The sequence below is a fragment of the Telopea speciosissima genome, chromosome 1 (genome assembly GCF_018873765.1).
Source record: "Telopea speciosissima isolate NSW1024214 ecotype Mountain lineage chromosome 1, Tspe_v1, whole genome shotgun sequence".
In the NCBI taxonomy this organism is placed as follows: domain Eukaryota; kingdom Viridiplantae; phylum Streptophyta; class Magnoliopsida; order Proteales; family Proteaceae; genus Telopea; species Telopea speciosissima.
The window spans coordinates 65,047,879-65,177,526 of NC_057916.1; the positions used below are offsets into that span (position 1 = coordinate 65,047,879).

The 129,648-nt window shown below is 40.4% G+C and overlaps 2 protein-coding genes and 1 long non-coding RNA gene across 4 annotated transcripts; 2 read left to right on the plus strand and 1 right to left on the minus strand.

Annotated features, from left to right (window-relative positions):
- The first annotated feature begins 23,129 nt into the window (after positions 1-23,129).
- On the plus strand, positions 23,130-33,564 carry LOC122670577. The gene is made up of 3 exons (XR_006334228.1): positions 23,130-23,309; positions 27,298-27,310; positions 33,551-33,564. It is a non-coding gene; the product is annotated as an uncharacterized LOC122670577 (long non-coding RNA).
- LOC122670567 (U6 snRNA phosphodiesterase) lies at positions 30,083-40,909 on the minus strand. The gene is made up of 6 exons (XM_043867509.1): positions 40,724-40,909; positions 40,413-40,496; positions 33,941-34,190; positions 33,726-33,822; positions 30,451-30,516; positions 30,083-30,321 (listed from the first exon to the last, which is right to left on the minus strand). Exons 1-6 carry the CDS (start codon positions 40,899-40,901, stop codon positions 30,124-30,126), a joined length of 873 nt encoding a protein of 290 aa, XP_043723444.1. The 5' UTR covers positions 40,902-40,909; the 3' UTR covers positions 30,083-30,123.
- Positions 40,910-41,272: 363 nt separating this feature from the next.
- On the plus strand, positions 41,273-97,835 carry LOC122670556 (ATP-dependent DNA helicase SRS2-like protein At4g25120). Of its 2 annotated transcripts, XM_043867490.1 has the most exons (29): positions 41,273-41,437; positions 41,556-42,237; positions 42,335-42,376; positions 42,457-42,620; positions 46,969-47,158; positions 47,529-47,585; positions 47,663-47,768; positions 47,845-47,978; positions 48,105-48,179; positions 48,361-48,486; positions 48,587-48,718; positions 48,815-48,898; positions 49,619-49,732; positions 49,871-49,971; positions 58,385-58,451; positions 58,880-58,930; positions 63,660-63,737; positions 67,682-67,888; positions 67,994-68,032; positions 68,412-68,483; positions 68,586-68,672; positions 68,755-68,811; positions 71,212-71,408; positions 71,514-71,607; positions 90,995-91,045; positions 91,414-91,476; positions 91,682-91,741; positions 92,738-92,800; positions 97,524-97,835. In XM_043867490.1, exons 1-29 carry the CDS (start codon positions 41,277-41,279, stop codon positions 97,611-97,613), a joined length of 3,444 nt encoding a protein of 1,147 aa, XP_043723425.1. In that variant the 5' UTR covers positions 41,273-41,276; the 3' UTR covers positions 97,614-97,835. The 2 variants fall into 2 exon arrangements, with proteins under 2 accessions (XP_043723425.1, XP_043723434.1); XM_043867499.1 differs by lacking the exon at positions 63,660-63,737.
- Positions 97,836-129,648: the final 31,813 nt, after the last annotated feature.

A 129,648-nucleotide genomic window follows, 5' to 3' on the forward strand; every position in this document is an offset into this window, starting at 1 on the left:
ATCCCTCAAGGGAGCAGCCACATCATGGTTCTCTAGGCTACGACCGAGATCTATATGCTCGTTCGTAGAGCTATGCGAATAGTTCGTCACCTGTTTCCAAAGCAGCGTTAAGCAGAAGAAGACCACCGTCAATCTACTGAATGTGGTACAGAACCCTGGGGAATCTCTCAGGGAATACGTTACCAGGTTCACCAAGGAGTCCCTGGAGGTTTGGGACTTCGATGACCAGACACAGCATGCAGCCCTAGCAGGAGGTATTAGGGACCTGGACTTGATCAAGGACCTGACACGTCATGAGACCAGGACTATGAAAGAGCTCCTGGAGCGGTGCAACGAGTTTGCAAATATGGCCGAGGTACTACAAGCTAGAACAAAATAATTGAGGCCAAGCCACAGGACAACAAGAGGTCAGCACCTGATGACTGCAAAGAGGGTAAGAGGTCGAGGACAGAGCGTCGATAAGAGAAGAGCGACCGCCCATCTAGGAGGACAGACCGCCTCCTAGAGAGAAGTGAGAGGGCAAGCACCCCTGAGTTCACACCACTGAACACCACCAGGTCCCAGATACTCATGCAGATCCAGGACCGTGACCTACTCCATTGGCCACGACCCATGCTAGCAGGGCCAGAGAAGCGAAACCCTAACAAATATTGTCTCTTCCATAAAGAGAATGGGCACGACACAGAGGAGTGCTATCAATTGAAGAGAGAGATAGAACAACTGGTAAGTGCAGGAAGCTTGAACAAGTATGTGAAGGGGAGACGTGACCACCGCTCAGGCCAAGGAGATAGAGGTCGCGACAGAGACAGAGTGGAACCGAGACGAGAAGAAAGAAGAACAGATCGAGAGAGAGACCGCCCAGAAGAGTGGAGAGATGCAACAGAACCTAGTGGCACCAAGGGACCTCCTATCCTCACCATACTTGGAGGACCGGGGCAAGAGTCCACCAGAAAAGCTAAAGCTCATGCCAGGTTCGTGGGAGTGGCAGAGAAGCCCAGCAAGATAGCCAGGACCGAGGTGGTGATCTCCTTCTCGGATGAAGACCTGGAAGGACTAAACTTCCCGCATGAAGATGCCCTGGTAGTACAGGTGGAGGTAGCCAATCGACCTGTACACAGGGTACTGATAGACACAGGGGCGTCTATTGACGTACTCTCCTTGGACGCCTATCGACAGTTCGGGTTCGGGGACGACCAACTCAAACCAGAGCCCACTTATCTCCATGGATTCTCAGGTGCCACCGCCTCCATCAGAGGTACCATAGAGCTACCCATCACCTTCGGGGTACACCCTCAATAAGTAACCATCATGGTGAATTTCATGGTAGTCAAGTCCGTGGTGTACTTCAACGGCCTCTTAGGGCGACCATCACTGACAGCCCTTAGAGGAGTCATATCGCCACTTCACCTGAAGATGAAGTTCCCCACCGAGAATGGGGTAGGCGAAGTCCGAGGAGATCAGAAGAAAGCAAGGGAGTGCTATGCCACCTTTATGAAAAAGAACAATGGTAACACCCGTGGAATGGCACTCTGCCTAGAGAGCATGGTCAGTGACCAGAGAGATGAACTGACAGAGAGAAGGGGAAGGCCAGTGGAAGACCTCATCCCATGGCCCCTCTGCCGGGATGACCCCTCCAAGGTCGTTCAGGTCGGCTCGCTGCTAAGCAAGGAGCAGAAAGAAGGGCTTGGACACCTCCTCCGAGCGAACATGGATGTCTTTGCATGGTCGACCTCCGACATACCGGGAATACCACGTTCCATAGCGGAACACCGACAACATGTCAACCCAACCAGGAAGCCCGTTCAACAGAAGCAGCGTAACTTTGCCCTCGACCAACAAGCAACAATCAAGGAGGAGGTCGAGTAGTTAAGCCGATCAGGGTACATCAGAAAGGAGAAGTTCCCAACCTGGCTCGCCAACATGGTCATGGTATCAAAGCCAAGTGGGAAGTGGAGGATGTGTGTCGACTACACCGACCTGAACAAGGCATGCCTAAAAGATGAGTACCCACTGCCCAGGATCGACCTACTGATCGACGCCACCGTCGGCCATCAGATGCTGAGTTTCATGGATGCCTACTCCGGATACAACCAGATCCTCATGTATGAGGATGATGAGTCTTACACTGCATTTCGGACGGACAAAGAGAACTACTGCTACAACGTCATGCCGTTCGGGTTAAAGAATGCTGGGGCCACCTATCAGAGGATGGTCAACAAGATGCTCGAGGAGCAGATCGGGCGCAACATGGAGGTATATATGGATGACATGCTCGTGAAAAGCATCCACGCCAACCAACACCTGACCGACCTAGAGGAAGCATTCACAGTACTGAGGAGGAACCAGATGAAGCTAAACCCTGCAAAGTGCGCCTTCGGTGTAACATCCGGAAAATTCCTGGGGTTCATGGTCTCAGTCCGTGGAATAGAAGCCAACCCATCCAAGATCAAGGCCATCCAAGAGATGGCACCTCCTCGGACGGTCAGGGAAGTGCAGAGGTTGAATGGAAGGGTCGCCGCCCTTTCCAGGTTCGTGTCACGATCAGGTGATAAGTGCTTACCATTCTTTAAAACGTTGAAGAACCTCCGAAGCCCTAAAGATTTCACATGGACGGAAGAGTGCCAGAAGGCGTTCGGAGAATTGAAGGAGTACCTAGAGAGCCCACCATTGCTTAGGCGACCAGAACCTAACGAAGAGTTGCAGCTCTACCTGGCCACCACCCCTGTCGCGATCAGCGCAGTACTGCTAAAGGAAGAAGACAAAGTCCAGAGGCCTATCTACTATGTCAGCCATGTTCTGATCGATGCAGAGACCAGGTACACCAAGATCGAGAAGGTAACCTATGCATTGGTAATCGCAGCTAGGAAGCTACGACCATACTTCCAAGCCCATACCATCACAGTCCTCACAGACCTACCTCTGAAGAAGATACTCCATAAACCAGACGTCTCCAGACAATTGATAGCATGGGCGGTGGAGTTAAGTGAGCATGACATCAGGTTCCAACCCAGGACTGCCATCAAAGGCCAAGCCTTGGCAGACTTCGCCGTTGAATGCACCTTACTAGAGACAGAGCCAGAAAAAAAAAAAAAGAAAAGAGAGGGAGGCCAAGTGGCTACGGCCAAGAGGCCATGGCCAAAAGACAACGACCAAGAGGCCACGGCCAAAGGGCTATGGTCGACATCAATGGACGTCACCTATCAAAAGAGAGAGGCCAAGTGGCAATGGCCAAGAGGCCATGGCCAAAAGACCACGACCAAGAGGCCATGGCCAAAGGGCTAAGGAAGCTATATGAAGAGCTATGGTCGTCATCAATGGATGTCACCTATCAAAAGAGAGAGGCTAAGTGGTTACGGCCAAGAGGCCATGGCCAAAAGACCACAACCAAGAGGCCACGGCCAAAGGGCTATGGTCGTCATCAATGGACGTCACCTATCAAGAGAGAGAAAAAAAAAATTTCATGAATGGGTGCCATCCGTCAAAGGCCGCTGCCCAAAAGCAAAAACGAAAAGAGAGAAGAAAGAAAAATAAAAAGGGGGTCTTTGGCCATGGCCAAGGACCACGATCGACAAGCCATGGGCATGGACGAGGTTCGAGGTCGAGATCCAAGGACAAGGTTTGAGGTTCGAGGTCGAGGCCCGAGGTCTAAGGTTTGAGGTCAAAGTTCGAGGATCGTGGTTCGAGGTCAAAGTTCAAGGATCATGGTTTGCGGTTTGACGTTCGAGGTTCACGGTTCGAGGTTCGAGGTTCTAGCAAAGAGGTGTCTATGGCCAAAGTCCAATTCAAAAAAATAAATAAATAAAAAATGCTACAGCCAAAGACTGTAGGCGACAAACCATGGCCAAAGTTAGAGATGGTTCGAGTTCCAAGGATCGAGAATGCAACTGCCGATGTACTGTCCAGGCTAGCCAATGATGAACTCAGAAACTTGGCCAATGTAGTGTACGTGGAAATATTACATGAGCTAACATACCGGGAGAAGTAAGTTAATGAGATTGAGGAGGGGCCCAGCTGGATGGACCCTCTACTCAACTACCTCCAGAACGATGTCTTACCAGAAGATAAGGCCGAGACAAGGAAGATCAGGATGAGAGCTGCAAAGTACATCATCCTAGATGGGGTACTGTACAAGTGGGGGACAACAGCACCACTACTCTGGTGCCTAGGACCCAAGGGGGCAGAGTACGCCCTAGCCGAAGTCCATGAGGGGATATGTGGAAGCCACATAGGGGGACGAGCCCTAGCCTACAAAATCCTCCGCCAGGGACTATACTGGCCACGAATGCAAGAGGAGGCCATCCAATATGCCAAGAAGTACGAGCAATGTCAGTTGTTCGCCCCAGTACCCCATCTACCCGCCACCAAGCTGACATCAATCCTCAACCCCATACCTTTTGACATGTGGGAACTAGACATCTTAGGCAACTTCACCGCAGCACCGGGAAACAGAAAGTACCTGGTCGTCGCGATTGACTACTTCACCAAGTGGGTCGAAGCTAAACCCTTGGCCAAGATAATAGAGACAGAGATGGAGAAGTTCGTCCGCGACGACGTCATCTACAGGTTCGGGGTACCACGGATCCTCGTCTCAGACAACGGCAAACAATTCAACAACCTCAAATTCCAAGCATTCTGTCACAGCTACAACATCGACTATCGGCCTGTGTCGGTAGCATACCCACAGGCCAATGGTCAGGTGGAGGTCACCAACAGAACACTACTGGAAGGAGTCAAGAAAAGGCTAAAAGGAGCCAAAGGCAAGTGGGTAGAAGAGCTACCAAGCGTCCTGTGGGCATACCGAACTACAGTACGGATGCCCATAGGAGAGAGCCCATTCCGCCTAGCATATGGCACTGAAGCATTGGCGCCAGTAGAGGTCTGCACCATATCCCATAGGATTCTGCACTTCAACGAATGAACCTATGTCGACGGACTGCGGGCGAACCTAGACTTTATAGATGAGGTCCGTGAGAGAGCACTACTAAGGAACATCGCCTACCAGCAACGTACTGCCAGGTACTATAATGCCAGGGTCAAGGAAAGGCTATTCCACCAGGGAGATTTAGTACTACGGAGGGCAAGTGCATCACAGCCACATAAGGCAGGGAAGCTATCACCCAACTGGGAAGGACCCTACATAGTCTCCAAGCAGATATGCCCAGGGACCTACCGCTTGAAGACTCCAAGGGGCAAGAAGGTAGACCGTACCTGGAACTCAGAACATCTGAAGAAGTACTACCAGTAGAAGCAAACAGACTCCATCAAGAGTAGCCATCAAGAGTAGCAGAGTGGTAGTGATAACAAGAGACAGATGTGAGCGATGAGCAGAGACGACATCACTGTTTCAAGGTCAATTTGAATTTCATTCAAAATAAAGAGATGTTGCAGGAATACTTGTCTTCTTCTACCACTCAATCCAATCACTGCTACTACATCAAGGCGTCACGCCACCTCAGAGGCTTTATGCCTAAGGCAACGTGCCACCACTGAGGCTTCATGCCTAAGGCGACATGCCAACACTGAGGCTTCATGCCTAAGGCGACATGCCAACACTGAGGCTTCATGCCTAAGGCAACATGCCACCACTGAGGCTTCATGCCTAAGACGACATGCCAACACTGAGGCTTTATGCCTAAGGCAATGTGCCACCACTGAGGCTTCATGCCTAAGGCGTCATGCCACCACTGAGGCTTCATGCCTAAGGCGTCATGCCACCACTGAGGCTTCGTGCCTAAGGCGTCATGCCACCCCAGAGGCTTCATGCCTAAGGCAACGTGCCACCACTGAGGCTTCATGCCTAAGGCGATATGCCAATATTGAGGCTTCATGCCAAGGCAACATGCCACACCGAGGCTTCATGCCTAAGGCGACATGCCAACACCGAGGGCATGCCTAAGCACATGCCAATAGGCTTCATGCCTAAGGCAACATGCCAACACTGAGGCTTTATGCCTAAGGCAACATGCCACCACTGAGGCTTCATGCCTAAGGCGACATGCCAACACTGAGGCTTCATGCCTAAGGCGACATGCCATGCCAACACTGAGGCTTTATGCCTAAGGCAACATGTCAACATTGAGGCTTCGTGCCTAAGGCGACATGCCAACACTGACGACATGCCAACACTGAGGCTTCATGCCTAAGGCGACATGCCAACACTGAGGCTTTATGCCTAAGGCAACATGCCAACATTGAGGCTTTATGCCTAAGGCAACATGCCAACACTGAGGCTTCATGCCTAAGGCGTCATGCCACCATTGAGGCTGTATGCCTAAGGCGTCATGCCAACACTGAGGCTCTACGCCTAAGGCGTTAACCCACCAAGGTCCGAGGATCACCAAGGCATGATGCCACTACCAAAATCCCATGACTATCAAGGGTCAGAGAGCATCAACGCGCAAACAATCACCAGGAGACAATGCAATCAAAGAGAAGCAAAAGCGATCACATAGAAAAGTCATAGTAGTTACAACTCAAGTTCAAAAAAGGAAAAAGGTTGAGACGTCTACAGGATCGGTACGGCCGTAGGGTCAAGGGATCACAGAGTGGTGGGTCACCTCCGACCCAGCAGGAGACATCATGTCCACCTCAAGAAGACGCGCAGCAGCACCCCCCTTAGGCAAGGCAGCCTCCACCTCTGACACCGAAACGCTCTCCACCACAACTACACCCGAAAGCGCCACAGCAAACTCAGAGAACCCCAAGACAGAGAAGTCATAATCGAGGGTCACCTCCAGGACACAAGCGGCTAAGTCCCGGACCCCTCCCTCATAGGCGGGCTGAAGCTGCGCCTGATACAGCGTCGAGAATGCAGAGGACGCCTGGAACTCAACCACAGCTCGCTCACCTGTAGATGCCACCTCCACCTCATGCCTTCCCCTCAATGAATGAAGCTCCTCCTCTAAGGCAAGAACCCTAGCTGAGCTCTCGATTGCACCGGCAGAGCTCACACGCAGCTCCTCAGACACCTCCAGGAGCTTCCCGGACGCCACCGCGAGCTCCCCCGATACCCTCTGCGTGTCGGCCTCGGCCCTCTCACGGGCATCAATCTGTCCCTGGAGCTTCCTCTCCATGTCACGCAGGGTGCGCTGTATCTGCACCTCACGAGAAGCGTGACCCTCCAATCGAAGCACTGCCTCAGCAATACGGTGATGGACCTACAATGAACATGGCAAGCGATAAAACAATCTAAAAATAAATGGAGTAATGAACATGACGAGACAAAAAAGGATAACTCACCAAAGCCATATCATGGTAGAGGGTCTGAGCCAGACAAGCATCGCTAAGCCTCTGCAAGGCCATCCTCGCGATAGGGAGCATGCCCCTATCCACCCACTCCCGCGACATGCTGGCTCCGGCCAAGGTCGAGCCCTCTGGCATGCCCAAGGTGATCACCAGGGACTCATCCAGCGTGGGAAGATCAGTAGCAGTACCGCTAGAGGAACTCACACCTTTCCCCTTGGAGAGGGGCAATACAGAAGATCCGGAAGGAGCGACAGAGGGAGGCAGAGGCACAGAGCCTGAAACACCATCATCATCAGGAGAAGTACGGGGAAGGATGACACGCACACCAGAGCTCGTCACGTGGGCATGTCCTGGTCCACCCTTCCGCTTCGCTCCAACAACCACAGGCGTAGAAGCACCACCAACATCGGTCACTCCAGCAGATGGACCACCCTGAGAAGCGGCCTTCCTCCGTAGATTGCCATGAAGCAAACTGAAGTCCGGACGCATATCCACTACATAGATCACCCAACCAATCAGATGACATATACATTCAAATACCAACATGCCAATCAAGTACAAAAGACAGTGCTCTTACCAGGACTCAACTTCCAAAGAGACAGGAAGGCCTCTGAGTCCAACTCCTGGACCTGGAACGGATCGCGACCCAGGCACAACTTGAGGGAGTCACCCTCAAAATCACTCAGCTCAAGCCCCTGATTGACCCTCTTGAGGTCAATAACTTCCCTAACAGTCCGTAGTGGGCATCGGGGGACCGTGGCAAAAAAGAAGCGATCCCTCCAATACTTCACGTGGCTAGTGATCCCCGTGAGAAGCTCCACAGAGGCATAGGGCCCCTTGAGCACGCGGCGAGCAAAGTGATAACATCCATGGTTCCCCTTCTTCAATAGATAAAAGTGGGAGAACAGGGGAACAGTGGCGGCACGCCCCAGGTGGGCGAAGAAGACATAGAAACCCAAGATCACCCTCCAAGAGTTGGGCAACACCTACCCAGGGGTGAGGTGCCAATGCTCTAACACCAACTCGACAAAGCGAGGGATAGGAAGGCGAAGGCCCTAGAGAAAAAATGAACGATAGAGACAGATCTCACCCGCACGGTGAGAGAAGGCATACTCGCCAGGCCCAGGAGCACGCAACATGACCTCAGCGGGAATATGAAACTCCTCAAGGAGGGAGACCAAGTCAGAAGGTGACAAGATGCTAGCAACAGGGCCTAACCTATCAGCAGGACCGGAGGCTGAGGATGCCGCCCCCGAGGGTCGACGATCCCTACTAGGACTGGAGACACTAGAAGGTCCCACACCTCCATCAGTAGCACTAGGGGAGGGTATAGAGGAGGGAGTACCCACAGAAGAAGGCGATCCGGGGGAACGCTCCTCTGAAGATTCAACCCCGACTGAAGCAGGGCCAAGATCACCCGAGAACGACATGAAGGATAAGAGAGGAATGAACTACTTACTCGAGAAAGCGATCTCCCAGAAGCTAGCAACAAAAAAATGAAATGAAGGCCACCTGCAAAATATAAACAGCAGATCCATCACATACAAGAAGAAGAAAAGTGAAGAAGCGTGAGGGTCCATCACACCCACGCCGCGGCCACCATAGGAGTGGCCTCACACCCGTAGGCAGCGGCCACCAGGGTAGGGCAACCAGGCGGCCTCATGCCCCACCAGAGCGGCGACCCCGACCTCACACCCGCAAGGCGCGGCCACTTCAGGCACGGCCACCCTAGGCGCGGCCACCCAGGCGTAGCCACACCTGCAAGGCGCAGCCACCTCAGGCACGGCCACCCAGGCGCGGCCACCCTAGGCACGGCCACCCCAGGCGCGGCCACACCCAGGCGCGGCCACCCCAGGCGAGGCCACACCCACAGGCGCGGCCACACCCGCAGGCGTGGCCTCACCTAGGCACCGCCCTACAAAAAAAAGAAAAGAAAGAAAAGGGATCGAACTTACCTCAGGGGGAAGGTGACCGCACGGGGAGGCAGGCACACGACGATGAGGCCACACCACGGGCACGATCAAGTGACAGAGATCACAAGAGGCAAGGCACTCAAGCCAAGCACCACTCAAGCCTTACAAGCAAACCAAGGCACCAAGTGAGCACAAAGCAAACACAAGGACCCAAAATCAAGCAAAATGGATACTAGTGTAGGTGACCCAAAAATAAGCACATGGTAGGCACCAAAAAGAGGACAAAAGACAAAAAGTGGAATACAAGGGGGGAATTAAAGAAGAGCAAAATGGGAGACAAAAAGTAAGAAAGAGAAATGAGAAGTGAAAAAAGAGAAACTAAAGGAAATGAACATATACCTACAAAAAACAAAAGAAGAAAAAGTGTAGGAGAAAAGGTTTGAACCCCCAACCTCTCCTACCTCATTAGTGGATTTACAGGCAAGCCCCGCAAGGAAAGTCTATTCGTAGCGGACCCCTCACTATGTAAAGGCATCTACTCTCTTGGACATCCTATCCCAAGAGAGTGGGGGCAAATGATACATCCAATATTCATCGGGCCAATCAACGGCCACCACGTACCACAGGCGACCCGCTCCATAACCAAGGGGAATGAACAGGGGTCCCAAAGACTCGGGCGTGGCAAGACACCAGCGCTGCCACACCCAGCGCAGCCTCACCCAGCGCCACCACTGGCGTGGCCTCACCTAGGCGCGGCCACACATCCGGGCTCGGCCTCACCCAGGCACGACCACCACTCGGGCGCAGCATCACCTAGGCGTGGCCACACATCCAGGCACGGCCTCACCCAGGCGTGGCTGTACACCCAGGCCTGGCCACCACTCAGCGGCCTCGCCCAAGCGCGGCCTGCACCCAGGCACAGCATTGTGGGCACAAATGTGAGGTGGGGGCTACTCACCTATGACCCGATCGTATCGCTACAGACTCATGTCACCACTAGGACTCTAGGCCACCGCTTAGAAGTCACGTCATCCAGACGGATTCAAGCACCAAGGACGTTATCACCACACGCGGGTATCTATCCACCAAGGATCTTGATACCACTAGGACTCTCCCTCCCGCGGGGAGATGATCAATCAGGATAGAGCCCCGTTACCCAGGGCCTCTATCCACTCAACGGCACAATCGCCATCAAACTGAGACTCTCCACACCGCCATACGCTACTATAAAAGGCAAGGTGCACAACCCCATCAGGGGACAGATAAAAACTCATATTGAATAATCACTATTCATCTATTTGCGCCAGGAGATCTAACTTTGGCATCGGAGAGCCCCAGGCCGGGACCACACCGGTTCTCTCTGTTGACCCTTTGGTCCACTTGCAGGTGATGGCACTCGCAGGACCGCTCGACGATTTCTTGACGCAACAGAGTTCACCCTCCAAAAGCTTGTCATACAATTTGGCGTTTCCATTTAGCAAATTAACACCAGATTAGCTACTACCCCCCCCCCCCCCACCAAAGTATAGCTTATACAATGAAAAGCTAAGAGGATTAGAAACTTATCAGAGACAAGTCCATCTCATTAATTAATTGCACTCTATATATACCTAGTGGGAGGAAAGGATGGTTTCAACATTTCATGATAAAATAATACAAACCAGGAACACGGCCAACGTACTCAAGCAAATCCCTCCGGTCATGTATATGATGGCTTCCGAAAGATACTGTTTACACTTTGGGATATGAAAGGTGTAATTTGGATCCTCTACTGCCGAGCTGCCCGGTAGAACCGTGCTGCTTAGACACGGTGAGGCGTGCAATGACCGCTTTATGCGAGTAGGGGTAAGGTGGTCATTGCACGCCTCACTGTGTCTAGACCGCACGGTCCTACCGGGCAGCTCGGCAATAGAGGATCTGGATCCAGAGGGTGTGCATTTATCGAAGATAAATAATCTAAATAATAGCATAACAATATCACATATTACAAACTAAGAATAATCTAAAGCACAAAATCAACTAAGCATTCCTTTAGATGAATTCAAGGTGGACGAAACAAATATATTTATATAGGAGTATCATCCACTTGTTCATAAAAAGTTATTAAATTGATTATTTTCTTTTCAGTCCTTAGAATGTTTACACTCCCAAAATTCAAATTTATGCAATCAATTGTAGTAAGCAACGATTTCTTGCCGTTGTCTGGTTATCTTTCTTACTTTGGTAAATGATAGAGTATATGAGGAGTGCGGGGAATGTTCACATACGTGAACGACTCACAGCCGTTTAGATGGAATCCACTCCACTTTGATGAAATGCTCCATCCGAATGATTGTGAGTCGTTCACGTACGTTGTCTGTCTCTATCTCGATTACCACAGAAACTTGTTTTCTTAGGCAATGATGTATGTGTCCCCCCCCCCCCCTCGAATTTAGGGTTGCGCCTTAGCGGCAAAGAAACCTACAATTAAGTACGGGTCCCAGAATTCAATCGGACAATCCTCCACCATTCGATTGAAAGACACATGAGATAGAATTGATAATGAAAACCATCACTTGGAGATTCCAATCCAGAGGTTCCTATTAAGTCTTCTTCAGCTTGATTCTATCACATCAGTTCTTTTTTTTTTTTGCTCTTTGAAATTTTAGGCCTTGAGCCCTTGACGGGTTAAATTGGAAACGGCTTGTTGACTCAGCTTCCATTTGACGCAGTTTATTACGGAATCTGTTCCGGAACCACCGGAATGATAGTGGTGAAAAGACAGGTCGTCAAGTTGATCTTTCTTTCTGTCGATTATCTCTATCTATTTATTAACAAGTTCATCTGTTTTTTTTACCCTGATTGGTGGTCGGTCAGTTTCCCGTTTTCCATAGATCAGATTGGCACAGTTTCACGATTGAAGGAGAAGATCCAAGACTCCGATGCAGAGGGCAACCCCTTTTAATGGATTCAAATAAGGCTTAAAAGGGTGGAAGTTTGTCCGATTGAATAAGCCAGGGTTTCAAATATCGGTGATTTGGATCGATTTCAAACTTCCATCAACTCGGATCGGTTGAAACCATTATAAGGGGTTGCCCTCTTCCTTGGAGAAGGAACTGCAGAAGATCCACCACCAACATGAGGATCGCTCCTTCCGTTGGAATGAAGTGAACCAAGGTGACACTTTTCATTGATTTCATTTTACTATTTTACTGATTAAAAGAAGGAAAAACTAGTTTAAAAAATTGAAAATTAAATTGCATTGATGGTCATTCCAATCGGGGGTGACAAGTTCTGTCTGCGTATGGTGTCGCAACAAAACCAATCATCGGCTGCTGGGCAACAGGCTGATGCCATGCAGGTGGAAGAAGGGTGGTGCGCTGCACCCAGACGGCGTGGCGAGGCAAACGCTCTCTGCCAATTGATCATACGGTGAATACGTGGAATGGACAATTACAAGGTAAGTAGGTCTAAAATATATATTTTACATCCATTAGTATAAATTTTGAAAAGATTTACTTAATTCCGCAAAGTTAGTTATTGGTGGTGTAACCCAAGATAAAAACAGACTGAACTTCCTAAAATACCCCAATATTCCTTCGTTTTGTAATACCTAAAAAATTATTGCATCTTTATTTATTTATTTATTTTTAATTAAGTATGGGACCTACCACCTCCTCCTCTTCCTGTCCTTCTTCTTCGTTATCTACGGGTGAAATGATCCCACTCCCATGAAAGGTGGCGATCCAGATCCTCTATTGTTGAGCTTCCCGGCAGGATCGTGCTGCCCTGACAGAGGGCTGTGCGCAATGTCTGCCTTACCCCTGCCCAAACGCTTTGCCTGAGTGAGGATAAGGCAGACATTGCGCACAGCCCCATGTCAGGGCAGCACGATCCTCACAGGCAACTTGGCAGTAGAGAATCCAAATTCCAAAACGGAAGAACGGTACTGCGGCCATGTTTGGGTTTGTCCTCACAACAGTCTTAAGTTTTCTTAAGATCAAGTATCAAGGCAAAGAAGGAGAACTCTTCGAGAATCACTTTCTGACCATCACCATTTCATTGTTACCAATGCTAATGGCCTTCTCTGCTTCCACTGCAGCGAACCTTCTTAAAAAATATAGTCTCCTTCCACGCTGGGCACGGCTTATCTTACATCGTGCCAGTCCCATTTGTGCATTGATTGATGGCCTTAGTTATGCTAGTTTCTGTTATTTTATTCGATAAGATCAGATGTGGTGGGTTCATTTTCTGTTTTATCCCATTATTAATCTTGTTATTCAATCTGTTAAGACCCATGAGGTGGCTCAAGGAGCGGCATCACTGGAGAAGGGTTAAGCTAGTTTTCGTAGCACTTCATGAACGCCTCTTTGGTACTGACGAACAGCTGCACCCAACTCCGCTTCCCCTGTGAGGACCCGGATCCTCTCCACCCCGCCAGTGCGCTATCCAACCGCGCGCAGCACCTGCCTGTGCCCAGGTGCTGGGTGCGGTCGGATGGCCCACTGGCGCGCTGGAGAAGATCCCCCTTTCAATTCCCTCTGTGAAGTCAGTAAAGTTAGGGTTTTGGTTCTCTCCACGTTTACTTGCACACAAGGGCGAGTGGTAGCAGCGCTCTAGCACTGCCATTTTAAATGGTGGTAGCAGCTCAACATTTAATGTCAGCCATCGATCTACTTCAAGGCTAATCCTAACCGTCCAAATATTTTGTTGGTAAATCTCTAATGTAACCTGCTACCCATCCCAAAGGTTCCTCTCAGGGTTCATAAGTTTGTCCTCTTCTCCATCGGTGTCTCTTGGGGAGGTTTTCAGCGGTGAGAATGCCAAGTCTTCAATCGAAAATTTTGGGGTTTAATCCCTAAATGGTTGGATTTCGACTTAAAAATCTACAGAAATTGAAAGTAGAAGTGATATTAAGAACTCAAACTCCATCGGAAATTTCGGGGTTTAATTTCTAAAGAATCCAATGGGTTTTTTTTCCAAATTCCAAGGTTTAATAGAAGGCCGATGGGAGACGAAATCGTCTCCGTCGCCTATGTTGATGAAGATGAGAAGAACTCAGCATTATCCCCTTGTGTGTTCTTTTGTCTCTCCCACCTCTATGGAACCGCCTCTGCACACCATCTCCACTTCGCCTGTCTTCCCCACCCAACCGAGTTCTCCCCTGCCTTCCCCCATACACATCCCCTGCTTTGCTTCGCCCAACACAACACCCCTACTTTTGAGGTGAATAGTGATGTTAAAACATTTCCCTTTTATTAGTACCAGTTCCTCTTATTATTAACATTGATGCAACTCTGATCATGATGGTGGCCCTTCTAGAGAGAAAGAGAGATGATTCCAAGGAGATATGGATCGACCATGGCGTTATATATCTACAGCATAGTACCAGAAATAAAAGAAATGTCTTTGCTATGAGCTTGATGCTTCCACTAATACTAAATAAGAACGCTCACACATCAATCCATTATACTTTCAATTAACTTCTTTCAAGGTGGAAAGAAGAAAGAGAACTATCCAATAATCCAAATCACAATAGAAGAAATTCTACCATTCTTTTCGAGTTAATTAAAATTAAATAGAACCAATCACCCCCTCCCCAACAAAAAAAATAAGAGAGGACATCAGGCATTTTCCCTTCCTGTTATAAACACAGTTGTTATAAATCAACAATGGTTAGGCAGAAGGAACATCGTCATCGAAGTTCCAGAGCTCCAACGGAGTGCCACCAATTACATTTTCTTGAGCATCGTTTGCATTTGCTGCCACAGAATGCTCATCTCCTTCATGACTTCATCCAGTTAAGCAGGAAACCTAACCAGGAGACAGAAAATCTGCCGTTGTCGGTGTCACCGTTGTTTCCTCCAACCTAGGTTTCTCCATGTAACCGACTTTCATTGTAACAGCAAGTAATAGGTTAAAGGCTTGTAAAGTAATGAATGGTTAGGATTAACCTTGAAGTAGATCAATGGTTGGCATTATATATAGCACTGCTAGCACTATTTTACAATGGTAGTGCTCGAGCGCTGCGACCTTTCAACCTACACACAATACCCGTTTTTTGTTCATTTTGGGATTTTCTATTTTTGTTGATTGTACATTTTGTAAGAAAGGTTTTGAAACAGGTTCTATTTAGAGCATCATCTTCTAGAAAGTGGTAACAAGATGACTATTAATATTTCTTAATGGCACTTACTCTTCAACAACATGGCGTTCACAGATCATCAATGACTGTTTAGTTTTTTATTGGCAATTTTAGAATATTTCTTTTCATCACGACGAGACAGACAGGGTAACGCTGGGGCAGATGCTTTGGCTTGTCACAGTACCTTCTCTTCTTTTGTTTGGTCTGTATGTGTAAATTCCTCCAACACAGATCTTCTACGGCACGCTGTCCAATCTTGCCTGTGCTACGGAGACACAGGGCCCTATACAATGACCTCCTTACCCCCGCTTGGGCAGGGGTAAGGTGGTCAATGCGTGCCGCCTTGTGTCTACGTAGCATGGCAGGACTGGCAGCCCGCGCCATAGAAGATCTGGATCCAAATTCCTTCCCCCCCTCCTCTTTTCTCGTCTCCCTTCCTTCATGCTGTTTCCAGTCTATATGTAAATCCCCACCTCCCTTTTGTTTTGTTTCTTTTTACCCCCCCCCCCCAAAAAGAGTTAAGTATTATCGCTTCCCAGTGTGTTTGTGATGATTTTGTCCGATATGACGTGGAAGAAGGCAGCCATGGTCAGTTCTTCTCGAAGTTGGCTAAGGCATTGTAGAGGCCCTTGGTGAAGTACGGGTTCAGAGTCAGGTGAGTTAGGGAGGCCTTATGTCCTGTAGTTGAATAGGCACGGGGTGAACTCCGTGGGTGAAAAGGGTGACCATCTCCTGTACGGATAACTCACTGGAAACGCAGATGTTGATCTACTCCGGGAAGTTGACGGAGGAACTCACGAGCTTTTCGTTGATACAGGAGACCTAAGAGATGAGGCTATCTTTGTGTCCCAGCCAGACCTTGAAGTAAGCACCTGCCAACGATAGTAACGAGGTCGTCAATACAGTCAAGATGTCAGAGCAGCAGAGCTTGACGGTGTTCTTGGAGATTGGGATGTGCCCAAGGGAGCAGCGACGCACCAGTCTTCAATGAGATGATAAAGAATGTGGTTGGGACTTGGGACTTGAGGTTGAGGGTGACTCCTTTATAGTTCTAGTGAGAGCGATAGTGGTGTTGCTTAGCAAAGAAAAGAGAGGGAAGCAACTTAGAAAAGACGAGAGAGTTTTGATCATCAGATTACATTTTTGCACAGAGATTGGTTTGTATTGATATATATTGTTCTTTATCCAACTCAGCCACAGTTTCTTGATTGAGTCTCCTACTGAATCTCAATCTTATCTACACAAGGCAACTCAATCACATATGATATTGAGTCCCACACAATCTCAATCTGTATGGAATATGTAATCATCTTGGGTTCCCTTGTAATCTCTTGTATATTATGTGTCATTGAGACCATAACTTAATGAATGGAAAACAATACTTCAGATATAGTATCATCCGCCTAGGCTCACGCCCCTTTTTTATTCTAGTTCCCTCTTGAACCCTAGACACCTCTTCTCCCTCTTATAATGGCGGACGACTCCTCTCCCTTCTGGTGCCCATCACTTTGTCTCCCTCAAGCTGACCCCTACCAATTTCCTTTTATGGCATAAGCAGCTCTTGGCTTATCTCAAAGGGCAAAATCTCTATTCCTATGTTAATAGCTCGTGTGTGTGCGCTACTCCTCTCGCCAACAACTCCTCTTGGTAGCAGCAAGATTCGGCCATCGTTAGTCTTCTCCTCTCTTCCTTATCTGAGAATGTTCTTTCTCTGATTCTAGATAAAGACACCAGCCATGAGATCTGGGAGGCTCTTCACGATGCTTTTGGATCCGCCTCTTCAACTCGTTTGATGTCCTAAAACATGACTCTCCAGAATCTTCAACAAGTACCAGATGAGTCCATTGCTTTGTACCTTCAACGTGCCAAGCTCCTCGCTGATGAATTGGCCGTTGCAGGGAAACCTCTCGCCACTATTGATTTCAATAACTATGTTCTTTGTGCTCTTCGATCTGAGTTGCAAGACATTGTTCCTTCTATACTCGCTCAACGGGTTCCTCCTCCTTACGTTGAACTAAGTGGCTTCTTGCTCAGCCATGAGAGTATGAAAGCCTTTCAAAAACTGAGAGTTACTGAAGTTACTATATCCACTGCTACCCCTTCTACGAACACAACCCAAGCCAATGTTGTTAACTCATCTGACACTGGCTCCTTAGGTCATGATGATCGTGGCCATGGAGACCGTGGTGGTCGTGGCAATCGTGACCGTGGGGGTTATCTCTTTTGCACCCATTGCAAACGTACCAACCATTCTGTTGATAGATGCTTCTACCGCCATTTACCTCCTAATCCATATCCCTCCCAACCACATTCCCATTCCTCCACTTCCACTTACTATCGTCTCTCCACTCCATATTATGCCCCTCCATCGCCTTCCTCTAATCCCCCCTTCTCCCTAACCCGCCCTACCCTCCATCCACTGCCCTAACATGGTATCCAGACACGGGTGCCACTCACCATGTTGCCCCTGATATCAATCTTTCTCTTCTTTTGATGTTGATACTGGTTTGGACCAACTCCATATTGGCAACGATAAGGATCTTCCCATTTTACATATTGGTCAATCCTCTTTACCCTCTCATTCCCCATTACGTTCTTTATCTCTTCACAATATTTTGCATGTTCCTTCCATTAATAAATCATTATTGTCTGTTCGAAAATTTTACATTAATAATCATGTTTATTTTGAATTTCACCCCTCTCATTTTTTTTTGTCAAGGATCAAGTGTCCAAGGAAATTCTTCACTTCAGACTAAGTAAAGATGGGTTATATACTTTGCAATCCCTTCCATCCTCTCCTTCACTAGCTGTTTCTGTTGCTGAATGCACTTCCATTGATGGGTGGCATCACCGGCTTGGTCACCCTCATGAAAGTCTTCTTCGGTTTATGCTTAAAGAAAATAATATGCCGTGTCAGTTCACACGTATGCAGTCTGTTTGTCCATCCTACCAATTGGGCAAGGCTAGTCGTCTCTCTTTGTGTGAAACACATAGTCGTAGTCTTTTTCCATTAGATCTTATTCATAGTGATGTATGGGGTCCCTCCCCTAATTTTTCCAAGGATGGTCATAAGTACTTTGTTATTTTTGTTGATGACAATACCAATTTTATATGGTTTTTTCCTTTAGTTAAAAAATCTGATGTGTTCCAAACCTTTGTTTCCTTTCAATCTCTTGTTAAACGTCAGTTTTCTCGGAAAATATAGGTTGTCCAGACTAACTGGGGAGGTGAGTATGGCACTCTCCCTGCCTTCTTCACTAAATATGGTGTCTCTCATCGATTATCATGTCCTCATACCCATGAGCAATAAGGGTTTGTCGAACGCCGCCATCGACACATAGTTGAAACCGGCCTTACCCTTCTTGTTCATGCCTCAGTTCCACTTCATTACTGGCATTTTGCGTTTGATACGGCTTTCTATCTCATCATCCGAATGCCATCTCGTGCTTCGAATCGTATTTCCCCATTCAACTCATTACCCACAAACGCCTTGACTACAATTTTTTGTGCATTTTTGGTTGCTTGTGTTTTCCCCTACTCTGGCCTTACAACAATCATAAAGTGGATTTTCGCTCCAAACTGTGTGTTTTTCTTGGCTACAGCTCCTCTCACACAGGTTACCGGTGCTTTATCTCTCCACCAATTGTATGTATATAGCTCGCCATGTTCAATTCGATGAGATGGTCTTTCCCTTTAGAACATCCTCACTTGGCTCACCTCCACCACTCCCCCCCCCCCACCCCTTCGGTCCCTTGGGGTATCCTCCCCACTCGGGTTTCCTTACCTTTGCCAACCCCGGTACCTCCCCCAATTCCCTCCCCCCTCCTTCCCCTGCACCCTCTACCCCACCCACGCTGCCTATCCCACTGCCCTCTCCCCATATCTCTCCTGCTAGCAGCCCTGTCACCCCATTAACCTCTCCTTCTCCCCTAGGCCGCATTCGCTCCTTAGTGGACCTTTACAATTCCACCCATCCCATTCCCCTTCCTTCCTGAGCCTCCCATGCCTTGGCTGCTCCCACTATCCTCCTTCCCATTGAGCCCACTTGCTTCTCCCAGGCTTGCAAATATCCTGAGTGGCGGGAAGCAATGTCTAACGAATTTAATGCTTTACTTAAAAATGGAACATGGTCTTAAGTGCTTCGCTCTTCACACATGAATTTGGCCGGATGCAAATGGGTTTACCGCATAAAGCGCAAGGTTGATGGATCCCTTGAGCGTTACAAGGCTCATCTAGTCGCCAAAGGATTTCACCAACTTGAAGGCTTAGATTATACTGACACTTTCAGCCCTATGGTGAAGCCAACCTCTGTTTGCTCCATCCTTGCCATTGTTGTTTCTCAGGTTGGGCCATTCGACAGTTGGATGTTCACAACGCCTTTCTCCATGGCATCCTTTTCGAGGAGGTATATATGGTCCAACCACCTGGGTTTGAGGACCCTTCCAAACCCGATCATGTCTGTAAGTTGCACCGCTCTTTATATGGCCTCAAGCAAGCCCCCTGGACGTGGTTCCATTACCTTACATGCTTTTTACTCTAGCTGGGCTTTACAGCCTCTTATACTGATCCGTTTTTGTTTATCTTCTGCAAGGGATCCTTATTGATTTGTGTTCTTATTTATGTGGATGACATCATAGTGACTAGCAACAGCTCCAGTCACATGACCACACTACTTTCTAAGCTAGCTATTGAGTTTTCCATCAAAGATCTTGGCCCTCTTCATTTTTTCTTGGGCAGTGAGGTACTTAATCATCCACAGGGTGTTCTTCTCTATCAAGGCCATTATATCAAGGATATTCTTGACCGTGCTGGTATGCATGATTGTAAACCCATCTCTACACCTATGGCTACTTCCCCCCCCCTCCATCAGATTTAGGGGGTGCTCTGATGGATGATCCTACCAAGTACCACTCTATAGTTGGCACCCTTCAATATGTTACATTAACCCGTCCTGATGTGGCATTGTCAGTTAATCGGGTTCGCCAGTATATGCATGCTCCTACTGAATCTCATTGGGCTATGTCAAGCGTATCTTGCACTATTTGAAGGGCACTATGACTCATGGCCTGTTACTTCAACGCTCCTCCACTCATTCTTTACATGCGTTTTCTGATGCGGACTGGGAAGGTAGTGGATTTGATCGTCGTTCTACGGGTGCTTATGCAATTTTTCTAGGTCCCAATTTAATTTCGTAGAACTCTCGCAAGCAAAGGACTGTGGCTCGCAGCTCCACCAAGTCTGAATATAAGGAACTGGCCGATGCTTCGGCCAAATTAATTTGGTTGGAGGCCCTCTTCAAGGATATCGGGTTCCCTCTCCATGGTCCTCCAGTGCTCTGGTGTGATAATATTGGTGCGACCTATTTGTTCGCAAATCCGGTCTTCCACACTTGTACTAAGCACATTGAAATCAATTTCCATTTTGTACGGGAACGTGTTGCTAATCGCCAACTCTCTGTTCAATTTATCTCCACCGTTGATCAAATTGTTGATGCTCTCACTAAGGCTCTCTCCACCATGCATTTTCAGTTCCTTCATGACAAGCTAAAGGTTCACCAGGCTGACCCTCTATCTTGAGGGTGTGTATTGATATATATTGTTCTTTATCCAACTCAGCTACGGTTTCCTGATTGAGTCTCTTACTGAATCTCAATCTTATCTGCACAAGGTAACTCAATCACATACGATATTGAGTCCCACACAATCTCACCCTGTATGGAATATGTAATCGTCTAGGGTTCCCTTGTAATCTCTTGAATAATGTCTCATTGAGACCGTAACTTAATGAATGGAAAACAATACTCCTAATAGTTTGGATGTGATTTTCTATGAAAAAGGAAATTACACTATGACAGCACATAATTTTTTTCCCTAAAAAATATTTCAACAAGTAGTAAATAGTATCCAAATAAGATATATAATTTATATTTTGGGAGAGGATTTGATTCAATGCCAGAATCCAATTTCCCACCAGCAAGGAGGTGGGTGATCCATTCAACGGATTTGGGTCCTCTATAGCGCAACATGGTGTGTAGCGCACCATCTGACGGCTTGCAGTACTCGAGCATGCAACCCAACACATAGGTAGGGTGTTGGGCACGTGTTGGGCTACGTGCCCAAGCACTGTGGGTCATTGGATGTGCACTACACACCATGTCACGCTTTAGAGGAGCCCAATGCTTATCGAGTAGGGTTTGTTTAATGAGGAGAACTAGTATGTGTGTGGGGTCCAAGGTGGTGATGGAGGTGCAAACTATGGGAGGATGTTGGTCGTCTGATGGATGGACTTGCAAACACCAAAAAAGGCATTAGAAGGGACTAGAGATGTATTTGTAGGGATCCTCCAATGCCAAAGTCAGTTCTCAGGGCAACCAAAGGTCAGAATAAGAGAGACAGAAAGAGAGGTTAGAACATCAGATGTGGAATCCCTTTAAATGGGATCCTTTCTTTGTACTTATAGAAGGATCAAAGGAGAGATCTGACTTGACATGATGATGGAGTGCTTAAGTGCTTTAATGTGGGCAAGGATGACCCAGTCGAATCAACATTAAATGACGTTGTATTGAGTCGTATAATTCGGCCCACTTTTGTGTTGATAGTACGTATATGGAACGTGAACGGTGTGGCTTTGCCCCAATCCATCAACCATAAATGCACATACAAGTCCCATCTAAGCTTTCTCTGTAGGCACAGGTCTGTGCCGCTTAGTGGAGTAGCCCCGTAATGAGTAGGTAGCCCTGGAAGGCTCCGGACCGGGGGGGGCTGTAAATATCACAATTTTTCTTTATCCTTGCCACATGTCAGTCATCCATATACGGGGTTATTTTTGGTATATCAGGTGGGATGTGAGAGGGTGAGTGCCAAAATCTACACATTGATGTCCTAGGCTTCTTTTTCCCTTCTCTTTTTTATCTTTTCCAACACAAACTTGTAATGATTAAGAATTGAAGAGTTTAATCAAATGAAACTAACATCAACTACTACAAAAAACAATTTTGCACACAAAACAATTGAGAGTGGGATGAGGTGCATCACCAGTCACTCTCCTTAAAATCATAGTCGCCCTCCACATGGTACAAATTGTGTTCTTTGTGAATCGACCTCTAAGATACAACAGTCCAAAGGCCCTTTCCAACAATCAACAATACACTCAACTAATGTGTCACATTGGGAATTTGAGAGTAGTGCTTAACAAAACAATAAGATGTACCCCTAAAGATAGCAAAATAACAAAGTCGAGAGACTTTGGCTAATAAAAAAAGGGAAAATTACTTGGACACCCCCTAGACTATTGCCCATTTTCTTACTATCCCCCCTAACAATTACTTGAACACCCCTTACATTTTACCATTGCTTTCAAGTAGGCCATGTCCGTTAGTTTAGTGATGATGTCATCAGTTAAATTTTTTGTAATGCCTAAACTATCCTTAAATGGTACTGAAGTGATAGATTTACCCCTCCTCCTCCTCCTCCTCCTTCTTCTTCTTCCTCCTGCAACCCCACCGCCCCTACCCCCTACTGCATCGCATCTGCAACACGACTGTTCAGTGCCCGTAGAATGGAAAAAAAATTTGAAAAAACCCTATGAATTCCATATTTCTAGATACAAAGGGTGGTTCTAGGGTTCTTGGGGATGGATTCCATCTCATTTTAAATTCAAAGACAAAATAGAAATTGGTGCTCAAGAACCCTAAAATCAGTCCTCAGAACCAAAAATAAGAAATTTCTAAGGTTTTTATGGATGAATTAGTAGTCAATTCCGATCCAAAATCGGAAAATTCACTGGTCTTAAAGTTGGGGGTGGTGAGGAAGAAGAAAAGCATCATTCCTGGGTTTGCAAGAATGGAGAGATCATTAAGGAAACTTCATCATCGACTGGAAACATTAGTCTGAGTGTCACCAAGAGCAAGCCTGAGAGTGGAGAGATCATCGTAGTTTTTGAAAGCATTCAACCGTCTGATACCGATTTAGGGGCAAAGACTCCCAAGGACGTGAAGATCCAGGGGATCTAGTATGCCCAATTGGAGAGTAGGGTTTCTCTGATTTGGGATTTTTAAGAACTTACCTTCTTCAATAGTTCAACCTCACCGACCTTCTTTCCTTATTTCCTCATTGTTGTAAAATCAAGGAGAGAACATTTTTTAATCGTGTTGGTAATCTCATCATATGATACGCTTATTATATCCCACCTATGAATTCTTGTCCTATTGAATTGGATACAGCTAAAAGCTTCGGCTAAAATCCTGAAACGCAATCTTAGATGGATTGCTCTGCTTCTGAAACATGTAGTGATTATTTTAATCTGTTCCAGTGTAGGAGAAGTGGGTTTGTGAGGGAGTGTGCATTGGTGTGTGGATTTGAGAAAGGGAGAGAGAGAGAGATATGGGGAGGAGGTAGGAGCTGGGGTTTTGGGTTTTGGAGCACATAAGGGCTAGGGCAATAAATAAGGTTCTGGTGGGTTAGGGTTTGATTTGATTAGGGTTTCTCTGGGAAACTTGAAACTTGTTGGTGAAATTCTGATATGGTGTATGCACGTGGGGTGGATGGGAAATTCTGATATGCTGAGGAAAACTAGAGAAGTGATCATTTGATTGCAAATGTTAAATTTAGGAGCCCACCCAATATATTTAGGTGGGATTCTGGGCAGGGAAGAGGTGTTCTCATCAGATCTGATGAAGAAATTTCATTAACGACTAAGTCTGAAAAAAGAGGGAAGAAGAAGAAGGGTAAGTTGGTCATTTAACATCATAAGTCTTAATTGAATAACTCATAAGGGTAAAATGGACATTTTCATTTAAACACTAACAGCAAACTAACACTGTCAGGTTTTAGGGGGTGTCAAGTAATTGTTTGAAAAATTGAGTATTGTAAGAAAATGGGTAATAGTCTAGGGGGTGTCCAAGTAATTTTCCCTAAAAAAAAAAGAAAAAATAGGTTACATGATCCTAAAATATGATATGTCTAAAGCATATGATAGGATGAATGGAATTCCATTAGAGCCATTTTTGAGTTTCTGTATTTTAGTAGTCATTGAATCAGTGGTGTGACTTGATAGACTCCATTTTCTCATAAAGCTCTTACTCTATCAAGCTTGAAAGCCTTAAGGTTTTGCAACTCTTGTGATAGCTGCTTCGAGTTCATTGAGTCTACTCATGGCATCCGACAAGGTTATCTGGTCTTTACTTTTTATTACTGTTATGGAGTGTTTGCCTAGGTTACTTGATGTCTATCGTGATCTTAATCTTTTTTGTGGAATCAAAATGGCTAGAACAGTTCTTGAGGTAGCCCACCTTTCTTTTGCTAATACATTTATCTTTTGTCGAGCAACCTGAGAAGATATATTTACTATTAGAGTTATTCTTGAATTATTTGAGGATCTATTAGGACAAAAAATCAACCTTTCACAATGTGTCATTCATTTCAGTTGGAATACGTATTACTACCTATACTAAAAAACTTTTGGGGGAATGATAATATGAAAGTTGAGGTCACATATCTAGAGAGCAATCTCTTTTTACTTAGATTTGGATGTCAATGTTAGAAAATCCTTGGATTTCTCATGAAACCCTAAACGAATTCCATACAATAACCTAGAACATGATGTAAGAAAATAAAGAGAAGAGAACCGATGAGTACCTTGCACCTATATATGTTAATGGAGAACAGTTGCAAAACTACGATCAAACTTGCACAACTGCAATGGAGATCTTCTACAGTCTCATAATCTCCCTTAAAGCTCTATTTCTTGTGGAGAAAAGAGAAAAGTGATTGTAGGGACTCTCACCAAAAATACTTATAGTACTCCCAAAACCCTAATCCACTTCCACAATGGGCCGGTTTGATCCATTTCAATAAAAATAAGTAGCAAACCCATGTATTTTAATTCACATCAATGATCGACCCGATAATTAATCAAGTCCACATATACATCATTGGAAAATATCTAAGAGTTAATCCTTCTCCAATACTTTTGGTTCATTGGTATGTAGAGTGTAAAACATGTTTTTTTTTTCTCGCTAAGAGATGATTTGTATTAAAAAGAATAAAAAAGAATTACAAAGGAAAATAGGCTAACCGCCTTGTTGGAATTTTCAAAATATTGAGTCCCACATCAGCTGTGAAGGAGCTTGTTTGGCTTATATATGTTAGAGGTCATTTATCACATGTTATGTTTAAAAGAGATTCTAAGGTGCACTTACAAGGACGGTGATCGTCCGAGCACGTACGCGTGCGTGAGGCGCTTTGATGGTGCACTTTGCACTTCGCATGTACGCATCGTTGCAATGAGGCATTATAACCTTTTCTGGATCGACGGTCAGTGGACCAGTGCGATGGTTCGGATCCAACCGTTGGATCAGTGTCTGATCAAAGGGGTGCAACCCTTGAGTATACGTTGAGCCCAATGGCTGTAGCCCATCCATACAGTCATGTGAGCCCAATGGTGGTGACCCATACGAACTGCCATGTCCAAGACAATATATAGCCCACGAGTTCAGTCAATCAAGTATAACAATTCTCTTAGTTTCAAGTGATTACTGTCTCTGCAAAACAGTAATCACTCGAGCCTGATTTATCTTAGGAGGCAGGTTTATTGTAACCCTTTGCAGTAATAGTGTGCAAATACTGTCTTAAAGAAGAAACGTTTTTGTTCGACTCAGGCAGTCTTACCGTGCTCTCCAATTGTATTCTTATTTTCTAACACTGAAACTCAAACACAAAGAGCAAAACCAGAGTGTAAAACATGCTCTCTAATTGAAAGATTAGTCTCCTTAGGCGGGTAGAATAGTTTTGATTAAGTTTGTATTATGTTCCATCCTTATCTAATGGCATGCTTTTCTGTTTCTATAAAAAACTTACAAACAATTTGATATCATTTTTGCTCATTATTGAGTATTGACGTGGTCATTCTGATAACAAGAAAGACCCTTTATTTTGGTCAAGGGTGGCAACCTAAAAAGTGTAGGTGGTTTGGGGATTCGACTCAAAAGAAAATGGAGTGGAGATTACTTTTGAATCCTCACTAAATTTGACCCAACACCAAAGAGGCCAAGAACCATTTGTGTAATGAATTTGCTTTCAAATTGATATACTAAGAAAGGTTTTAAAATCATACCAGGACTTGACATGGCTTCTTTTAAGATACTCTTAGTTCATGAACTAGATAGTCTATTTTCTTTTTGTATGTATACATCAAGGGTGCAAATTCATTTTCTTTTGGAATCAATCTAGTAACCTTTAGTGTTCAGCACAGCATGTCATGAAGTTATTAACATCACTTTTAATAATGCATTTAGATTGGGGAAAACCTTTACCAAAAAAAAAAGATTGGGGAAAACCTGGTAGTAATTGGTGACAAAGAAGGGGGTGGGGTGTTTAAAATTTTGTTCTTATTTTATAGGTATTTATCAAGGGTGCAAACTATATTTCCTTTTAGGACCAATCTAGTAATTAATCTTTAGCGCTTCAACAGAGCACGTCGTGAAGATATTAACTTCCCTTATAATAATGCATTTCGATTGGGAAATTTTTTACTGGTAATCAAAGTTGGTGACAAATAACACACTTTTTCTTTCAATGAGGGTAAAATCCTATCATTTCATAAGTATGTTTGAAAAACGTGCAAGACAATGCCAGTTTTTGAGAATGACATAATAGTAACTTTCAAATTATTTTGAAAGTTACTTGACTATGCTAAGAAGAGTGGAATATTGGATGGCAGATTAAGGAAGTTTGGTGTGCTAATCAGGAGCTTAAGGACTTCATTCCTACCCCGGCCCTTCTTATCGTGTATGGCCTAGGCACTAGTGATGTCACTAAAACCCGACCAGCCCGAGCCTGCCCAAACCCGCCTTGAGCCTGGACAGGGGGTGGGCCAAACTTGGGGATAAGTAAGGGTCGGACTGGGTTTGATATTTGCATGGCTCTGGCAAAGTTGCGCAGGGCCGGGGATGAGGCCTCGACCCTGACAGGTCTAGGACCCTGTATTATATAATATATATATTTATAAAGCATATAGGGAATATGCTTTGGTGCAACAGTCAAGGTTGATTTACTGTGACTAAGTGGTCTTTGGTTTGAGTCTTGGAACCTCTTTACCAAAAATTTCACTTTTTTATGGCTTGGACTGTGATTGGGCTTTGTTAGTACCAGAACTCAATGAGCCAAGATATTCAGTGTCAATCAGGGCGGCGCGGGGCTTGGGCAAACCCTGCCAGGGTCAAGCTGGGTTGAGGGTATGCTTGGCCCTGGCAGGGCCAGACTGGGCTTGGGTTTAGGTTAAGGCTCCTAGGGTTGGGCTAGGGTTTCGAGCAAGCCTGACCCAGCCCAGCTCATTGGCTCCCCTACTAGGCACCTTGTATTTTGGTTTCTCTAGATGAATTTTCTCTTCAACAATATTATTTTTTGTATTAAAAATCCTGGCAACTTTGTTAATGTCCGGGGCCTAGCTTAGGAAATGAGAGGCCGTCTTAATTTTGTAATATAAAGGAACAATGTAGACCTTGATGCAATCTAAGGCAATTTTTATTTTCTTCATAAAAAAAAAAAAGATTTTGAAAATACTTTCAACCTAACTTAAATAAATTTTTGGAAAAAGACAAGGGACAATCAAAAGATCGAAGGTTAAAAGTTCTCACTGCATCACCACTTCTGTTACAACAAGATGTATCTACACATCTGAAAAAAAAATTATTTGTATTTTATGATACGTATGCATAAATAAACACATGAATCAACTGCAAGTGAATACATATTTATATATACATACATCCATAGTATGTACTTTCAAGTTTACATTGCTCATTAGTTTTGTTTTGTTTTGTTTCTCTTAATACAGAATTTATAAAGCAAAATAATAAGATTTCTGATACAGGTAAATATACCCACTAGAGAAGCAGGTGACGCATGGCGCAAGACACGTGTCCAGCACCTCCCTTAATTCTCTAGATAAGCTAAGTCCCTATTATACTGGGATTATCCTTCTTCCCCTCGAGCAATCTTATCGTATCGGACCTTCTTACCAGGACCCTCCGTGATAATCTCCTCCCATATTAGACTCCTACAAGATTGGTTTCGAAGAGGATACCTACCAATATTGGACTCCCAATACCGACTTTCGATAGCAATGCAATTCCACCTAGAAATACTAAGGTACACACTGTAAGGGATCGATCAATTTGCACTCTCTTATGCAATTACTCTGCAAGTTTATATCGTCTTATCGTATCAGGACCTTCTTACCAGGACCCTCCGTGATAATCTCCTCCCATATTAGACTCCTACAAGGATTCGGTTTCCAGAAGAAGGATACCTACCAATATTGGACTCCCAATACCGACTTTCGGATAGCAATGCAATTCCACCCTAGAAATACTAAGGTACACACTCAGGTAAGGGGATCAATCAATTTGCACTCTCTTATGCAATTACTCTGCAAGTTTATATCGTTGCTTGGAGAACTGACTTAAGCATTGGAGAGTCCCCTAGAAGTACGCTTTGGTTCTCTATTGTGCTCTTTGTTTTCTAACCTTGCAGACATATTTGTCCGCATCAACCTGGTCGATTTTCTACGACAACAGTTTGGTGTTGTCTGTGGGAAACAACTACAAAGTATTTTGCACTCATTGGAGAGGAGCCGGATCCAAATTTAGATCCCATCTGATTTGCCACATGGTAGTTTTTCAGGGTCATTTATGTAAGGCTTCCTAAGTGCACCATGTATCTACAATTTGTCCTTCATTACTTACGCTTAATCTAACTCATGGTAGTATTATTGGCATTCAAATTTTGTGGCCGTTCTACCTATGGTTTACTTATGTTTCGGGTTTCAGCCTATCCAACCCCAAGTCCTGAATTGTCCTATATTTATTAAAATGTTAAGTTCTTCTAAGCATTATTATGCATAGTGAAGTACAATGCTTCACTATTTGTCACTTGACAGTACATGAGTTAATCCATGTGATAGAAGACCCCACATACATCTCAATGGTCAAATTTTAATCTAAAGTATTCAAGGAAAATTGCTCAAACTCTGATTCAAAGTTTTAATAAAATTACCAAAATGCCATCAAATGAAGATGAGTATAAATACTAAAGGAAGAAGGTTAGGTATGTCATTAGCTTTCAATAACCTAACGACTTAGACCAATCACAAGGCTGGACATAGGAGGGCAAGGAGGTCTTTTCAAAGGGGGAGGAGAGAAGATGACACATCACCTTGGCAGCGTGCCTAGCCTTTTCGCAATACAAAATGACACCTTTTGTAATATTAGCTACTTCCCCTACCCTTTTAATTTGAAATTGTAATTATGAGATGCTTGGCTAATCCTCTATCACATGGATTGACCCATGTCATGTGGCAAATAATGAAGCATTATACTTCACTAGGCATAGTGATGGAGAAGAAAACCATAAAATGTTATTGATAAAGATCCTCAATGAACTTGTAATCTTCAACCATGATTTTCAATACTTTTCACTCTATGCCTTCAAGATTAGTGACAATCAACAACCAGTCATATAATATCGACCGCTAGGAAGAGTCCATGCCAACCAATGCTTTGTAACCCGTTGATGTTGAAAATTCAATTTTTCAATAATGTCATTTCTTGCTTTTGCAGACCATGAAACCCCTAATATACAAGATTAGTATATGAAATCAAAACTATTCTATCTTTGGTAACAAATCAAAACTATCATATTGCAATACAACATCCCACCACCCTGCGGTCCTGATAGTTGAAAAGCTGCTTAAACCCCCTCTTATAAAAAGCTGAAAACTGATCCAGCCTTTGTATAAGAAGTGAACAAAAGTCAGAAGATTCTACTAAAATCAAGAACAATTTTATTCTTCTGGGAATTTACATAATTTATAGGTTTTGTTGCCTATCTTACACTCAATGCCACTGAATTTACAGGTTAAAATATGTTTCTGTGAAAAGTTCCCACTGTTATGGGATCTGTTCAGTTCTTCAATCACCCGTTTGAGTGACTGACTGATGTCACCCAATGCCCATGTTACGGATATATGCGGGCGCGGATCCTGTTGGCATCAACAACAACATGGTTCAAAATCTTATAACAAGGATAAACAAAACCATGACCTAAGCATGCAAATTCACTCTTCAAATATTATTTTAGATGGTGTTGTTTTACAGGATAGTGTTCTAACCTTGTAAAACTCAGGGAGATTGTGTAGCCTATAAATCTCATCCACAGCATGAATCTGCCTTGTAATCTGGAAGTAAATGGAAACAAGATAAGTCCAACCTAGATGGAGTCATGGAGACAGCACTAAAATTTGGAGAATTTATGGCAAACATGTTGACAATCTGAGGATATAAGACACAGGAAGAGGTCTAGTTACTTGAGAAATACACCATTTTACTGTAACAAAATTTCCATTGGGTTGATAGTTGACAACAATCACAGTACACATTCAGTCAACCAAACAAAATAGAGTGTGCTCAACTTTTCAGATAGTACCAGCCAAACAAATCTTCTTAATATAGCAGACAGTTTACAACAACAACAACAACTCAGCCTTATCCCAACTAAATGGGGTCGGCTACATGGATCATTGCCCTCCAATCAGCTCTATTTGAGGTCATACTTGATACAAGGCCTAAGCTATGCATGTCTTTCCTCACCACTTCTCCTAAGGTCATTTTAGGTTTGCCCCTGACTCTTTTAGTTCCTTCAATCTGAATCAAATCACTCTTCCTTACTGGAGTATCCAAAGGCCTCCGTTGAACATGGCCATACCACCTCAAACGACTTTCTCGTAGCTACTCCCAAGCCAGCTCTAATATGATCATTCCTTACTTTATCCTTCCTAGTTTTTCCACTCTTCCATCTCAACATCCTCATCTCCGCTACACTAACTTTATTTATATGATGCTTCTTAACTGCCCAAAATTCCGTACCATACATCATAACCAGTCATGTGATTGCCCCATAAAATTTTCTGTTAAGTTTTAAAGGAATACACCGATCACACAACACTCCGAACGCACCTCTCCACTTCATCCATCCTTTTTTAATTCTCCATGAAACATCATCCTCTATATCACCTTCTTTATTTATGATTGAGCTAAGATACCTAAAATAATCACTTTGCGGAACTTCCCTCTCATCAATTTTCACCACCTCATGATTCATCCTAGTTTGACCAAAGTTACACACCACATACTAATGTAAGACAGAATTGAAACCTTCAATCAGTCCCAGAATAGGATCTTAATTCAGGGGTGGTCTAGGTCGATGGAAATAGGATTGGAATGATAGGATGGGTTAAGGGATAGGTCTAGGGTTAGGTTAGGGCGATGAAATAGGTCTGAAACAGTAGGGAGCTCAAGGATTTAAACAAAAATCAAATCAGCAGCAGGTTTCTCCTCTACCGATTTCACTGGAAAGCTAGAAAAACTGGGTTTGGGCAGAATTGGAGAGAAAACTCAATAGCAACCAATCTGCTGGGCAGATGGGGCTGAAACTTGGATTAAGTGGGGTCTTAAAGGGGGGAAGGTGTGCTCAAAAGGTTGATGAAAATTGATGGCTAGATTGGGCAGGGGTGTTGAGGGAAAGGAATTAGAAAGTTAGGCTAAAACATAAAAAACAGAAAGTAACCTTAGAACAGTAGATTGGGCAGCAGCAGAGCAGCTCGGTTGAAGGGATAAGGCTTCTAATGGCTTGAGAACTTGAATGGGATGAAGAATAGCAACAAAAGCAACCTCTTGGGCTTCCCACCGTAAGGAGTCAACTGGATCAAACACCAGCTCCTTCCTCCATGGATCAAACGCCAAGGAAAATTTCAACAGAAGCAAACATGCATAACAACAGTAGTTGAGAATAATAATCGTGGGCTACTATGGCCCCTCTGGGTTGCTTTTATAGATTGCAATAAAAGAAAAATAGCAAGGAATCAAAATTGGAAAGTCCCAAAATTAGAAACTTCCAACCTTGACCCTTTACTTGAGTTACAAGACACAATCAGTCAATGCTGATGTGAACTGATCTAACCACAACTTAAATAAAATTAAAAGACTTAGTCTAACTAAAATATGGGACCACAATTTAAACTAGACCAACTGAACCAACCGGTTCATACAAGACTCAAAATAAAAGACATAACAACCCAATAACCCAAAAATCGTGGCTGCTTAGCTTGCTAGGCAGCAGCCTTCTTCTTCCTTGAGTACACTTTCGGCTCTGTATCATATACTCTGTCTTCTATCTACCTATCTTAAAACCTTGTGATTCCAAGGTTGATCTCCATAACTCTAATTTGGCATTAATCCTTGCTTTTGTCTCATCCACCAAAACAGTATCATCAGCAAAAAGCACACATCAAGGAACCTCATCTTGGATTCTCTGGTTATATCATAGCAGAAATTTTACATTTCCATTAAAAACTTTTGTATGGTTCTAATGTTCTATGCATTCGTAATAAAGTTCTAACCTTTTGGCAAAGGTCTAGCAGAAAGTTAGGGATAGTGGTTGTTGTTTCCAAACTTTCTAATACTTCATTGATGAGATTTTCCTATTGACAACCCTTTAAGGTGTCAAATAATTTGTAACATTTTTTTGGCTCTCCTAGTTTAACACATTTTTTCCTTTCAGTGAGGGGTAAAACCTGTCATTTCACATGAGTATTCAAAAACAATAAAGACAATGACAACTTTTGAAAACGACATAATGGTAAATTCACTTTCGAATAATTTTGAAAACCCTCTTTTACCCGACTTAAAGAACTGTTGGGAATAAGCCAAGGGGCAATCAAAAGAAGGTTGCATGTTCTAACTAAACATTCAGAGGTGTCATTCAGACAACTCCTAAAGGTTACATGGTTCTACAACTTCTAACTATATAACAAGTGAAGGATCATCTACAGAGCTACTGCTTCAGCTGCCCGTCAATCTTCCTCCAAGTAACCCAATCCAAGCCTACAAAGTGGGGTTGCCATATTACCGGCAAGCTGACTAGGCCAATCAAGTCATAAAGTCTGGTATGGTATAAAGGAGGCTACATGACTGTAAGCTAAATGAACCATCTACAGGTCTCATTGGTTATCTTAGTATAGATCAGATTTTAGTTCCAGCAATCAATTGCAAATGGGGAATACAATGAATTGAAATTCAAATAAGGTTCATCTCGCGTCAAGTTCTGTCACTTTCCATTTCAGTTATATGCAGAATAGATAGTGTCTACCCTTATCACCACAAGAACCGAAACCAGTCATAACATGCATGTGCCATTAATACAGTTGTTAGTAGTTTCTTGATTCAGAAAAGCAGACTCAAACCCAAACTAGGTGCAACACTGCAACTCAGTCCTATATTGAAGTAATCAAGCATATAATATATGGTTAGAAGTAGTAGAACCAAACAGTCAGTTCCAAATAAAGAATTGTCTATAAATCAGAAATAATTTCAAAGGACAGAAGAGTACCTCGGCTAAGCCTCCTGTAATAACTTCCATTGAAAGAAATGATCGTGTATGGTCATCGTTGACAAAGACCTCCCACTTATTAAAGTCTATCCAATATCTGCTTTCAATTTATTTTCACATAAAGTAAGTGCCATGAAAGACAAAAGAAATGTAGTAGTTATATTCTGACCCTTAAAAGTGAACCAAAATGTATTATTTGTGAAAATTGATCCAACCGTCTCCAAGGCTGAAGTTTTTGGCGAAGCATTGCAACTATTGAATCAATTTGGTGCACTCGAATTGGAACAGTTCTCCCCAAACTTATATGGAATTCCCTTCCTAAGGCAACTTGTTCAAGCTTTTGATCATCTTTGCAAAGCACATCAAGTGGAATATCAATGTCAACAACATGAAGGCCAGGCATAAGAGATGCGACTCTTTTCAGAAACGGTGCCAGGTCTTTCCTTGTTGCAGGGGGTATATAAACTGCAAAAGAGACTTAATTATTGCAGATACCAGACTCTAGAAACTTAGACAATTTAATCAGCGTTAAAATCGTAGTCTGTATGTCTATTTAAGACATCACCAAATAAGCTCTCTCCTTGATGAAATTGGTCAAAACTTTCAAATGTTAAAACCAAATAAGCTCGGAATTGAAATAAAACCTTATTTGAGACTAGTTTAAAAAGTCAACATTCAGAAAATTAAAAAAAGTGTTGAGAGGATCAGAATTAGAGCTGAATGCTTGGATGATTAATGATCACCCCAAGCCCTTTATTTATATTATTGAAAATAGAGGACTGAATTACATGTGCGCAATGTGGGACTAAACCCAAATAATAGAAACAAAAATAAAACAGTAAAAAAGTCCAGAATACTCCCCACGGTATTCTGGCCTATATAATCCAACACTCCCCCTCAAGTTGGAGCATATATGTCGTGCATGCCCAACTTGACTAAAATAGGAAGAAACACTTTGCCACTTAGCCCCTTGGTGAACACATTGGCCAACTGATCAGCAGACTTTACAAAGGGAACACAAATGAGTCCGGCTTTGAGCTTCTCCTTGATGAAATGTCGGTCAACCTCAACATGCTTAGTATGATCATGCTGAACAGGATTATGAGCAATGCTAATGGCTGCTTTATTATCACAATAAAGCATCATGGGAAGATGGACAACAACACCAATATCCTGCAACAATCCTCTAAGCCACAAAAGTTCACAGATTCCTTGTGCCATTGCACGGAACTCTGCTTCAGCACTGGACCTTGCCACAACATTCTGCTTCTTGCTACGCCACGTGACAACGTTCCCACCCACAAAAGAACAATAGCCAGAAATTGATTTTCTATCAGTAGAGCCAGCCCAATCGGCATCAGTATAAGCTTCAACCTTCAGATGACCATTGGGAGAGAGAAGAATTCCTTTTCCGAGAGCAGACTTTAAATATCTCAAAATACGAAGGACTGCCTCCATGTGAGAGGAATAAGGATCATGTATAAACTGGCTCACCAAACTTACAGCAATGGCTATGCCAGGTCGTGTGTGAGAGAGATAGATTAGTTTGCCCACTAATCGCTGATAACGGCCTTTGTCGACAAGTTCACCCTCTTTCTCTGTAAGTCTTGTAGAAGCTTCTATAGGAGTATCTGAAGGATGACAATCTAGCAACCCAGTCTCAAACAATAGATCTAGGATATATTTCCTTTGAGAAAGAAAGATGCCCTTTGAAGATCGAGCAACTTCTATCCCTAGAAAATATTTTAAAGTCCCCAGATCCTTTACTTTAAACTCACGGCCAAGGAAGTGCATCACCATCATTACCAGTGACCACAATATCATCCACATAGACTATGAGAATAGTTATTTTGTCACCAATTCGTCTGATGAACAAAGTGTGATCAACATTGCTTTGCTTATATCCTGCTGAGATCATAGCCTTGTGAAACCTGCCAAACCAGGCTCTAGGTGACTGCTTCAAACCATAAAGAGCACTCTTCAATTTACAGACCTTGCCCCTGGTCCAGTCATCAGAGAAACCTGGTGGAACATCCATGTATACCTCTTCCTCAAGCTCCCCATTGAAGAAAGCATTCTTTACATTCAACTGCTGAAGGTCCCACCCAAGATTGAAAAAGCACAAGATAATAACACCCTTACGGTGTTGAGTTTCGCCACTGGTGCAAAGGTCTCCTGATAGTCAACTCCAGAAGTTTGAGTAAACCCCTTTGCAACCAGTCGTGCCTTATACCGATCCACTGTCCCATCTGCCTTCTATATGACCACAAAGACCCATTTACATCCAACTGGTTTTTTCCCTGGAGGAAAAGCCACAAGATCCCATGTATTATTTTTGTACAGTACTCTCATTTCTTCCAACATTGCTGCCTTCCACTTTCCATCTGTAGATGCTTCCTGCCAATTTTTAGGAATGAAAACAGAAGAAAGAGAAGATACAAATGCACAAAAAGAAGGAGAAAGAGAACTATAAGAAACAAAACGGGATATGGGATGCAGAGTGCAAGTCCTAGTACCTTTGCAATGAGCAATAGGTAGGTCGGCGGAAGAGGGCTTACCAAGAGAGGAAGAATCTGGATCTTGAGCCGGCAATTGGATGGGTATCGGTGCTGCAGTGGATTGAAGCTGCCCCCTTTTGGTGATTCCCTTTTTATAGGTGATCATATTGGAGTTGTCAATCTTCTTCTGAAACTCACCAATAGTTCTCTGGACAGGAGTCAGCTCCCCCTGAATAGGAACATCAGCAACACTCTTTCCCATGGTCTCCCCCTGTAAAGGACTCCTTTCGGATGAGGGGGGAACAGACAGAGGTGGCTGGGCAGCAACCAAGGGTGATTGGGCAGCAGTTAAAGGATGCTGGGCAGTACCCGTAGGGGGCTGGACAGCAGCTGTAGGTGGCTGGACAGCAGCTGTAGGGGTTAGAAAAGAAGGAACCTCAAGAGGAGGAACCTGAAAAGACAGCACATCTTCACTAGAACTCTCCCCCTGAAGAGGTGCTGAAGAATAATAGGAAACGGTCTCATGAAAAATAACATCCATACTGACCAAAGTACGACGGGAAGGGGGGTGGTAGCACTTGTAACCCTTCTGGGAAGGAGAATAACCCAAGAAAATACAACGTAGCCCCCTAGGTTCAAGTTTGCTTGGAGATTTTGTATCTTTAGTATAACACACACAACCAAATACCTTGGGAGTAACAACAAAGGAGGAATTCCCCAGTAAAACTTCAGTTGGACTACAGGAGTTAAGAACCCGGGAAGGTAGCCTATTGATGAGATAGGCAGCAGTGAGGACAACATCTCCCCAATACTGAGATGGGACATGTCTAGCAAACATCAAAGCCCTGGCTATCTCTAACAAGTGGCGGTTTTTCCTTTCGGCCAAACCATTTTGGGCAGGGGTATCAACACAACTAGTCTGGTGAATCATGGTCAGCTAGATAGTTTTGAAATTAAAATTCTTTATACTCGGTTCCATTATCACTTCTCAATATTTTGAGAGTAGCCTGGAACTGAGTTTGGACCATTTTATGAAAATGCCGAAAACACTCAAAAACCTGATTTTTTGTGTGTAAAAGATACACCCATATGTGCTTGGAGTGACAGTCAATAAAAGAAACAAACCATCGGTGACCAAAAAGAGATGTTTTACGGCTAGGACCCCAAACATCAGAATGCACCAATTGAAAACAAGAACTCCTTTTATTTGATAAAAATAAGTTGATCGTGTCTGTTTGGCCAGAACACAACCCTCACAAAAAAAGTCATCCTTAGTACATGGGGTGACCAAACTAGGAAATAAATGTGCTAAAATTCCTAATGGATGGTGACTTAATCTAGAGTGTCATTGGTAAAGTTCAGAAGAGACCAAGGAGTTCTGAGGTAGCGGAGAAGGTAATGGTGCTGGAGAGGGACGACCATCGTCAAGCAGGTATAATCCACCATATACTTTACTCAATCCAATCGTCTTCCTAGAGCCCAAATCCTGAAAAACACAATGGGAAGGAAAAAATGTTACTTTACAATTAAGATCACGAGTAATACTACTAATAGAAAGAAGGTTTGTAGTAAAATTAAGAATATGCAAAACAGAGGACAAAAGAAGAGAAGAAGTACAGTTGATGATTCCTTTTCCAGATATGGAAGAAAGAAAACCATCAGCTACTTTGACCTTGTCTTTCCCAAAAGTGGGAGAATAACAATGGAACAGGCTAGAGGGCCTGTAGAGCTGCTAAATCACTCTTCCAAAAATCAGCACCAACAGAAAACTGTACCCCCAAGATCGATATTTGTAGGGTTTTGGGAAAACCTGAAAAATTTGATCAAAGAGGGGATCTTCAGAAGAGCTGGCTGGAGATAGATGCTTGGCTAATAAACTACCGCAAGTCTTGATCTTCAAAGAGGTGGAGAGATTCCTTGTAATGGAGATGGAATCAATCCAAAAAAAAATATGAAGTCTTCAAATTTCGCTGACAAAGAGCAAGCTCTTATCGATTGAAGTTGTTATAGCATGGACTGAGGTGATGGAGGGCAGCAACTAAATCACATGGATCACCTCAGCAGTGCTACCCTATGAAATATGAAAGAACAAAAGAAAAAAAGAAGAGAGGAAAGGGAGATCGAGAAAGAGAAGAGAAAGAGGGGATCAAGAATGGAGGAGAGGAGAGCCCTAATTCAAAACCTGCTCTGATACCATGTTGAGAGGATCAGAATTAGAGCTGAATGCTTGGATGATTAATGATCACCCCAAGCCCTTTATTTATATTATTGAAAATAGAGGACTGAATTACATGTGAGCAATGTGGGACTAAACCCAGATAATAGAAACAAAAATAAAACAGTAAAAAAGTCCAGAATACCCGCCACGGTATTCTGGCCCATATAATCCAACAAAAAGTATAGGCATTTAATGTGGAACTAAGAACTGGAAACAAAATCATACATTCCTCAAGAGATGATAAAAGCACTGTACTAGCCAGCTATCATATTCCTTAATATCTTCAGAGTTCAGATTGTGATTGAGAAGCATAGACCTTTGTTAGTGCTGCTATATCCAAGGCATTAGGTTATAATTCTTTTTCCCGTTTTTTAATTGGTAAGCCCATGGGTACCCCCCTCCCCCCCCCCCCCACCCCATAACCTAAAAAAAGAAGGGTAAATCTTTGGCAGGCCTATCTCCCTAATTCATAAAGCTTGGTAATTGGTGCATCTATTACACAAAAGATATGGAGGCAGGAGCTATTGGATAGGATTGAAATGGAAGATGCCATCAACTTATTATAGGGTATAATTATTACATCTAAGATCCTAAGAAAGAATAACTATCATATGCTGGAGCCTATTAGAATTTTTATTAATTCAGTTTTGTGAAATGAATACATGAATCAGTGAAGTATGGATTCTATCTGCAAAAGAAACTATTTCATTGGCTATGCCTATCCAGCAGTGTGTATTTATCATGCAAAACTTTGATTTTGGTAATCCATGAGCAAGATAAGAATACCTGTCTCAACACCTTTTCACATACTAAAAGCATATGTTTGTGCCTTACTGCCTTACTATGTTCATATATTGACAGCTATATAATGTTTTTAAAAAAAGACATTATAAACTATTTCATAATTAAAGACCTCCAGCTTTTCATACTTTTGGAGTCTAGCTATCAAGGAGATGAAAAGCTACGTGAAGTAAAAGAAGAAAAGGTCGCCGATAAGGGAAAAACTTCCCCATGCTGCCAGTGTGCAATTTCCCGCTCACATGGGGTTAGTTTATTATTTTATCTTTCTTATTCTGAATATGTGGGTCCCACGTGGATGATATCTTTTTCAGAATACCCAATAGTGTGGCATGCAGATTCCTCCCGACACTGGTAGTGTGGGGAACTCTCTCCCTTAAACAAAATAGTTTCATTATTGTATGTTTCTTTTAGTAAAGAAAACCTGTTTGCGTGGGAACAAACCTAGAAGTGTCTATGGTTTCCCACCTGATTCCTATCAGTCTCATCTAAATGGTTTGCACTCCATACCTGCCTAGTAGAATAACAAAGCGCAGATCTAGGATTGACCTCCAAACACATAAATTTAAGAAGCAGGATGATGTAACAATTCCGATAGTTGGATAGACTGATCACAGTCTAGATTGGCAATGTGCCAAGTTTCAGACCCAAATTCAATCTCTCCCATGTATAATTCACCTGTCCATGAATTGGCATAAACCCTCCCTTAGTCCCTGGTTTTCCAAAGCTTTATTTTGCCACTTGGCCAATTCCGTTTAGGCTGAAACTTGACATGTGAGCAAAGAAACTTGGGGTACCAGTCCACAAAATTTGGGCACCATCCAAAATGCCATGTGACAGATATTTGGACCATCAAGGGGGTCCACCCTTGGTGGGCTGACTAGGAAAAGTTCACATACTTTTTGGTCCTCAAACATTGATCCTGACTTATCTAAAAAGTTGGGAAAATTAGTGCTGAAGTCATGGGGGGTTGCTATTATTTGGCAACTAATGCATAAACCAAAGTATCCAGCAAAGGCATGAAACACAAGTAGCCTGAATAAGCTTCCCGATGAACTCAAACTTACAAAAGATAGGATAGAAAGTAGAAACAAACCCGAGTAGTAAACTTGAAGATAACTCAAACTGATGTACAATAGTAACTATAACAGCTGAAGGTAAACGGATGAGAACCTGGAATATAGATATGTAGAGCGTAATTTCCCTCAACATGTGGAAAGCTCCTAACTCGATTACCCTGACCAGCTTGCAAGTAATCTGAACGAAGTCATCATCACCACAATATGAGCATCCAACTGATACATATCACTAAACAAAAACCAACAGTGACTGCGTCTTTTATACGCTGAAGAATATAAAATCAGAGAATTCTACAGTCTGTTAAGCAAAGATCGAACAAGTGAAGAGCAAACCTAAAACTTGAAAAACCAATATCATACGAGATCAAAGAAAGGATTGAATGTAATAGCCCAGAGGATCTTTACCCAGAGAGTTAAGTGGGTGAAGAAGATCGAGCGGCGGTGGCGGCAAACGTTCCGATTCTTCACGATTTGAATTATGGAGGGTACCGTTGCTACTTGGAGGCGAGTCTTTCAATTCGGAATCGGAATCGGAGTCCGACTCGGACAAAGAGCCTCCGTATGTGGCTCTCAATGCGTCCATTCTCTCCCTCCACCCTCGTTTCGTTAATTTTGGCACTGGGCTGCTTATTTGATTGATATAGGTCCTCTACTCCTCTCTGCAACTGGTAAGTACAAAACAACCCATATGTTTTCATGAAATTACGGCTTTGCCACTCTTCAGCATTTCTACTACCATTACGTAGCCCGTAGGCTTCATTTCATTTCAAACTGGGAAGCGCGCCACAACGGCGGGAGTGGAAAGTCTTTTCCTTAGGAACTGCGAGTAGTTTTAAACTTCGAAGCAGGCAATTAACGTCTTCTAGGGTTCTAACTTGCAAGGTACTCTTTATTTTTCAGCTTAAATCTCATCTCTCCTTGGATAGTGGAGCTTCGATGACTCTTTGAAAGGAAAAGAATGAACAAGGAGAATGTCTTGCGCACAACCAGTGCGGGTTTCGAAGAAATTACGCCGGAACAGAGGGCAAGAATATCGCAGAAGTTCAGAGCTGCAAAGGCACTTCTTGCTCGTAAGAGGCCTCGTGATGCCACAACCTCTCCCGCTCAACGTTCTCTCAAGTTAGTTATTCAAATCCTCTTCGAACTCCTCAACTTTTAACATCTAATGCAATTTATTCTGTTTTTTTCCTCTTCAAAATATATGGTTTGTTGTTATCTGGGTGCTTTTTACTTTCAGAAATGAAGGGATGTATCTTAGGAGGGACCCACCGGCTCTGGCTTCTGGGAACCAAACAATTCCACTTGCAATGATAGATATAAACACTCCTTCTCCAATTCCTATTAAAGGGTCAAGAATAAGGGATGCCAAGTGTATTAGATCATGCCCAGAAAGGTTATCCATCAAGAACACTGACAGTCATTCGCAAAATGGTGGTGCAAGGATGGGGGAGGCTCTGACGGATAATGGATTGGTGGCGACATCTATCATTGCACCAGGGCAGCAATCAGAATGCTCTAGTTTAACTGATACTTTTTCTTCTCCTAGTGTATTTGTTGAAGAATTTGAGGATTCTGTTCTGAAAGAAATTGATGCCTTATGCGAGCAGAAATCAGCAACAAAGACAGAAAGTATCAATTTTACGGTTGACAGTCAGTCGAATCAGAACAGTATTGGCAATCAGTCTGATAAGGAGTCTATTACAGCTCAGTCGCTTGAGGAAATTGGTTGCATATTGAGCTTAAGGGATGAGCCAGAGAAAGGGTCCGATGGGTCAGGTAATTCTCATGCCATGGAGACTGGGAGTCTGCCAGAAGCTTATTCTGAATATTTGCAGTCTCTGAATGACAAACAGCGGGAGGCAGCTTGCAGTGATGTTTCAGTCCCTCTAATGATTGTTGCAGGCCCAGGAAGTGGAAAGGTCTGTTTCTGAATCCCAGAAGATCTGATTTTGCTCTTGGTTGTTTTGTAACATTGCTTTTCCATGATCAAAATTTCCTTCTTGGTTCTTACATCAGACATCAACAATGGTTGGGCGTGTTTTGATGCTGCTTTGCAAGGTATTGTCATGTTATTTTATGAATGTCATGCTTAGTTTCTTTCTTATGGTTCTTATTTCTTACCCTTCAAAAACTGTCAGGGCATTGATCAATCCCATATTCTGGCCATGACCTTCACAATAGCTGCTGCCTCTGAGATGAGAAATCGGATTGGTTTGGTGGCAGGGAAATCAGTAGCAAAGGAACTTACAATCAGTACTTTCCACTCATTTTGCTTGCAACTTTGCTGTTCACATGCTGAGAAGTATGCAAATGTTTATACTGAAACTCCTTAATTATTAAATATGAAAGACTGGGTTTATATTTTGAATACCATCTATCCATGAATTGTAGGTAATGAGGGAGTTACATTTTTATTTGTGTTAGTTTGAGATTACTAGTGGTATATCTGAATTTTGAAAACATTTGGTGAACTCTGAAGTTATGAGCTTCTTTTATTGGGATATTTGTGAATTGTGAGGCGAGTTTTAGCTAACATTTAAGCATATGAAATTGTTTTCAGTAAAACAATTTCAACTGATTGACTCAGGTACTAGTTGGTCAGCATCAGCAAGTTTCTTGCCCAGAATTGACTAGTCATATGCTTGAATCAGGCAGCTTAGTCATTGATTCAACTGACTTCTGTTTTGTGAGACATTTAACATAAGTAAAATTGATTAACTTAGGCCTGATTTGGTATGATTTCTATTTCAATTTCTGGGGGAGATTTCTGTTTCGAAAATTGTTTGGTTTGATTTTTGCACCTTATTTCATTGAAATAGAAATCAGGTGGAAGAGAAATTCTGAAATAGCTGACGAGTTAATTCAAAATTTCTATTTCGTTCAATTTCAAAAACTCTTGCTCTTTAATGAGCATATGGTTAATTTGATGGGTAAAATAGTAATTTCATGTTAAAAATAAAACACCACCCTTCTTCTTTTCCTAATGGTCTCACCACCACCATTGCCACTGCCACTCCGCCACCACCGCAGCCACTACCATCACCACAACCACCGCCACCAGCACCGCTGCTACCACCCCACTACTGCACCACCACCACTACCCTTCCCAAAGAAATATAGAGAATCTATTATAACAAATTGAACTACCAAATGGATTTTTTTTTATTCTTGAAATATTTCATATTGATACAACCAAAACAATTTCAATTTTTTGACCAAAAATCTATTTGTTGACTATTTCATGAAATCAATCCAAAAATGAAATAGAAATCATACCATTTCTGGCCTTAATCACCTATGATTTTATTTTTTCATAAACGACTTATAAAAAAGTATAAGTTATGATAGCAAATTTTTTTCCTGAACTTCATTGATTATTTACTGGCATTACTTGGGTTTTGGGGATTATAAAAATGGATTGCTAGAGTCCAAGACAACAGTAAAAGTTGTATTCTGTCAATCTCTCTTCTGTTTATAGCAGCAGCCCAAAACTCATGGTTTTCAGTGACAATTGTCCTTATGATGAAACCATAGTTGTCAATCCGTCACCTAGGCGCCGCCTAGGCATCCAAGTAGGTTTCTAGGGGTCTAGGCTACTGTCGCCTTAGTGCAGGGCACCTTGCACTGGTGTAATTGGTAATTACTTTAAGATATTATTCATAAATAAGCAAATACCCCCCTATTTGAATCCAATACAAATAGTTTAAAAAATCAAATTTCAAAAGGATAAAAAGTCAACCCCCAATTCAAGAACAAAACTGGATTTTCAGCGGTAGGTGAAATTTCATCTTTCTAATGCTGGGGTTTTTCTCAAATATAAAGATTCCATAAATTTTAATATGGTAAAACATTGCTAAAATATTTATTTGTTTTGTTATCTAAAAAAAATATTTTCATTCAGAGCGATTTTGACAGCATTCGCGCACATCAAATAAAGTTTGACCGGAACATAACTCCTTCAATAAAAATCAGATTTAAGCAATCTTGGATTTGTTGGAAAGCTGGTTTTGTGCTCTACCTAATACAAAAAGTCTCATGTAAAAATAAAATCATTTGATCAGTGTTTGAGTTAAAATAATACCGCAAGCGTACGGGTCAATCGTAGCTACGGGTCGAACACGAGGAGATATACGCCACTCTATTTAATTAACTTAAAAGTAATGCAAAGTGGACCAAATTAAAATGTTAAATTAAACTAATTAAACTAATGAAAATTAATGCATCCTAACTCATAAGCATCTAACAAAATTAAGGGATTAAATTGGCGTCCTAACGCATGAGCATCTAACCTATACGCATGAGCATCTAACCTATCAAACTAAAGCGAATTGAAAGGAATAATAAAACGCAGCCACACTTCATAATCACATAAAAAGAAATAAGGGAATAAAAGTGCATCCACATACCACAACCATATAAAAAAAATAAAAGAAATAGAGGGAGAAGAAGAAGAAGATAGAGAGAGATAGAGGAAAGGGAGAATGAGATTAAGGGTTTAGAGAATGAGATACCTTGATGTGCTTGAATACTTGAATAAACTCACCATGGCTTCCTCTTCTAAATCTCCATGTCTTGTCATCAACATAGGAACTTAGACTAGGAAGCTTTAAACTAAAACTATTACAACCATTAAACTAGACTTATGAAATCAAAACTAAGAACTTGAAATCAAAACTAAGAACTTAAGCCAAAAATAAGAAAAGAAGAGAAAATTTCACTAAGTGAATGAAATAAAAATTACACTAAAAAACTGAATTAAAATTGAACTAGAAACTAACTAAAAACTGAACTAAAACTACTAACTTCTTACAACCCAAAGGGCAAGGGGTATTTATAGGGGGAAAAGAGGAAAAGAGAGAAGAAGGAAGTGTAGGAGAAATATTCCCTAAGAAAAGAGAATATTCTCTTCTCCTTCCTCTTTTACAATGCCTTGAATCCTAAGAAAAAAGAAAAAAATAGAAAGAAGAAGAAGAGAAGATTGTTTACATAGACTGCTATTTTTAGAAAAGTAAATTTCTAATTCTAACTTGTGCTTCCTTTTCTTTGTAGAAATCTTCTCCAAACAATAAAATCAAAGCATCTCTGATTTTTCAACCTTCCATAGATGAGAAAATATCTTTCAAAATAAATCTATCCCAAGTAAAATTTCAGAAGTGCCCTTGAAAAGTTAGAGGAGAGAGAGAGTAAGGGTGATGACTTGGATTCCTTCAAGAATAAATAAAATATCCATTCTATCCTTCAGAAAACGTGGAGCATTAGGTGCTTATATATGCCTCACCATTGTGTTCCTTGCGAAAAATCACCCAAAATAGACCCAAATTTCGTCAATTTGGAGTTTGGGAGCCCAAGATATCTCAAGTTGAAGTTGGACTGTCCGAGCCCTCCAAATGGAATCTTTCGGTCTGGAAATATAACTTCTGGTTATTACGTTAAGGCCCCTAGAATCCAAACTTTTGCTTCACTTTGTCCTGGCCGTCAATAATTACAAATAAACCCCTATAGACCATTTTCGCGCTTCGTTACGGAAACGATCATAACTTCTTCGTTTCAACTCGGAATCAAGTGCCGTTTGAACCGTTGCGAAGCTGATTCGATGGGCTACACATCCAAGCCATTAACACCTTTAAACAGCTTAAAAACATTTCCTTAGCATCATCTCCTCCATTTTCACAAGAAATCACCTACAACCTGAAAAGCACAAGAAAGCACCGAGTAACTCTGTCCAATGTGATAAAATGTATGCTTTATGCCCTAAGATTTCACACATAAATGTGCTCATCAATCAGTCAAACTTCTTAAAGAACAAGAACATTTCTTTAAATCGAGAGTAGTTTAATTACTTATTGATAAGATCATATTTTCTAAGAACAGTATAAACCAAATGTGAGACTAGGTATACCTGGACAATAAGCAATTCCAAGAATAGAATAAACCAAATGTATGTTTTGATTGTTTCAAACTTCCAATAGCTTGCTTCTTCAGTTCTACTGTCTTTTAGTTCTATGTTGATTTTTGATGACTTGATGTGGCTTGATATTGATTTTGATGACAATATGACTTAATGTTGATTTTTTATGACTTGATGTGACTTAATGTTGATTTTTTATGACTTAATGTGGCTTAATGTTGATTTTTGATGATATAAGGTACATATTGTAGCATACTAAATAATGGTAGAAAATAGGGGAAATAAAAAATACACTTGGGTGCCTTGGTCGCCTAAGTGCTTAGGCACTCCTCCACCGCCTTAGGTCGCCTTGCTGCCATGCCAACTATGGATGAAACCATAGGATTTGAAAAACAAATGAGGAACTTGTCCTTATTTAAGCATTTATCTCCAGTCATAGCTTCTATAACAAAGAAGCTTCATTTTTCAAATCCTTCCATGCACTATGTTTTTGTTTCTGTCGGATACAAATACTTATTTTGATTCATTTCTATATAAAGCTGCAATTTTCATAGCAGCTTCTTTGTTAGTCAGCCCATGTGCTTCTTGGGCTCTGACTGTGCAGTTCCTATGTAATCTTTGGATTTGTCATCTGTTTCAGATCCATCAAGCAAAATTTGTCATCTTTATTGAACATGCATCACTAGACCTACTCTTTTATGTGTAGTTATACAAAGCACAGACAAAGTTGGTGAATTTACAGGTTGGGCCGCACATCGGAGTTCCTGATTTATGGGCATGGGCAACAAAGGCGAGCAATCATTGAGGCTGTACGTTTATTGGAAAATGAAAGAAAGAATGAACAAAACCTTCCTTGTGAACCTGATGAGGGCTTTTGTGATTTAAAATATTGCAAAGATAAGTCAAAAAAGTGGCAGAAGTTTGTAACTCGGGTTAGTATTGAAAATTTTATACCACAACCCCTCCCCCAAAAAAAAAAAAGATTCTCCTGTGCCAAACCTGTTGTCTCCAACCTCCACCAAAAAATGCTAAGCAATTAAACCTAATCTATATTAATATCCTGCATTTTGATAATTTTGTGGTCCCTCTTTATCTCTTTGACTTTCTGTAACTACCTGCTGCCCCCTTATTTAGTTTAGTGAGCTATTCCTATGGTGTTACAAAATTGTACCATCTTCTTGTTTTAATGCTTAAAGATATGAAACCTACTGCCCCCTTGTTTAGTTTATTGAAGCTATTCTTATGGTGTTACAAAATTGTATCATCTTCTTGTTTTAATGCTTAAAGATGTGAAACATTCAGGCTAAGGCTTCTGGAAAGACTCCTGCCGAATGCCGAAAAATGGGTGACGAGATAGGAGTAAGAAGCAATTTCTGTTGTTTTGCAATCTTTTTTTGTTGATATCCTCATGATTCTTACCTGTGGATGTGCATCAGGCTACAATTCTTCGGAACTATAATGAAATTTTGAGATCGTGTAATGCTCTGGATTACCATGATCTAATCAGTTGTTCTGTTGAGCTTCTCACTGGTTTTCCTGAAGGTCAATATCATTACATTTTTTTCAAGTATGAAAAAAGACTGATTTTCCCTCATGTACAAATATTTTCAATGCACAGTGTACGACGAGTTGCAGAAGTCATGGAAAGCCATTGTAATTGATGAATTTCAGGATACAAGTGCCATGCAATATAGTCTTTTGAGGATTCTTGCGTCTCATAACCATATCACAATTGTTGGTGATGAAGATCAGGTGCAATTTTTTTCTAGTCCTTGATTGAAGAAATCTAGCAGCTTGATTTAATTTTTGAAATTTAAATCATTTTCTTAAAATATCTAGATTTTTCTGAAGTTTATTCTGCTGCATATCTTCTTGCAGTCCATTTTCAGTTTCAACGGGGCTGATGTTTCTGGCTTTGATTCATTCCGTAAAGATTTCCCAGACCACAAAGAGGTGTTTCTTATACACATTTTGCTGTGTTTTATCATGTTTTGGTGCTTCAACAATTCAACATGACTGATATTTAGCACAACTCTGACAGCAATCAAAAAGTGGCAGCGTGATTTTATCAGTCAACAGTTTAAGTAGTCATGGTTTGTTTTGCAATTTTAGTCATATATTTTTATTGTAACAGGTTAGATTAACAAAAAACTATCGCTCTACACGGTATATTGTGGAGGCTGCATCATCTCTTATCCGTTATAACAAAAAACGGTGCAAGTTAAAGCAAGTTTTCACTGATAACTCTTCGGGTAATAAGGTATCTTTTTTTAAGAGCCCTTTGTTCAAGATCAAAGTTCACATTTCCTCCATTTTTTTATTTGGTTTTGAGAATTTTGTATTTGGTCTGCAATAATCAGATTATTGTCAAAGAATGCCACAATGAGGATGCACAGTGTGCATTTGTTGTTGATAAAATTTTAGAAGCCACTTCTGATGTTTCGGATGCTAAGTGCTCTTTTGGCAGTATAGCAATTCTTTATCGGAGGCAGGTAAAATTATGATTATACCATTTCCTCATCTCAGTATTTATAAACCTCTCAAAGGTATGTCATGAACCACTTGTCCTTTCCTGTTATGTACGTCAGGTTTCTGGGAAATTATTCCAAACAGCTTTCCGCTATAGGAAAATACCCTTTAACGTTCATGGTGTGGCCTTCTACAGGAAAAAGGTTGCTGAGATCCTTATCTTCCAGTTCATGACAATTTTCTTTTGGCATTAGTGTTGAAGTTGTTTATTTTTTATGTATCTATGCCGTTGCAGGGGGTATTCCTTTTGATTATTAAATAAATAAAACAAATGGAGGCGAGATGGGTTTAGCCTACCTAACCTTGTCCTGTCTCTGTTGCTTTGTCATGTTTTGCAGGTCTTGTGATAATTATGGCTGTGTTATCCTATGTGTGCTTGCTTAGTCCCCCACCACCCCCCCCCCCCCCTAAAAAAAAAAAATCCTATGTCTGTGTCCTTGAATTAATATCACTGACTGCCCTGTTGAATTGCAAAGTAGAATAATCCATGATACTTAGGTGTGATTTTGAAACTAGGATTCTAGGAATGGTTTTTTTTTTTTTACTGCTTGTCATCTGATTGCCTTGAATGGCTAAAGACAATAAAGTGACTTTCACGGATGATCACAAAACCTTTTAGCGTATGCAAGTTGATTTAGTATATATCTTTTGGCATTTTTTTATTTTTTTTTTATTTTTCCTTTTTTCTCCTTTCTAATGCTTTTCCTCTTGTAAGTAACTACAGTAGCTAAAATAGTAATCTTTTTTCTAATTTCTGATTTATGTATTATCCACAGTTTCTATTTTTTAACAAAGCTTCAGGCAGGATTTCATGATTCTGGTATAAATATTTGATCTTGATTAAGAGTTTTATCCTACAACAGGTAATCAAAGCCATTATGGCTATGCTTCGAACAACACTGCCTGGTTGTGATGATGGCCCATTTCGTCAAGTGTTCAAGGCGTTATTACCCTGTGACAAAGAAGAAAAGAAGAGGGTAATTGTTTTAGTTGCCTCTCTTCTATATATTTTACTATTGCCCTTTCGTTTTTGTATTCTGTACCTCATTCTAAGAGAAGGATACTTTCTGTACATTTTTCCTCTTCTAAATTTAACACTGGGGCACTTCTTGCAGGTAATTAATTACGTTGAAAAAATATGCACTACTAGGAAATGCAGCTTTATATCAGCTGCCTGCGATATCTTTGCTGCCAAGATCTCTGGTACCTTCAAGAGGTCTTTGTCCAAACATTTTAATGGCATACCTTGTTTGGCAAGGGATATTTAATATTATTTGCTCAATACCAGTGGCTGATATTATTATTATTATTAGAGTAAATTACTTGTACCCCCTTGGAACTAGCCTGTAACACATGTAGCCCCCTCGTTTTGAAAAAATCACACATACCTCCCGCACTTTTACAAATTTATAACAGAGTGATACACTCCGTTAGTTGATCCCTGTTAAGTGATGACATCAGCGGGTTAGATTATACTAAATACCCAAACTACCCTTGAAGAAGGGCAAAGCTACCGTTTTACCCTTCTTACTGCTATCCTCCAAGCCGAACAATCCAACGAAGGCATTTGTTAATTCTTCTTCTTCTCCACAGAAACCTGCAAGTCTGCAACCTGCTCAACCTGCACCACCCACCTTGCCACCGCCATATGTTCTTCCTCCCCCACCCTCACCTTCACCCCACCTCACAACTCCAGCCTCACCCTCTGTTTTTTTGTAATCCTAATCCCTCTGCCCCCCCCTCCCCACCACCGATGACCACCGGGAATCGACAAGTGGAAGCCGTTGTTTAATAAATTGAGGAAAGATAAATTGGTCATGTTTCTTATCCAAGGAGGTGTTAGAGTTTATGTGTTAGGGGTATATTTGTCTCTGTTTCTATTATAAGCCTGTCAGAGGTGTAATTTTATATTTTATTCTCTTTTTATCTTTTACCTCCTTGGGGAGTCTCTTGTAATTCCTAAGAGTTATTAGTGAAGTAAATATAGGAGTTAGGAGAGCATTCTCTCTAAATCACGATTCTCTCATCTCTCTTCTCTTCTCTCCTCCCTCTCTTCCCCCTTGTTCAGCTGCAAACCATTGTTCTCTACCTTTAATCAAACCTCCCACTTATTCTATCTTGGTATCAGAGCGTGGTTTGAGAGTCGACCTAGCTCCTCTTGCTTCCTTACCTCTCTTTGGAACCCTAGAAAGGTAAAGGGTTCCATAGAGACCATACCATGTAAAATACCCTTCATAGAATGGTTGGTTGTTGTCTAAACATCAAAGCTTTGATGAATGGAGGGAGTTCTCTGCCTGGCAAGATGATTTGAAGCTCTTGAAGTCGATACCAAGTGCAGTCACAATTACCGCTAGCCTTCCCTCTCTTGGTTTCGATTCTGCCCATTGACAGGTTTGTTTGCTTTGAGGCTGGGCAATTTTGAGTCGCCTGGAAGTCCTCTTTCCAGCCCCCAATGGTTCATTTGGTAATCTGGCAGAATAGAGAGCACTGCTCTCATCTTCGATGTTGCACAGGTTTGGTCTCGATTCTGGCAGCAGTGATTTTCGTCTTATTTGAAGCTCTCCCTTGAGGTTGTGATACTGTTGAATGATTGTTAATTGCTAAGAATGAAATATCCCTCCTTTGATATTTTTTTGGCTGCTATGAATTGTTTTTCCTTGGACATTGGAAGTGTTTAGCCTGTTTTTCAGCAAGTATTTGCTCTTGGTTTGCTTGCTGCCTGCCTTTTCTCTTTGTGTGGTTGGGTTGAGGATGCTCCCTATTTGTGTAAAGCTCTATATTGAGTTTCCTTGAAGTGTTTGACATCATGTCCACCATGTCTGGGACTGATTCCATTGTCAGTGGCTCTTTGGGAGCTTCTAGTGGCAGCTTAGCTGTTGCTATCCCCACCACGAATTTCCTTGATAATCCCAACACCCAACTTTCTATTGTGAAGCTTGACACTACAAACTATTTGGATGGTCTCGCTCCATGATGTTGTCCCTGCGCAGTAGAGGAAAGTTGGGATATATTACTGGCTCCATCAAGGCACCTGAACCTACTGCCCCAGTCTATCTAAAGTGGGAGACTGAGAACTCCACTGTTATGACCTGGCTGATATTCTCCATGAAACCTGAGATAGGTAAGAGATTTATGAGCAAGGAAACTGCAAAGGATATTTGGGACAGTGTCTCCAGAGTTTATAATAGAGTTGGTGATTCAGCCAAAGTGTATCAAATCCTCCAAAAAATCATCCATATGAAACAGGGTGATAGGAGCATATCTGATTACTATAATACGGTTATTAGCTTATGGGAGGAATATGATCACTATAGTAATCTCTAGCTGTCCAATTTTAAAGATGAGGCCAAGGTCTACAGGAAACAAGAAAAGGAAAGAATCCTCATTCTACTTGGTGGTCTTAACCCAGAATATGAACCTCTTCGCTTGTAGATCTTAGGGAGGTCTCCTCTTCCATCATTGGATGAGGTGTGTAGCTACTTGCAGAGTGAGGAGACTGCTCCCTCACTGGAGAGAGTTGCTCTTGTTTCTAGTTCCCACCGCAACCAGAGAGGTGGAGGGAGAGGTCGAGACAGATTTAAATGTGACCATTGTGGAAAGTTGGGGCAAACTAAGGACAGGTGTTGGGCTCTTTATGGGCAGCCTCCTAGTGGGCATGGTGGATCATCTGGTACCCGAGGAGGTAAGACCGGAGGAGCTATCGGGGGAGCTAGAGCCCACTCTATGACAGCTGCTACTGAGTCACCTAGACCATAAACTGATCCTGATTCTCTCTCCAGAGAGGATATTGCAGCACTACATCGGATGATGTCCCGATTTGGCTATTCTGCTACTGCTCCTGTAGCTTCAGACTCAGCCTCAACCTCAGCCTTGCAGGCCTCTACATCTGCCCCTACTTGGGTCGTTAACTCGGGTGCCACAGATCATATGACTGGTATGTCTTAGTGTTATGACTCTTATTCTATTTGCTCCGGTAAAGATAAGGTTAGAGTTGTTGATGGTTCTCTTTCCTCTATCTCTGGTAAGGGTAATGTTCGAGTCAGTTCTTCTCTTTCTCTTGATTTTGTACTTCATATTCCTAATTTTGCCACTAACTTGTTGTCTGCCAGCCATTTAACCAAGTCCTTGAACTGTTGTGTCACTTTCTTTCCTTCTCATTGTGTCTTTCAGGATTCGGTGATGAAGAGGGTTATTGGTAGTGGACGTGAGGAGAAAGGACTCTACCTTCTTGAGCTCCAACCATCTGTTTTGCCTGTTTTGCCTACTGCTTAGTCCTATGTTTGTGGCGAGACTGATAGGAGTATTGTGGATTTTGTGATGCTTTGGCATCAATGTTTAGGCCACCCATCTTTTGTTGTTATGAGGAAACAGTTGCCTCACTTGTTTACTTCTTTTTCTTCTTTGCATGTTTTTCAGTGTGAACCATTTATTTTTGCTAAACACTATCACACTTCTTATCCCTATCATGGTAATGGATCCACTGTTCCTTTTCATATTGTACATTCTGATGTTTGGGGACCCGCTCCCACTACCTCTTTGTCTGGATACTGCTATTTTGTTTCATTTGTTGATGACTACTCTCAGACTACTTGGACTTTTTTAATGAAACAAAAGAGTGATGTTTATTATGCTTTCAAGAATTTCTATCAGTTAATTTTACTCAATTTGGTACTCGCATCTAGATAGTCCGCTCTGATAAAGGGGGGGAGTGCATGTATGGGGGGCTCTAACTGGTTTTTTATTGATCATGGTATTATCCACCAAATTGCATGTGTTGATACCCCCCAATAGAATGGTGTGGCTGAAAGGAAAAACCGCCATCTGTTGGAGGTCACTAGAAGTCTTCTTTTTAGCATGCACGTTCCCAAAACTTTTTGGGCTGATGCTCTCCTTGTTGCTGCCTTTCTCATCAATCGGATGCCAACTCTGCTACTTGGCTCCAAGTCTCCTCTAGGAACTCTGCTTCCACAAACCTCTGCCTTTCCTCTTCCTCACAAGGTTTTTGGGTGTGTTTGCTATGTCTATGTTAATAAATCGGCTAGGACTAAGCTTGATCCTAAGGCCCTCAAGTGCCTTTTCCTTGGTTATTCCTCTTCTACCAAGGGGTATAAGTGCTATCATCCCGCTTCCCGAAAGCGTTTCCTCTTCAAAGATGTCACTTTCTTTGAGTCTATCCCCTTCTTCACTCCTTCTCTTCAGCATCCTCTTCAGGGGAAGAATAGAAGGAATGAAGAGGATGTTGATTTCCCTTTCCTCTCACCTTTGCCTACTTCCCCATTTCTGTTTGACATTGGTAAACCTAAAGAAGGGGCTATAGTTGCAAGAGGTTTTGGTCATGAGAAGGATTACCACATGCACTACAAAAAAGGTGAATGCTTGCAGAGTAAAGGAAAGAAGACCTGCTAAGAGCCCTCTTTGGATCTGGATCCTGAGCTTCATCCTCCTCAGTCAGGTGATCCTCCTTTTGACTTAGATCTCCCAATTGCTACTAGAAAGGGCAAACGAGCTTACACTAATCCTATTGCCCAATTTGTTTCTTATAATGCTATCTCCCCCACAGGTCTTGCTTTTACCACTGCTCTCTCCACTGCAACTATTCCCCAGAATCTCACTGAGGCTATATCTGATCCAAAATGGAAGAAAGCTATGTTTGAGGAAATGAGTGCTCTTGAGAAGAATGGTACATGGACTCTTATTGATCTCCCTAGGGGGAGAGTTCCAGTTGGATGCAGGTGGGTCTATACAATCAAGTACCGATCAGATGGTACGGTGGACAGATACAAGGCTTGGTTGGTAGCCAAGGGGTACAGTCAAGTTTATGGTATTGATTACCAAGAGACTTTTGCTCTTGTGGCCAAGCACAACTCAATCAGAGTCCTTCTATCAGTGGCAGCCAACAAAGAATGGCCATTGTATCAGTTAGATGTGAAGAATGCTTTTCTTCATGGTGATCTAGAAGAGGAGGTGTATATGCAACCTCCACCTAGTATCAAGTCTCCTTTAGCAGAAGGGAAAGTTTGTCTCCTCTAGAAGGCACTTTATGGTCTTAAACAGTCTCCCAAAGCTTGGTTTGAGAGGTTTCGACAGGCCATTCTAAGGAATGGATATTCCCAGAGTCAGGCTGACCATACCTTGTTTATCCGAAGAGGAGGTAATGGTGCAGTAATTGCTCTTATTTTTTATGTTGATGATATTGTTGTGACTGGGAATGATGAAGATGAGATAAAGAGGTTAAAATATTACCTGGCCGAACAGTTTGAAATTAAGGATCTTGGACTTTTGAAGTATTTCTTGGGGATTGAGGTATCAAGATCAAGGAAGTACATCAATATTTGCCAACGGAAGTTTGTTCTGGACCAATTGAAAGAGACAGGAGTGTTGGGATGTAAACCAGCCAACTCCCCAATGGATTAGAATCACAAACTTAGTGAAGACTGTGGTTCTCCTCTTGTAGATGCAGGGAAATACCAGAGTGGAAAAATAGAGCTTTGAAAATTCAGGACTAGGGAGAGTGCACAGTAGTGGCTAGAGTACGATAGGTGTGCATAGACATTGGGGATATATGTGAAATCCACTGTAAATTTGAACTTTTGAACTTGTGTGATTTCAGGTTCTAGTTCTGTGTCTATGGTTGCCTCGATGCTGTGGGCTGCATCAGTGGAGGATGCAGATCAATTCTCTAACTCACCTATGGAGGATTCCGAGGAGTTATCTCAGCGAGCCATTCTTGACTCTGAGGGTTCTACAGGTTGCCTGCATCTGAGCTACGTGTGTCAGACATGCTTGGATGCACAGATGCAGAATCTCTCCATTCCTAGACTGAATTGTAAGTTATAATCTATTCTTATGTATATATACATAAAATATTGCTTAATTAATATACAGGGGCAGATTGGTATTTTCCATCTGTGGGACCCATGTCCCCAGTGTGGAATTCAATTCCCTATAGCCTACCCTAGCTGACCTTCCTATTTATGTCATATGACATCAAATATGTGACTTAGATATAAGTAGTTAAATACTTAAATTCTAAAAGAACAGTCTAGGAAAATGAATTTCTAAAACTAATTCTAATTTGACTAAGGCAAACATGCCTTAGTCATACATTACTATGTAAACATAACTAAGCCTTAGATTCATTAATTCCTACATCTAAAAGAGGTCACAACCAAATCAGCTAGAGAGCTTAGAAAGAAATAGAGAAAGAAGAAGAAGGAAGGAAAGAAGAGGACTTTGGGGCTAAACCTTGGAGTTAAGGCTTGGAACTTGCAATTGAAGGCTGCTAGCACCAATTGCATCATTCAGTTTCAGGTAGGCCATAGAGATAATTGCTGTACCTGATTCTTCTTTCTCTTTTCTCTTAATTTCATTTGGGTTTCAAACCCAATTCAGTCCTAAGCTAAAGGATTGATATGAATTTCACCAAATCCCCATGTCATTATGCATGTATATTAATTTTGATAAAGTAGCTTTTCTTGATGGACCACTAGTTATGTTCAAAGCTGGTATATTTGTTCCAGTTTCTATGATTAGTATATATATGAATGTGAACTGGTATTTCTGATAGATGTAACAGAGGTCTGGTGGATTGAAAGGATCATGGCCTAATAGCACAAAACAAGGGTTTGATGACAGGTTGAATAAGGTTGGGTTGGGGCTTGGGATACCCAGATGTGTGTGTTACACACCCATTGAGGAGTTGCGAACATCTTCTCAGCTGTTGATTGATTCAAACCCCTGGTTGACCTTATTGACTTAGTAATGTAGCTCTAGATAGGCAAGGACCTACTAGAGGCCAAATATCCAGGATCTAATGATAAAGGAACCAAGGGTCTGCTGGTTCTGCAGTTGCAATAAGGCAGAATTGAAGGTTAGGTCAATTTCTAGGGTTTAGGTTAGAATAATAGGTGAGTGTGATAGATGATAAAGCTAGGCAGGTCTAGGGGAAGCTAATGGTATAGGTTTGATGTTGTTTGAGTTAGAAAACAAAAATCAGAAAATTAGGGTTAGGGTTTCGGATTTGGGAATTAGGGAAAGAGTTAGATTTAGGGTTTGGGGTGGGGGTTTGGACTAGGGCTTCTAGCCGAGAGTTAGGGGCAGTGGGATGAAGGTTCGGCTGTAGTAGGGAGGGGTTCTGATGGTTAGATTGTTCTAGACAGAAATTTAGGGCTTTCGGGGTTTTACAGAGACAATGTGGATTAGGGTTTGAGTGGGAGAATGGGGCTGCAAGTTGGACCGAGTATTCTGGGCAGTGAGGGGGTGACTCGAGTGTAGTTTGATTAGGTTTTGATGGCTGGAAGTATAGGATCTGTGATTTAGGGTTTGGGTCTTAATGAGATTCAAATAAAATAAAAGGAGATCAACTGGGGGAAGGGATTAGGGGATTAGGGGATTAGAAACAGAAATTGAATGTCAATCTACAGCAGACTCCTCTGGCAGCAAGCTTGAGCAAGGAGAAGGATAGAACCACCTTCAATTGGAGATCCTCCCGGCCGTCTCGGCGCAAGGAGTCATAGGAGATCCACCTACCCTTTCCACCTTGATAGAACCACAAGGATGCAACACTCTTTGAGGAGCAAAACAGCAGCAACAGTGGCGGCAATATTCAATCACGATTTTTTTTTTTTTAGGGAGGCTGATCCTCTTTTGATTTGTTATTAATATATATAATGAGGCCAAAGGCCAAAATACGATTCATCCTTGGCATAGAATTCCTTGGCTGAATAAAAGTACAACTTAATCTCCCTTCTAAAATTGTGGAAGGGAGAGAATTCCAATTTAAAACATCTAATTAAGAAGATTCCTATGTAGCCAATAGGATTTAAGACCCTATTAGCCAATAGGATCATTTCACTTAAATTGAACCAATTGGATGCAACCCATTTGAACCGGTTCAATGAAAAACATAAAAATAAAACTAAGTATAGAAAATGTAAATAAATACTAAGCAAACTAAGTAAGTATGGGGGCCAAGGGCCAACCCTAACTAACTACTCAATGGGCCCCACATGGGAGTGGGGCTGGTTCTTCTTCTTCCTACGGATGTGGCTCTTTGATGCTGCATCACTTAGTCTTATGCCTAAACCTCACTGTATGGAGGACTCCTTTCAGGTCATCACTGTTGTTGGCCAGGGAAGACCTGCATTGAAATGTTTCGATAATAGATGCGTATCAAGAAACTACCTTACTAAAAGATTCCTCATACGCTTTTCTGTCATATTAATCATGAAAGATAACTGTCATACCAAACAACTTATATCTGCCACCCCATGTAAGTCATACCATGCACTTGGTCCAGATATAGTGGTTTGTCCATTAGTGTAGTATCGTCAAAGGACAAATAAAAGTACTCTTATGGTGTACTACTTCCCAGTTGAATCTCTAAGAAATTTCTATGATGAAAGCTTTGGGGTTCCTGATGCTCTGATAAAATTTGTTCTTCTGATTCTTTTGTGGAATCAGAATATGGTCTACTACTAGATATTAAGAGCTTTCTTGGGTTCGACGTTTTAGTATAGCAAATGGATTTGATTCTTTTACCCTTGCTAGATGCTAAGCTTGCTATGTTATATTGCTAGCATCTTCTATTTGATTGATGCTCAAGTTAAATTGTTTCTGAATGATCACAGGAGTCAACTTTGCCAAGGACGTAAGGTTTTGTCTACACTAGAAATGATATCAAAACTCGTTCACAGGGTAAGAAATGTAATTTCCTAATTTTTGGAAACATGAGTTTTGGACTCAATGGTATTAATTTATAGATCTTACGTGTTATTTTGCCCCCCCCCCCCAAAAAAAAAAAAAACAAAAAAGAAAGAAAAATATCCTGCTGTCCTTTATTTTACACTTCGGTATAAGGTTCAATTTGCAGTGAATCACTCAAGGAGTTGCAATGCTCGAGAAACATGAAGACTAGACTTGTTTATATGCTATTTTGGCCCTCGAGATTGTATTCCTTTGGCTGAGGCAGATAATGTTAGGTGGGAAAGCTATAATGGCACACCTAGCCTGATCTGGTATATAACCTCCTAGGGGAGGTTCTTGTCCTACAACCATTTTCTTGTCAATTAAGACATTTCTTCTATTGCATCATAGGAAATTCTTATTCATCATTGGATTTACAGGAACAATCAATTTCAGTTGTCATAACTTCAGTGGCGAACATGTTGCCTCAGGTTTGCATCCTTGTTTACTACACCACTCACTTAGAACTATAATGTACTGTAAAAGTTATCTTAGTTTTTTTTTTAGCACGTGTGTTAGAAACTTTTTTTGTTTGCTGTTTATTTGGGGCCATGATTCCATGACCTAAAGTGTATTGTTCAAGTCAAGGAATAAAAATATGTCAAAAGGTTCTTTGCGTGACCCAAGTAGAAAGGGGTTCCCAGGTGACCCACGTAGTTGTACCACATGGAAGGATATTTGGTATTCCGAGTCTCTGTCCGTTGGATTGATAAAGCATGGTCTGATTGGCATGTATCAATATCAAAGCCTAATTCAATCATACACTCTCATGTATTGGCATGCATCCCATTGCTAGTCCATGCATTAATATGCACCCTCTTGGTAGTCCTGAATTTTTAAAGCTCTATTTTGCCATGTGGTTGACTTTGTTTGGGCTGAAATTTGACATGTGAGCAGGGGACGTTGGGGATCTATTGTTAGCATGCATATAGTGAGGGTACTATGGAAATAAGCATATATTTGTCTTTTAGGGGTATTTACATGCTAATACAGGGGTATTTAAGTAAATTTTCTATCTATTTTAAGTTAATAAATACAGTGGAGCGGTATCAACCTCAACCCCCTAAATTTCTTGCGCAACTTCTTCTTATTCTTCTTCTTTTCTCCTTGTCCTCTTTTCTCCTCTTCCTTCTCTCCTTGCCTTTGCTGTTTCAGAATATTATAAGTGTGGACTTGGTATTTGAGCAGGTTTTAGAGTTGACCAGCAACCACTCTCTTCCTTTTTTCTTCTTGACTTGGAACCCTACGATAGTAGAGTTAGAATCAATGAATGGATTGATTCAAGCAATAGAAAAAGATTCACAGCAAGGGAAAGAGGAAGAAGACAAGAGAAGAGAGAAAGAAGATGACAGTTGAGAGAGAATCGATTGTGAGGGATAGTCTTCTTCACTCACCTATTTCCTTCATTAACATATTCTTGTAATTACATATGTCTCCCTAGGAAGGTAAAAGTAAAAAAAAAAGAACACAAGACAAAATTACAACGTAACATGACTTATAACAAGACAGTGTAATGTAGTCCTAGGTGGATAGGAGACCAGCTAGGAACCAATACTACAGGATCTGCTATGAACAGGCAGTCCGATTGGGGCAGAATAAGGATTTAGGTCAAAATTAGGGTTAGGGTTAGGTTAGGGTTTGAGAGTATTGTTATGCTAGGCAGGTGTAGGGGAGTCTATCAGTGAAGGTCCAGTGATGGTTTGATAAGCGGAAGTGTGAAAACTAGAATGGCAGCAAGTTAGGGTTTCGGGTTTTTGAAAAGAGTGAACTGAGGGAATCTAGGGTTTAGAGGGGGGGAATTAGGGCAAGGGCCAAGATTTGAAGGTCTGATAATGGTTGGATGATGCTGGACTGTAAATTAGGGTTTTAGGGTTTAATGGGGTAATAGAGGATCTAGGGTTTTGTTGGATAAAAGGGGGCAGAGGTCTGGATCGAGTGGAGGGGTTGTGTTGGTGATGCTGTGGTTTGAATTTGATGTAATTCTAATGGAGGGTTAGCTCTGGGCAGAATTTGGAGTGTGGAAAATAGTAAAATTGAAAGGGGAAGGTTAGGGTTGGATTGTAGAAGGATGAGAAGAAGAAGCAAGGGGTTGGGGATGTCTCAAACTTTCTTGCAGTTGCAGAGAATAATCGGCGGCAGCGGAACCTTGAATAAAAATTGAAACTTGCAAAGAAAAACTTGAAGGAGAGCTTGTACGAACCATCCAGGCTTCACACCGTAAGGTGTCGATTGGATCACACACCAGTCCCACATGCTTTGATCAGACACAAAGCAATCTTCACAGTGGAAGAGAAGCAGCAGCAGCTTGCACAAGGCAAAGTTTAATTTTCAAAGTGGAGAGTAATGAGCTCCACGATTCTAGTGATTTAAATAATGACTTATAGCCTTACACCTATTTAGCCTAGGAGTCTAAAATACCCCTAGCCGACTTAAACTAATCCACACTCCTCTCTAAATTGTGGGAGTGTGGTGTGGACCCCCAAAAAAAGAAAATTACATAATAAAAAAGGGGATATTTTTTTTTGGTTGAAAAAAGGGGATGACTTAAGTCACTTAAATTGAACCATTGGTTCAACCAGGTTGGGCCAGTTCAATTTAAAAACATAAAAACTCTTAAAAAAAAAACTAAGTATGGATCCACGACTACAGCTTCTTGTTGTTCTTCTTCCTGCAGATGTAGTGCTTCAATTTTGCATCACAGTGACCAAAGTACCCTTTACAATATAAACTCTAACACTCCCCCTCAAGCTGGAGAATAGATGTCATGCATTCCCAACTTGCATAGGAGGAAAATAGGAATGAGGCCCTTTGAAAAGACTATCGGAATGAGGCCCTTTGATGAAAAGACATGCCGTCGGTCATGTTGCACGGATTATGAGTAATACTTATAGCCATATAAGTTCCACACAATTCCCAAATCTTGAAGCCCGTAGCTCATATAAGTTCACACATCCAGCCATGGCTCTAAATTCTGCCTCAAGCTGGATCTAGCTACAATGTTTGTTTTTTACTCCTCCATATAACTAAATTACCACCCACAAAGGTACAATACCCAGATGTAGATCGTCTATCAAAGACTAATCCAGCCCAATCAGCATCAATGTAACCCTCTATCCTCAAATGATTATACCTGGCATATAGAAGGCCTTTTTCTGGAGAAGATTACAAGTACTTGTCGATGCGATAAACAACATCCAAGTGCCCACTCTTGGGAGCATGCATGAACTGGCTCACCACTCCAACTGCATAAGTGATGTCTGGTCTAGTCAAGGAGAGATAGGTCAGCTTCCCAACTAATCTCTGGTACTTACCTGCATCCATAAGAGGAGAACCACACTCGTCACCAAGCTTGTGATTTGGATCAATTGGGGAGTTTGGTAGTTTACACCCCAATATTCCTGTTTCTCAGGTATTTGAATCCTTAACTAGACCTAACAATTTGAACATTGAGGGATATAGAAAAAACAAGAACCTGCAACGATGCATAAAAGAATGTAAATCGCAAACAACACTCACACATTCACGCTCAAAGATTTATGTGGTTCGGTAAGATTGCCTACGTCCACGGTGAGATAAGATCTGCTTTAGTATCCATGGAAATTAGGGTTACAGTCCCTCGTCCTCATACATCTCTCAGATTGCTTGCAGAGTGAAACCCTCATTGCAAGTATATATCAAAACCCTATATAAGAAATTTATTGAAATACCCATATAGCCCTAGCGGCCCTTTAGAATCAGGCCACTTATGCAAGAAACGAAAATACAAGACATCGATCCCAATAGGATACACTGATGCCGATTGGACAAGCTCTATTTTTTGATAGAAGGTCTACATTAGGATACTACACATCTGTAAGTGGGAACCTGGTACTAGGAGAAGCAAAAAACAATATGTTGTGTCAAGCGCAAAAATAGAGTATAGACCATGGCACATAGAGTCTGTGAGCTCCTATGGTTGATGAAATTAGTTAATGAACTGGGGTTTAAAAGTAAGGGCTCCATGCAGTTGTATTGTGATAACAAGGCTACCATTAGCGTAGCTTATAACCCGATGCAACATAATCGTACAAAGTACATTAAAGTTGATTGTCATTTCATCAAAGAGAAAATTGGTTCCTGCTACATTTGCACTCCTTTAGTGAAGATAGATAAGTTGGTTGACGTGTTAACCAAAGGAATCAATTTACTGCAGTTTCATACCCTCTTGAGCAAGCTGAGCATGTATGACATTTATTCTCTAGCTTAAGGGGGAGTGTTAGGAAACATATAGTAAGGGTACTATGGGAAATAAGCATATAGTTGTCTTCTAGGGGTATTTACATTTTAGTACTGGAATATTTATATAAACTTGTTCTATATTTCAAGTTAGTAAATATAGGGGTGAGGTTTTGACCACAACCTCCTAACTTTCTTACACAACTTCTTCTTCTCTCCTCTTTCTGCTCCTCTTCCTTCTCTCCTTGCCTTCCTTTGCTGTTTCAGCATATTATAAGTGTGAAATTCTAAGTTTGAACTGTCCACAAAGTTTGGGCCTTGTCTGAACTTTCTAGGTGGCAGATATTTGGGCTGTGCACAAAGCCTCTTGGTGGACTGTCTAAGAAACCATAGCTGTAATAATATTTTCAGATTGACAACAAAGACCAATGGAAGTGGGGCTTGAGATTACTATGTAATGCACATTGAGGAAATGTCCTCCTTCAGGTAAGATATAAGCAAGAAAAATAAGGAAGTACAATGCCCAAGATATTCTCATCAGATCACTTAGATATCGTGCTTTAGTCCTAAAAATGTTTTGGGAATGACAGGTTTGCTCCTTTAAGACACATTGACTCATGATCAAACTTGAAGATTCTTGAGTTTTGCTACGACTTCTAAGCTAACTGGCTCACTCTTTGACAGGGACATAGGTAAATCTGAGACATTGGGCAACTTGGTCAAATTACAACTTAGTTCTTCAACATCTAGCATTTTCTAGTGGTTATCATCTTATTGTTTGTTTGGAATTGATGCTTGACTGGAAATCTTTAAACGAGTGACATCTGCACCAATTAGATCGATTCTTCAGCTCCAATATTAAGGCTTCTTACTTTAAATTCTTGCATATAATTTTACTTAAATATTAGCATACAAGTTTGTTAATGATGTAATTTCATGTTGCAGAAGTACCTTCTTGAGCAACGTGCTGTTGTAGATGTCGATGGCGGGAAACTATTGAATGAAGACAATGACCTCAGATCTGTAAGTCTAAAGTAGCTTATTTATGTGGACCACTTGAAAAAATTTGGGCAATTAAGATTTTATATCCCTATTTAGAGAGCGTAGGGATGACAGACCCTCCCAGCCAGCAACTCTTGTCAACAGTGGTATTAAACTACCAATTATCAAAGAAGATTTTCATTTCAATCGACCGACCTCAATTTGCATTGAGGAAGAAGAGAATTTAGTTAGGAAAAACTAATCCGTAGAAAAATAAAGTTTACTTTGTGGAGGTTTTACTAATCAGGGTCCAAGTTTGAATGGGGGTTGCAAGTCCCATAACAAATTGAACTTATGGTGCTAAAAGTGGAAGAACTCTAATTGGCTTTTAGGATGATTCCAGAAGAAAATAAAATTGAGTTTTGTGGTGACTAAGTTTAATAAGATTAAGGGATTCCTAAGGTTGTTGCAAGAAAGCTTTCATAGAACTATTCATGCTTTAAAATGTTGCACTTGCCATGTCATTTCCTCATTTATACCTAAACGAGGATTGCGTTACTTGTTGAGTACCTATTCCTAGATTTTGCAGGCCTCACTTAACCCATGCTGCATTAATCGTTTTCTGAGCTGTAGCAAAAAACCTATTGGAAGTGGCTCTTTTCGTACCAAAGAAGCCCATTTTTGAACAATTCAATTTTACTTTCCCATCTAGCTACTCTAGGGTTGGGGTAGGTCCTGGTGGGGAAATTATAGACACCTTTGCATACTTTGTATCTGGTGTATTTCACTTAATTTCCTCTGCAGCATTGGGCTTTGGTATTTATCATGTGTAGGAATAGTTATGGGATCATCTCTTGGGTTCACAAGTATTGGAAATCTGGGTCACCCCATGGATGCCCATGGGAACCCTATTGTAACCGAATTAAGGTTTTGTATAAATTTTTTTACCAAACCTCTCTTTTCTTATCCCATAAAAATTATGGGATCCACAAGAACAGAGAAAGTCATCTCCTTTCCGTCCCATGGAAAGAGAGATCCATCCCATAACTGAATGCATAGCGGAAAATAGATTGATTCGGGTTTCTTTCACATCCCATGATTATCAAATAATTAATGACACTTAATGTATGAAATACACATTAAGATCTGCTAACCTATAGAGCCTCAAGTGTTATTCCTCCTCCAGATAATGGTTCTTCCCCTAACGAGCCCTTCAAGAAAGCCCCAACTAGAATCTCCTTGATGCAGTAGAAGATCCTCAAGCCAAACCAGAATTTCTTCTCCAAAAACCACAGGATCCAATCCAAAAACCTAGGGTTTCCAAAACCCTAACCAATCTCACAACTCATGAGAGCAAGAGAGCAAGGGAGAAGAGAGAGGAGAGAGAGAGAGGCAGGGGCGATTTTTCCTATGGGGGAGCAAAAAATTCGTCTAGGGTGCAGTGTTCTGTGCCCCCCTTTAGTGTCTGATTAAATAAGCCACACTCCCAGTGAGAGTGACACTCTCTCTCCTGTTTGACTTAAAACCCTGATGGGCTTCTAATTAGTAAAGAAGCAGAATCTAAAAGGGAAAAAAATAATAATTAAAGTTTTAATCTATAATGGGCCTTAATTAAATATTGCATCAAGCCCATTTAAGATTAAACAAATTAATTATTAATTAGAAAATCCCAGAAATACCCCTGCATAACAATTATGCACTAACCCTCCACTAAACAACATCATCGTCATGGAATCTAGGGCATGTACACTAGTATTGCCGAACCCCATTCAATGATACATGTCCGTATCGGAGCGTCCATGTACGTGATCGGAATCCACAAAACACGATTAAACTCTGTAAACAAAAACAATAAATATAATGTATCATTTTATGTGAAAATATGTTTTGCAAAACCATTTACAAAACTGTACAGGGTCCTGATTCTTATCCGACCATCCACAGACTAACTCCCCTTGATGTTCCTGAATCGAGCAATGGAGACCATGTTGAGTGACTCTTTCACTCACATAATATTTACGCATTCCCAGAACACCGGCTTTAGTTCTCTTGAACCACAGTCATTGGTGAACCAAAGAATACGTTCACATAATGCAATGATAAGGCCCTCTCAGGTACAGGGTTTCGGTGACACATGTCTATCCCAAACCTACATCTGACAATAGTACATGAGGGAATCGACAAAATAAGATTCTTCGCGAATACACACCCATGTGCGTATTCGCATTCATATCCTGACATCAACATGCCTAGGCATACCCAATGCGACGACCATATGATAAGGGTTACCCAGCCCAAACCCTATTCGTGACTACCAATTTAAAGTTTAACTTATGGGCATACATTGCTCAAAAAGTTTATATCGCATGTGATCATATTAAACAAAATAATAAACCAGGTAGAACCGGATTGATCGGGTTTGATGGACACATATATCCAACATCATGCACTTCTCGGACCTAAGACTCTGGAAAAATCTTTTCCATTCTTTGTTTATGTATGGAAAGATAGAAATAAAATGATCACAATTTTGGGTATTCAATCTGGTTAGGCATAAGTACTTTTCTTCTAGTACTCAGGGCTCTTTATTTTTGGGGTGTATATGATAACTGGTCTCTCAGAGGAAGAGATGTAAGAAAAATTACCAACTTGGCCCTTAAGTGAAGTGTTATATTTGGTTATTTACTGAAACCTCCCTTTGGGGGAGAAGGATGGATTGTTAGTGTGGACGATTTAGAAGATATTATTGGAGGACATGTATGGTTAGGTTCCATTTGTATATTTAGTGGAATTTGGCATATCCTAACCAAACCCTTTGCATGGGCTTGCTGTTGTGCACTTGTATGGTTTGGAGAGGCTTACTTGTCTTATAGTTTAGGTACTTTATCTGTCTGTGGTGTCATTGCTTGTTGCTTTGTCTGGTTCAATAATACCACTTATCCTTGTGAGCTTTATGAGCCCACTGGGCCAGAAGCTTAAGCATTTACTTTTCTAGTTAGAGACCAACGTCTTGGGGCTAACATGGGATGCACTCAAGGACCTAATGGTTTTGGTAAATAACTAATGCGTTCCCCGACCGGAGAGGTCACTTTTGGTGGAGAAACTATGCATTTTTGGGATCTCCGTGCTCTTTGATTGGAACTTGTAAGGGATCCCAATGGCTTAGACTTGAGTAGGCTGAAAAAAGACATACAACCTTGGCAAGAACGGCGTTCCATGGAATATATGACTCATGCTCCTTTAGGTTCTTTAAATTCCATAGGTGGCGTAGCTACCGAGATCAATGCGGTCAATTATGTCTCTCCTAGAAGTTGGTTAGCCACCTCTCGTTTTGTTCTAGGATTCTTCCTCTTTGTGGGTCATTTGTGGCATGCGAGAAGGGCCTGTGAGGCTGCAGAAGGATTTGAAAAAGAAATTGATCGTGATTTTGAACCTGTTCTTTCCCGGACCCCTCTTAACTGACACAAATGCTGCATGGCTGCAACTCTGCGATTAATTTTGGCTTTATAATGATCAAAATCTGCAAAACTTCAGGACTTCTGTTGAAATATATCGAGCACATAGAGAAGAGGAGAATCTCGATCAGAATATCAAGATTCCCTCCTCCTATGTCTCCTATTTTAGTTAGGATTGTCTAGTCCTAGTTTGTTTATTCTAGTTCTATTGTAACTAGGAGTGTTTCTATTTTATCTTTCAGGTTGTAACTAGGATTCCTAACTTAGTTAGGAATTCCTCCCTTTGGTTGTAATCTAATCCATATAAATAAAGGCATGGTGAGAGAGACAGTCAAGTTCGGTCACTCTTGACTGCTCTCCTCTCTTCTACCACTTCTTCTCTCGGTTCTGGTTCTGGTTCTCTTTATTTAATTCTGTTACAACTTTTTCTTGAGTTCCAACTTTTATTTGATTTGGCTTAGTTTTGGTACTTGTCTTAATATTTTTCTTAGTTGATTAGTAGGATTGATGTTAGATACACCACAAACGCAGGTCCTTCAGTATTTATTGGATGATGTCTCTGATTTCTGGTCAACACATTTTAGTAATGAAGGAGAAAGTGACAGTAAAGAAGAAGAAAAAGGCTGCATTTATGTACTTAAGGCTTTTAATGATTATATATCTGCCAGAGAGAGTGAAAATTTTAGGTCCAGGAGACACAACAATGAAAATTCTGTCACATTGACTACAATTCATCAGGTCTTTCTCTAATAAATGGATACACAAACTCTTTCACCCAGTTTCTAATTTAATTCACCGCTTCTTTCTCTTTGTTGATATTAAGCTTTCTACTGTTTTGTGCAGTCAAAAGGATTGGAATGGGACACTGTTTTTGTAGTCAAGGTATGCTACTAAAATTGCATTTTATTGTCTTTTGATATGTCTTTCATATATTATGTACACAGCATTGGGGGGGTTCTCCTGCCTCATCTCAGCTCTGTAGCACTCACATTTTGAACAAACTAGTTTATATAAATAACATTGACAACAGATTGGAAGTCATTTTTTATCAACGAATAACTATTAATTCAATTTATTGCTGACAAAAGCATGCAAGATTTGCTTTTGAATATTTAACCCATTCATATTTCGATTTCGGCTGATGGTCAATGTCTGACTCTCATCACTGGCTTACATTTTGTCATATTATATACTTTATATGGTTTAGTTTGATGCATTTGGAACTAATGCTTGCCTTCAACACCATAATCGTTTGGTATAGGCAAATGAAACTGAGATTCCTTTGTTGCATGAGTTTAATGGTGTTGTTAACGAAAATGAGACCTCTCTTGAGGTAAGCTCTCGTCTTCACAAATTAAGTTGTATTTTAGTCTGCACCAGTTCCTTTTACTAAATATTTCACTTATCTAGGCTCCTGACTCTTTTAACTTCTTAGGAGGAACGACGTTTGTTGTATGTGGCAATGACTCGTGCTCGGAAGAAACTCTACATTTTATATGTTATTATGAATTCAAATTGGCAGGTTAGATATGAATTAATTACTTATATTTTCTTCTGCTTCTCTCTACGCTTGGTTTGCGAAGTAACAAATTTTGGCGTTCCAGTTGCTTCAACCCTCACGTTTTCTTAAAGAAATTCCAGAACATCTCCGGGAGGTCCAGGTTTGGTTCACTGTTCCATTTTGTTTCTGATATTTCTTAATATTATTTCTCAATCCCTATCTTTCTTCAACCCCTAGTGCTGCTATGACCTATCATTCTAAACCTTAATTTTGTGAAAAAAATTCAGCTTCATGCTTCACTTGTCTTTCCCTGCTCTAGTAGATGGATAAACCTGTGATAGACCTACAAGGTAGTTAATAATTTTTGTCATTGAGCTTCTTTATTGGTTTTGCTCCACCACAATACCTTCCTGATTTGCCTCTAAGAAAATACCCCCCCACCAATGGTAAAGTGTAGCCGACTGAAGTACAGTTGGAAAACTCTCAATTAAAGCGGTTACTTGGACTACTCGGTCATTCAAACCAAGGTTTTAGGACTCGGTTTTGCCCATGGTTTCGATTTTGCCGAGATCTCGGCGAGTTGGTGTATTTTTTCACGTCAAGACTTCGTGGTGGGTTTCGGAGGCCATATGGCCAAGATAGGTCTTGAAACTTTGGCATCCATTCTATTTTAGGCCTTCTAAACATAATGGATACATTAGTTTTTACAAATTCAAACCCAAAATGGTACTTTGACTTTGGACCTTAGGTTGGTCACTATACCATAAGTAATACAAAATTATAATGGATGAAACAAGAATCATCATTTTCCCTAGTTTTTGTTCTTGAACTAGGGGGTTGACTTTTTATCCTTTTGGAATTTAATTTTTTAACTATTTTTATTGGATTCAAATAGGGGCTATTTGCTTATTTATGAATAATATCTCGAGTATATGAAATAACAAAATCATTTACTTAAATGATATTTGGCATAAATAAGGGCCAAGGCATTCAATACCACTAAGGTGACAACTGCCTACACCCCTCCAAAATCCACATAGACACCTAGGCAATGCCTTGACAACTATGATTGGGTTTGGTTCAACCGATATGAACCAAGTTCGAAATATGGACCGAAATCTCGGGCGAGATGGCGAGATTTCGGTCAAGATCTTGTATGTTTTATGTATCACAAATCATCTCGACTCTGTGGGCCACGAAACCGAGACAAAAGCAAGATCTCGCCGAGATCTTTTACCATGATTCTAACCATTGGATGGATGGGGAACATAGTTGTTGAGGGGGTAAAAACCAAGGCGCCACCAGAAAACTAGGCGAGATTGGGAGTCTATCTCAATCATATGGCTTACCATAGATAGTCTTTCCCGATGGAGAAATTTTTTCTAAAATTTTACATATGGTTAAATGATGGTGGACAACAGGCTCACTAAATTTGGGCCTCATCAAACACTGCCATATGGGAGATGTCTTTGGTTGGAATGCCTTCCAACTGTGCTTCAGTTGGAACCACACTCCAAAATAAAATATAACTAAATTAAGGGAGAGGGTTCCCTCCCACGCCCGTTTTCCAATGTGAGCGTCTGAGGGTTCTCCTTTGTGAATCTTCAAATAGGGGTATTTAAGGCCAGATTTGGTATGATCTCTATTTCAATTTGAATTTCGGATTGATATTATGAAATAGTCAACAAATAGATTTTTGGTCAAGAAATTGAAATTGTTTTGGTTGTATCAATAAGAAATATTTCAAGAATACAAAAAATCCATTTGGTAGTTCAATTTTTGACAATAGATTCTATATATTTCCTTGGGAAGGGTGGTGGTGGCGGGGGCGGGGCTAGGAAGAGGGTGGTGCTGGTGTTGGTGGCAGTGGGGTAGTGATGATGGTAGCGGGGTAGTCATGGTGGTGGCGGTGGCATGGAAGTGGTGGCAGTGGCAGTAGTGGTGGTAGTGGGGTGGTGGTTGTGGTGGTGGGGGTGGTGGTGGCGGTGGTGATGGTAGTGGTGGCGGTGGCAATGATGGCGGTGGGGTGGTGGTGTTGGTGGTGAGATCATTAGGAGAAGAAGAAGGGTGGTTTTTTATTTTTAACATGAAATCACTACTTTGCCCATCAAATTAACCATGTGCTTATTAAAGAGCAAGAGTAAAATCAAATGAAAAAGAAATTCTGAAACAATTCTGTAGCTGTTTCAGAATTTCTATTTCAGTTGATTTCTTTCACCGAAATAAGGTGCAAAAATCAAACCAAACAATTTCCAAAATAGAAATCATACCATATCAGGCCTAAGACATTTCACTGTTCTGAATGAACAGTGAAATGTGAGGGGGCGTGCAGTTTCAATTTTAATCTGGTGTTGTGGGGATCCTTTCCCCTAAATTAAATTGTATTTAGTATTTTAGTATGGCAAAAACCCCTGAAAGGTTAACTAATTCTACAGCCAAATGTCTATCACCACTTCACCATTTTAATGCCCAAAAGGTTAAGTGCAAAAAATTCGAGTTAATTATTTTAGGTTTTAAAAATAGCTTCATCTGTTGACTACTATCTCCTTTTTTTGTTTAGGGTGAGTTGTCTATGAAGATACAAAATATGCCTGGGAAGCATTCTGAAGTGACTGCTCAGTTAGCCATTGCAGAACCAGGATGCGAACAATCCGCTAGAACGGATTTGGTACAAGCTGATTCTGGTAATGTTCAATTTGATGAGGTTTCAGAATCAGAACTGGTTGTAGCATCTGATGGGAATAACTTTCTAAGAAGGTATTGTCTAGGATGGAATTAGTGTCTAGACATTGCCACCAATTCATGTTCAGCTTAGTTATTTGGTTTCAATTTGCTCTTGATATAACTACCACTATTACACAGGTTCAGTGTAGAGGACCGATCAATTGTCTCCCGTTTATTCCATCAATGGGCAACTAAGAAAGCATTTCAAGACCCAAAGCGGTTGCTAGACAAGGTGTTCTGTTATTATTTTTTTATTTGTTTCTGGTTTCACCAAGAAAACTTCTAGAATGTCTAAAAATTCATCAATCTGGAATCCTGTTTTTATAACCCTTTGAACTTCATTCAAAATTAATTTGTGGTTCTTAAGATCTTCATTACCTGAATTTATATCATCATTATTTACATGAAGCTATAGGACTACCGACTTTGTATGTTTTCTTTGTGTTAACAGATTTACTTGTATATTATTTTTTTGTGTCATGAAGAATGGACATTAGACTAAATACATTAAAGTGATATTGACAAGTTTGACTGGCCAAAACTTGTACAGTAAAATGGTGAAAGGATAAGGACTAATAAAGGAAATAAAAGGATTAAATTCAGAGGGAAAAGAGGGTTGTTGGTTGTGGTGTGAAGGTTTTTTTTATGGTCACTGGAGTTCTAGAGGGGTTTCTTTGCTGGATGGTTATTAGTAACCATTTGAAATTATTTGATTTGAGTTTGGGTCATTAGACAGGTAACTTTAGACCCTTAGATCATGATGATATCATGTAATGGTTTAAGTTAAAGCACGTTGCAGTAATATCCACAGATAGAGCTCTCCACATCATCTACCTATACTCGAAGGAAGTAACTTCAGATCATGAATCCACACACAGAGTAAATAGGCCGCAAAGATTAAGTATTGCAACAATGAAAAACATGTGTGCTGCAACTGTAGATGTAGGCTTCTCTAAATTCATCTCCTTGAAGCAATTTGAACCAAGAAAGGTGTAAGAGTGTAACCTAATAACCAAACACTAAGAAACAGAGAAGATCAAAGAAGGAGAGAAGAAAGAGGAGAAAGACAATAGAAGGAAGAAAAACCAAACCCAGCGATAGATTGAGTTACAATCTGTCGCTGGTGTATTTGTTAATTTATAAGCCAATAAAGGAATCATAATCAAAGTAGGAAACAACAAGGGAAACAAAATAAAACTCTAAACCACTAATCCTACTAACACTGAACTACTAACTTAATAACACACTCGCGGTTGGGACATTCCCCCCAATTCCCAACCGTGAGAATACTTTAACACTCCCCCTCAAGCTGGAGCATACAAGTCACCCATGCCCAGTTTGGAACAACACTTCCGAAAGGCAGGACTAAAAAGAGCCTTGGTAAAAAGATCAGATAACTGAACAGTCAAAGACACGAACAGAGTAACAATTAGCTTCTTTAAAACAGCATCTCGCACAAAATGGCAATCAACTTCAATATCTTTTGTCTGTTCGTGAAAAACAGGATTACTAGCGATGTAGATTGCAGCTTGATTATGACACAACATCTTCATGAGTTTAGCAACTAGAAATCCTAATTCTTGAAGAAGGGATCGCAACTGCGTAAATTCAGCAGCAGTATGAGCCATAGCTCGATATTCTGCTTAAGCACTAGAACGCGCAACAGTAGTTTTCTTTTTGCTGCACTAAGAAACAAGATTACCACCCACAAATAGGGGTGTAAATGAATAGCCGAAATCCGTTTCCGTATCCGTGTCCGTATCCGTTTAGCACTATCCGAATCCATCCGAAAGCTAAACGGATGCAGATACGGATAGGCTATAGCTATCCGAAAAGCTATATTTACATGTAAACGGATAAAATATCCGATCCGTATCCATGTCGGTATCCGTTTAGCACTATCCGAATCCGTCTGAAAGCTAATCGGATGCGGATATAGCACTATCCGAGCCGAATCCAATCCGTTTACATCCTACCCACAAAGTACAGTAAACAGTGGTAGATCTCCTATCCCCATCAGCACCAGCCTAATCCACATCCAAAAAAAAAAAAAACCCAACAATATCAACATTCTGATGAGGTCTGTAAATCAGCCCCTTACCTGGAGCACCCTTGAGATTCCGTAGAATACAACAAGCTGCTTCCCAGTGGATTTGCTTACATCGTGTTTGGTTGCGTAAATTTCTGGATGCCTGCATTGAATCAGATGTAACATCCATAGATGAGAGTATCTGTGGAGGACAGAATAACTGTTTGGTTACCCTGATTCTGAAACTCGAATCCACCATAATAACTATTTGGTTACCCTGATTCTGAAACCTGAATCTACCAGAATAACTGTTTGGTTACCCAGATTCTGAAACCTGAATCTATAAATAACTGTTTATGTCAGTTGGCCAATTTACATTTTATAAGTAAATTAATAAATATTCAAAATGTGATAAAATGCAATATGAAATAAAATTAATTATACTAATTATTTTATATTACTAATGTGTACCAATCTTTATCCTAGATATATATTACTTTTTTTAGAAGAAGTTCATCTATAGCATTTTTCTAATGAAATGAACACAAACCACGAATTGGAACCTACTCCAAAGTACACAAAGCAGGTCCAGCTGATTGTTAAGGTGAGCAAAAAATTGTATAAAACATTCCATCCATAGTAGTCTGTAATAAAGTCATACCGAAAAGTGCATGAAAAATTGAAATACATATTCACCATAGTTACCTACGGCTGCATCTAGTTGTCTTCCCATGAGGTAGCAGGAAGAGAAACTTGGTTTGGCCATGTGTTTGTTTGGTCAATGAGAGAAAGGTAGGACAACTTTCAAATTTAGAGAGAAAGCACCCCTAGTTTTTCACAACAATCATTAGGAAAGAAACCCATGAGTAGCTGAGAAAATTGAGGGATAAGATGAGAATAGTTTTTCACATCAATTCAATCTCGATGAAAGGAAAAATTATTCTCGAGTCCTAGTGGAATCGAACCACCATCCCATGGGTGTAACCCCACGTGCTCTTCCGTTTGAGCTAAAGACTCACCTATTTTAATGGCTAAGAAAACAACCATATTGGCAAATCCATTTCTTCATTGAAAATTCTGTTCAAGCTATTGTTTTCCCTTTTTCTTCATTCAAATCAGTACTAACTGTGGTGTTCAGATTGACAAAAGGGTTCAAGCTATTGTTTCCCTTTTTCTAGTGTAGGTGTGTATTAAGTAATTATTGGGAAGTGGGTACCTTTGACTCCTCTCTAGGTTTGTGTCTCACTCAACTATCAAAGAATTCACCTTATCTAACTCCTCTATAGGTTTCTCTCACTAACATTGTGACCAGGACTCTCCAGCTGCAGTCTATATTGGAGACTCCCTAACTGATTCAATTGCTAAAGAAAATAATGAAAATAAAACCCCTAAGTGTGAATGCAAGGCTGGACTTATAGAGTTTGCCAATGCACCATGGCATGTCCACAAGCTAGGAACACATAGCTGCATTGACAAATGGGAGAGGAGGATTAAATGATAGGGAGGGAGGGAGGGAGGGAGGGAGAGAAAAACCTGTTTTCTATCATTGATTGAATCCAACAGTTTATGTAACTAACAGGTAAGGAAACCAATAAAGAAAGAAAACTCTATTTCAAGAATTTCCAATATTTTCTGTTTCATATAAATTTCTAACTAAAAAATACAGCAAGAAGAAAATGAGGTCAGTGAGTGAAAAAGTGATACTATCAAACAAGTAATTTTCATATGAACCAAAAATCACTCACTACAGCAATGGAAACCATAGGCAGGATTAAACCTTGTGAGCTTAACTGTCACGCCCCTATCCCGATGTAAGATATTTTGCCACATAGGGGTATGATTGGGACAATCACACATCATCCCAACACCTACCAGGATCGTAGATACAGTGTCCTGAGCCACAGTCCACCCTGTCATCATATTATGACGACAGGAAGGAACGTACCAAAAGGAATAAATCGTTCCAATCACAAAGTTAGCGGAAGCGAAATTAAATTAAAATATGTGAAATTATAGAGCATCTGTTCTCTAATGATAACACATAGTACAATAACGATGTCCGTAACCATTCAATCTCTCCTAATAATTAAACATACAGTTTATACATGGTTGTGGAATGAATACAGAAATTAAATGATAAATAATTGCCCCAAGGGCACCACTTTTGGGTGTACATCTACATCTAAGTCACATATTGTACAACGGGGTTAACTACACTAGCTAGTGAGAGAGCAAAGGGGAATGCGCACACATCACACAATCAATATCAAACAGAATGATGCATTCTGATGTTAGATTCATTTTCCCCCTAGCACATAATTCTATCGGTCAAGTATATGCTACTGTGATAACTCGGGAGACACTAAGGGTCACTTATCCTATCGCCCCAGTGAAACCTCAATTATCACAAGGGACCTACGCCGGTAAAAGCCATCATGACCACCCAGTGGCAAACCCCAATAGCCATCACTACCCCTGTCCTGACCTCTCCCACCTCCATAGACCACAGGTGTTCAGACTATCCAACACATAAACCCATGTTGGCAAGGGTCGTAGTGTAAGGGAACAAACATCCTAGCCGCAGATATACTATATGCAAGTCCTATCGTCCCGAGAGGTATTCTGGGTGCATCAACGTCCCATTCCATCTAGTACCCGGGTACCAGCACGACACGGTACATACAGTTCAGGATGACATACAGCAGTTTTCATAATTTAAATAAATTGGGGTTTTGGTACCAGCACACCCGGTACCGTAGCTCGATACAATGGTGAGCATGCTATCACATTCATAACAATTCACATTTGGATAATAATGCAATGCGCACAATGCTTATAAATATATAATAGCATGCTTAAGATTTCATATTAATATGTATTCAAACCCAACAAATTACCCAGAACCCACTCACCTAACACGGGTGTAGCCCGGCGTGATTGGCATGAATCTCATCGAACATCGGGTGTCATCCGACATGGTTCACATGAATCTCACCGGTGCACCAATCTAGACATACAAAAGAGAATGTTAAAACAAGTATAGAAGGGTCCCATGCTAGGCCCCCAAGGTTAAAATCAAGTTTCAACCAAAACAACACGAGCAGACTCACGGGCGGTCTCAACAGAGGTGAATCCGCCCCTAACTCCGTTCAGGCCAAAAGTTAAAATAGAGCGAGCGGACCCACCAACGGAACTTCTTAGTTGAATCCGGTCGTTGATCCGTTCGATACCTGAGGCAATCATAAAAGGGAGCGGATGTGCTTCTTGGGTCCGCCCCTGCATCCGTTCGATACCTAAGACAAACCCAAGAGCAATAGGTCCCGGGCGGAGGCAAACAAAGTGAATCCGTGCCTTCGTCCGCTCAGGCTATCACACAAGGTTTACACTGGGCGGACTGACGGGCGGTACCACGATAAATGGATCCGGTCGTTCGTCCGCCGGTAGTCTTTTCCGAGATTTCAAAGAGCTGCAGCTCCAGCTTGAAGCTTGGAGCTCCTTAGCACCTCAGGGTCATTGAGGGGTGTCTAAGACTTCCTAGGGTCACTAGAGCCTAGGCTCACCTCATGGATCCTAGATCCTACAAGGTTTGGTCTCAATTAGGGTCCAAGGGTTGGGTTTCAAGTTCAAAACCAGGGATTCAATAGCCATGGCTGCAAATGCAGCACCAAGGGGTCTAAACAAGACCTAGGTCAGCTCCATTAGAGCTCCAACTAGGGACCGAACTCCACCTTGAGTCCCAAATGGAACTCTAGGTCAGTCCAAGCTCAAGGAATCTACCAAAATCAAAAGAGAAAATGGAGGAGAATCAGTTTCAGGTCTTACCTTGGTGAGATCCTCCAATGGAGAGGTGGAACCCAAGGCTAGGTGAGCCCCCTTGGCCTCCTCCCTTCCTTTCCATCTCTTCTCCTTCACCTTCTTCTTCTCCCTTCGTCCGGACAGCAAGAGAAGGAGGTGTGGGGCAGCCAGCCAGGTTGGCATAGCTCTCATCTTCTTCCCTTCCCCTCTCATTCCTCTTCCACCTCTACTTCTTCCCTTTCCTTCCTCCTCTTCCTTCTCTTGTCTCTTCTCCTCCACGATTTTGTTGGGGGGGGGGGGGGGGAGAGATAAGGGAATGAAGGGATTCTCTTATCTTTAAGGGGTAGAAGGGACTTTAGGGTGTGTTTGGTTAGGGGTCTTAGAATGTAGTTTGGTCCTTAGGCTAAAAATGGGTTTTGGGTTAGGCATTAGGCCATGTTTGGTCCAAGTCATGGCCCTTAGGTCCATTTAGTTAGTTAGGGTCTATTTGGGTTGGGTCCAAGCCTCATTAGACTTATTAGCCCTTAAGCCTTGTTTGGTCATAGTTAGATTCTAAAAACCCATTATCTCCCTAAGTTAGGCTTTGTGGGCCCCATCTGACCAATAAATGGCAGGGGTAGGGGTCCACAGGGTCCGAGAGTTCAATAAGGTGTCTGGGACATGGGCATGTGGGCCCCACAGGAAAATAACCCAAAAAGGCTAATGACAGCACGAGCGGATTCAGTAAGAGTGAGTCCGTTCGTGACTCCGGTGCTGCTGTCAAGGCCCAAACTTCAAGGAAAGTGGCGGGGCTTTGGCCCACACTTCCAAAACTTCGAGGGGATTCTTTTTATAATATTTTCAGTTCAAGGTCCTCAGCGTTGACCATGGCCATAAGGCATTACCCGTTGGGTAAGGTCTGGATTGCCCCGGGGTATAAGGGGATATTTGGGGTGCGGGTGTAACATTAACTCCATTGTGTGACAATTGATAAGTACACCCAAGATTCCATATTCAAATTCACCCATCAAATTATTCACTCCCCCCCCCCCCCAATGAGGCATGGTTAAAAAGGGCAGCAACAAAAGCAAAATTCATGACAGAATTAACAAAACCTTGTGATCATTGCATCAAGCATTTACAGAGAATTCATGCACCCTTAAACATACAATAAACAACATGTTATGAAGATGTCCACAAAACCATTATACAAAGAAGCAAGTGACCGAAACTGAACCAATTCCTAAAGAAGTGTTCAAGAATGAATTGAAGCAGAAAAGAGAAAGAACTCCAAAAGGGATCAACTTTCAATCAAACAGAATCAATATTCCCACACACAAAATTGTTCAAGAAGAGGGTAGATAGATAGAGAGAATTTGGAAGCAAGAGTTTCTAAAATTGTTATGCACTTTCCAAGAATCTTCACATGATTGAACTCATCCACCCCACCCCCCTCCATCCTCTCCTCCGGCTTTCAACAAATCAACTGAACAATAATAAGATTGAAAGAAAAAGACCCAGAATGAAAGAAGTAAAAGCATTAGTAGTACCTGAAATCTTAGATTCCAGCAATACCCAGAGAAGGGTATCTTCCAACCTCTTAGAATTTAATGGTGCGTGGCTCTATTCCTAACTTTCATTTTACATAGACAGCCAAGAGGTTAACTACGTATCATAATGAATTGCAAAGGATACTCATGAGGTGAAATCTCAAGATTTCGATTTTTAGTGTAAAATGATGAATCATAAGATTTGGTGAATTTCAGGATGTAAATCCGTTTTTCCAATCAAACGGTTAAAAAAATTGAGATTCATGCATCCACAGATGTAACACCCACAGATTTATGCAACCAAACGCGGTGTTAGGGACTTGCATAAACTGGCTGACAACACCCACTGCAAAGGAAATGTCAGGACAAATTTTTTTTTTAACCGGAACATTACCTGGGACCCGGGCCAGCCCCTAGAATTTTATTGATAATCAGAAATAATAAAGAATATAAGGGGGGGACATACCACCTTACCCCAACCCAATGAGCAACCACACTCAGGACCTCACTGCAACTCCTTACCTCTACAAGGGGAAAACCTCACAAGTGCTATTTTCTGAGAATCGGCAGACCACCCTTGTCCTCTCGAAGAATACCCTGAAGTATCCCGGAAGGGAGAAAACCTTAATGGAAGATGTTCGACGACCCAGAGTCGCACGCACGGTTAGCCAAACAATCAGCCGCCCTGTTGCTTTCACGAAACGCAAAGGTCACGAAAGCCTAGGTAGAAGAAACCAAATTCAGCACCTCTCGGAACCAGTACCAACCCTTCCACAAGGCACACCTCTTTTGGTTAGCCATTATGACTGTGGACTTGGAGTCCGAATTAACCACCATGTCAAAAATGCCTAAGTCCTAGCAAAGAGCCACCCATCCCTCAATGCTCTTAGTTCAGCTATTGAATTAGTGCAGGCACCATAAAAATTTGAAAAGGCTGCCAGGACTACACCATTCGAGTTCCTGATGACCCCTCCACCACCTCCAAGGCCCGGATTTCCCCAACAAGCACCATCCACATTAAGCTTAACCAAACCGAAGGGAGGACACCAATAGACTGGTAAGGGCCGCGTTAGCCTAGGTGTTGGGGCCAAGAGCCCAAAACATTGTAGAATTAAGGTGTCCCTAACCGACCCCAAGCGGCCAACCTTGGAGGGTAGTTGAACCTCCTTCACCCAGACTTTAATACACTCAACTATTGAGCCAATAGTGCGGCACCTTTCCCCATGCCTTCTAGAGTTTCTCTCCTTCCAGAGCTCCCAAACGATCAACGAAGGCAAGATTCCTGTGATATAAGTGTTAAGATTATCGTATTTAGGTGCTTGGGGTTATTTATGTCTTTTGTGGTTCCTTTTAGTTAGTTCTAATTAGTTTTATGTCTCAAGGGTATTTTGGGGTTTTCTATTGTAACTCATTAATGTTTTGTTATAAATAAACATCTCTCTCACGATTTAGTAATTCAACTAAATCGTGAGAAGTCTTCTTTTCTCTCTCGGTTTTACTCTCTCTTCTTTTCTTCTTCTTCTTCTTCTTCTTTGCTTTCTTCTTCTAGTTGTCTTGCTACAGATTAGGTTTTAGATTTAGTTCTGCTACATGGTATCAGAGCATTGAATTCTGATCCACGAGATTCTCCTCTGCTGCTCTTGTTTTGAAGGGTTTTCACCTCCTTGTTTATATCGTGGTCTACGAGCAACCATATCTGCTTATATTGATCTGAACTCTAGTCATATATTCATGAAGGACTAGAATTCTCTCGCATATCTGCTGTGCTTGTGTGTGTCCCTTTGTTGTTCAAGCCCTTCAAGATTGGTTCCTTGCTTGCTCTAAAACCCCGACAATCGATATTCCAAAATTCTGAGGAAATCGATTTGTTTGTTTTTCTGGGATCTGTTCTTCATCCTTGCTGCTGGATTTACAGTGATTATACATCATTGGTGCTGGTTATTATCGAAGATTATACTTCTGTATTGGGTTGTTCTGCCCTACTCTTCAAGGCTATCGATTTTACCCTGATCAGGGTTTTTTTGTTTCTTTTCTCTTGGGCTGTTATCGCATTGGTGTTTGCATCTATTAATTTCCCTAATGGCTGATACTAAGTCTTCTACCGACAACTTTAACATTCAGATTACCAGTGTGAAGCTGAATGGTGCTTCTAATTATCTACTTTGGTCTCAAGCCTTTGAGGTCTATATCACTGCTCGCCGGAAGATGAAATACCTTTCCATGGACCCTCTGCCATCCACTGATGACAAATATGATGATTGGAAGGCTGAGAATGCAACCCTTCTTTGCTGGCTTTGGAATAGCATGGAACCCTCCATTGCTTCTAATGTTATGTTCCATAAAACTGCCAAGGGTGTTTGGGAAGAACTCAAGAAAAGCTACTCTCAAGATATAAATCTGTCCCGAATTTATGATCTCTATGAGAAATTCTTCTCTTTTAAACAAGATGGAAAATCCCTTGGTGAGTATTACAATTCATTGAAGGGGATGTGGGAAGAACTTAATGTATACCAGCCTATCTCTACTGATGCTGCTGTAATTAAGTCCCAACGATCTGAATTTTTGGTTGCCAAATTTCTCTCTGGGTTAGATTCTGATCTTCAATCCGTCAAAAGTCAATTGTTGACTGGAGAGAAGATCCCCTCTATGAATGAAGCATATTGTCGGCTCCAGAGAGTTGTATCCCCTTCAGTGGTGAAGTCTGATTCAGCTCCTACCAACAAAGATAATTCTGCCCTGTTCACTTTTACTAGAGGGCGTGGCCGTGGTGGTGGTGGTACCTCTTCCCGCGGTCGTGGTTCTACTTTTGGGCGTGGTCGTGGAGCTGGTTCTGGAGGTCGTGGGAATATGTCTAACACTGCTGGTTCTGGTTCTGTTGATGCTAGTTCTCGATGATGCACTCATTGTAATCGGTCTAATCATACTATTGATAAGTGTTGGCTCAAACATGGCCAACCACAGTGGGCCCGTGAGCAATTTGCAAACTCTGCTGTATCTGATGGCGGGGCTGATTCTGTGCACTCTTTCGACACTGCCCCGGGATCCTCTACTGATGGTGGTAATTCTTCTAATGATCTAGTCTCTCAACTCTTACAACGAGTCCAGCAACTTGAGGCTTCTTCTTCTACATCTACTGCTGTCCTTGCCCACTCAGGTACTACTGCTTGCTTCGCGTCCTCATTCTCTCCGTGGGTCATTGACTCCGGAGCATCTTCTCACATGACCGGTAAGGCTAATTTGTTTTCATCTTACACACAGCCTTCTATGTCATCTCGAATTTCTATTGCAGATGGATCCTCTATACCAGTCACTGGTCATGGGAAATTTTCCTTGTCTTCTGACATATCTTTAACTAATGTTCTCCATGTTCCCAAGCTTCCTCTTAACCTTTTGTCTGTTAGTCAATTAACTAAAACTTTGAATTGTTCTATAACCTTTCACCCTTCTTATTGTGTCTTTCAGGATCTTGCAACAAAGACGAAGATTGGTGGCGGGTATGAGGAGGAGGCCTATATTACTTTGATTTGGGGACTACATCCTGCAGCGGTTGCTACTTCTCCTGGCATATCTCCTTTACATTGGCACTATCGGCTAGGACATCCTTCTCTATCTAAGCCACGACACCTTGTTCCCGATTGCAAGTCTGTCTCCCGTATCGAGTGTGAAGCTTTTGAGCTTGGCAAGCATCATCGTACTGTTTTTCCTTTGAGTCTAGAGTCTAGGAGTACTTCTTTATTTCAGTTGGTTCATTCGGATATTTGGGGTCTTTATAGGGTCAAAAGTCGGTTAGGGTTTTCTTATTTTGTTAGTTTTATTGATGATCATTCTCGGATGACATGGCTGTACCTCTTGAAGGATCGATCTGAATTTGTTTCTGTCTTCAAACAGTTTTATAATGAAATTCGAGTTCAATTTGGTGTTCCTTTAAAAACTTTGCGTACTGACAATGCCCTTGAATTAATTCAGTGTAAGGTCTCTCAGTTTTGTTCTGATAATGGCATTCTTCACCAAACTTCTTGCTCTTATACACCCCAACAAAATGGTGTGGCCGAATGCAAGAATCGCCATTTGTTAGATGTCGCTCGTTCTTTGATGTTTCATATGCATGTTCCCAAACTCTATTGGGCTGATGCAGTGTTGACAGCTTGTTTTCTAATTAATCGTATGCCTTCATCTGTTCTAAATAATCAAATTCCTTTCAAAGTATTGTTTCCTGATTGGGCTGTTTTCTCTCTTTCTCCTCGTGTTTTTGGGTGTTAGTGTTTTGTTCATGTACTTCGCCCCGGGCTTGATAAGTTATCTCCTCGGGCTGTTAAGTGTTTATTTCTTGGATATTCTCGTACCCAGAAGGGGTATCGATGTTTTGACCCTGTTACTCGCCAACAGTTTATTTCTGTTGACGTTACCTTTTTCGAGAGTTCCCCTTATTTTGCTGGTTCCTCTGTTGATGTTCATCTTGATGAAGTTGGTCGGGTTGTTGCCCCGGCTCCTCTTCCTCCTCTTCCTCTGCCGATAGCTGCCCGCTGTGCAGGTTTATGTGCGTCGTCACCAACAAGAGCCGCTCCCACTTCAACCTATTACGGCCCCACCTTTACCGCCTGACTGATTCTTTGCTGCAGATCCTCCTGTTGATGTTGATGATCTCCCTATTGCTCGAGAGAAAAGGTACTCGTACTTGCACTACCCGTCCTCTTTATCCTCTGGCAAATTATGTGTCTGTTTCTCATCTTCCCTCTCATTATCGTGCTTTTGCTACTGCATTACATTCTACTTTTATTCCCTCTTCTTATACCCTTACTATGTCTCACCCTGAGTGGAAAAATGCTATGGATGTGGAGATGGAGGCTCTCATCTCTCGTAAGACTTGGTCTTTGGTTGATCTCCCACCTGGTAAGGATCTTGTTAAGTGTCGTTGGGTGTACACAGTGAAGTACAATCCCGAGGGTACTGTGGAGCGGCACAAGGCCCGTTTGGTTGCCAAGGGGTTTACCCAGACCTATGGGGTCGATTACTTTGAGACTTTCTCTCCTGTTGCACGGCTGAATTCAGTTCGTATCTTGCTTTCTTTGGCTGTTAACCTTGACTGGCCCCTTTTCCAGATGGATGTGAAGAATGCTTTCTTATATGGTGACCTGCAGGAGGAGGTGTGTATGGAGCAACCTCCTGGGTATGTTGCTCAGGGGGAGGATAGTGTCCGAGTTTGTCGCCTTCATAAGGCAATTTATGGACTGAAACAGTCTCCCCGTGCCTGGTTTGATAAATTTAGCAGTGTTGTTGCTAGTTATGGATTTTCTCAGTGCTACTCTGATCACTCTATCTTTGTTAGACGACAGGGGTCTAATGTGGTCATCTTAGCAGTATATGTTGATGATATTATTATCACTGGTAATGATGCTTCTGGGATTGCACAGGTGAAGACATATCTACTTGACAATTTTCAGATTAAGGATTTGGGTAACCTCCGGTATTTTCTTGGCATTGAGGTTGTTCGCAGTTCTCGCGGTCTAAGCTTGTCCCAAAGGAAGTATATTCTTGATTTACTTAATGAGACAGGTATGACGGGTTGTAAACCTATTGATACTCCTATGGATCCTCATGTCAAGTTTGGTGCTTCTGATGACACAGCCTTTAGTGATCCACACCAATATCGACGCCTGGTCGGTAGACTTATCTATCTTACAGTTACTCGTCTTGATATCTCTTTTGCTGTGGGTGTTATCAGTCAGTTCATGCAAACACCTAAGCAAGTTCATTGGGAGGCTGCGTGTCATATTTTACGCTACCTTAAGGGTGCTCCTGGCAAGGGGCTTGTCTATTGCCTTCATGGACACACTAGCATTGTTGGATTTTCTTATGCCGATTGAGCTGGTTCTGATGGTGATCGTAGATCTACTACTGGTTATTGTACTTTCTTTGGTGGTAACTTAGTTACTTGGAAGAGCAAGAAAGGACTCACATTGCTCGTTCAGTCAGAGAGGCGATCGAGCTATGGCTCACACACGATTGCTGAATTGATGTGGGTTCGTTCCTTTACTCATGAGCTTGGTTATTTAGTGACCAGCCCATGGAGATGTCTTTGTGATAACCAGGCTGCTATCTATATTGCCAACAACCCGGTGTTTCATGAACGAACCAAGCACATTGAAGTTGACTGTCATTTTGTTCGCGATGCTGTTCTAAAGAAGTTGATTACTACTCCTTTTGTTTGGTCCCAGTTTCAGCTTGGAGATATGTTTACCAAAGCTTTGTTTCGACCACAGTTTACAAGTGGCTGTTCCAAGCTGGATCTTGGTGATGTCTACGCTTCAGCTTGAGGGGGAGTGTTAAGATTATCGTATTTAGGTGCTTGGGGTTATTTATGTCTTTTGTGGTTCCTTTTAGTTAGTTCTAATTAGTTTTATGTCTCAAGGGTATTTTGAGGTTTTCTATTGTAACTCATTAATGTTTTGTTATAAATAAACATCTCTCTCACGATTTAGTAATTCAACTAAATCGTGAGAAGTCTTCTTTTCTCTCTCGGTTTTACTCTTTCTTCTTTTCTTCTTCTTCTTCTTCTTCTTCTAGTTGTCTTGCTACAGATTAGGTTTTAGATTCAGTTCTGCTACAATAAGCATTAAGGCTTTTACCACTTGTTGACCCCTGCCAAAGAGCTATTTTGCCTCTGACATCCTGAGAGGGCACGGTAGCGATGTCAAAAATACGAGAGAAGTAGCCCTACACCTTGGAAGCCGTACCTCCCGTCACCAGACAGTGATCAGTTGTCTCCCTCCGAGGACTCCCGCAACAGCTGCATTTCAAGGCCAGGGGAACTCCCAACAAGATCAAAGAATCATCTATGGGAATCCTTCCATTAAGGAGCTGCCAAGAAAAAAATGCTACCTTCAAGGGAACTGATTGGTTCCATAACTACTTCGCATAGGGGACTACAGGTGAAGCACTCCTTACTTTGTTCCAAGCCGACCTAGTTGTGAAACAACCATCGCTAGCGGGGGTCCATGCTAAGACATCACATCTATCAGAGAGAGCATAATTAGCATGAGTAATGCTCTCCTTGATAGCAGCTGAATCAATGTGAGCTAGAATGTCTTGCCTCCAAACTCCATCCTCCCCCAAGGCATCCTTGACCCGTAAATCCAAGTCTACCAGCAGCCCATTGTCAACCTGGTCAATCAGAGAACCAACGCCAGACCAGTCATCCAGCCAGAAGGAAATATTGCCAGCTCCAAGCAACCACCTTGACTTCTCCATTAAGAAGCCCTTAAAAGCCAGAGTACTACGCCAAGATTTTTAACCAACACTATGTGACCCTGCTAGAGCAATATGGACGTTTCTGAAGAACTTGGCCCTAAAAAAATCACTCCACAGAGAACACTCTGAAAAGACCCTCCAGAGGCCCTTAAGCCTGAGTGAAAGTCCAACATCCTCCAAACGCCTAACTCCCAGCCCCCCTTCATCAAGTGGCCTACAGATCCTCCTCCAACACACCCAGTGCCTGCGTTTTCCCCACTCCGAGCTGCCCCACCGAAAATCAGCAAAGATCTCATATAATCTTCGAATGACCGCCTTCAGAGGAACCAGTGTTGCGAGAATGTGGATGGGGATGAATGAGAGGACATGTTTCAACAGAGTAACGCATCCCCCAGATGACAACAGCCTTCCCTGCCAGCTTGCCACTCTATTTCTTATCTTTTCAACAAGACCGTCAAAGTAGCAAATCTTCAGCCTTCCCGAGTGGAGTGGTGCCCTTAAATAGGTAATTGGGAGTGACTTTCTACAAAAACCAGTCACCATCCCTACCATTTGGGCTCTCGCCAAAGAGACCTTGTCTCCCAACACAAAGCAGCTTTTTTGTCTATTTACCAGCTGTCCCGAAAAACCTTCATATCTGCCAATAAACCCATAACTTGCTTGAGAGAACTCTTCAAACCCCTGGTAAAGATAATGGTGTTGTCAGCAAAAAGGGAATGCGAATCCCAGGGCAGCCCCTCGGAAGCCAGAAGTAGGACGCATGCCCCTCCACGAAAAGACTTTTGATATAAGCTTTCCAACAAGTCGTCGGTAGCAATGAGGATCCTCAAACAATTTACCCTCATTTGTGTCTGATAACTTTAGGAATTGTGACTTGTGTCAATGAGACACAATCACATGTCAATTTATAATAAATGCAATGAGAGTACAAGGATAGAAATGCCCATAGGGCAACACAACATAAAACACCTAGGACAATTCTACCCTTATATCCCATATTACAACACACCCCCCCCCTCAAGTTGGAGCATGGATTTCACACATGCCCAACTTGGATACAAGAGAACAAAAAACTTTGCTATTCAACCCCTTAATGAAGATATCAGCCAATTGGTTGCCAGACTTGACAAAGGGAATATAGATCAGTCCTTGCTCGAGTTTCTCTTTGATGAAGTGATGATCTATCTCCACATGCTTGGTGCGATCATGCTGGATAGGGTTATGGGCAATACTAATAGTAGACTAGTTGTCATAATACAATAACGTGGGCAGTGAAGTAGGAAGTGCCAAATCATTCAATAGTCCCTGAAGCCACATCAACTCACATATGTCATGGGACATGGCACGAAATTAGCCTCAACACTAGAATGAGAAACAACAGTCTGTTTCTTACTTCGTTAGGTCACCAAATTACCTCCAACCAAAGTACAATAGCCAGAAGTGGACCGACGGTCATCAGGAGAACTAGCCCAATCAGAGTCTGTAAAAGCTTCCACCCGCAAATGATCATTAGGAGAAAATAAAATCCCCTTGCCTGGAGCAGCCTTTAAATACCTGAGAATACGGATCACAGCATCCCAATGAGTGGAATAAAGATCATGCATGTACTGGTTCACCATGTTGACTGCAAATGCAATATCCGGCCTGGTATGGGAAAGGTAAATCAGCTTCGCAACCAATATCTGATATCTCCCTTTGTCTACAGGGTCACCTGTTTTATTGGAGAGACAAACGTTAGCTTCAAGAGGGGTATCGGTTGGCTTGCACCCTAACATTCCAATCTTTGATAGTAAGTACAAGGTGTATTTCCGCTGAGAGAGAAATGTTGGTAGAATGGGCAACCTCAATGCCTAGAAAATATCGTAGGGGCCCCAGATCTTTTATCTCAAATTCCTTCCCAAGAAGTAGTTTCAAGCTTTCAATTTCTTTCATATCGCTGCCCGTGACAACTATATCATCCATATAAACAATGAGGATGGCAATTTTGGTTCTTGACTTCTTGATGAAGAGGGTGTGATCATCATTACTCTGGGTATAACCAAATTTCACCATGGCACTGTGGAATCTGCCAAACCATGCTCTAGGAGACTGCTTCAAACCATAGAGAGCACGTTTTAGTTTGCATACCTTCCCATTAGTTTCCCTAGTAGCAAATCCTAGAGGAACATCTAGGTAAACTTCTTCTAACTCCCCATGAAGAAATGCATTCCTCACATCCAACTATTGCAGCTCCCTACCAAGATTGACAGCACATGATAGGATTACCCGGATGGTGTTCCTCTTTGCAACCAGGGCAAAGGTCTCCTGATAGTCAAGACCATACGTTTGGGTAAATCCCCTAGCAACCAATCTGGCTTTGTATCTTTCCACTGTACCATCAGAATTTTGTTTGACAGTGAAAACCGACTTGCAACTGACTTTTTTTCCTGGGGAGGAAGTGGAACTAAATCCCAAGTGCCATTTTGTGTAAGGGCATGCATTTCCTCCATAATAGCTGCCTTCCATTTGGATCTTGAAGAGCCTCCTGCCAGTTCTTAGGAATAGAAACAGAGGACAAGGAAGTCACAAATGAACGATATACAGGTGAAAGAGACTATAGAAGAAGGGGATACAATTGTAAGGGCAGCAGGACGATTGCAGGGAGTTTGGTTCCAAAACTTTGAGCGACATAATTAATGGCAACAATCGGAAACTTCAGAATATCCTATTTGCAATGCTTCAGCAAGAAGATGAATCAAAAGCTAAAAGGTCCTTTACTGTACTCTGTGATCTTCATCGGAGAAAGGTCTGGTTTGACGATAGAGGGAAGTACCAAGTCCGAACTGCTGTGAAGCAGAATAAGAAAGGAGGTTTGAGCAATCGACAAGAGGAGCACACAAGGCAATACCTCTTGCTGCAAAGAGGCCAAGGTCACACGAACCCGGGAAGTGAAAAAGAAACTACAACGCCACGCTGGTAAACAGTTCCAGGGGAAGAAAGCCTGGAAGTGAGTTTCAACTTAGTTTTCCTGTGGGGTCACAGGAACAATTTTTCCTAGTGATACGATTGAAGACGGCGAGTTGCACAATAGTTGACATCCCAATCTGATACACATGTATATTCATATTTTATGAGTAAACATCTAGTAGACCCCCTGAGGTTTGTTCACCTATCTTGTAGCCCCCCCCCCCCCATTTATTAAAACCTTACTTATAGACCCATAAACCTCACGGTGTTAGTTAGGTGTTAATTTAACAATGTAAAAGACCAAAATAGCCTTTGTACATCTTTTATAAAGTATCCAAAATAAAAATTACATATGTACCCTTATTGCTCAGCCTCTTCACGAGCAGTGGCCATGGAAGGTTGAGGAGGGACGTAATGCATCACCTCGGGGACATAAGTCTCCTCACCGAGGCCGGAATGCTCAAGGATTTTGCGCTAGAGGAAGAGATTTTCAAGACCTGCTTTTGTTTTGCTTCTCCCTCCGCATGGTCAATCTCTCTCTCTCTCTCACTCATCTCTTTTTGACCACCAGAAAACCCTAAAAAAGCTAAAGAGCAGCGAGCAGGTTTCACAACCACACAACCTTGGTTTCCTTCTAAAGCCCACTCAAGCTTTTTTTTTTTTTTGGGTGTTGATGATAAAGCTTTCTCCCAATTTTCAAATAATCCTAAAAAAAGTTGGATTTTGAACAATTCCATTCCAACCCCATTGAAAATTTGTAGTTAAAAACGTTATCTAAGAAGAAAGTATCCCATTTTCACCATCTCTGCCTCTCTCTGTGACTGTAAGTGTGAAACTTGACAGACTTCACCCCAAAGCAATGGCAAAGCCAAAATTAACGCAAATCCCATTAACATCTCAGCGGCAGCTGTGTGTTTGGTGGAATAAGAAGATTAAGAAAGAAGACAGAATTTTTTAAATCAAAACCAGTTAATGAGGAAATCTAAAGTAAAATAAAGGAAAGAAACCAAAATCTTAGCCAAAGCAAACTCAGAGACGATTCGATTTGAAAATTAGAGAAAAAACAGTAAAAATCTAGAGATTGATTGTGAAAAAAAGAGAGATGTGAAGGAACGGAGGAGACTTCACTGCGATGTCATCTCGTAACACGAATGATCTCAGCGTTCCTGCAAGAGAGATTAAAGAGTGAGATTTCCTGGTTCTTCCTCACGGCAATGGCGGCAATGGCTGCCTTCACGCGACAATGGCTACCATAGCAGAGGATGAAGAAGAGGAAAGAAGAGTATGGCTACTCAAACAGGATTTAGGAGATAAGGGTATTTTGGCCATTTACTAATTTATGGCCTGCTGACATCATCACTTAACATGTCTCTAACGGAATGGGTATTCTGTCAGTCCCAAGGGTCTGTAAGTAAGGTTTTAATAAATGGTAGGGGGGGGGGGGGGGCTACAAGATAGGTGAACAAACCTCAGGGTGTACAAGATGTTTACTCTATTTTTATTTGCACCTTTCTGCTTCTTTGTTCTTCAGAAATTTTCCAAATGAGCATCTTTCATGGGACGGTCTACAAAATGAAGAAGAAGAATTGGATCTAAAAAAATAAAGGGACAGTAAAGAAGAAGAAGAAGAAGACTTGTATTTAAAACTAAGGTTAAGAAGAGTTTTGGGTAGTAAGTACTGATGGGCTTTTGTTGTACTGATAAACTTTTTCAAACTCAACGGCAATTGATTACATCATCAGCAAGAAGATGGGTGATGGGAGAATTTCTTCACCCATCTATTGTGAAAATTATTTACACATAGGTAGTTACCAAACTCATTTTTCATTCTACAATCTATTGTGTTTAGTAGTTACCAAACAGTTTTTCATTTTTGATCAAAATGGCTTTTAGTAATGATTTTTTTTAAATAGGCCAAAATGAAAATGAAAAGTGATACCAAAGAGGCCCTTATATACCATTTGTTATTTTTCCATCTTTCCAAGCACATTTTTCTCAATCACAGCACTATAACACATCCAGTGCAATGTGTAGATATTCTGACTGGTTTTACATGTGGTTTTCCTAAACAGGTTGGATTTGTAATTGATGAACGGCTAAGAATCAAAACATGCAAAAGCAAGGTCATGCAGCTTACCATTGTACTCCAAAATTATCTTGTCTTTGTTTCTTTATCATGAAAGTATATTGGGCTGTAGATTTTATAAACTGTTGGTGAGAAAACTTCCTCTCAGTGTATCTCTATGCAACTCTGTGTGTGTGTGTGTGTGTGTACAGATAGATGGATAAGCAGGTACACGTAAGGATTTATTTATGAGAGCGGGAAAAAAGACCCATGAGAAGCTCAGAGAAAAAGTTAAAAATACATACAAAAATTAGCTAATGAAAGGGAAAATATCCAATTCAGACATTTGGATTACCAACGAATGATAGTCTTCTGATATTTTTGCTACTTCAGTTTCAGTTACTGAAATAGTAAATCATTCTTCAGGATGTTTTGCGTGCACTGAAGTCTTGTTTGAGGAGTGATGAAGCATTTCAATACGCTGGATATGTGAGTTAATTCCAGTCACAATACATATGATTGTACTGACTTATGATACAATGTTTATGACTGGGCATTTGAGCAACTTTTATCATACACTGGTGATAAAAATCTTATGGCTGTATCCTTGCAATTTCTTTGTACCTATAAAACTCATCCCTCTTATGAAATAAAGATGCCTTGTTATTTTACGAGCGACAGTTTCCTTTGATAGGTTTTGAGATGGGAACAAATCCCAGCTGATCAGCGTGCTCATCTGTTGAGGGAGAAGCAGGTAAGTTTTAATCTGTAGATCACCTTAGTTTTTCATCAATATTTGAAATTATTCCTTTGCAATGCTCTCTAATGGCCGAATAGTTAAATGTACCAGTAAATGCAGTACACTTTGGCAGGGCATTGCTGATCATAATAGTGAATAAAAAGTTTCATGTATTATTTTAAATAACTGTTTAGTGAAGTGTTTTGCATGTATTTTCTTTTAGAATTACAACAACAACAACAACAAACTCGGCCTTATCCCAACTTAATGGGGTCGGCTGCATGGATCCAAACACAACAAGGAAAGCTGTGTTCTAGCACCCCCCCCCCCCCAAAAAAAAGGAGAGAGAAATGTAAAATGTGGAATGCCAAAATATTTCTTTTAGAAATTTTTTTTTTAATTCTTTCTTATGTTTCATCTCTGATATTCCTCTTTTTTATGAATATATTATATATTTTAGGATTTATTATTAAAAAAATGTAATGAAGTAGAGTCCCTAGTGTATACATTGTGTCACATTTTATTTTTCTTCTCACATTCTGTGAATAGGCAGGACATTGAGGAATATCCAGAACAGGAAGAAAAAAAACCCGATGCACATTACTTGTCCTGGTTTGCAGGGTCTCTGTTGTATTCATAGTTATCAGATTCAACCTAGCCATAGATCCATTTTGGTAGCTGGGTCCAGGTTCAACCATTCAGCAGAGTCAACGTGGACATTCCAATTACATAATATGTGTTTATGCCAAATAAAATCACAAATAAATCTGTCACAGTGGCTATATGTTATTTGTTCTGTGAAACTAAAAGTATTACTAGGCTCAAATACAGATCCGGCCAGGCAAGTGGATGTGTGAATTGGCCTGGCTCCATGAAGATGCAACCATTCCAACCAGTCTGGGTCTGATAACTATGAATATACTTGTGTATTGAAGGGGGTGGGTTTGGGTAGTTTGTGTGTCATTGAGAAGAGTTTTAGACTGCTTTTATCTCTTCTTTTTTTATTTCCAGGAACATTTCCAGAAGCTGAGGATTGAGAATGCAATGGGTTCATCAGCAGCTACACCCAAACAGGTTAAGGAAGCTTAGTTTATTCGATATTTAAGTTGTGCCTTCGTCTCTTGATCTAAATTAGTGCATTATTATGGATTACTTCTGTTTGCATTACTTGATATATAGTAGTGTTGGCAGAATCGTGGGTTAGAAAGAGAGAATGAGAGAAAATAATGTGTTGTTTTCATTGATAGGTAAGCCCCTTTATTTATAATAGAGGGGAAATTACAAAGAGACTAAACTAGGCGATGTGGGACTAAAACCCACATAGCCCACTTACATTTAATAACATAAGAAGAATAAAACTACCCCAAAAAGACCAGAATACGCTCGGGGTATTCTGGATTACATATTCCAACACTCCTCCTCAAGCTGGATTATACAAATAAGCAAAGAAAGAAGATCCAGCTTGAACTAAAGAAAAAATAACTCCTAATAATGCTAACACTCCCCCTCAAGTTGGCGCATACAAAGTACTAATGCCCAACTTGAACAACAAAAGGGAAAAAACGAAGTTGTAGCAGAATCCAGCTTGACAGATGAATGCAGCTCCCAAATAAACCTTCAAAAACTTGAAAAAAATAGGTCTTCAAAATCTGGGCAAACTTGAGCAGCAAACTTTCACCAATCTTTAACAATTGTCCAATGATGAATGTCTGACTGATAATCTTAAAGATAAGCAATCAAGCAGCAGAAAAGATTAAGCAGCGGAAAAAATCAACCCAACTGTAGAACCTCATATAGGCAGGCAACAACCAAACATCTTCAATATTTTAATACTTCAATCTTCCCCTTACGGCAAACTCAACCCAATAACAAAGTAGATACCCATTGGCAATGGTGAAAACTTTGATCTTCTATGTTTTGCACCAAGTGTTCCTGCAAGTTCTGCTTCTACAATGTCTGCAGGTGTACTGTACATAATCCCCCCCTCACGTGTAGTACACGTGGACATAACAGAGATGATGTAAGAGATAGGGCAAAAACATAATATTCCAGAATTTTCCAAGAGGTGCTAAGGATAATGGAAAAGGAAGAAATGGTAAATTAGAGAATACCATGAACTTCCAAAGGGGTTATGGGTATATGCCAAAGGTATGTTTTGGGAGGTGGTGAAGTGAAAAGAGCAATGGGATAATGAACCATGGACAAAAACAATGCAACACTGTAATCTGCAACCTTTTTCAATCAATCAAACCAATTCCAAAACACCAATCTCCAATGATCATATCTGAATTATAAAAAAACAGGTCTGATTTTTAGGAGAAGGCATCATTCTTCAAAAACTTGATCGATCTTCACACAAGGAAGAATCAGTGTGCAAAATTCCAAACTATAAACTCCCACATGCTAAATAGAATTGACGAATATATCTGGACAGAATTGATGTAATAAGCTTCAACAAAAACTTGGATCAGATCTGAATTAGTGAATAATGCTAGGATCAAGCTCCAAAAATAAACTGGATATGAACCAATAGAAGAGCTTCACACAACTGAATAGGTTCGTAGTTGCAACCAATAACCTTGGAACACACTGTTTAATCCCAAATAAGCTGATCTCCAAGGTAGTAGATTCAAGTCTTCGACAATGAAAGAAATTCGATCTCCAATAGAAGGATACTTAGTCTCAATAATAGGGCAGCAGTAGTCCACATAAAGGCAGCAGTAACATGTCAACCAGTCATGCTTACAGAAGCCAATCAATAGAACCAGCAAGGTAGGTAGTAAAGCTCAATAGAACCAGCAAATATAACATAATCACTCAGTAGATCCAATAGGTAGTTGAAGCAGCCAGCCATATAAGAACAAGGAAAATAGATTGATAATTGGAAAAATCGAGCCATAAGAATGAACCTGAATTTTTTCCTAAAATAACTGATGAATGATGCTAAAATATGGGTTGAATACTCCTCTGATATGTATAAGACTCTCCTCAAAATATGAGCTTGATAGGAAAACCCTAACCCTAAAATCGATTGTTGTCAGGGTTTTAGAAAACCCTGAAATTGAGATCGATTTAGGGAAAGGGGGTTGTAATTGCTGATGTAGACATGTAATAAATGTTGACCAAGGCTGCTAGAATGGAACCTCCAAGGTGAACAATCAATCTCCAGTAAGAGTGAGACTTGATCTTCAAAGGGGAGAGACTCCAAAAAATCACAGAAGTAGAGCAGGGCAGCATTACAGCACTACATCAGCATAAAGGACCTTCTTCAAGCCTTGAACTGATGAAGGAGAGTTCTCTTTTAATGTTAGAACCACCTCCAAAGTGCTCGAACAGCAGCAAACATCCCTAGCCCAAATCGATTTTTATTAGGGTTTTGGAAAACCCTAAAAAGAAGAGATCGATTGGGGTAGGGGTCTTCAAAAAACTTGGATAGGTGCAATATTAAGGTCAATTGGTCCTTGAAGTGGGAGTAATCAGCCCTCCAAAAATTAGCAAAAACTGAAACCTAAAAGTCAGGGTTTTTGGCAGGTAACCAAATTAGCAGGGTAAAGAATTTTTGCTGTAGAAACAAATCCAGCCATCAGAAAGGGTCCAAACTTAGGTCGAGTAGGGCTTGTAGTAATAGGGAATCACCCCCAAAAGATCAGCTGGATCTGAAAAAGGAAACACCAAAATCGATTGGAGTCAGGGTTTTGAAAAACCCTGATAAGTTGAGATCGATTAGGGTATGGTGGCTGTAATTAATTAAAGCTTGGAGAAAAAGGAAATAAGGAATGAGGATAATGGAATAGGATAGAAAGGGGCTGGAGAAGGGTGCATAGGGAGCTCCAATGGTGGAAGGTCAGCCTTCAATAGTAATAGGAAGTCGATCTCCAAAAAATTCTGGAAAACCCCAAATCGCAAAGATGATTCCAGCAGTATTTTACTATAAAAAAGTAAATAGAATGGAGGAGGGCAGCAACTAAATCATTGGTCAGGGATTTTACCTCATTAGTGCTGCCCCCTTACAAGGAGAAGAAGAAGAAAACCAGAGAAAGAGAAGCCGAGAGAGAGAGAGAGAGAGAGAAGAAGGAGAGGTCGATTGGAGAGATGGAGTAGGGTTTTTCCTCTTTTTCTAACCGAGATCAGACCAGCTTTGATACCATGTTGGCAGAATCGTGGGTTAGAAAGAGAGAATGAGAGAAAATAATGTGTTGTTTTCATTGATAGGTAAGCCCCTCTATTTATAATAGAGGGAAAATTACAAAGAGACTAAACTAGGCGATGTGGGACTAAAATCCACATAGCCCACTTACACTTAATAACATAAGAAGAATAAAACTACCCCAAAAAGACCAGAATACCCCCACGGTATTCTGGATTACATATTCCAACAAGTAGGGTTTGAAGCACTTTTATTTTACTCATAAATTCCCTGGATGAATATTCACGATTAGAGATCAATAGAAGATTAAACATGCAAATGAATAGATGATTAAACATGCATCATTATGTTATAGATGAAGACATGATTGTGTATAAATGCTCACTCATTACTTCATCTTTTTTTGTTTTTTCTGTGTGGGTCTGTGTGTGCAAAGCCCCCTCAAGAGGGGGAAATATAATCCCTATCAACTGGTAAAAGCAGCTTTACAATATCCAAAAGGTCCTCCGGAAAAGAGGACTCCCAAAACCCATGACGGAGGGATAGAAAGGGCCCACTTTGAAATAGCGTGGGCCAGCCCATTCTCTGACCTGCCAACATGCACAAAACTACAAAAAACAAAGGCCCACTTCAGTTTGCTTTACTTGACTTAGAAGCAGTTTATGAAGTATTTATTTCATCTCATATATGCCGTAGTGCATCACTGAAGTACTGAAAGCATATCTTCAGATTCGTACAATTACAGTTCATTCGTGCCTCAAAGTTGGTCCAAATAGAACTGTCTTCATAATTATAGAATAATCTCAAGTAGTTTCTGCGGTTAATTAGAGGAAGAAAGTATGAGCATTGCAAATTTGAGTTACAATTTTAGTCCTCTGCAGGAAGAAATGAAAAGAACAAATAAATGTTTTGAGACCTAGACTGACCATTTGACTGGCTAACTGCCACCTCGTACTTGAAAAGGGTTGTTCAACCCTCTAGACTGTCTTCATTGTAAACTTGTTGAGTAGTCAACTTATTCCTTTGAACCACTGAACCAGCCGGTCAAGTCACTGAGTTGTTTCCAGGACCAACTTATATTCTATATGTAGTGTAATAAATGTCAATTTTTTATTTGGAAGAGGGTTGAACCCATCCTTTAGAGAATAACAAAATAATATACCTTATTATCTCGACCATAAATCTTGATATTCTGTATTTAGCATTCCTGAAACAAAATAAATATAACCATGTTCTGAAAACCAGACCAAACCAGCAATTGAACTGGAAAACCAGAACCACTCTATTTTTCATCTCAGGTTGAAGGCCCAAACTGGAGCCCGTAAAACAGGAATTGAGTCCTTTTTCATTTCAATACCTTGTCTCATTTTAAAATCTATGTCCTGAAGCATTATATCATTTTTTTCTAATGAAATAACTCTATCATAATTTATTTCTTGTTGGTAATCACTCTAATAGATGGCACACATAGTGATCATATGCTCCTTTTTCTTCTCTCTTTTACCATCGCAATTCTTTTTGGGGGCAAAGATGACTGACTGGGCTGGTTCCACTTTACATAGTTTATTGTCTTGTTTATTGCAATGCATTTCCTTTCTATGCTCAATAGGTTTAATTGTTGGATGTTTTTTCAAACCTTTTTGGTGGCAGATTTCTTATCTTCAGAACCTGGGTTGCACTGTAGTCCCTACTTCCCGTCTCCATGCCTCTCGCTTGATTGAGCAGTACAAGTCCCTGTGATGAGAGTTGGCCTTTAGGATTTAGATTTGTAAACCCAGTTTGTAAATGTACCTTATAATGCCAAGATGATGTGGAACTATGAAAGGAAGGTGTCTTATTATTATCTCTTTTCTCATATAGAGTTAATAGTATTTATTAGGAATGAGAGCCAGTTTTCATTGTAACTAAAGTGGATTCCCTTTAAGGGTATATTTTAAAGAGAATTTTCTTTAAAATAGGTGAGACGTTCTTCTTTGCAGTTACAAGAAGCTTGATTGCATATGGTTGTCTGCTACTGAACGTTCAGATTCATTTTCAGAGGGGATTCAAGCTATTATTACCTATTTCATGGTTTCATTGGTTTAGGGTGTTTTTTAGTCCTTTACCAGTGAACTCATTTTCCTCTCACAATGGGAGGAATTGTGTGTAATGATGACTGTTGGGATGACTAATTCTGGTTATCTGATTTTTAATTTGGTATTCCATCTGTTGGGCCTGGCATCTTGTTATTTAGCTGACATGCTAGTCTTGGCTCATTGAATTACAAACTAAATTGGTTAAGTTGTAAGAATTTTTTTTTTTTTTTTTGGCTAAAGGTCAGCAAAGTATGTATTAATGAAAATGAAGATGTTACAAAAGGCTGGAAACTATCCAAAAACTATCTCAAAAACCTGGATGTTCACCTTCGGCATTGCCATCAGCAAACACCCAAGCTTGGAGAACAAAACATATTGGAAACATACTGGTTAAGTTGTAAGATTCATTCATGGGGGACTCATCTTGTGCAGTTGAATTGCTAACCAAATTGGTAAAGTGCTATTGCCATTCCCATGAACTAAAAATGCTAACCTGATAGCTGAACACCTCCTCCCCAACCCCCACCCCCCGGAAAAAAAGAAAGAAATCAAGAAACAACAAACAAGATAAAGTGATCCACAAAATTCTATTCATAATCCCTACTCATCTACATGGCTACTAAAAACAGTCTAAAATTATGGTAGTTTTTCTTTTCAAGTACATAAAATATCTAGCTTAGCTGGTTCTCTAAAATTGTGAATGTAAAACCCACAACATCCTATTCATAAGGTAAAATTTAGCCCAAATGAAATATGCCATGTGGATCATAAAGCTTTGAAAAATGGTCAAGAAGATGGCATAGTAATTAGTTTAATAGAATATGACACCAATAGGATAGGAAAAATGCAAGGATTTCAATTTCAACACAACCCCAAGGAGTAGCTCAATTGGCATCATCCTCGGATTTTTTGCGGTCTTCCGAAGGACGAAACAGAGAAATTAACCTCGGTTTCAATGGGACCCTTCGATCAAAGGAATTGAATGAAAGAGGAGGATTGGAAAGTATTGATCTGGTAGAAGCACCAGTAGCAGTAGCCATAGGGAGTGAAATCCCGACGAAGGACCTTTTAGATGTTTGGAAAACTCTTTGAAGCATTTGTGGTTGGCTTAATTGATGATGTAAAGACTGACTGAATGTCGAATGTTATCTTTTGACAAAATACTCATTTTTCTTAGTGGATTGCAGTTGACTATCAACAACCTCTATTTGAGTGGATTTTATTATAAAAGAGGACAACCTGGTTATTTTGTTATGAAATGCCTGTGTTTCAGTGGATTTAGTTGTTTCCGCGGTTGACTTAGTTGATGATGTAAAGACTAACTGAATATCAAGTGTTATCTTTTTAATAAAATGCTCTTTTTTGTTTTGTGTGGATTGCGGTTGACTATCAATTACCGCTATTTGGATAGATTTTATTGTAAAGGACAACTTAATCTATTTTACTTTGCTATGAAAATGCCTATTTTTCAGTGGATTCTGAGGTTTCTTTGCTGGCTTTAATGGATGTGTTTTACAACACACAAAAATTGTCATATTCTCTAATGTCATTTGCAGGCATCTTGCTACCTGAAGTAACATCTTCAGGTATGCCACTTCCCCTTATAGTAGTAATACTTGTACTAGATACCCTCACTGCAACATCACCCCTGCCTACACATTCACTATAAGTTCCAACTTCATCAAATGCCACTCCAATATCACTCAGTGTAGATGCTGAATTTTGTCACCCCCCCAGTGACGACGACAATCGGACGCAAAAGATTGGCAATGCTCTCTAAACTCTTTTTCTTCAGAGTAACCCGGACACCCCCTATTCCACCTTGTTTCCACCCATGGTCCCCTACATCCTCGGTACGACCCCACACGATGCCCCCGCCCGAAGCCATGTCCTGCTAGTGCCGCACGCAGTCGCAGCACCTCAAGGTAGCACCGTGCTCGGCTGTGGAGCCGCACGGCAACGACATGCCCGACTACAGCGCCGCGCCCAGCCCAAATCCGTCGCAGGGGACCCAAAATGCAATGTTTTTGCTAGACGGCATCACACATTTCACCGCGGCGGTGCCAGACGGGATTTTTTCCTATAAATAACCCCCACTTCTCATTTCAACAAGTTCCAAGTTGAGGAGAGGGGGCACCCACAGAGCTCCAATTTTTTTTTTTTCCTCTTTTTCCTAGTTTTGGGGCCCAGCCCCAATCTGATTTTGAGCCTTTGAGTCTCGTCCCTCTGTCCGGAGTTCGGGTCTCCCGGATCCACCTTCCCTAACCCGTTTCGCTCAAACCCCCGAAGTCTCCCATGGCCTAGTCACCCTGCCCGATGTCCTAATGACTAGTTTCCAAAGCTTCCCAACGCCGTTATTCTGTTCGAGGTTCTAATGCCCGATAACTTTGCGCCGTTACTTTGCCCGACATCCAAGAGCCTAGTTTTCGAAGCTTTCCGACGCCGTTGTTCTGCCCGATATCCGGGCGATTACTTTCTGAAGCCGTTACTCTGTCCGACGAAGGACAAAGCCAGTCTTTTGCCTCCACCTGAGCTGGGGGACGCGATCTGTCCCTTATAATTGCATTGGTTTAAGACATACAGGTATTTCATTCTTTCCTCGCACTTTAATTTCGTAACAATGTAGACTTTTAAATTACTCTCGTTTAGTGTACAGTAGTTAATTTAGATTAGTTTAATTTAAAGCAATTTATGCATCATTTTAGCTATACATGTGGAACTAAGACATTTATGAAGGGAGAATATTCAAAAACCAGAATCTAGTTAAAAGACCGATTTACCCGGGCGAGGTGGGTGTCTAACACCTTCCCACTCTCGTAACCTGACTACTTACCCCGAATCTCTTACCAGACCAACTGAAGTCCCGTAGTCCTTCACAGGGCTACACCAATGGGTCCTAGGCCCTAATCCTAGGTGGCGACTCCTTTTCATTTGATTGTATGACCCTCATCCCCTGATAAATCATAACCATTGAGAAGACGCATTCCTTCTCTCTCCAACGAACAAAACGCCAGGGAACTCGCGGTTCTGGGAACGGATCCTCACACTCACAGTGGCAATACTCTTGTTATAGGATCTGACATCATATGGAGTGTCAATAGTTGCCCCACTAACAACAGTATTATTGTTATCGGTCCTCATAGTAGTATTCCTCACATGGTTAGTCCTCCTATAACTAGAAGGATGAACAGTAGATGTAGTCAAAGTTCTAAAACTCGGGTTTCAACTAGGTTTCGACCAACCAAAAAACGAGTTTGTCTCGGTTTTGACCATATCTAGGTCGAAACTTAGGATTTTCTCTAGGTTAACTCGAACCTTGATTTTGAGGCCCAAAAGTTGTTTTTTTGCCCTAATTCTTATTGTGTTGTCTATTTTTGACATTTTAAACTCAATCCATGCATTAGTTTCACATAGAGAACACCAAAAATATTACTTATGGTTTTGATACAAGTTTGATACTGTATATTGTTCTTGGACGTACATGGTATCAAATAAGGTTTGACCGGAACATAACTCATTCAATATAAATGAGATTTAAGCAATCTTCGAATTGTTAAAAAGCTTTGTTTTGATAGGTTTCCAATAAGTCCAAGATTGCTTAAATCTGATTTATATTGAAGGAGTTATGAACCGATCAAACTTAATTTGGTGTGCGCGAATACTATCCAAATCGCTCTGGATGAAAATATTTTTTTAGACATCAAAACAAATGAATATTTTACCGCACTTTTGGTTTTTAGCAATGTTTTACCATATTAAGATTTATGAACTTTTTTTATTTAAGAAAAACTCTAGCATTAGAAAGTTGAAAATTGCACCTACGGTCAAAATCTAGTTTTTGTTCTTGAACTGGGGGGTTGACTTTTTTTCCTTTTGGAATTTGATTTTTTAATTATTTTTATTGGATCATAAGGGGGTATTTGGTTATTTATGAATAATATCTTAAGTAAATGAAATACAAATACAAAAACATTTACTTGTTCTGGCCTGGTTTCTGGCATAAATACCTATTTGCCCTAGTTTCGAGCCAAGTTTCCCCTAGTTTCGATGGGCATATGTGTCGAAACCATCGAAATATGGTCGAAACCAGTCGAAACCATTGAAACCTGATCAAATCCAGGGATTTTATAAAATCCCCCTTCAACTCGTCTCGAAAACCTGGGAAACCAAGTTAACTCGGTGGTTTCGACAGGTTTCGATCGAGTTTTTATTCCATGGATATAGTACCAATAGCACCAACCTTCCTTACAGTTTGGTGGCCTATTGGTATGCCCACCCCTTTAAACTTCAGCACCTACTGGCTCATCAAATGAAACTAATTCCTCATCAACCCATGATCTTCCACTTGTAGTATCACAAACCATTAATAGTACATCTATCAGTAGGGTCACTTACTTGGATATTGCAGGCACATAGGTTGATGGCATCCAAATCCATACAAATCCTAGATAGCCGCATGATGTCTTCATCAATCTTGTTTGGTGTTATGTATTTGACACAGAATGTAACATCATGATGAGAAGATTTTTAAGTTGTCAAAGAAGATTTGAGGCAGTTGAACAACATAATGGTGATATTCTTGGGAAAATAAAAATGGCTAACAATGGAGGACAGACAAGTTGAAATGTTTTTTCTAATAATGCTTTTGATTGGTCTGTGTATCTTCTCCTTAAAAAGTCCTTGGAGATGAGTGGTGAAAATCAAATGACGACGTTTATGAAAAGTTTGGATGATTCTATTGTAAATGAACTTTTGGGTTCTATTCCACGTACAAAGTTGAACGAAATGGAGGAGAAATGGGGGACATTTCGTAAGGAAGAAATTGTACTTTTCTTAAGGGGTAAATCTGATGAACGAGTAAATGAAGCTGTTTAGCACATTCAATGAGTTTTGCTTCAGGTTAAATAACATTCAAAAAGAAATTTGCCAATTACAAAAACCAAATTCTAAATGAAGAACTGAATTCCAAATCAAGAAAAACCCTATAAACTAATAATGTCCTCCTTACCACCGCGATCATGAAAACACAGCCAAATATAAACAACATCATCATTACCTTGACAACTCTTAACGACCAAACGTAAACAGACGCTGCTCTGCTTTTCCGTATTCTTCAAAATCTCAGTCATCATATATTGATCTTCCCTATAGATTTTCACCACATTCCCCTTCTTAACTCCGTGATGATGATAAATGTTGAATCCAGCAGGTTTCGAGTTAAAAAACCAGTGATATTCGAATTTGCAGGCCTTCGTAGCAAACACAATGAATAAGAACACCACTCATAATAGTGGAACGCCTTTGGTAATCGATGGTGCATCATCCTCAAATTTTTTGTGAACTTCTGAATGACGAAATCGAGAAATTAACATCGGTGTCGATGGGACCTTTCAATCAAAGAAATTGAATAAACGGGGATGAGTGGGGAGTATCGATCTAGCAGAAGCACCAGTAGCAGTAACCATAGGGAACGAGATCCCGATGAAGAATCTTTCAGACGCTAGGAAAAAAACTCTCTGAAGCGTCTGTGGTTGGCTTAATGATGATGTAAAGAGTGACTGAATATCGAATGTTATCTTTTTGATAAAAGGCTCATTTTTTCTTAGTGGATTACAGTTGACTATCAATGACCACTATTTGAGTGGATTTTATTATAAAAGAGGACAACCTAATCTATTTTATTCCATTATGAAATGCCTGTGTTTCAGTGGATTTAGTTGTTTCCGTCGATAGCTTAGTTGATGATGTAAAGACTGATTGAATATCAAGTGTTATCTTTTTAATAAAATGCTCTTTTTTTATGTGTGAATTGCGATTGATTATCAATTACCTCTATTTGGGTAGATTTTATTGTAAAAAACAACCTGATCTATTTTATTTTATTATGAAAAGCCTGTGTTTCAGTGGATTTTGAGGTTTTTTTGCAGGCATTAATGGATGTGTTTTACAGCACACACACACACAAAATTTCGTATTCCCTAGTGTCATTTGCAGGTGTCTTGCAACCTGAAGGAACATCTTCATGTATACCACCACTTCCCCTTATAGTAGTAGTACTTGTGCAAGATACTTTCATAACTACACCACCCCAACCTACACATGCACTAGAAGTTCCAATTTCATCAAATGTTACTCCACTATCACTCACAGTGGCAATACTCTTGTTATAGGATCTGACATCATATGCAGTGTCAATAGTTGCCCTAGTAACAACTGTACTATTGTTATCAGTCCTCAGATTAGTATTCCTCACATGGTTTGCCCTCCTATAACTAGTAGGTTGAAAAGTATATGTAATACCAATAGCACCACCCCTCCTTATAGTGGCTTTTGGTGGCCTATTAGTACGCCCACCCCATTGAACTTCAGCACCTACTACCTCAACAAATGAAACTAATTCCTCATCAATCAATGATCTTCCACTTGCAGTATCACAAACCATTAATAGTACATCTATCAGTAGGGTCACTTACTTGGATATTGTAGACATATAGGTTGATGGCATCCAAGTCCATACAAATCCTAAATAGCCTCATGATGTCTTCATCAGTCTGCACCTCCATATCATCAGTCTTGTCTAGTGTTATGTATTTGACATAGAATGTAACATCATGATGAGAATGTTTTTAAGTTGTCAAAAAAGATTTAGGGCAGTTGAAGAACCTAATAGTGATATTCTTAGACAAATAAAAATAGCTAACAATGGAAGACAGACGATTTGAAATATTTTTTCTAATAATGCTTTTGATTGGTCTATGTATCTTCTCTTTATAAAGTCCTTGGAGATGAATGGTGAAAATTAAATGACGATGTTTATGAAAAATTTGGATGATTCTATTATAAATGAACTTTTGGGTTCTATTCCACGTACTAAGTTTAACGAAATAGAAGAAAAATGGAAAACATTTCGTAAGGAAGAAATTTTACTTTTCTTTAAATGGGTAAATCTGGTGAACAAGTAAATGAAGTTGTTTATAACATTCAATGAGTTTTGCTTCAGGTTCGATTAGTTGTTTCCGTGGTTGGCTTCTGTTTTTCTTTTTTTTAAAAGAAAAAGTAAGAATTTGTTTTGAGGTCAGAGTAAAAAAAAATCATAGCACCATATTCCATATAATCAAAAGAAACAAAGAAAAAGATAACTAACTCTGAAACCCTAACCCTAACCCTAACCCCAACAACTAATCACATAAAAGAAAAATAACATTCAAAAGGAAATTTACCGATTACAGAGACCAAATTCTAAATGAACTGAATTCCAAATTAAGAAGAAACCCTATGAACTAATAATGTCCTCCTTACCACCGTGATCATGAAAACACAGTCGAATATAAACAACATCATCATTACCTTGACAACTCTTAATGATCAAAGGAAAAGAGATGTTGCTCTGTTTTTCCGCATTCTTCAAAATCTCAATCATCATATATTGATCTTCCCTATAGATTTCACCGTATTTTTCGTCTTAACTTTTTTGTGATGAAGATAAATGTTGAATCCAGCAGGTTCCGAGTTAAAACACCAATGATACTCAAAGTTGCAGGCTTTCACAGCAAACATAGTGAGTGGGAACCCCAATCGTAATAGTGGAACGCCTTTGATAACCGGTGGTGCATCATCCTCGGATTTTTTTGTGATCTTTCGAAGGACGAAATAGAGAAATTAACCTCGGTGTCGATAGGACCCTTCGATCAAAGGAATTGAATGAAAGGGGAAGAGTGGGGAGTATCGATCTTGCAGAAGCACCAGTAGCAGTAGCCATAGGGAACGAGATCCCGAGGAATAAACTTTCAGACGCTCGTAAAACTCTCTGAAGCGTTTGTGGTTGACTTAATTGATGATGTAAAGGCTGACTGAATGTTGAATGTTATCTTTTTGATAAAAAGACTCATTTTTTCTTGGTGGATTATACTTGACTATCAATGACCTCTATTTGAGTGGATTTTATTGTAAAAGAGGACAACCTGATCTATTTTATTTTATTATGAAATGCCTGTGTTTCAGTGGATTTAGTTGTTTCCGTAGTTGGCTTGGTTGATGATGTAAAGACTGACTGAATATCAAGTGTTATCTTTTTTATAAAATGTTCTTTTTTTTTTGTGCATTATGGTTGACTATCAATTACCTCTATTTGGGTAGATTTTATTGTAAATGACAATCTAATCTATTTTATTTTATTATGAAATGTCTGTATTTTAGTGGATTTTGAGGTTTCTTTGCTAGCTTTGATGGATGTGTTTTACTGCACACACATAAAAATTGTCATATTTCCTAGTGTCATCTGCAAGTGTCTTGCTATCTGAAGCAACATCCTCAGGTGTGCCACCACTTCCCTTTATAATAGTAGTACTTGTACTAGTTATCCTCATAACAACACCACCCCTGCTTACACATCCACTAGAAGTTCCAACTTCATCAAATGCCACTCCACTATCACTCATAGTGACAATACTTTTGTTATAGAATCTGACAGTATATGGAGTGCCAATAGTTGCCCCAATAACAACAGTACTATTGCTATCAGTCCTCATAGTAGTATTCCTCAAATGGTTAATCCTCCTACAACTAGAAAGATAACAGTAAATGTAGTACAAATAGCACCACCCTTCTTTATAATGGCTTTTGGTGGCCTATTGATACGCCTACCACTTTGAACTTCACCACCTACTGCCTCAACAAATGAAACCAATTTCTCGTCAACCCATGATCTTCCACTTGCAGTATCACAAACCATTAATAGTACATCTATTAGTAGGGTCACTTACTTATATATTGTAGGCATAAAGGTTGATGGCATCCAAGTCCATACAAATCCTGATTAGTCTCATGATGTCTTCATCAATCTGCACCTCCATATCATCAGTCTTGTCTAGTGTTATGTATTTGACATAGAATGTAACATCGATCTTGCAGAAGCTTTTAAGTTGTCAAAGAAGATTTGGGGCAGTTGAACAACCTAAGGGTGATATTCTTGAAAAATGAAAATGGCTAACAATAAAGGACAGACGAGCTGAAATGTTTCTTCTAATAATGCTTTTGATTGGTCTATGTATTTTCTCTTTAAAAAGTCCTTGGAGATGAGTAGTGAAAGTCAAATGACGATGTTTATGAAAAGTTTGGATGATTCTATTGTAAATGAACTTCTGGGTTCAATTCCACGTACGAAGTTGGACGAAATAGAGGAGAAATGGAGGACATTTCGTAAGGAATAAATTGTACTTTTCTTTAAATGGGTAAATCTAATGAACGAGCAAATGAAGTTGTTTAGCACATTCAATGAGTTTTGCTTCAAGTTCGATTAGTAGCTTCCGTGTTTGACTTTTGGTTTTTTTTTTGTTAAGAAAAAGTAAGAATTTGTTTTTAGATCAGAGTTAAAAAAAAATTGTAGCCCCAAAGTCTAACTAATCATAAGAAACCAAGAAAAAGGTAACTAACTCTAAAACCCTAACCCTAACAACTAATCATATAAAAGAAAATTAACATTAAAAAAGGAATTCACCGATTACAGAGACCAAATTCTAAATAAAGAACTAAATTCCAAATAAAGAAGAAACCCTATGAACTAATAATGTCCTCCTTACCACTACGATCATGAAAACACAGCCGAATGTAAATAACATCATCATTACCTTCATAACTCTTAATGACCAAAGGAAAAGAGATGCTGCTCTGCTTTTTCGCATTCTTCAAAATCTCAATCATCATATATTGATCCTCCCTATAGATTTTCACCGCATTTCCCTTCTTAACTCTTTCATGATGGAGATAAATGTTGAATTCAGCAGGTTCCGAGTTAAAACACTAGTGATATTTGATGTTATAGGCCTTCACAACAAACATAGTGAGTAGGAACCCCACTCGTAACAGTGGAACGCCTTTGGCAACCGGCAGTGTATCATCCTCAGATTTTTTTGTGATCTTTCGAAGGATGAAACAGAGAAATTAACCTCGGTGTCGATCGGACCTTCGATCAAAGGAATTGAATGAAAGGGGAGGAGTGGGGAGTATCGATCTGACAGAAACACCAATAGCAGCAACTATATTGAGCGAGATCCCGACGAAGGACCTTTCAGACGATCAGAAAACTCTCTAAAGCGTCCATGGTGGGGTTAATTGATGATGTAAAGACTGACTGAATATTGAATATTATCTTTTTATAAAAGGTTCTTTTTTTCTTAGTGGATTACAGTTGACCATCAATGACTTCTATTTGAGTGGATTTTATTGTAAAAGAGGACAACCTAATCTATTTTATTTTATTATAAAATGTCTATATTTCAGTGGATTTAGTTGCTTCTGTTCGAACATCCAGTTCAAGTAAGCACCTCTTCCTTTCATTTTTTTAGATTTAGTAATGTTTAGATATAAAATGTGCTATCTCTGTGATCTTTGTCTTCTATTTTCTGTGATTGCATATTGTAGACACTGAATTTTGTCACCCTCCGACGATGATGACAACAGGACATGGACAGACATCGGTATCTTTCTCAAGGACTCTTGTCCCTACATCTAAACCAAATCACCCTAACATCCCTAAAATGACTTATAAGACCCTTTTACTAAACGCTGAAGGAGGTACTGCTCACCTTCTCCAACCACGGCGGTAAAATTCTTTGAAGAGTCAGAAGGGAGACAAAAACACAAAAAGACCAAGCCCATGGGCCCAGAAAGAACCTCAATACTAGAGGAGCCCATTTAAGGCCCAAAATAAAGGAAAATTGGCACTGTGCCCCCACGGCGCCGTGGACACTCCCACGGCACCACTGTACTTTTACCACGATGCCGCAAAGGGGTGTGACATCAGCCTGCTGACGTCATCCACGGCGCCGTGGAGGTGTTATCTGGCCAGGGTGAGGGTCCCCCTCCCTTGTTTTTCACAGTTTTTTGGGCAGAAAGACCCTCCCAACTCATTTTTTTACCCATTTTTCCCCCGATTCTCTCCCTCTTGAGCGTCTGTTGGAGCGAGACTCTAAAGGTATGGGTAGATCCTTCGATTATCCACTCGAGTAAAGAGCGGTTCTTATCCCACAACTTCGTTATCCGTACACCCGTCAGTGTACGGATAACGAAAAATCTTCTTACAGCCGTTATTCTGTCTACATACAGATAACAAGAATCCCTTATATAGCCGTTACTCTGCTCGAAGTCTGAGTAAAAAAAACCCATCTCGTATAGTCCTTACTCTGTCCGACAAGAGAGAGGCAAGCCGATTGTCCGTCTCCACCTGAGCCGTGGGACATCACATATTTCGTACTTGGTGCATTTTCATTATTTTCTTGTATTTGTTGACAGGTATCTGTCTCTTTCTTTCTTATTATTTTTGGCATAATGTAGACAATTAAAGTAATTCGCTTTAGTGTACATAGTAAATGATTTTTTTTTGTTTATCATGATTAGTACATCATAATTTAGCCTTGCATGTTAGTATAGGATATATTATTAAGGGAGAATATTGAAAAATACGCATCTAGTAGAAAGACCGGTTTGTCCGGATGAGGTGGGTGCCTAACACCTTCCCACTCTCGTAACCTGACTACTTACCCTGAATCTCTGACCAGACCATATAGAATCACGTAGCCCTTTCCCCTAATCACGGATGGGGCTACACCCATTGGGTCCTAGGCCCTAATCCTAGGTGGCGACTCCATTTCTTTATGAAGTATGATCCCAATCCCCATGATGATATATCGGAATGATACGCCGTTATTCATCGAAGCCAATCCTTGTCGCCAAAAGGCTGAGGAACCCTCGTCCCGAGGACCATGGTACTTACACATATCTTTAGTCCTCTGTTCCTATATTTTTACAGATGATAAACATGACCCGATCCCCATTTGATATTCCTATAATTCTATTTCTTTTTTTTTATTATTTGCATTCTGTAGTAAACATGACCCAATCCCCATTAATATTTCTCCAAACCTCACCGGATCTGCCTTAGCTCCTTGAATGTCACTCTTGCAAACCGTCATTGCCGCTTCAATTTTTTAGGTAGATTCAGGTTTCAGAATCAGGATAACCAAACAGTTATTCTGTCAGAATTTCAAATCCACAAATACTCTGATCTCTGGATGTAACATCCAATCAATGTTGGCATCCAAAAATTTAAACAACCAAACGCGATGTAAGGGATTTGTGGTGGATCCTATATGTGTGTATGCAATAAACCTTCAATATTTAGTTATTAACAATTGAAGAGAAATTGTGACAGAAGTTATAAGAGTGGAAAGTGTATAATTGTGATAATCACTTATTCCAATGTCCGGTTTTTATTTCACCATTCAAAAATAAATACACGTACAATAAGTGGTTATAAATGGACACATGTCAAGATGCGTGCGGCTGGGCTGTGCCGAACACATCTCTATGGCTAATTGGACACATGTCAAGATGCGTGCGGCACAGCCCAGCCCAGCAGTTGGATGCCTCATTGGGTACTCATTGGGCAATGCCCTCCAAGGAGAGGAGTCGAATCCAAGGTTCCTAGTTGGAAGGGGTAGGGTGGTAATTTTACTGACCGATAAGATTGTTCATGCTTCGTTTTACAGATGTTGGTCAGTAATTTGTCTTCAGCCAACAATTTTCAGACCTAGCGTTCCCGTTGGACATGGCCCAATTTTGTTTTTTTATTCTTTTAATCATGAATTGTGAATTAAAGTTTTCCCTTACTATCTTGGTTGAGAACCAATGAGTCGTGGATTGTCCAAAACTGTTCTCTGTTGAATGTCGATAAGCACCATTATGATATTTTTTTCTATGTCGTCAGTTACAAGGTGTATGTGGATCTCTATTTTCTTGTTTTCTTCTGCAAATTAATGGATACTTAGTGTTTCTTCTGATTAATCTCCGACCTTTTTTTGGTGTAGTAAATGAGGCTTTATATATTAAATGGAATAAAAGAATAGGTAATTACAGGCGGTGAAAGAACTTTTCACATATCTCATCCCTTATTAGGCGGGATAGAGTCGAGGGAAGGCAGTTTACATTATGGTGGACCTCTTGGCGCGAACTTGATGGCTAAAGCTACAGCTCCAGAAGGAGTCCCTCAGGTCATGAATCTCTTCGATCAGATCCCAAGTATACCAGGGAGCCTGATAAGCACCTGTAATCGATTGAACCACCACAAGTGAGTCCGATCAGATCCCTAGTATACCAGGAAGAGTTCTTGCCTTCGTGAGCCCAGTCTTGATGGCCAAAAGTTTCAAGTGCAGAATACTATCAGCCCTTATGTTACGATCCTATTTATCCCACATCGGTTGTATCAAAAACTTAATGGGAGTTGATAAATTCTTGGGTTCCTTCATCTTGTAAGCCGATTTATAGGATTGAGTTCTTCCAAGTTCGTATCAGTGGTATCAGAGCTAGCACCACGTCTCTCAGGTGCAATCGTGCGACTTAGGTGGTGACGTCGGTATGGCAGTGTTCGATCGTGACTAATAGCTAGTGTAAAACCAGCACGCGTGGGTGTCAGGCCTGTGGAGCATGGTGGAATTTTACAATTATATTTATCCCATATCGGTTGTATGAGAAACTTAATGTGGGTTGATAAGTACATTCTTGGGTTCTCTCACCTTGTATACTGGTTTATAGGGTTAAATTCTTCCAAGTTTGTATCAGTGGTATCAGAGCTAGCACCAACAATGGCGAAGGATACACGCTCAGATTTATAGTGCCCCAATGTCCCATAGCCACCAAGGTTGTCTCTTATCGTTATGTATAGAGTCGATAAACATATCGAAGTTCTTAGACGACAATATTAATTACTGGTTGAAAAAATATAATAGACTTAATATTTTTACCTCGGAACTGTTCCAAAGGATGATTATAGAGGTTGCAGAATCTCTATTGAAGTTGGAAGCTGGTTACACGATCAAGAATATTTTAAATTCCATTATCGTCGTGATAACAGCAGTAGGCGTTTCTTGCAAACCAGTTTGAATAAAAAGGTTGTCCGAAGATAAATTATATTAATCAAAATTTTTTATATTATTTTGGTTATGTATACTAGTGTTATACTTTAAAGATGATATTCCACTAGTATACTAGTATACGTAACGATGAGAGATAACCTTGGTAGTAATGAGACATTGGGGCGCGATGAATCTGGGCTTGTAATCTTCGTCATTGCTGGTACTAGCTCTAATACCACTGATACGAACTTGAAAATACTCAACCCTATAAATCGACTTACAATGTGAGGGAACCTAAGAATATACTTATCAACTCACATTAAGTTTCCCATATAACCAATGTGGGATAAATATGATTGTAAAATTCCACCATGCTCCACAGGCTTGGCGCCTACGCGTGCTGACTTTGCACTAGCTATTAGTCATAGTCGAACACTATCATATCGACGTCACCACCCGAGCTGCACGATTGCACCTGAGAGACATGGTGCTAGCTCTAATACCACTGATACGAACTTGAAAGAACTCAACCCTATAAACCAGCTTACAAGGTGAGAAAACCCAAAAACTTATCGTGATTACAACCATAATTTGATTCTAATCTTCAGTTAAAGGCTTCAACTTCATTTTCATCGTGATTATAAGCAATATCATCAAACAATAGAATTAATAGAAAGCGGTTGTTCAACCAATAGTTCTAGGTTTTTCTTGCTTTAAAGGAATAAATTAATGCATTGGATAATCAAAGACACGCACAAATAAAAAACTTTTCTTTGCATCAAATTAAGAATTTTGTAAATAATAAATTAGCTGAAGAAGCAAATAGAGAGGATTAAAGTAGTAAAAAATAAGTGTAATACAAACCTCAATAGTATCTTATAAAATGATAAAAATGGAAAGCAAGCGTGGTTGATGTGCAGTGAGAAAACTGTATAACTTCCAAAACTATTTAGAGAAAAAATAAGAATTCAGTCACCTAATGTTATATATAAAATGTATAAATTTTAAAGCAATATAAAAAAATCTTACACTAAGATAACTATGCGCGTGAAGGTTTCTTATGACCTAGACGATTCCAGCCTCGTCCAGGTATTCATTGCCTTCCTTATCTTCCACTGCTCTAGAGAATTGATAATGCGGTGGAAGATGAGTCCTCTAGCTTCCATGGTTAGGGAACATATAGTTTATCGCATCAATGATTGGTTTATTATATTGTGAAGGATAATTATACAGTATGAGCCAGTAATCGGTTATTCGATCGTGACACCAGAATATCGGGCGTTTGTCGAAGTCATCAAAAGTATTTATTTTTTCCTATCAAGGTTAAGAATAAAAAAATAATCAAAAAATTAATTAATTTAAAACTCACATTGAATATCTGAAATGCCTGAAAATATAGAATCCAGCAAGTCCTTGTATGCTAGATGCTAAAACATCTAGATGCCGCAAACATCTTTTCTCTTCCTCATACATCTCTCTTCAACTAAAATAAATAAATTGAGGTTTTTTATTATGCCAGTACCTAGCTTGATAGTCTGTCTTATTCAACTTACTTAGTTACTTGCAATTCTGATATAGTTTTAAGACCATTAGGAATCGTTATACCTTATACGGGAGTTGAGTTAATAGCATTTAGCAAGGTGATTAGTTTAAGTCAGTTTTTGAGCAATAATGTACACAACTTGTTATCCAGGACTTCTAATAGAAGAATTATTTTTACCACTGATCTGTTACAATAAATTTTGAAAAATATAGTTAATGACGTAATATATTTGTTCAAGTACTGTACTATACAAGATCTGTTTTATTCAGTCGTTGTAACTGATTCAGAGAAATGCAAGTTCATCTGTATCCATGCTCGTTCTAGTAAGTGATGGTTATGTACACTAGTGTTATGCTTTAGAGATGATATTCCATTAGTATACTAGTGTACATAAAGATGAAAGACAACCTTGGACGCTATGGGACATTGGGGCGCAATGAATCTAGGCGTGTACTCTTCGCCATTACTGGTGCTAGCTTTGATATCACTAATACGAATTTGGAAGAACTCAACCATATAAACCGGCTTACAAGGTGAGGGAACCCAAGAACGTACTTATCAACCCACATTAAGTTTCTCATACAACCGATGTGGGATAAATATGATTGCAAAATTCCACCATGCTCCGCAGGCCTGGCACCCACGCATGCTGGTTTTGCACTAACTTTTAGTCCCGGTCGAACACTATCATACCGATGTCACCACCCGAGTCGTACGATTGCACCTAAAAGACATGGTGCTAGCTCTGATACCACTGATATGAACTTGAAAATTTTCAATCCTATAAACCGGCTTACAATGTGAGAAAACCCAAGAACTTATCGTGATTACAAGCAACATCATCATGATCACAACTTTAATTTGATTCTAGTCTTCAGTTATAAAATTCAACTTCATTCTCATCATGATTACAAGCAACATCATCAAATAATAGAATTAATAAAAAGCGATTGTTCAAACAATAATTCTAGGTTTTCTTTGCTTTAAAGGAAAGAGAGATTAAAAAGAATAATTGTATTAGATGATCAAAGACAACGCACAAATAGAAAAACTTTTCTTTTCATCAAACTAAGAATTCTGCAGATAATAAATTAGCTGAAGAAGCAAACAGAGAGGATTAAAGAAGTAAAAAAATAAATGTAATACAAACCTCAATAGTGTCTTATAAAATGATAAAAAATGGAAAGCAAACGTAGTTGACGTGTAGTGAGAAAACTGTATAACCTTCGAAATTATTTAAGAGAAAAAATAAGAATTCAGTCACCTAATGTTATATATAAAATATGTAAGTATTAAAGCAATATAAAAAAATCTTACATTAAGATAACTATGGACGTGAAGGGTAGTTTGATCATTTTTTAGCATTTAATACCTAGTGTGGACTTAAATGGCATTAGGGGGTAAAGCAGGGGTGGTACGTGGACTTATCAGAAGCTTAGGGGGTACGAGGAATATTGGGTGCATTACAGGGGGGTACGCGTATTTAACCCTTATTTTTTTTATAAAATGCTCTTTTTTGTGTGTGTAGATTACGGTAGACTATCAATTACCTTTTCTTTTTTTTTTTTCTTTTTTTTTCTTTACCTATAGAAATGGAAAAGTTCGATTCAAAAACCTAATCTCAGGACATTCATTCATTGGAACTACCAACAGATCTAACTAGAGACTAAAGAGACTACTACCCACAGAAATTGAATTTTTACAAGTTAGGACATTCACTCCCTTCTATCTTCTTCGATTGGAAATAATTATATGCATCCAGTAGAGATTAAAGAACTAACCATAGAAACTACCTATAAACCCTTAATCATAGAACACCCAACTACTAATAACCTATTAACAACCAACCAAGTACCAAACCCTTAAACAACGAACATCCAACTACCGAGAACCTATGAACAACCTGTTGGGGAATCCAACGCCCGCCCAGACCCCAGCTCAGGCGGAGCGATGCGCACTGACTGGTTTGCAATATAGAAATAAAGTTGCACCTTCCCTCACAAGGCATATTTTGGGGGATTGGCAAGCGCTTGATCCTATAATTGGTATCAGAGCAGGTGATCGCAAGTTCAAGTCTTCCCATATGCAACATATTGCGAAGCAGATTGCACTTGCGAGTAGTCCTTAAGCGTGCATTGGGGGGATTATTAGGGAATCCAACGCCCGCCCAGACCCCGGCTTGGGCGGAGCGATGTGCACTGGCTAGTTTGCAAGTTGCACATTCCCTCACAAGGCGCCTTTTGGGGGGTTGGCAAGTGCTTGATCTTATACAACCAACCAAATACCCATACCTAACACTCTTTTTTGTCCAATCCCATATGCATGAACTCCGCAGTCGGTTGGTCTTCGACATCGAAATTACTTTTGTTGTATACTTTCTCCTCGCTGTATTGCACCAAATCCACAAGAACAAGCTGCCCCTCTTCAACCCTAACAGCGATGGACGTGTCTCTGGTCATCTGGTAATGGTAGAATTTCATCTCGAGTCCCTTCTCATCCCTTTTACATTCCCAATCGACGCCAATTCGTTTGGTCTTGTCCGGAGCAACATCTGTTACTGGGAATCCAAGCCTAGTAAAAATTTATCTGTTATCCACTCCCTTAGGTTCTTTGATAGGAGGTGGGGACCTTGTTCAAGCATATCCAGCGGCAACAGCGGCCAGCGTGATTAAGCACACCAACCATAGTTTTGGACGGTCTCAAAACAATGCCATTGCCATTGTCGCTTTGGGTTTGTAGGACGTAGAATCCTTTTCGAGCAAAGAGATTTCTTTTTGGTAAGGGACGACTATCAATTACCTCTACTTGGGTAGATTTTATTGTAAATGACAACTTAATCTATTTTATTTTGTTATGAAATGTCTATGTTTCAGTGGATTTTGAGGTTTCTTTGCTTGCTTTAATGGATGTGTTTTATAACACACACACAAAAAAATTATCATTATCCCAAGTGTCATTTGTAGGCATATTTGAAACAATATTTTCAGGTATGCCACCACTTCCCCTTATAGTACTAGTACTTATAGTAGATACCCTCACAACATCCCCCTGCCTACACATCTGCTAAAAGTTCTAATTTCATCAAATGTCAATCCACTATCACTCACAATGGCAATACTCTTGTTATAGGATATGACATCATATGGAGTGTCAATAGTTGCCCGAATAACAACAGTACTATTATTATCAGACCTCATAATAGTTTTTATTCTTAGTGTTACAAATGAAACTAATTCCTCATCAACCCATGATCTTCCACTTGCAGTATCACAAACCATTAATAGTACATCTATCAGTAGGGTCACTTACTTGGATATTGGAAGCATATAGGTTGATGACATCCAAGTTCATACAAATCTTAAGCAGCCTCATGATGTATTCATCAGTCTGCACCTCCATATCTTTAGTCTTGTCTGGTATTATGTATTTGACACAGAAGCTAACATATCTTCCTTTTCGTATATAACTCAAAATTGTAACATGTTCACAGTTCCATATCTATTTGGGTTTATCATTTTAGCTTCAACATTTGACATAATGGTACACTATTTTGCATAACAGATCCATGGTATACAAACTTCTTCAAATATTGCCCTGCAATCATAAACAAATATACGTTACTCCTACACACCATCTAGATATTTAACTTCAACATTGACATAATGGTACACTATTTTGCATGATAGATCACTGGTGTATATGTTAGAAAATCATTAGGTTTCTCATGAAACCTAATCGAATCCCATAAAAACCTTAGAACACGATGTAATAAAATAAATAGAAGAGAATCAATGTGTACCTTTCACCGTATATGTTGACAAAGAATAAATAAGAAAACTCCCTTTGTATGTTGATGAAGAACACAAAGAACAATGCGAATCTGCATATAAACTTGGACAACCACGATGGGGATCTTTTACAGTCCCCTATCTCCCACAGAGCTCTCTTTCTTGTGGAGAAAAGAGAATAGTAACTGCAAGGACCCTCATCAGTTGTATTTATAATACTCCCCAAACCCTAGCCCACTTCCAAAATGGGCCGGTCTGACCCATCTCAAGAATAAGTAGCAAGCCACGTCAGCCCATGTATTTCTTGATTCCCATCAATGATCGACCCAATAATTAAACAAACCCACAAATCGACATTGAAAAAATTCTAACAGTACAGACTTCTTCAAATATTGACCAGTACTCATATACAGATATACATTCCTCCTGCACACCATATATATATATATATATATATATATATATATATATATCATATCATACTATTATATAAGTGCATGAACTCATATTTCGTAGCTACTTTTTTACTTGACTATTTTACCCTTCATTCTTATTTAAATACCATTTCTTTCACAGTATCATTTCTCTCTTTCCTTTTTTATTTTCTCATAGTTGCGGTACCCTTTGTATTTTTTTAATACTTAATATTCTTTAAAAATTTTGTTCCCGCTTTCCTTTCTCGCCTTCACGTCTCTCCTCTCCCTCTCATGTTTTCCTTTTTATTCTTAAAACTCTTTCCTTTTTCTATCTCCCGTGTTCCATATCTCTCATATTTCTCCAATAGAAGCCTACTTTTTAAATAGATTCCTAATCTTCAATGCATCTCCCCTTTCCTTATCGTATAATTCGTTAAAAATAGTTGCCCTAACCGTAACCTCACTGCTCCTTAGTCCTGACGATACTCGTCTATTCTCTTTCACATCTTCGCTGGTTTCTTTCGTTTTGTGTTTTGTGCAGGTCTCGCTAACTATTGTCAATGAGGGCTATTACATCTCCAATCCAATGGCTCTGTATCGTTTTCTTTCGCCGGCTATTTTCGTAGAAAAGTAGCTACAGATCCTCTGAGACCTTACATCATCTTTTATGGGGAGCAAATCTTTAGAAGCAATACCAGAACAGGCTCACTCAGGTTCGAAGTCTCTTTATCTCTAACTTCACAGTCCATTGCAATTCAAGCCCACAAAACAACATTATTGAACCAAGAGCATGGAGAGTCACATTGTTTTCAATTCTGTTTAGAGCTCTGTTCTTATAATTGCCAATACATGTCTCTGCTGGAGTTTTGAAGTTATTATTACCCAAAGTTGGTTGCAATATCTAATGGTGGTTTATTTGTAAAATAACTATAACTATATGAAGCGTCAATCTCATGGAGCCGATTCATATTTCGCCATCGCCTGTATTGGCTGAAGATTCTACCCCAAGAAGACCCATTTACTTGTATGTATTCTACTCACCATTATTATGAAAATTTCCTTTATTCCTCCCCCCCCCCCCTTTTTTCTTCCTTTTTATTGTTTGTTTTGAACAAAGCTACGTTGTAGGTTACAAAAAGCCAAGGTTCATGATAAGCCGGACTAAATGCGGATAGCGAAGTATATCTCTCTTTTCTTGCATCTCTCTCTCACTCTTATCTTCGCTGGTTTCTTTGTTTTTTGTGTTCTGTGCAAGTCTCGCTAGGTATTGTCAGTGGGGGCTATTACATCTCCAATCCAATGGTTCTGTGTCATTTTCTTTCCCTGGTTATCTTCTTAGAGAAGTAGCTATAGATCCCCTGAGACCATTTTAAGCTTACATCATCTGTTATGGGGAGCAGATTTGCAAAACTAATACTAAAACAGTCTCACTAAGGTTTGAAATCTTTTTATCTATAACTTTACAGTCCATTGGAATTCAAGCTCACAAAACCACGAGCGTGGAGAGCCTGAGAGCCACATTGTTGTCGATTTTGTTCAGAACTCTATTCTTATATTATAACTGTTAATACATGTCTCTTCTGGAGTTCTGAAGTTATTATTACCCACGATTGGAATAGCTATAACTATATGAAGCGCTAATCTCTGTGCATGCTGCTTCGCCTGCTCTATGTGTGGTTTTGCATTCTTATTTCAGCTTTTGTTTTCACTTGCTTGCTAAGCGTTCTTTCTTTGAACTACGGATTGGTATGAACAAGAAATTTGGCATGTTTTGAATGCTTACCATTTTATCTATGGCATTTCGTGCTCTGTTTGGCAAATTATTGTCGGATTTGGTATTTGGTCAATTTGATTTTGATTATGTAATTTTTCTAAGCAATGAAATTATTTAGAAATTTGACATTCTCCAAGTTTGTTATTTGGGACTTGGACGCGTTACTTCCTGATTTGGTTGTGCTTTTTGATAGAGGATTGTTCTTTTTTTCAGTTTGATTGTGAATCCAAAAGATTGTACAAAGCAGTTACTTTGATATTCAGTTTTAATTGTTGCACACCTAATGTTATTCATTCGACATGAGCATTTGTCTACTTTCCTTACCTTTTACACACACAACTTCCTCTTTTTGCTAGCAGCTTTGTAGGGTTTTGGCATGCATAAATATTTCAACCTTTGGATCTAGCCACAGGAAAAGAGACTGATAAAGGGTAAGGGATGTAGAGAAATAACAGTAGAGAGGCATTAGAGAGAATTAGAATATAAGACCTTGATGACGGTCATAGGTAGTCCAAACTTCAATTGGAACTTTAAGATATAAAGTTATATGTACTGAGTTATTGATTTTCTTTTGTTTTAGGTGTGTAATCATGAAACTTGATATGTGTGGATTTGAATCAGCTTCCCCACTGCTCGGGGTTAATGGCAAGCTTAGCGGTTGGTTATTAAAAGACCCGTCATTAAAACTTCCCAATACAATTGACATGAGTTATGACCTTTCATATTAATATATCAATATTTCCTTTCCTCAGAGAGTGTGAATTCGTTTGGATTAGTCTTTGTAAAGGCTTATTTTATCCTATGTTTTAGTTTGGTGCCTTTCAAAAAGAAACAAAACAAAATGCTAATGCATGTAGAAGGTAGAACACACTCGCTTTCATCTTTAAAGATTTGAATGCTACTGACTGGTTCCAGTTATGCATTAAGGTAGGAAGCATCAAATAGTCTTTGAGTTTGGTTCATACTTTTCAGTGATTATGGATTTTTTTTTTTTGTTTCTAAACCCTAATGTTCTAGCTGATTAGAACCACATTATCGAATTAGGAGTTTGCTTTCTACATGGAAGTGATCATTTGATTTGTGAAGTGCTAAGTTGTTAGTTCAATAGGATGATCTCAATTCTGTTTATGATAATCTGGTTATACTATACAGTAGCTAATCTTATAGGAATTTTAGCCGATATGTCCAACTTTCATGCTACAAGTGTCTGTAGTAGTATGCTAAAAAAGATCTCATGACAATGGCGTTGAAAGGTGATAATATTGCAAGGTGCACTTCAAGGATTCATTGTTACATTATTGTCTACATGTTTAAGTTTTACTTCTTTCCCTCATTTGCGAGTTCCCTTTATATTAGTTGGTTAAGCTTTGATTGTTTTGTCATGTTTAAGGTTTACTTCTCTCTCCCCCTTTGTTTTACCTGTTTGGTTCTTTAGTTTCAATTCCCTGCATGGATGTGTCTGGGGCTTTCTCACATTTTTATATTTTCATAAACTTCTGTCATGAATATTTTCGATTTCTTCTATACGTACCTGCATTTCCTACTAACATGGTGTGAGCTGATTGTAATGGATATGAGCTGCCCACAAAAATGTGTTTTTTAGTTACTTGCGGTTTCCTTTTGCAATCAATTGTTGATTTTGTAACCATTCAAGTAGGGTCTGCATGTGTCAGCCCGTGGATTCGCAGCAACTCATGACTTTGCAATTGGACTTCTTCTTTTTTTTTTTTGTTAAGGGTCACAAGTATTTAATTAAAATAAAAAGAATTACAGAGTTTACGTCCAGGCATACCCAGACGAATACAAGAACAACTCAGACCGAGAACTACGTAAATTTCTTTTTCTCATGAACTGAAACAAACATTGTTATGGAGTACATACACAGGAAGACATTGTGATTACTCTGTCATTTAGTGTATTTGTAGAAACTAATAATAAACCAAAAAAAAACTTTGCTAGCAATTTAACTTTAATTAATTAACACCACCAAGTCCTCTCCTCCTGCTTACTCTGTCTCTTGTCGGGTAGGATTGAAGAAGTTGGCTTTAATTCCAGTATTAATAACAGTCCACAATCCTGCTGCAACCAACAAACCACTTAAAACCATGCCCATGGCTCCAAGTACCCAATTAAGCCACCACATAACACTAAACCGTTTGGGTTTCTTAATCACAATGCACATAAAACATGGATAAGCCAATGTAACTGGTAATGCAAATCCACCGATCAAACCAGCCAAAGTTCCCAAAAAATGGTATTGCTACCGCGAAAAAGAAGACTACGAATCCAAAAACTGTTCGAAATATTGATTGTAACCACCATGGCAATGCCTTCTTCTTTCTACTTGTATAGTGAGACTCAATGAGATCAAACATTAGCATTCCATAGATTTGGAATGAACTGACAGGATTAACTATCACAAACAGGCTTATCAGTCCAAGTAAATCCCTTGAGGCACCACGTCCATGGTAAGCAAATAATGCAGTTAGCATCCCACCATTTGCTGGTATCTGCCATTAACATACGAATTAAACCATAATTTCAAGTTATTAGCATTAATTAAGCTGAATCCAACAAGAATTAATTAAATTCTTACCAATTGACCATAAGCCCAATATCCACCAATGGCAATGGGAAATAGGCACTGAATCATACAAATAGATACAATTAACTAATCAATGAATATTAGAAGGATTGATTGATCAATCAAGCTCTCAGCTAAAGTGCATCAGCAATCTCTCATACACACAGACACAATCAATCAATCAATCAATCAATCAATGGATATTGGAAGAGGAGTGATTGATCAATCAAGATCTCAGCTAAAGTGCAGCAGCAATATATGTATGAAGCTAAACCATATTAAATGGAGTTATCATTTTCACTGATAAGTGCAAGAGATGATGAAAATAGTGACAACATATAGCCTTGAACTTGCATCCCCATATATTCAAAGCAGGTATCCATCCAAATAAATTATGGGATCCAAAATACTCACCATCCCTCACTCCCTCCCCTCACCACAACCCGTTGGTGCTGTGTGGCCCCTTTTCTCAGTTCTTACAGATTCTTCCCCACTTATTCAATCTCTGTTGTGCATAACACTACCTCCCAACAAAAACGCAGCAGTTCCAGTTCCAACACACCAAACTTTGCAAGGAAGAACCAAATAAAGAGTAAAGAAGAGAGAGATAAAAGTACTCCCAAACAGCAAAACTCTGTTTATTAGGCTTTAATTTGAGCTGTTTACACACTGGACATGCATGTATTTTTTTTTATCCCACTGAGGTTGCTGCTGTCTCCCACAGTAGCTGAGGCTGTCTCTCACAGCACCATAATGCAAAAATGCCGATAACTTTATTCATAAAATCATTACAAGAGGGCCTATAAATTCAAAATTATAAAAGTCAGGATGTAATTGTAGCTAAAGTAACTTTCATCACTTTGGGGGATGGCCCTTCCACTTTGCAGCATTGGTTCTCTGAAGCTGCTTTTAGATCTATCAATATCCCCCTCTGAGGGCCAAGGCACAGATGATTAATATTAAGTTCGGATAAATTTTGGCCATGAGCATGCCTTTAGCTCTTAAGAATTGGAGTTGGAAATTGAAATCCAAAAACAAATCAAAGAGGAAAAATCAGAACAGAAGAGAGAGAGAGAGCGTGTGTGTAAGTTAGAGAAAAATAATTGTGCCTAGAAAACATTAATGACTTAGTGTAGTGTAAGTTCAATTTACAAGTTATTAACAAGGAAAGTATCTATGGCAATCACAATTCCACATTTTATGCAGCAAGGCTTATAAGTAGAAATGCATTAGAAGGCACATCTTATCCACAAGTAGGAGCTATTCTAATTGAGCTGTAAAGAGTTGAACATGCTCCTTTTAAGAAAACAAAGAACATCCAGCCAAAATGCAATATGAAACACACACACACAAGAGGGTATTTGATAGAGCAAGGTTCACTATATAGTAAACAACACCCAACGCACAAGTAGGACTAATAGGTACTGATGTACAGCAGTATAGGTTAAGAACAACAACCATGGAAGCTGAGATGTTGGAGAACCGAGTTTTTGGCCAAGCCCATAAACATTGAAGAAAGTGGAGAACTTCAGGTTCCTCTCATCAACTACGTTGCAAGGAATGCTAATAAAATAACAGAAAAATGAGACCATTTCGGGGAAAGATCATAACTGTTTAGCTCGAAATAGCTGAAATCGTTAATTCATTGAACAAACCTAACTTCAAAATTCTATACATTTTTCATGTCCTCCAAACCCTAAAGGAGCATATTGACAAACGACAAGACTACAGCAAGAGAGATGGAAATTCACATGAAAGGAAAATGGCTACCCACCAAACCTAGACCAGAATCTCATTGTCCCCTAGGGTTTCCACCCTCTACTGAATCACACAGCACCATTGAAGCCAAAGCTCAATTCCTCAATTCCACCATGTAAATTACCCTTTATTTATTTATTTTCTTATATTGAAACACTTGTCTCTCCAACGTACCCGTGCCTTCTCACACCTTCGATTCTCTTCACTTTTTTTGAAGAGTTTCTCTTCTCTGACAGTCCATGGTCTTCTTCCCCAGTCATGGATGTTCAAGGTAATGCTGATATATTTCTCATCTCTCTCTCTGACCCTCCCCTTAACTTTCCCTTCTATCGTCTCTCTCTGAGTTAGGGTTTATAGCATTTTTTTCTCTATAACCTATTTGATTCTTACCCATTGCAGGTTTTAGTTATCATTGAATGGAAACCAGACTATTTCAGTCCCAAATGAGCTACAAAGTAGAGCCAAGGGCTTGAGGTAAAGGGGAATCCGTAAAATCAAGACAGAAAATCATTGAATCTATCTAATCCTCTCTTTTTCTCATCGAAATCGAAACTTCAAACATTTTTTCCTTTTCTCCACAGGGGTTCATTGATTTGCTTTCTCTAATTTGTTGGCTACCTTGATGAAACCATATGAATTAGATGTTTTCATTAATGATATAGCAATAGTGTAATTGGCTCTTGGTCTGTCATGTTACTTGACTTGAAGAAACTATGTTGTAAGCTAATGATTGAGTTCCTTTACATGGTTTACTTACTGAAATTGGTGCATTATGTATATTGTTTCATCAAAATTGTTCCATCCATTAATATTTTGTGCTTACACGTGATTGTTGAAAAATGCCCACACGTGCATCTAGGTGTGCATAAGAACATCAACATGGATGGCATTTTTTATTTCAGGAGGGGTTGGGCAATAATTTCAGGTGCTCGTGTTTGGGTGTAGGAGCCAGTGACAAAGCAACGTTCTTTTCTCCATATATTATTTAATTTAATAAACTCTTTTTCTCTCATATACATTTTAAAGGAGACTATTTTTTAACTCAATCTCTCTTTTGTCCGTCCAAACTCTTCCCCTTTACCTCCTCCACTTCTCTTTCTAGCTCCTTCCCAATCTCTCTCTCTCTCTAACACACATGCACACGCACATGCACATGCACACACACAAAGCTTTAGACTTAACTCTACCTTCATCCATGATCCTCATTCTCGCTTTGACTAGCCCTCACGTTCCTTCTCTCTCAAAATCTCTCGTTCTCTTTATGATCTAACCCCACTTATTTTTCTATTGCCCCAACATATGGTCATGTGCATTTGCACGTGCACATTTACTAGTATATATATATATATATAAGTTAGGGTCCCAACTAAATGGCTTAAGGGTAAATCACATCATCAATCCAAGGAGAGTTGATACATATTTGATTAAAACATTGATCCAAGCTCAGATGTTGAATGGGCAGTCAAATTATTTCTATCATTTCTCTTCAGCATATACTCTTCTTCATTACTTGCATCATCATCCTCATCATTGTTGTTTCCACTCTTAGATAAATCATTTGACTCTCCAGTCTGCCAATCTTCATCTGAAGAGTCATCACAGTGGTCATCTTCCCTGATCTTCTTCGTCAGCCTTGAGTGTTTCGTTCCCCCTATCAGAATATGGCTTTAAAACCTTCAAGATAGGAAATAGTAAAATCCATGGCTACTTCTTCATTAAGTGAAGAAAAAGAGGAATCTACTTCTTTATCGAGTGGAGAAGAGATGAAGAAGTTGATGAGAAGACTTTTGCCAAAGATAAGGGAAGAGAAGAGGATTCTGGGGAAGGGAAAGATGGTTTGCAGTGACAACTCAAGAGGGATACAACAAGGAATCAACAGAGCATTACAATGGTATGCAAAAATATAGATATATATGGACAAACTCAACAGAGATGGTGAATTGGTTAATGCAACTGGAAGCACATACTTGGTCATGAATTCAGTCAACTTATTAAGAAAATTGATTAATAGGTTATTAGCTTAGCTCATAATTGACTATTAAGGCTAGGAGTAGGAAATGCAGGTTATAAAGGAAGCTTATTGGGATGTTCTATAGCAAACTAAATTAACTAAAATCATAGACATCCATTCATATGGTTGATAGGTTCTATAGCTTACACATAGTCCTTTTTAATCACTAAAATCATAAGCATTCCATTCATAGGTTTTTCATTCACATTCATACTTATTCAATTCAACAAATATGAACTCATAAACATTCCATTCATAGGGTTTTCATTCAGATTTGTAATTTGCTTAATCAACATAGGTGTTTTAACTTACAATGAGGGGATGAGATTACAGGTATCAGAAGCACGTACAAGGATCGATTACAACTAAGTTGCAGGTTGTTCTAAGCTTTAGGGTACCAATACTGCAAACAGTGATCGATTATGTTAGGGTTTTTTTTTTTTGGCTTGAGTTGCGGGTCACTCAGTGGTTACACTTTATCACTAAGAATGAGTTGTCAGTGTAATAAACCGTCCCCAGAAAAGTATTTAATATTGGGTTTTGTTTGTTGATCAGACATAGATGGGATGGGTTTGTTTTGACGGTATCTGGTTCGATTTTTATCAATTACAAGCATTAAGTAAGTTAGATGTATGGAGTGGATCGTACCAGTGTTCCAAAGCAATGAGAAAAGAATGAAAATTGTATCGATTTAGGTGAAGTATTGAACTTATGTGAGTTTTATAGAACCATTGAGTTAGAATTTGGGAAAGCCCAAAACATGAGAAACGTAGATAGTAGAGTTACATACTTCATAGAAAAAGACTCGGGAAATGGAGTCACGATGAAAAAGTTATGAGTGTTTTAGTGCTGACTGGTCAGGAAAAACCTGCACCAGAGCATAGCCTCTAGTAACCTGACAGTCAATCATCGATCGACTAACCAGGATCCATCAGAGTGATTTAAAGGAAGTCGTTGGCTTAATGGTTGACATTCAGAATGCGAGACAGTCCCTTTAAGTGGGATTTTTGGCTCATTTTAGTTCATTCCTGAGCCAGAAAAGAGAGAGAAAAGAGAGGAAAGAAAGAGGAGGAGAAAAAGAAGGAAGAAAAGAGAGTTTCAAAGTTTAAGGATTGTTGCACGATTGAGAGGAACACGCCTTGGGTTGTTAGAGACCTAAAAGCGAGTTCAAGAAGGGTTTTTTCGGTTAACAAAGGTAAGCCCTAGGTTTCTTTTTTATTCCTTTGGGTGTCTAGTGTTGTTTTGATTTATTAGAAAGCTCCACGTTAGTGTTGTGATTCAATTAAAATGAATTTCATTGAAAAAGGATAAGATCCCACAAAGTTATTGAAGAAAAAGCAGTAAAAACCCTAGTTTAGGGTATAGGTTATCCCAGTTTGGATTACTGATTCAACCTATAGGCCGACCGGTGGTACCTAGATGCCAATAGGGAATATGAGTGGTGGGGGAAACCTTAACCACTATTACAAGAGTATAAAAAGAGAAGTTTAATGATTATGAAATGTCACTTATGGGTCTAGATTGATCCGAAGGGCGACATGGGTATGTCAGATTTACTGTTGAGAATAGTAGACACATAGCATTAGGGCTGCAACAGGATCGGGTTGGGTAGGGCTTTTTAAAACCCTAGCCCAACCCTGAGTCCCCTTAGCTGGGCCCAGACCCACCTTGACCTACTCAGGGCCTAAAAACCCTGCCCCTAACGGGCCAAGCCCAACCCAAGCCCGCCTTGATTGGCCTTGATTGGGCTGGGCTTGGCCCTAACCCTGACCCTGGCCCTAATAAGCAAGCCATGACCACGAATGCTTTCACATAAGGAGGTAGCACTCTCTCATTTTATGATATAAACTTTTCATTATCAAATAACAACATGCATTACCTGTTTAGGTTGTTATGCACTTATGCTTCAATAGTTCATAGGAAATACAAAATAGGCCATAGAAATGTATACCAAAAAACAAAAATAATAAGGGAAAGAAATGATAGTGAGTGCCACGAAACGACTCAGTGAGTGCCAGGCCCTATAAGGATGATGGTAAATACCAAAAGGACATGGACTGTGGACTGGCCAGTTGGCAAACATGAAAAGTTAGTCCTTCACACAGGAAAAATATAGACCTCTGCTAATTGGAATAGAAAAACAAATTCAATGAAAGTAAACCAAACTCCAACTACTAATACTTTTATAACTATAACTACAACAATAAAAAGATGAAAATTTCAGCATAAAAACACTCAAAAAATGTTGTTGTTGTTGTTAAATGAATGATCAACATAATAGCAAATACTAACAATGACAATCGCTTCAACTGCAAATTTTATCCCATTACTCACCACAAAGCAAATTAATATCAAACCTACTTGTCCACAGTTTCTTTCAGGGTCAAAATCAGGGTCTAGATTAGGGCCATAATCAGGGCCAAGATCAGGACCAAAATTAGGGCCAAGATTAGGGCCAAGATCAGGACCAAAAATCAGGGCCAAAATCAAGGTCGGGCTCACCAGAGGTCTCAACCCTGACCCGACTCAACCTTAACTCAGGGCCATGAATTTTTGGCCCTAACCCACCCTCAGGGCAAAAATCTTTAGCTCAGATCCTGTTCGGGCTCAGGGCAGGCCAGAGCGGGTTATGGCCGACAGGGCAAAACTTGCACCCCTACATAGCATAGTAAAGAATCAAATAGGTGAGGGGAATTCTATCATACTTTTGCATGTTTTCCCAGTAATGTTCATAGTATCATGCCTATGAGATTCTTAATGTATTTATATAGAAATAAAATGATGTGTATTTTGAATTGGTAAGCATAATGAGACATGGTAATAAAGGAACAGTAAAGCACAATAAATGACTGAAACCGAAGGTTGCTAATGCCAGTTTCAACAAAAGGGATGAGAGGGATAGTATAAGATCCATCAATGTCCACTCCACAACAGGAGGGATAGTAGGGTTCCATCAATGTCCAGCTCACCTTGGAGTTGTGACAAGTCTTGTGAACCAAAAATGGAGGTTAGTAAAGAAAGTAAGGGAGTACCAGTGCTCGAGTAAGTAAAGTAAAGAATAATAAAGGAGCACTAGAGGTTCAAGAAAAAGTAAAGAACAAAACAGCAAGACCATGTGATTGCCAACCCTTTCCAGTGGGGGTTTAGGTACTGGATGAGGTATATATAAGTCTTCCTTCCAACATATGACAGCGATACGTAACAGTATGCTGAAGGCGTGTGAGGACGATATGTAAATGGTAAACTGATAACGAGACAGAGACCTCATAGTTATGAGATACAGAGTGGCAAGTCATTGAGATAGTTGGCCATACTTAGAAATAAAGTAAAAGACCAGTTAAGCAAAAAACAAGTGTGCATTGTTTTAAATGCCAAGCATGATAGTTATATGATTAGATATCATATTTCAGATTTACAGTATTATAGTAGCATGTTCATAGCATGATTTGCCAGCATAGCATGATTGTTTACATTCATTAGCATGATATGAACTGTGTTCTTTCTAACTAAGTTAGTTAGCTCACCCCACAGTTATGATTGTTTTTATAAAGCATGTGTATGTGGAGTGCAAGTGTGCCGATTGCACAAGGAGAGCTAGGAGAAAGACATCAGACCATGTGAGTAGTTGATCAAAGAGATCACAGAGTTGATATATTTTGGTGTAGATATACACTTTTGAGATATACATGTGGTAGACAGTACTTTGATGTAGTACATAGATACAGGTTAAAAAATGTAATAATAGATCAATATTTATCATGTCAGATGGCAGATTGTAGATGCCCAAAGTTTATAGATGCTTCAGTTATGTTTTGAGTATTTTAGTTTCAATATCGTGATGTCTTTGATATTATCTGATAGATGTTATGTTTTCACACATAGAAAGTGACAGGACTGAATGACCAGCCGCTACTTAATG

What these genes read in the sequence shown, in the direction of transcription:
- LOC122670556 (XM_043867490.1), top strand. Translation starts at nt 41,277, where the DNA reads ATGAACAAGGAGAATGTCTTGCGCACAACCAGTGCGGGTTTCGAAGAA. An exon ending in CATTGACTACAATTCATCAG is followed by an intron (nt 67,889 to 67,993) that starts GTCTTTCTCTAA and finishes TGTTTTGTGCAG; the next exon opens with TCAAAAGGATTGGAATGGGA. An exon ending in CAAAGCGGTTGCTAGACAAG is followed by an intron (nt 71,608 to 90,994) that starts GTGTTCTGTTAT and finishes TTTCCTAAACAG; the next exon opens with GTTGGATTTGTAATTGATGA.
- LOC122670567 (XM_043867509.1), bottom strand. Translation starts at nt 40,901, where the DNA reads ATGGACGCATTGAGAGCCACATACGGAGGCTCTTTGTCCGAGTCGGAC. An exon ending in TCACCCACTTAACTCTCTGG is followed by an intron (nt 40,497 to 40,723) that starts GTAAAGATCCTC and finishes GACTTCGTTCAG; the next exon opens with ATTACTTGCAAGCTGGTCAG. An exon ending in TTACAGGAGGCTTAGCCGAG is followed by an intron (nt 30,517 to 33,725) that starts GTACTCTTCTGT and finishes ATTTACTTCCAG; the next exon opens with ATTACAAGGCAGATTCATGC.